The sequence below is a fragment of the Alternaria ventricosa genome (assembly GCF_023758065.1).
Source record: "Alternaria ventricosa strain BMP 2768 chromosome Unknown scaffold_5, whole genome shotgun sequence".
NCBI classification, from domain to species: Eukaryota; Fungi; Ascomycota; class Dothideomycetes; order Pleosporales; family Pleosporaceae; genus Alternaria; species Alternaria ventricosa.
Genome location: NW_026055685.1, coordinates 1229153 through 1364469, shown reverse-complemented (window position 1 = coordinate 1364469; position 135317 = coordinate 1229153). Strand labels below are relative to the sequence as shown.

General features: G+C 53.2%; 41 protein-coding genes across 41 annotated transcripts in view; 22 read left to right on the top strand and 19 right to left on the bottom strand.

Annotated features, from left to right (window-relative positions):
• The window catches only part of J4E93_003820 (uncharacterized protein), a gene marked incomplete at both ends in the record, with an annotated part of 4279 nt that extends 1658 nt beyond the window's left edge, over window positions 1-2621 (bottom strand). The window contains 3 exons of the mRNA XM_049341750.1: window positions 1-1770; window positions 1990-2350; window positions 2469-2621. The exon at window positions 1-1770 is cut by the window's left edge and continues 1658 nt beyond it. Coding sequence (XP_049201255.1) covers window positions 1-1770; window positions 1990-2350; window positions 2469-2621 — 2284 coding nt within the window. The remainder of the gene's footprint in view (window positions 1771-1989; window positions 2351-2468) is intronic.
• A 4440-nt stretch (window positions 2622-7061) lies between these two features.
• On the top strand, window positions 7062-9452 carry J4E93_003819 (uncharacterized protein; the record flags this gene model as incomplete). Its single annotated transcript, XM_049341749.1, has 2 exons — window positions 7062-7518; window positions 7906-9452. 2 exons carry the CDS (start codon window positions 7062-7064, stop codon window positions 9450-9452), a joined length of 2004 nt encoding a protein of 667 aa, XP_049201254.1.
• A 1661-nt stretch (window positions 9453-11113) lies between these two features.
• Window positions 11114-13007, top strand: J4E93_003818 (uncharacterized protein; the record flags this gene model as incomplete). Its single annotated transcript, XM_049341748.1, has 3 exons — window positions 11114-11271; window positions 11327-11565; window positions 11623-13007. The coding sequence occupies 3 exons, from the start codon at window positions 11114-11116 to the stop codon at window positions 13005-13007; spliced, it is 1782 nt and encodes a 593-aa protein (XP_049201253.1).
• Window positions 13008-13111: 104 nt separating this feature from the next.
• Window positions 13112-14266, bottom strand: J4E93_003817 (uncharacterized protein; the record flags this gene model as incomplete). Its single annotated transcript, XM_049341747.1, has 4 exons — window positions 13112-13150; window positions 13197-13289; window positions 13341-13555; window positions 13609-14266. 4 exons carry the CDS (start codon window positions 14264-14266, stop codon window positions 13112-13114), a joined length of 1005 nt encoding a protein of 334 aa, XP_049201252.1.
• Window positions 14267-15561: 1295 nt separating this feature from the next.
• On the top strand, window positions 15562-16480 carry J4E93_003816 (uncharacterized protein; the record flags this gene model as incomplete). Its single annotated transcript, XM_049341746.1, has 2 exons — window positions 15562-15570; window positions 15656-16480. 2 exons carry the CDS (start codon window positions 15562-15564, stop codon window positions 16478-16480), a joined length of 834 nt encoding a protein of 277 aa, XP_049201251.1.
• An 8674-nt stretch (window positions 16481-25154) lies between these two features.
• Window positions 25155-26090, bottom strand: J4E93_003815 (uncharacterized protein; the record flags this gene model as incomplete). Its single annotated transcript, XM_049341745.1, has 1 exon — window positions 25155-26090. One exon carries the CDS (start codon window positions 26088-26090, stop codon window positions 25155-25157), a length of 936 nt encoding a protein of 311 aa, XP_049201250.1.
• Window positions 26091-27459: 1369 nt separating this feature from the next.
• Window positions 27460-28827, bottom strand: J4E93_003814 (uncharacterized protein; the record flags this gene model as incomplete). Its single annotated transcript, XM_049341744.1, has 1 exon — window positions 27460-28827. One exon carries the CDS (start codon window positions 28825-28827, stop codon window positions 27460-27462), a length of 1368 nt encoding a protein of 455 aa, XP_049201249.1.
• Window positions 28828-32989: 4162 nt separating this feature from the next.
• On the top strand, window positions 32990-36071 carry PMA1 (plasma membrane H+-ATPase; the record flags this gene model as incomplete). Its single annotated transcript, XM_049341743.1, has 6 exons — window positions 32990-32998; window positions 33067-33391; window positions 33441-34844; window positions 34894-35364; window positions 35414-35953; window positions 36007-36071. The coding sequence occupies 6 exons, from the start codon at window positions 32990-32992 to the stop codon at window positions 36069-36071; spliced, it is 2814 nt and encodes a 937-aa protein (XP_049201248.1).
• Window positions 36072-36853: 782 nt separating this feature from the next.
• On the top strand, window positions 36854-37853 carry J4E93_003812 (uncharacterized protein; the record flags this gene model as incomplete). Its single annotated transcript, XM_049341742.1, has 3 exons — window positions 36854-37040; window positions 37099-37258; window positions 37307-37853. 3 exons carry the CDS (start codon window positions 36854-36856, stop codon window positions 37851-37853), a joined length of 894 nt encoding a protein of 297 aa, XP_049201247.1.
• A 358-nt stretch (window positions 37854-38211) lies between these two features.
• Window positions 38212-39984, top strand: J4E93_003811 (uncharacterized protein; the record flags this gene model as incomplete). Its single annotated transcript, XM_049341741.1, has 2 exons — window positions 38212-38292; window positions 38353-39984. 2 exons carry the CDS (start codon window positions 38212-38214, stop codon window positions 39982-39984), a joined length of 1713 nt encoding a protein of 570 aa, XP_049201246.1.
• Window positions 39985-41620: 1636 nt separating this feature from the next.
• Window positions 41621-42608, top strand: J4E93_003810 (uncharacterized protein; the record flags this gene model as incomplete). Its single annotated transcript, XM_049341740.1, has 2 exons — window positions 41621-41682; window positions 41738-42608. 2 exons carry the CDS (start codon window positions 41621-41623, stop codon window positions 42606-42608), a joined length of 933 nt encoding a protein of 310 aa, XP_049201245.1.
• A 545-nt stretch (window positions 42609-43153) lies between these two features.
• On the top strand, window positions 43154-46903 carry RPC2 (DNA-directed RNA polymerase III subunit; the record flags this gene model as incomplete). Its single annotated transcript, XM_049341739.1, has 3 exons — window positions 43154-43168; window positions 43218-46674; window positions 46740-46903. The coding sequence occupies 3 exons, from the start codon at window positions 43154-43156 to the stop codon at window positions 46901-46903; spliced, it is 3636 nt and encodes a 1211-aa protein (XP_049201244.1).
• Window positions 46904-47408: 505 nt separating this feature from the next.
• J4E93_003808 (uncharacterized protein) lies at window positions 47409-50229 on the top strand (the record flags this gene model as incomplete). The annotated part of the gene is made up of 4 exons (XM_049341738.1): window positions 47409-47445; window positions 47498-47655; window positions 47708-47859; window positions 47907-50229. 4 exons carry the CDS (start codon window positions 47409-47411, stop codon window positions 50227-50229), a joined length of 2670 nt encoding a protein of 889 aa, XP_049201243.1.
• Window positions 50230-50757: 528 nt separating this feature from the next.
• On the bottom strand, window positions 50758-52409 carry J4E93_003807 (uncharacterized protein; the record flags this gene model as incomplete). Its single annotated transcript, XM_049341737.1, has 5 exons — window positions 50758-51410; window positions 51460-51990; window positions 52041-52143; window positions 52255-52295; window positions 52385-52409. The coding sequence occupies 5 exons, from the start codon at window positions 52407-52409 to the stop codon at window positions 50758-50760; spliced, it is 1353 nt and encodes a 450-aa protein (XP_049201242.1).
• Window positions 52410-52757: 348 nt separating this feature from the next.
• Window positions 52758-53574, top strand: J4E93_003806 (uncharacterized protein; the record flags this gene model as incomplete). Its single annotated transcript, XM_049341736.1, has 3 exons — window positions 52758-53048; window positions 53117-53366; window positions 53414-53574. 3 exons carry the CDS (start codon window positions 52758-52760, stop codon window positions 53572-53574), a joined length of 702 nt encoding a protein of 233 aa, XP_049201241.1.
• A 1131-nt stretch (window positions 53575-54705) lies between these two features.
• Window positions 54706-56297, top strand: J4E93_003805 (uncharacterized protein; the record flags this gene model as incomplete). The annotated part of the gene is made up of 3 exons (XM_049341735.1): window positions 54706-54905; window positions 54968-55752; window positions 55801-56297. 3 exons carry the CDS (start codon window positions 54706-54708, stop codon window positions 56295-56297), a joined length of 1482 nt encoding a protein of 493 aa, XP_049201240.1.
• A 490-nt stretch (window positions 56298-56787) lies between these two features.
• Window positions 56788-57339, top strand: J4E93_003804 (uncharacterized protein; the record flags this gene model as incomplete). The annotated part of the gene is made up of 1 exon (XM_049341734.1): window positions 56788-57339. The coding sequence occupies one exon, from the start codon at window positions 56788-56790 to the stop codon at window positions 57337-57339; it is 552 nt and encodes a 183-aa protein (XP_049201239.1).
• A 1946-nt stretch (window positions 57340-59285) lies between these two features.
• Window positions 59286-60148, top strand: J4E93_003803 (uncharacterized protein; the record flags this gene model as incomplete). The annotated part of the gene is made up of 3 exons (XM_049341733.1): window positions 59286-59763; window positions 59818-59910; window positions 59964-60148. The coding sequence occupies 3 exons, from the start codon at window positions 59286-59288 to the stop codon at window positions 60146-60148; spliced, it is 756 nt and encodes a 251-aa protein (XP_049201238.1).
• A 719-nt stretch (window positions 60149-60867) lies between these two features.
• On the top strand, window positions 60868-62999 carry J4E93_003802 (uncharacterized protein; the record flags this gene model as incomplete). The annotated part of the gene is made up of 3 exons (XM_049341732.1): window positions 60868-61131; window positions 61196-62363; window positions 62413-62999. 3 exons carry the CDS (start codon window positions 60868-60870, stop codon window positions 62997-62999), a joined length of 2019 nt encoding a protein of 672 aa, XP_049201237.1.
• A 201-nt stretch (window positions 63000-63200) lies between these two features.
• On the bottom strand, window positions 63201-65091 carry J4E93_003801 (uncharacterized protein; the record flags this gene model as incomplete). Its single annotated transcript, XM_049341731.1, has 4 exons — window positions 63201-63707; window positions 63762-64253; window positions 64308-64981; window positions 65061-65091. 4 exons carry the CDS (start codon window positions 65089-65091, stop codon window positions 63201-63203), a joined length of 1704 nt encoding a protein of 567 aa, XP_049201236.1.
• A 737-nt stretch (window positions 65092-65828) lies between these two features.
• NUO78 (NADH dehydrogenase (ubiquinone) 78K chain precursor, 5-prime end) lies at window positions 65829-68275 on the bottom strand (the record flags this gene model as incomplete). The annotated part of the gene is made up of 5 exons (XM_049341730.1): window positions 65829-65958; window positions 66016-67604; window positions 67654-68036; window positions 68097-68120; window positions 68173-68275. The coding sequence occupies 5 exons, from the start codon at window positions 68273-68275 to the stop codon at window positions 65829-65831; spliced, it is 2229 nt and encodes a 742-aa protein (XP_049201235.1).
• A 970-nt stretch (window positions 68276-69245) lies between these two features.
• FAH12 (Oleate hydroxylase fah12) lies at window positions 69246-70715 on the bottom strand (the record flags this gene model as incomplete). Its single annotated transcript, XM_049341729.1, has 1 exon — window positions 69246-70715. The coding sequence occupies one exon, from the start codon at window positions 70713-70715 to the stop codon at window positions 69246-69248; it is 1470 nt and encodes a 489-aa protein (XP_049201234.1).
• Window positions 70716-75097: 4382 nt separating this feature from the next.
• Window positions 75098-76366, top strand: J4E93_003798 (uncharacterized protein; the record flags this gene model as incomplete). Its single annotated transcript, XM_049341728.1, has 2 exons — window positions 75098-75200; window positions 75255-76366. 2 exons carry the CDS (start codon window positions 75098-75100, stop codon window positions 76364-76366), a joined length of 1215 nt encoding a protein of 404 aa, XP_049201233.1.
• A 466-nt stretch (window positions 76367-76832) lies between these two features.
• J4E93_003797 (uncharacterized protein) lies at window positions 76833-78435 on the bottom strand (the record flags this gene model as incomplete). The annotated part of the gene is made up of 2 exons (XM_049341727.1): window positions 76833-77721; window positions 77807-78435. The coding sequence occupies 2 exons, from the start codon at window positions 78433-78435 to the stop codon at window positions 76833-76835; spliced, it is 1518 nt and encodes a 505-aa protein (XP_049201232.1).
• Window positions 78436-78927: 492 nt separating this feature from the next.
• ADE17 (bifunctional phosphoribosylaminoimidazolecarboxamide formyltransferase/IMP cyclohydrolase) lies at window positions 78928-80818 on the top strand (the record flags this gene model as incomplete). Its single annotated transcript, XM_049341726.1, has 3 exons — window positions 78928-78946; window positions 78998-80335; window positions 80385-80818. The coding sequence occupies 3 exons, from the start codon at window positions 78928-78930 to the stop codon at window positions 80816-80818; spliced, it is 1791 nt and encodes a 596-aa protein (XP_049201231.1).
• A 467-nt stretch (window positions 80819-81285) lies between these two features.
• Window positions 81286-81806, bottom strand: J4E93_003795 (uncharacterized protein; the record flags this gene model as incomplete). The annotated part of the gene is made up of 2 exons (XM_049341725.1): window positions 81286-81717; window positions 81765-81806. 2 exons carry the CDS (start codon window positions 81804-81806, stop codon window positions 81286-81288), a joined length of 474 nt encoding a protein of 157 aa, XP_049201230.1.
• Window positions 81807-82116: 310 nt separating this feature from the next.
• On the top strand, window positions 82117-83373 carry J4E93_003794 (uncharacterized protein; the record flags this gene model as incomplete). The annotated part of the gene is made up of 1 exon (XM_049341724.1): window positions 82117-83373. One exon carries the CDS (start codon window positions 82117-82119, stop codon window positions 83371-83373), a length of 1257 nt encoding a protein of 418 aa, XP_049201229.1.
• A 568-nt stretch (window positions 83374-83941) lies between these two features.
• J4E93_003793 (uncharacterized protein) lies at window positions 83942-85510 on the bottom strand (the record flags this gene model as incomplete). Its single annotated transcript, XM_049341723.1, has 4 exons — window positions 83942-84685; window positions 84732-85320; window positions 85372-85454; window positions 85502-85510. The coding sequence occupies 4 exons, from the start codon at window positions 85508-85510 to the stop codon at window positions 83942-83944; spliced, it is 1425 nt and encodes a 474-aa protein (XP_049201228.1).
• A 457-nt stretch (window positions 85511-85967) lies between these two features.
• On the top strand, window positions 85968-87831 carry J4E93_003792 (uncharacterized protein; the record flags this gene model as incomplete). The annotated part of the gene is made up of 7 exons (XM_049341722.1): window positions 85968-86060; window positions 86107-86178; window positions 86230-86362; window positions 86412-86516; window positions 86563-86886; window positions 86946-87162; window positions 87210-87831. 7 exons carry the CDS (start codon window positions 85968-85970, stop codon window positions 87829-87831), a joined length of 1566 nt encoding a protein of 521 aa, XP_049201227.1.
• Window positions 87832-88699: 868 nt separating this feature from the next.
• Window positions 88700-89872, bottom strand: J4E93_003791 (uncharacterized protein; the record flags this gene model as incomplete). The annotated part of the gene is made up of 1 exon (XM_049341721.1): window positions 88700-89872. The coding sequence occupies one exon, from the start codon at window positions 89870-89872 to the stop codon at window positions 88700-88702; it is 1173 nt and encodes a 390-aa protein (XP_049201226.1).
• A 762-nt stretch (window positions 89873-90634) lies between these two features.
• Window positions 90635-91065, top strand: J4E93_003790 (uncharacterized protein; the record flags this gene model as incomplete). Its single annotated transcript, XM_049341720.1, has 2 exons — window positions 90635-90975; window positions 91026-91065. 2 exons carry the CDS (start codon window positions 90635-90637, stop codon window positions 91063-91065), a joined length of 381 nt encoding a protein of 126 aa, XP_049201225.1.
• A 231-nt stretch (window positions 91066-91296) lies between these two features.
• Window positions 91297-92154, top strand: J4E93_003789 (uncharacterized protein; the record flags this gene model as incomplete). Its single annotated transcript, XM_049341719.1, has 2 exons — window positions 91297-91534; window positions 91583-92154. 2 exons carry the CDS (start codon window positions 91297-91299, stop codon window positions 92152-92154), a joined length of 810 nt encoding a protein of 269 aa, XP_049201224.1.
• A 975-nt stretch (window positions 92155-93129) lies between these two features.
• J4E93_003788 (uncharacterized protein) lies at window positions 93130-93897 on the bottom strand (the record flags this gene model as incomplete). Its single annotated transcript, XM_049341718.1, has 1 exon — window positions 93130-93897. One exon carries the CDS (start codon window positions 93895-93897, stop codon window positions 93130-93132), a length of 768 nt encoding a protein of 255 aa, XP_049201223.1.
• A 290-nt stretch (window positions 93898-94187) lies between these two features.
• Window positions 94188-95871, bottom strand: J4E93_003787 (uncharacterized protein; the record flags this gene model as incomplete). Its single annotated transcript, XM_049341717.1, has 2 exons — window positions 94188-95766; window positions 95867-95871. The coding sequence occupies 2 exons, from the start codon at window positions 95869-95871 to the stop codon at window positions 94188-94190; spliced, it is 1584 nt and encodes a 527-aa protein (XP_049201222.1).
• Window positions 95872-100160: 4289 nt separating this feature from the next.
• On the bottom strand, window positions 100161-101573 carry J4E93_003786 (uncharacterized protein; the record flags this gene model as incomplete). Its single annotated transcript, XM_049341716.1, has 1 exon — window positions 100161-101573. The coding sequence occupies one exon, from the start codon at window positions 101571-101573 to the stop codon at window positions 100161-100163; it is 1413 nt and encodes a 470-aa protein (XP_049201221.1).
• An 11807-nt stretch (window positions 101574-113380) lies between these two features.
• Window positions 113381-114025, bottom strand: J4E93_003785 (uncharacterized protein; the record flags this gene model as incomplete). Its single annotated transcript, XM_049341715.1, has 3 exons — window positions 113381-113446; window positions 113502-113732; window positions 113792-114025. The coding sequence occupies 3 exons, from the start codon at window positions 114023-114025 to the stop codon at window positions 113381-113383; spliced, it is 531 nt and encodes a 176-aa protein (XP_049201220.1).
• A 1384-nt stretch (window positions 114026-115409) lies between these two features.
• J4E93_003784 (uncharacterized protein) lies at window positions 115410-116426 on the bottom strand (the record flags this gene model as incomplete). Its single annotated transcript, XM_049341714.1, has 1 exon — window positions 115410-116426. One exon carries the CDS (start codon window positions 116424-116426, stop codon window positions 115410-115412), a length of 1017 nt encoding a protein of 338 aa, XP_049201219.1.
• Window positions 116427-117164: 738 nt separating this feature from the next.
• J4E93_003783 (uncharacterized protein) lies at window positions 117165-119031 on the bottom strand (the record flags this gene model as incomplete). Its single annotated transcript, XM_049341713.1, has 2 exons — window positions 117165-118717; window positions 118770-119031. 2 exons carry the CDS (start codon window positions 119029-119031, stop codon window positions 117165-117167), a joined length of 1815 nt encoding a protein of 604 aa, XP_049201218.1.
• Window positions 119032-121651: 2620 nt separating this feature from the next.
• On the top strand, window positions 121652-123299 carry J4E93_003782 (uncharacterized protein; the record flags this gene model as incomplete). Its single annotated transcript, XM_049341712.1, has 3 exons — window positions 121652-121821; window positions 122341-122650; window positions 122715-123299. 3 exons carry the CDS (start codon window positions 121652-121654, stop codon window positions 123297-123299), a joined length of 1065 nt encoding a protein of 354 aa, XP_049201217.1.
• A 235-nt stretch (window positions 123300-123534) lies between these two features.
• Window positions 123535-127498, bottom strand: J4E93_003781 (uncharacterized protein; the record flags this gene model as incomplete). Its single annotated transcript, XM_049341711.1, has 2 exons — window positions 123535-125546; window positions 125593-127498. 2 exons carry the CDS (start codon window positions 127496-127498, stop codon window positions 123535-123537), a joined length of 3918 nt encoding a protein of 1305 aa, XP_049201216.1.
• Window positions 127499-128329: 831 nt separating this feature from the next.
• Window positions 128330-133813, top strand: J4E93_003780 (uncharacterized protein; the record flags this gene model as incomplete). Its single annotated transcript, XM_049341710.1, has 1 exon — window positions 128330-133813. One exon carries the CDS (start codon window positions 128330-128332, stop codon window positions 133811-133813), a length of 5484 nt encoding a protein of 1827 aa, XP_049201215.1.
• Between the last annotated feature and the right edge of the window lie 1504 nt (window positions 133814-135317).

Here is a 135317-nt window from a genome sequence, read left to right as displayed (position 1 = left end):
GCTTGATTGCTATGCCTTCTCGCCTAGTGTTTTTCTTTGTTTCCCTTAGCTCCTTCAGTTTCTCTTTGATGTCAGTTTCTGATAGCCGCTGCCTTTCTCCCTGGAATGTAACTTCATCGTCGCTCCCAGACTCATCGGAATCGGAATCCTCAAAATCATCATCCGTATCGTCATCGAAAGGCAGTTTCCTTTTACGTGCGTGCTTGTTCGAGACGGCCTTCTTGCGTTTGTGAGTCTTGGGCTGTGGTGCGTACACAGATTTCCCGTCGTCCAACTGCTCCTGGAGTGATTCCCACACCTCAATGTCCTCACTTGCGCTCGACATCGCGAGCTTGTAGACCTCTCGCGATTCGTTCAACTCTTGAATCTTGCCCCGGATTTGCTTTATTTGCTCATCATGGCGTTCTCGTTCTTCTTCAAACGCCGCAACATTCTCTTCAAGCCCAAGACTGTCGATTGCTTCAGTGATAGAGATGTCATCCGTCTTCGAACAGATGAACGTAACACTGGAGAAGCCGCCGTCGTATTTGAGCTGCCGTTTGAACGAGTCTCCGAGCAAGGTCTTAGCGGCTTTGTCGTCCACAGCTCGATTGATAGGAGCAACGATCCAGAGACCGGTGCATTGCTTCATGTAGCCCTGAGCAACAGCGGCTCTCGCGGCGTTACTGTCGTGAACACCCGGCAAATCCACAATGACTGCACCGGTTGAGAGTGCATGACTCTTCGTATAGATTTTGACGACCTTGATCAAGGGCCAGTACTCGGTTTGAAAAGCTGGCTTGGAGACCTTCTCCTTGTTCTTGTCCTTCTTTGCCACCTTCTCTTTGCTGTCCACGTAACGTTGGAGCTCTCGATAAAAGGACTGAGGTCTAGCCGAGCGGATCTTTTTGGTAGTCCCAAGTACGTCGACAACGGATCGCTTGGCCATGAGCAAAGGAATGGTGCAGTCACCTAAAGCATCCTTGGCGACAGACGGGTAGACGGAATGGAACTTTGCCCATGCAACACCGGCATCAGAATTGGGATCCTGTGCCTCGCGCGAGAGAGAACCATTCTCGGAAAGGAACTCGCGCAAAAGAACTGTGAGTTCCTTCTCCCAGTCCGCCTGGCTGATGAACTCAATCTCGGCGCAGTATTTAGAGCCTGGGTCGGTGCTGCTGTTCCACGAGATCTCGGTAACCACCGCAGTGCAAGCACGCATGCAATTGGTAGGAACGAGCCGCTCTTCGTCAAGCATAGCGTTGATGACGCTGCTCTTCCCAGCTCCAGTATTGCCCACTACACCAACCACAGTGCGCTTTCGCTGCGCTTGAGGGATGAGCTTCTCAATGGCTTGTACCCATGCCGCAGCGTCCGCATTAGATGTTGAGTATTTCAGAAACTGGTCTTTAAGGCTTGCGAGAACTTTGAGAGATGTGGATACGCCAGCCTCAAGAATGTTAGGGTCTTGTAGCTCAATGACTGAGCGGATGCATCGGTCAACGGAGCTCAACTCTTCTTGAACATCCTGTTCCGGCGAGGCATCTCTATTGAAAACCTTTTCCGGATCAAAACTGCTTTCCGGCTTCACATGGCCATCCTGGGGAAAGGACGTATGTTGCAAAGGAACTGGCGACTGTCTCTCCTCCTTGACGGCGGAACAAGTGTTCATTGGGTACATCGATGGTGCCGCGGGATGCGCCTCAGTAGCTTCACGATGAGCAGCTTGCGCTGCGCCTGCCGTAACTGAAGCAGCGGTTGGTCGAGAGCTCGCCTGGCGGAAATTGTCCGCTGGAATTGACGGTGTGCTTAGTTCACTAGAAGAGCGCCGTGGTAGCTGATGAAATTGGTCTTGCACAGAATGTTGAACAGGAGACCGTGACTGAGACCACGGCGGGTAGCTATCTGAGTCGAGTGCAGGTGCGCGGCTACTCAAAGTATTGGCATGCCTCGATGTCAACGGCGAAGCAAAGCTGTGATTATGTCGAGTTGCCGAATGGCCTGATGCACCGTGAGAGAAAACGGAGGCTGTCTCAGCACCATAGCGTAGTGGCTCTCTTCCCATTGTTCCAGGGTTGGCATGGTTGTTTACTGTTTGCTTAGCATTGTGACCAGATTCGATCTCCTGGTGCCGACGCGCGATCTCGGCTTGAATGAGCTCTTCCCTGAGCGATGTAGGGTCTTGTGTTTGATGTTGTACCGTTGCGTTGAGCGGGTCTACGGCATTGAAGACCACGACGCTGTCTTCCGGCACTAAGAAAGACTTGACGATATCGCTTTGGTCGACGATACAGCCTTTGTAACTAATGCGAACACTGTTAAGATCATGCCGTCTCTCGTAAGTATCCTGAATCTTCTGAATAGGAATTTTCTAAAAGCAGGTCAGCGAATGGGCGTGGTACTGCATCGGCGCATTCTAGGTATATTCCGCGCGCATTGATGCCGCCAAAACATCTTTATCTCGGAACAGGGAAGGCTGTAGAGCTTACATTGTGGCCTATCATCCATAAGAAATCGGTTTCCTTGAACTCATCCTGGGTGGACTTGCGGTGATCGAGCACACCAATCCAGCACCGGCGTGCTTTAAGCTCCTGTTGTGGTACAACACGCTTGGCGCGTCGATGAAAGTCGTCCCAGTCCATGGCTAGGCTATGCTCAGGAGTGAGATGCTGCGGCAGTGTACTGATGTATGCAGAAGCTGATTTGACGCGTTAGGCGGGAGCTACCCACGGGTGCTTGCAGCTTGCGAACTAGCGATGGCGGGGTTGGCGGGGTTTGCAGGATGGTGTGACTGAATGCATTGAAGCATTGGCCAGCTGTTCGTCGCTAGTGCGTGTAACGGTGAATGAGGAGATTGAATGTGTTGGATGTGACCAACGGTCCCTGAAGAGCAAACAGCGGGGCAAACGCGTCTGAACACGCTAAGACACGCCAGCACATGACGCCAAGCCTCTCGACGCGTCCCGATCTCGCTGCCGTCCTTTCGTCCGAAACTTCACTCTGTGATTATCATAACATCACAACCGTAATGATTCTACGCGATCATTGTATTTTTGAAGCGCAGGCTTTGCTCCCTTCACAAATTCTAGTATTCACACATCTCGATCGTTACCTACCTATACCTGCAGTTCGTCACCACGACGCGATCTATTCACGACAGGAATGGAAGCCTAGGACAGCACTTATACAGTAAATTGAAGCTGTTTGCAGTGTCGCACCTACTGGATCGTTTACCTGGATATGTTGCGAAGGTGCGAAGGTGCGAAGGTACCAAGGTGCCCCAGCCACCCACATACGCTCGGGACGACAGCGTTATTGCTTACGCATCTGTCAGCCATGAGGCGCGCCCAGTCTCTCAATGCGCTCAACAAAATTGGTTCCAGCCGGCTCAGGCACATGTGCGCGCACGTAAAGCGGTCGTTATTACATTCGTCTCTCGACTTACCCACATGCCACTGTCCGAATCTACTTCGAGGAATCGATGGGTGCCGCTGCACAATGCGTCCGTTTACCACCCCGGTTCACAATGATCAAGTCTTTTTTACGATGACTTTCTCATGCTTACCACAATGTTTGTCGAACTTATAGGAACGAAGTGTTGTTTCTGCATTGTTCTAGTCTGGCCACTCTTCTTCCTAGCTGACAGGCATGTCGTTCATTTGACTCACCGCTTTGTCTCATTATGTCGCGGTTGACTCTCCACAATGGTCATGCATCCACTATGTATACTTCATTGGATTATGGCGAGTACGGGTGCGCAAACACCCATTCCATATCCGCAAACGATGACGGAGCAGACGCCGCTGCGACAGAAACGTGTCGCCCCAGAAGCCAACCCCGGTATCAACGGATTGATCGCAGCATGCAACAAAAACGACAGGTTCAAACTTTTAGAAGACGAAAGTGTTCTGCCTGGAAACTTGCGCAATCCAATCCATCCGACGTTGAGTTGGTTCGATAGTAACGGGCCTATGCGGCAGATGCTTCGGTTGGCATCACATTTTCTCAGCCACGACACCGTCCTCGCTTTCTTTGTACCGCTTCTATACGGACGCGACTTGATAGGCATAGTTGAGGATGCGAAGAAGACTTACCTCTCAGACCCGCTCGCGAATGCGTCTGAAGAGAAACGCAGTCAATATCTGGCCGGAGTGCGTGAGGCTTTGCATTGCCTTGGGCACAGCGTTTCCTTCCACTTCCTACCGTCTGCGAAGCGAGTATACGCCCGTTCGCTGCGCGACAATACAATTCCACACCATGTCGCGTCATGTTGTCCGGCGTTTCAGCGCAAATTTTCTTGTAGGATTGAGATGGCGGACTGGTTGCATAACTTTTATTCAACTGGTGAGTACGAAGCGGCGTCGCGATGTGCGCAGTTTCGACACGATTTCCTCTTCGCTGCAACACTCGTGCATGAGATTACTCATGCTGTGGGGATATTGCGACGAGGCAATACAAAGGAGCCGCACATCCGAGCTGACTGTCCAGAAGCTGAGTGGGGCTATGGCTGGGAGCACTTCATGTTCGGCACCGTAATCAACCCTCAAGACTTGTCGGGACCAGGCACTCACCTTCTCATGCGTAAGATATGGGTAGATCGAAAGACGGCCAGCCAAAATGGAGGTAAGGAGTACTGCGATGTACCCATATCGTATATAGCGCAATGGTTTCGCAACGAGACATGGAGCATTGTAGCCAAGTATGGGCCAGCTGCCGTTGCAGCACCAATCACTAATTTCAAGATACGACTGTCGGACCAGCGTGGGGCCTGGGTAGTGTCAAGTGACCATCCAGAGATCGAGAAAGATCTGAGAACGCTGCAATCTCAGTGGCGAAATCGCTCTTTGATTCTAAGTCCACAAATAGGGTCGTCATCATCACCAGCTGCTCGTTCGCGTTTTGCTAAGATATTCTGGCACCTTGTAACTAAGGCACAGTTGCAGAAGAATAACGCACCGGTTCCACTTCGCACTTCTATTATATCGCGGGCTGATACGAGCCCCACGCCAAAGCTCGCTCAGACCATACGAGCATGCTACAAGCCAACAAAGAGACATGCTCTTGTAGGAAACAGACTAGACTACCCTGATAGCTGCGATATGTCTCGAAAGCGGCGCGCAGAGTCACGAGACGAGTACCGCCGCGTCAGCAAAGCAATGAAGCGGTAAGCTGTGGCAGCGACCCGAAAACCCTAGGACGAGCTTCAAAGTTCGTAGTTATCCCATGGAATATCATTATGTTAGAGTGAGCGTAGCACAAAGTCTATACCGATTCCGGAACGAAGTAAAGTTCTAGACTTACAAGCGCGCACACACACGTGGTGCGGTCTCAACTACTCATCCACATCATAAGTGATGTAGCATATGACGAAGTCTCAGCCAACACAGTATATAGGTCTCAGTTTAGCAAACCGTAGTAGTCACCTGTAACGTCTCACCCGTGTTTCTCTCACTTCGTGGACGCTTGCTCGTCATGCCAATATAAGAGACTCAGCCCCAGCCCCTAACGTACACTCCTCTTGATAGACTATTCCAACCAAAGCTAAGATCTTCAGCGTTTCAGATGCCTGATAAAACGTCACTTCCCATGCGGGACACATATGTTCATGATCTGATACCCGTCGCAATATGCTCCGCAGCAGATCCTTGCCACATTTGTTGGGAAAGTTACACCAAATGTCACGAACCGGTTCTTCTGCGTCCTTGTGGGCACATATTCGGTAAGCCATGCATACAGGAGTGGTTTCGAGAAGGCGCGAATACATGTCCACTCGACAGAAACAAGCTTTTCATGTCAACAACGGATGTGGAAGAGACCGAAAGCTGGTCTCTCGTTCCGTTCGGCGCTTTACGAGACCAGGGTGGAAGAGACGCGCCAGCCAGTGATAGAAGAGGTGGAATGGCCAACAGAACGCATGCTGCACCGGAGCAGTATTTGTTCTTCGGTGGCGAGATCATTGGGATAAACAGTCGCCTAACACTTGAAGGCTGTCGTCGCGTCGTTCGCGATCTCTGGTATGTAAGCAACCATCTTTACCATCAGATGCGTAACCATGCCGATGATCACGACCCGCTATCCGTCAGCGAAGACACGCTCAGAGAGTCGATACATGATGCGTTGCCTCGCGGTATCGATGTAGATGACCACGCTTGGCCGCTACTTTTCAGCATGGCAAGGAGTATGCTCACATCGCGAGGAATGGCCTGGGAACACGGATCGGAGGCAAATTTGCGTAGGGAAGATATGATGGGTTGGGGAGAGGAGCTCTGGCGCGTGTGTGGGGGTGTTCAGAACCGAGATTAGATAGAGATGCAGATAATGAGCTTCAGGTCGGCCAATATTCAGTGTGTTGCTGGTGGCTAGTCATATAAGAGACGTCTGAGGGTTTCGCTTCTGATGTTCTCATTTGCTTATGTATTCCAAGGTTGAAAGTTCCAGGTTCGCGGTCACTCAGCGCGGCGGCGGGAAAGCTCGAACTAGCCAGGTACCAGCGGACCATCCCGAGATCTCTTTGCACTCAACGAAGATGCCTGAAGACTCACATTAACAGTACAATGCACCTGGTATTCGACGTGTTGTGCCGGACAATAAATGGCAAGTTCTTTGGCTCCCAAGGGCGTGACAGATTTTGTGCCGTTCTGAAGTTTCCATCGAAGCTACGGAATTTCTAGAACACCACCACTGGGCACGGACTTCCACCCTCGCCGTCACCAACTCGCTCCCCACCTTTTGCTCTAAACTCTCCAGTTGCTCAAGATTCCCGAGTACTACCACCAAGTCTCATACAGTAGTCGCCTGGGTCCTATCCAACGACGTCCACTTGCACTTTTCGCACTGCGCAGGCGCACACGTGGGCCCGACGCCGGCCGCTACCCGGTCAAAATCCTCACCGCTGGCTTCACTTGGGTCGCGCGACAATAGCAAGACTTGAATACTTACACAACCCGCACCTTATCTATTCAACTGTATTCACTCCACGGTCACCGTGGTCAGATAAGTCCGCAATAGCTCGGCTCCCACATACCCAACGCTGTTTCCTATCTTCCACCCAAACCAAAACAGCTTTCGTCAACACTACGACCATGGCGCCCACATACAGCATGCCGTACACTCCCGCTGATTACGTCGCTTCCGAAGCACTACTTCCTGAGGAATTCTTCGGTTATGCCGACATCCCAACTCTAGTGAAGATTCACGAGGTTCTATGCAATAGCGAAACACAGGATGACGTCGAGCTCGCTACGTGGATACAGGAAAGATATCTCAGCGCCCCCAGGAACGCTTCCGAAACAGAACTGATGCGTACCGCGCAGGAGTTCGGCAGATTGGACAGGGCTTACCGTAGGGTGAGGTCTCTTAGTGGCAAAACCCAGGACAAATGGCCAATTCTCGACCTACATTTCAAGGAGATGTCATCAGCTATGGTTCGAAATAACGCGCGCAGTGAAGCCGCTCCCGGAGTTTTGTTCTCAATTGACGGATTGCAGAAGAAAGCTTGTCTAGCTGGGCAGCCGCCCAACGGATTTGTCACCCCTGATGGTAAGTAAGCTCTCGCCCAATCCTGCCTGCAAATACTGACTTTTGCTGTTACAGCCTCCGCAGGACCAAAGCTCCAAGTGCCGTTTACAAACAAGCCTAGCCGGTACCAACCAGACGTGCAGACTTACCCACGTCCGACACGGCAGACTCCTGTACCACTTCCTTCCAACGTTACTTCCAAATCATCTGGAGAGCGGAGCTCTGAGAGCCAGACCGTACCTCCCGTTCGGTCCCAGATTCCTGCAGCCTCTTCACAGAGCATTCCGCAGCATACAGGTATAGTACCATCACCTAATTCACCCAATCTCGCTTGATTACCTCACTTTAACCCACATCGCATGGCTCACTTTCGCTTTTGCTTCCTTCATCATGCTGACAAAACGCTAGATCTTGCCTCACAATCGGATGTTCATGCAATGTCTCAGACCGAGCCACCCCCATCAGGCTTGCCTAAAACCGAGGAAGCTCTTGGCCAAACCTCACCTAACGACAAGAATGGCGCTCTTCTATCAAATCCCATAGGCGGTATCATATCGCGCAACATCAGCTCCAACCCCAGTGGGGACTTGCAGGCAGAGTCGGCAGTACGAGATGCGGGCGCGGGTAAGGTTCGCGGCCCAAATGGACGCTACCTACCCAAGGACGATGTCGAGCCAGAGACCAAAAAAGCTAAGAAGCCGAAGAAGGCAGTCAAGCCCCGTACGGGCTTGAGAAATATGAAGAAACAGGAATCACCTGCACCAAACGCAGTCGGCGAAAAAACCGAGACTGCACCAGCCGAAGATGAAGATCTGATGGCAGATGTCCAGCCGCCTTCGCCTCCAGTGTCTAGCCATGAGGTCGAGGAGATGAATGGAGTGGAAGATGTCACATCTGTCAATCCAGCTTCTGAGATCGTCGTACCATCCACAACTGATCTGGCTACATCCCCTACAGCCGTAAACGAGCAAGAGGCCGAGATGGAGGAGGAAGTAGCGTCTGGCTCGGGATCTGCCTCTGCGTATCTTCTTGCAGCTGCGGCTGATCCAGTACCGTCAAACTTGGACAAGCTACCTCCTAACTCTAGGAAGTCCATCAAAAGAAAGAGCGAGCCAACTGCCACGTCTGGAGACCGTAAGCGGGGTAAACACGGCGGAATAGTCGGCCGCCCAAGGAAGTCCGAGCAGCAAGGAAGCGACACATCAGATCAAGCGCCAGTTCAGCAAGAAGATGAGAACGTCACAAGGACAGAAGATCCACCTCAGATGGTAACGCGTCGAGCCACGCGACGCTCTGCAGCCGCAAATCTGAACGCTTCCGAAACCAGCAAGCCAGATGCGACGTCAACGGCAAACTCTCCTATAAAGGCACCAGTCGACCAGCCGCTCTCAACTTCGAAAAAGCCATCGAAATCCAAACGAAACCCAAGAAAACCATCCGCTCCCGACGAAGACGAGATTATGAGTGGGACCGAAGATGGCGCAACGGCTAGTCGTGAGGAGACTCTTAAGCCTACTCCCATTGTTAGAGAAGCCAGCTCTACGCCTTCATACGCTTTGGGAAGCGTTGCAACCTCGCAGCTTCCGGATAATCATTTCTTGAGCATCGGTATTAGCAGGACCAGCTCCCCCGCCCTTCATCCTCAGCCGTCTTCGCACCAGCCCTATCAATCACCTTATCAGGCGGTGCCACCAACGCCACCACCTACAGTTGTTGCAAAAGCGCCCCTCATGAACGGCACAACATCAAAGTACCCGCCAGGTCACGTGGAATATCTCGCTCGCATCACTACAAGCAACGGCAGCACAATGGACTTACCGATCGAACAAAACCAAATCGAGAGCACAGAGATGGAGGTGATCAAGAGATATGCCGAGTACAACGCTGTACCCAACGCGGTGCCAGTATTGTATCCTCAGTTCCGGAATATATGGGCTTTTGCGAAAAAGGACTAATGCGGAGAAGGGATACTATGGGGAACTTCAGGCTGCACTGGACGCGGTGACTGTACGGATAGCATAGGCATGAAACTATTACAATAACAATGATCATCGTTGATTCTCATGATATCCAATCCTCCTCATTTCCAGACTTCAATGGTGTCTCTCCTCTTCCTTAACCACTTTCCTGCCCCTGCCATCAGCGTCTCCGCCTCTGCGGGCCCCTCCTATCGTACGGCTCAAACCTTCCATACCTTCCACTGCCGGTATAACTCCAACCACTGTCGCCGCTGCCGTGGATTTGGTTGTATCGTGTCTCGCCGCGACGGGCTCCGGGCTGGTGCGAATACATGCGGTCGGGGTGGAAACCGCCACCGTTATTTGGGTCTTGAAGCGAGTTCTGGTAGGGGTAGTACGAGCGGCCGCCTGGAAACATGATGTTGAGTGGGTTTTGGTGGATATATGTGTGGGTGTTCGGTCTTAAGCTTTGGGGGCTGGCTGTGGTTGCTTTGTCTGTTGGGTGCAAGCTGAAAAGTACTAGTAATTGTTTTGTTAGATGCTGATGTGCTTGATATGATGGATGAGTAGAAAGGAAAGGCAGAACCTTGAGGATTTATATACGAGGACTGGATTGATGAATAGTCTACTGCGACAGCCAGACATGGACTCGATGCGTATTCTGTGTGACTTGGTGTCTGGTGCGTGAGTTGACACAGGTGTTGCCGAAATTCTATAAGACCACATCTTGTATAGCGTGATCGTAGGTCGTGGGAAATTTGGTCGCTGTCCGATATTATTGAATTCAGCGGCATCCGTAATGCCACCTCTCTTCACCTTGCGCTCCCTGACAGTGCCTCAAGCTGACACCCACCCTTGCCACGTCCTTTCCATGTAGACGCATGCTTAAAAATACCCTCGGGTCGTGATGCACTGTAACAGGCTTTCGTGTCGATGGACCGTTGGTGTAGAATGATTGTTGCGACAGACTGATTTGAAGAGACGCGCCGCGATGGCGAACAGTATCTAGGTAGCTGATGTGGTGCGATAACCTCTCCAGTGTGGTCACTCTCCATGGACTCAATACTGTCCATGCAAAGCAGAGAATTGCATCGGATTCCATGCTCAATGACCCGTTGTAGAAACGTCTCGGAGCCTCGAAATTGTTCGCCGACGCGTCGTCTACGTCATCGCTGAGCGCACCACGCGCCGAATCCGTTAGCCTAGAGGCCACCAGCCACCACAATTCCCTCATGTCAAACACTAGACAATGTCAGCACGATACATGCGCGTCTTCTACATCTCAGCCCCCTAGTCGCGAATCATGATGATCACAACAGAGTGTCTAGAAACCGAGTCCAATGACGACAATCTGCAGCTCCGAGGTCTGCAGCTCTATGCCCCCTCGCTGGGGCTCTTGCGGCAGGCGGGAGACGGCAAGCGTACCGAAACGGAGGTTATCCGTACGAGCATGCCAATCAACGCATCGATCGCGCGCACATTGAGCCATGCTCACGAAGAGTTTCGCTTACCGTGAACTTCTGCAAGATGCTGACATGCAGCAAGAATGTTCAACGACGTGCAACCTTGGGCTTTGTGCCACGGTCGACATCAGCCTGCAGCGACGGTGACACCTTTCCCGACCGCTCATACTTTTCCAAGCACGAACAACAGTCAAAATGAGATGTCCAGGGATCTTGTTGGCGCTTGCGCTCTTTGTCGCTGGATCTGGCGCTGAGCCTGTACCGCGGGCTGTGAAAGCACCCAGGGTTGATCTAGGCTACGCTGTCTATGAGGGGCGTTATGATGCCAATACCAGCATCAATATCTTCAAAAGGTAATCTTCCGTCTGAGATCTCCCTAATCCTCCAAGAGTTGACCTTGCGCTGCAGTGTTCGGTACGCAGCGCCACCACTCGGCAATCTCAGGTTCGCCGCTCCTGAAGCCCCTGTGCGAAACAGAAAGATAGCATCAGCTTTGAGCGATCCACCAGCTTGTCCGCAGACTGGCGCCTCTTCACAGACCCCAGCGGCTTATGGCTTCACCTCCGCGATCGGGAACGAGGATTGCTTGTTCTTGAACGTATACGCGCCGGCTCACGCGAAGAACCTGCCTGTCTTCTTCTGGGTTCGTAAGTCATCTTCCAAGCAATGCACAAAACGTAGCGGACCTCGTTAACAGGATCAAGATGGTGGAGGATACGGGCTATTCAGCGCCTCCGGGCTAGACCCCAGCGAATTTATGACCACCAATAAGAATGACTTCGTCAGCGTCATAATTCAGTACCGCCTGGGCGCTTTCGGGTTCCTCTCGAGTCCAGAGGTGAAGCAGCATGGTGCGCTCAACGCTGGGCTCCTCGACACGAACTTTGCATTGAAGTGGGTTCAAGCCAATATCGCCAAATTTGGGGGCGATCCTAGCAAAGTCACTATTGCAGGCGAGAGTGCAGGAGCGAGCGCTGTTCTCTATCAATCTCAAGCCTACAGTGGGCGGCAAAAAGAAGACCTCTTCCGTAATGTTATCACAGCGAGTCCATGGGTACCCTATCAGCACGATTATGACGATGAACAGCCCGCAGAAGCCTATGCGGCGTTCCTTGAAGCATCCGGCTGCTCAAAAACGAAGGAAAGCATGAAGTGCCTCCGCGCAGCGGATACCATCGTTCTTCAGAGTGCCAGCGCCAGAGTTTCGGAAGCTGGACCTTTCGGTGCCTTCGCTTTCTTGCCAGTAACAGACGGTACATTTGTCCAGGACCGCCTCTCCACAACCCTTACTTCAAAGTCGCTAAAGGGAAGGCGTATCTTGTCGGGTAACATGGCAAACGAAGGCGTGCCACTTTCGCCTCCCACCGCACGCACGCTGCAGGACTTCCAAGACTACATTGATCTGACATTTCCCGACTTCTCTGCATCCGACAAAGCCCGGCTGGAAAGAACATACTCGTTTCCTGGGGATGACCTTGACGTGAAGCCCAATGCTACGCGCTTCGCTACATCTGGTACTGGTCTACCCACGGCACTCAACATGAGTGAATTCGGGACAGGAAATCAACAACGCCTATTCAATGTCTTTGCAGAGTACGCCTTCGTCTGTCCAAGCTACTGGGCCGCTGGAGCTTTTACAGAAGGCTGGAAATATCAGTTCAGTGCGCCTCCGAGCTATCACGGGTATGATCTACAAGCATTATGGAGCGGAACTCCAACCCCCGGCAAAAGCTTCAAACACGCTTTCCGTAAGATATGGGGCAACTTCATTACGAAGAACTCGCCGGTGATAAGTGTTGAAGACGCGAAGGGTGGCGTCACAAATTCGACGGTTCCGCGTGCGATTGGGTACGATTCGAGTGACATTGCTTGGCCAAAGTGGAACGAAAATCAGCCGGTACTACTGAATATGAACGCTACAGGCGGCATCCCTTCCTTCGTGCAAGCGACGGACGACCTTTACTACTACGTTTATAGCGATCCAGGCGTCAGCAACCAGATCAGTTTGGCCGATGCAAATGCATGGGAGGGTGGAAGGGGCAGACGATGTGAGTTTTGGAAAGCTTTGGCAAGCAAAGTACCATATTGACAGGTGGAGACGTGTATGGGCTTGATTGTGAACTACGCTATATCGAAACTACAATCCCAGTCGCTGGTCCATCGCGGCCAAAGATGTACCCAAGATTGACCCGCTTACACACCGTCATTGAACTCGTAGTCTTTGTCCCATCGCTATGCTGGTCAACAAAATGTACATTTATGTGTACATCGTACTTACAGTGTCCCATGGCTTGCTGCCATCGACGAATCTCAGATCAGTACCAACCCTAATCACGTTGTTTGGATCGTGATTCAATGTGGATGCGTGTATCTCACTACTGTTAGCCAAGATATACGCCAGCTCGAGCCCCAGAGTACCTACCGCAAACGGGTTGTGGAGGACTACGTCGCCCGCTTCGTAGTTTGTCACCAACCAACGCCTGTCAAAGGTGTCAGAATACTCTCGTGGACCGTCAGCGAGCAGCCCTGTTGATAGCATGTTCTGGTTGAAAGCGTTCCTTGTTTCTTCCTCGCTCAATCCACTTTCTGCTGCCTTTCGGTTGAAATCTTCCTCTACTTCACGGCCAAGCGTATGGCCTACCAGACTCGTTAACCTTGCTCAATCCTCGATCCCGAAGTAGAGGACTCACCGTTCTCCAAGTAAATCAAGCCTCCTCCAGTCAAGCTTACATCGCCCATGGGTACCCAGGCAGTGACACTCGTCGGTTCGCCATGCCGAAGGAAGATCTGATCATAATGTACGCCAATGGCCTTGTTTCCTGGTGTATTGTTGCGCAATAAGCTTCTACGGACTCCCAGAGTGTTGTCGCCCCAGTTGGTCATACGAGCAATGAAGTCTTTGAGTGCCGGGTGCTTGCAGAACGTCTCTTTGTACCAGTCTGCATAATGCGCTTCGAGCGCCAGACTAACAAATTTCTCCGCCGTCGCTTCTCCTGGCTTTCCATTTCCAGGGGCCGCACCAGCGCCAATACCAGGGAAGTCTGCCGCGTCCTTCTCAGGATCGAATATGCCATCTACTGGCTGGGTGCCAGGTTTCAGCACGCCGCTCGATGCGAGCGACGTGAAGTACTCCTCCCGGGCTTTGAGGACATCGCTCCTCGGTAGTAACCCCTTGAGGAAGACATATCCATCTTCATTGTAGCGCCGACGCAGCTCATCCATGGGCATATCTGGAGACGATTCCTTCAATTTTCCGACCTGACCTGGTCGAAGCAACCCGTCGTTCACGAAGAGTTTCTTGCCATCAAAGCTCGGCACGTCTTGCTCTGGTGATAGTGCATGGGGCATGATGAATAATGTGATGAAGTAGCAACGAGCTTCGATTTGTCTGCACAGAGAGATACTCAGGTAATATCTAGGTGTTCAGCTTACTGTCAAAATCTTCCGGCAAAGTAAACGTGGTGTAAGCCTATCGCCACTGCCGTGACTGTACACGACAGACGAGTGTGCCGGGGAGACTTACCCCTTTTGTCCCTGCCAAGCTGTGGGGTAGGAAGCGGGGCTAGTCGCCGCTGTGACACGCTATCTTGATTTTCCGAAGCCGCGACGCGATCACCAAAGCCCGTCCTTAGTAACCGGCGGAACATGGTTGGACACGACTCTGCTCATCTCGGCGGGCATTCCTCGTCCTGGACCCTTTGTGCATCGTTATCGCGCGTGTCCCAGCTTCGTAAATTAGCCCGCACACGCATCCTTCGCGTTTCCACGACCACGTTAAGGTTTATCGCAAATGCCATGGTACGAGACTTCGCATCCTTTGCGCACGACCTGGACATCGCTTAACCGTTCGTAGCAATCGATGCCGCACGCGTCATTATCGATGTAAGCTTTGAGCCTCGAGCTAGTGGTGCCGACATACTGATGACGCTATGATAGGTGATGGCAAGCAGCCGGCGTGTGCAAGGTGTGCGCAGGCGAAGAAAGAATGCGTCTACGAAAGCGGTAGACGGTTCCGGCGGTCGTCAATCTCAGATTCGTTCAGTGTTGAACAACCTTGGGTGTCGTACCCTCCACGAAGTAAGAATTTACCCGAGTCCGTTGCATCTGTCGCTGACACAATTTGGCAGTCCAGTTCTTGGACGAATCGAGCGAAATTCGCTCTCAATATGTGCAAGATGGCTACTCTCCATTCGACAGCCCTTCAGTTCATGCGCCATCACCCAGTTGCACCCCTGGAAGTGCTCCGGGTACCGCTTTGACTCCAAACTCAACCTTGTTCACCCCTACGGAAAACCTCACAGTTCTGTCGTTACTAAACTCTGAATCTCCTGTGCAGCACCAAGCACCTGCGCCTCCAGCATTACATGGCCAACGAGCCAACACGAGCACATACCAGCCACATCATGAAGAGGGCGCTAGTACCTTTGTGTATCAACAGCCTCCCGGTGAGCCTGTGCTATGGCCGTTAGAGCATGAGCAAGAAGCAATGCTTCTGCAGCACTACATCGAGAACGTCGCCTTGTTTGTGAGTACTTTTATCCGGAGAAAGGCCTATTATTGACAAAAACAAGTTCGACATGGTAGACACCAGAGATCATTTTGGTGTTCACATCGTCCAGATGGCCAAGCAGAATAGTACCCTGATGTATGTAGTGTGCCTACTGAGGATATGCGTTGGCAAGCAACTGACCACCACTCTCATTCAGGAACGCCATTCTTGCGCTATCTGCTCGTCAGCTCAGTCGAACCACCGATTTCGACCCTTACATCGCAGATGCCTACTATCAGCGATGCTTTGACACGCTGATTCCAGCGCTGAACGACAACGTCACCATCAAAGAGGAGCCATTGCTTGCTGCGACCGTCATCCTGCGGCTCTTGGAAGAGATGAACATCTCGATTATCGGCTCCGACCCCCAGGGCCATTTGTTCGGCACCCAAGCTATTATTCGCGCTGCGGAACAGTCATACGCTGCGACATCTGGACCTGATCGGCGGCAGGCTATCTACTGGGCTGCTTTCCGTCAGGAACTGTGGATCTCACTCATGACGCAACGCGCGTTCAAATTACACATCTTCCCCGCTGATCGCTCACTCGAGCCGGCTAACGACTCCATCTGGGCTACACGAACGATTGCTCACCTCGGTGACGTGAGTAACTTCGTCTTTGGGGAAGGTAGAAACAGCATTGCCCGCTACAACCAACTGATGGACGAGAACAGATCCTGGACACAGTGTAGGCCTGACAGCTTCGACCCATATTATTTTCGGCAAGATCGAGACGGTAGCGGGAGAAACTTCCCGGACATTCGCTTCCACCAAAAGACCCACGTTATGGGCACCCAGTATAACCTCTTAGCTCATATGCTGCTGATTGTACATGATCCGACAATTCCACAACTTGGACCAGCACACAAAGCATCACGCGCTATTGTGGACAGAACCGTTCAAGACAACGTCCGCACACTATGCGGAGTGGCCCAATCGAACTCCAAGTGGTTTCCTTGCAAGTTTGTTGCCTGCTTCGCGATCGCATTAGGTAAGCTTATTCCGATCTCATAACGCGACTTTGACGAGGGGTTGTTGTGTGTAACATTTATATTGCTCTCATATCTAACATTCCCAGTCGGCGATCGCTTCACACTTCGTGAGGATCAAGAACAGCTTCGCGATCTATGGTATGCCTGTGAAAGATCGCATGGCTTTCCTCCCACAGCGACCATTAATCAACTCGAAGACTCGTGGGGTTGGCACAACTCTTGAAACACATGATGCGGCTGTCGCCGACGGCTTCAGCTACCTCATCACGCGTTTGGACTCACCATAAGCCCTGATTGAATGCATTCATGCGCCTCGGGTCGAAATTACCGGGCATATAAGGATTAAATCCCATTCCGAAGTTGAACTGGTCCGGCTCATCTTCATCGAATCCCGCTCCATAGAACGGCATCGGGTTGCTATGGTCAGCTGCATGGCCGGGACGAGCCGGGCCCTCCCACTTCGTGAAATGATGCTTTGGTCTGCGATGTCCCGCTGGCGGCTTCCCTTTGCCGTGCTCTTCGGCTAAATCGTAGACTCTATGCAGCCTTTTGTCGACAGGAAGCCGTTCCTTTATCACCGCATATTCGGCTTTGACGTTCGTCAACAGGGGATATATGCGCACCCGCGTTCGAAAGTCTTTGTCGAGAGTTTTCTTCAGTATGCCACTGAGTTCTCTCGTATAGCTCGAGCCGGCCGGTCGTTCTTCGTCCCATCTTTGACCATGAGGGAATTCTTTGCTTCGCGGCCCTTGAATTCCGGTACATGCGCAGACCATGCTCAAACCTAGTTGCCAGACATCTGAAGGGCCGCAGAGGAGTGGAGCTTCTGGAGCATCGAACCCAGGCGTCCCCCCTGGCCTCATTATAGCGCGTTCTACACTAGGTTCAAGCGACAGATAGTCTTCAGTTACAGCTAATCCAAAGTCGGCAAGCTTCGCTATAATTGTATCCCCTTCTATCGTCAGCAGGATGTTCGCAGGCTTAATGTCGCAATGATATATTCTACTCCAACCCGACTGAAATATCTCGTCATCGGTCATTCTTGGCTGCGGGCCACGGTGACAGTACGTAAGGGCAGCAGACAGTTGATAGAACCATTCCCATATCTTATGTTCGTTGACGTGAGCTCCCATAGCAACATTAAGCGCCACATCTGCCAGGTTACCTACCGAGCAATACTCCAGATATACAGCTCCGTCTGGTTTGTGCTTATCGAAAAAGTGGTCCACCATCTTAGCAATATGTTCGTGGTCCTGGACCTGGTGCAATATCTGGATTTCTTTGCGCGGTACATCATTCTCGAACGCGTCTCTGTTGAAGCGCTTCTCAATGAACACCATACCCCGAGCTTTTGGACTATTACATTGGACTTTGCTTATGCCGCCGTTGAAACCTCCGCCCATGCTACCAAGCTTCTGGATCACTGTCCACTTTTCTCTCGGTTTTGGTTGATAGGTTACGGATAGCTTCTTGCAAATTTTCGGCATCGCAGTCCCAGGATACCGCCGTTGGTGTGGAATATTTAGGGGTGTGGTCAAGGATGGGTCCAGGGAAGATTTGGTTAACGTTGTGGAAGATGGCAAAATGCAGGTTCAACAGACTCATTCTGTTGTTTGAGTAGCCTGCGATCGGTCTCAGCGATCGTTTTGTCACGATAGCCCTTCCATTGTCGTGTTGAAGGCGGAAAGTGCTGCATCATGCTTTTGTGATGCTGGGTATGTAACCTAGAATCCAAAAGTACACCTATCATGCCGATTTATAAATCGACCAGGATGCAATGCGCGTCTCGTGGTTCATATCTGTCTCGCTGATGACTCTTCATGTGACGTGGTGTCTTCAAGCATAGCAAACCTTTTGACTTCAAATAGTGAGAGGAATCACGTACTTCTAGTCACAGAGTAAATAAGGTCATCGTCATCTCGCAACAACTTTACCGCAATATCGCATCAAATGTCACGGAATTTAAGATCTCGCGGGCGTGGTCAACGGAAGGAACCCATCACAGATGATCCCATGGATCTTGATTACTCGCCAGACGATGTGGAGATGCAGGACCCGCCGCCAGAGGCTCTGTCACGCCTCAGACCTCGAAAGCCTCAATCTTCGCAAGCCGTGACTACGGAAGAGTCGCCATTCTGGACAGACCCTTCACATAGAACGCCCTTGCCTAAAAGTTCGGCCCCTCCAGCGTCGTCAAGCTTAAAGACACCTATGACGTTAGATCCTCGGAACAATCATGTTGGCCAGCCTCCCGGGTTTGTTCGTGAAACAGCTCCTCTCATACGTGAGGGTCGCGAGGAACGCTGGCCAGAAGGAGTACTAAGCGGCAGCGCACTGATCCGGATGCTAGAAGATCTATCGCGCAGCACCAAACGCGAACACTGGCAGATCTGCGTCTTACTAGATGGCTTCGCCGCAAGATTTGGTCGCTTCCACAACCCCGATGGTCTCATAGTGGCGGATGCATATGAGACGTACATGCTCATGCTCGCACGTAAACTTTGGGTTGACGAAAAAGGCGAGTTTGCTGGGGGAGATGTTTTGTGGGTACCAGGACTAGAACCTAGAGCCATTACCGATCCGAACTGGGAAGCCAGCGCAAGGCAAAACTTACCGGAGTTACCTGTCAAGCATTACCAGCCGCCTTGGTTGGCGGCGGAGAATCAGTATATGTACCGCGTAATGGAACGGCCACAAAAGGGGGAGGTTGTCTACAAGGGCTGGATTGATGACATGAAACGGGAAAGAGACATCCGAGAGGGTGAGAAAACTCATCAAGGCACGTCCGGCGATGACCCTCTTGTTTCCACATCAAATACAGAATGAGGGATAGCAGGTGTCAATACTTCCATGGTTTAGTAGCAGGCGGTTCCGTTTTGGCCTAGACAGCAATTAATTGAAGATACATCGATAACAAGAATGCTTTAGGTAGTCGTAGAAATGTGACTCTACAGCATGTAGTCAACGGTGGATGTGGACAGCTACATCGATCAATACCTGGGTAGTCGCGCGGAAGAGACACACTATCATGACGTCATTACTCGGAAACTGCACTAGGCTTATTAGGAACGGAAATGCTCTTCACTCCTGCACGGCAGCGCAGTCCACTTCCCCTTACCCAGATATGCTGATTAACACAGGATTTACTGACAGTTAGATGGAAAAGCTTTGCGCTGTCGCTCAGCCTGGCGCATGATGTACAGCGTGGGCACAGGAAGCTTGGGAATGGCCGCCGAGATCCCGACCGGAAAACGAGCACCGACTCAACGCGAACGCGAAACACTGCACATGCAGTAGGAGCATCGTCGGATACATGACTTCAGTCGATCGCTTAGGCGAAGACAGCCGTCTTCGCTGGCCTGTATGCGACCCCCAGTCAGCTGCACCTGCACCTGCACCTGCGAGCTCACCGTTCTTCCAGACCCCCCGAACCATTACCCCTCCCCATCCTCTTTATTCTACAACGACGTATTGTGATCACCGCTGCAGCTTAAAACTATCAACTTGCTAATCCCTTCATCTTCCCCCTTATGCATCATCTGCTATTTTCAAACATTTGTTGATCGTTCCGGCCCGCGTGCATCTGACGTGCGTTTGCACAGCCTCAATTCCGGGTTGGCGGGCATAGTAAACCACAACTCTTGGTAGCGGCGATAGCGACCGTGCCTCTGTTCCGTGTAACGTTGCGCTTAGGCTTGCACATGCCCAACCCGCGGGATGGTTTTTCGGCGCAGAAGCGGGTGTGTTACCCAGGATGGGAATGGAAACCTTAGAAGACGATCGCAGGGACAGTGTGGTGCTTTGCATGCAGCTGAATATGGTGTGTGGTATTGCCACATGGACGCTTCATAAGCCATACCGTACGCTTCGGCGGTTCGAGCCTCATTGATACAGTATGCATTAAAAAATGCTAGGTCGAGATCTTGGCCCGCTGGGTATACTACAGCATACAACGTGCGCATGATAAGCTTTTCCGCCCCCAAACTCCCCGCATATACTTTACTCTCCTTCGAGACGTACGTGCATTCCAGTGGGTCCTTAGGTACTTCCGTGTTACCATTGACGTGGTTACTGATGTGTAGACTGGTCAGTTGACTACGCGCAGTCGCATGAGTGTACCATACATGATCCCCACGCCTTCGTCTTTTCACAGCATACGGAAGCTAGCACCGTGACGGTATCTGGGTAAGCTAAAAAAGGTGGCATGAGAAGGGTGTGACTCAAAACTTCAATGATTGGCCAGCCTCCATAAGTACGTATTACCGACCATGTTCATGCCGCTCTCTCGCCATGCAGGATATCGACTGGCCGGGTACATCACGCAGTCAAATTTCCGATCCGCACGAGGCTGTCCGCAAGGCATATTTCCATACCTTTATCCACTCGCACATAGCTGAACGACTCTCTACTGAACAGTTAATAGTTTGCTTACAGCGAAGTGACAACGTCAAACATGCTATGCGCGAAGGGATGTGCTGTGGGTGACTGCTCGGTTCAAATTAGGTGTGCCAGCGCGATACCCGCCCAGAGACACCTGTCCAACAGTATTGACTATGTTCCCTATCATGAGTATCAGCTACACCAATATTCACTTTGGAAATTGTATCCATGCAAATTACTCCTCTGTACACATGGAGTCAATCAATGTAGGGGCCAAATTCCCTTTCCGGTAAACATCCGACCCTTACAAGCTCTATTGGCATAACACCAATGTAGCCAATACAAATAATCTAACGATACGCCGGCCCGGAACAGGCGATCGCGGGGGCGGTGCCGCAACGCTGCATCATCCCCATAATCGCAGCGGTCATGCGAATGTGGTTCACTTCGATACCAATATGTGTAGAGAACTACGGATAGATGTACAAGAATTAGGTATCTGGAACGATAGACCGGGGTCAAATGCAGCCTGGATATTGTTTGGCCCATCGAAAAGCCGGCGATGTGGAATAGCGAGTCCAGATTTGGGTCTGAAGCCTATATCGCGAAGGCTGACGAGATTGACATTCGCATGCAGGAACGAGAACCTTGATTTCATACAGTATATTAGTTCTAATTTGTCCGAATGACCTCTTTCTCCACGATCAAATTCATCTCCGCGTACCCCTCCATCTCGCTTCTAGTTCGCGAGCCCTTGCTGACGCCTCTTGTCTCTTTTTCGCTGTCATCTCCGCCTGGCTTTGTTGATAGTCCGGAAGTTCATCGTCGGATCCCTGAGGGTCATTCAGCCCCAGCAGGTTCAGTTCCGCTGTAACGGCGTCCATTTGCGATGGTGGCTGCCATTGCAGATAAGCGTCAAGAGGTGGGTTGGGCACCGACATCGTATGGTTTGGTGCAGGCGCTGCTCGTGACGAGATAAGCGGCGGTGGCTCAAAATTCTGCCAGTCGTCTCTTTGTTCCCTTGCAGGCCGCCGTGTCGGCAGAGTCCTCGATGAATGCTGGGGATGTTGAAGAGGGATTGGGATAGTATCATTAGTGTTTCTTCGGGCGAAAAGTGAACCTCGAAGCTGCGGTGGGCCGGTCGGTGAAAAGGCCTCGTTGTCGTCTGGCAGGCCAGTCATCGCCTCTGCGAAAAGATGAAATTGAGACACGTCTGTGAATGCCTCGGTGGGAGAGCTCCATGTTGTGTGCGGCCGTGGCCGGCCGGAGGCGTTGTCGCGGGCTGTAACGCCGAGCGTAGATTCGGGGAAGGTACGCGATCGTGGTGTTGATGCTGTCTCGAAGTAAGGGTTCATAGAAACAGCACGTTGCTGTTGGGGCCGAGATGATTGCTGTTGTGCTGGCAGCGAGTACGGTTGATACTGCACCGCGTCTGAGTAATTTGAGGCCGAAGAATGCGCTCGAGGATAAGTCGCTGGGTCCTGATAACTAGACTGACCGAACCCGTAGGGAGAGTTCGGCATACTTCTCGAGTAAGTATGACGGTGTTGGCTGCTTGTGTCTACGTTCAGGCTGGCCGAGTGCCGTTTTGGTTGATATGGTTCAGGTCGGAGGTGAGTTGACTCCGGTTGCTCTTGAGATTCGCGTCGGAGAAACCCTCGCAACGAGGTTGGCTTGCGAGATCGCTTTTCTGAACCGGACGGCGATGGTGGTAGTGGTTTGTTAAGGTTCGACGCGCTCGTAGAACATACACTGATTCGCTGCGAGGTTGCTTTGTAGGCAGATGGCTCTAATCGACTACCATGCTCTTGTTGTTGTGCAGAAGAGGCAGGCATATTTAGCCACAGCTCATTCTCAGTCTGCAAGCGGCTGGAACGGTGATTGTGTTGTGCCATGTATTCCTCGTCTTCGTTGTGCGTCGAACCGCCTTGGAGGTGAAGTATAAGTCGATTGGAGGACAGGACTAGCTTGCCTGTAGATGACATATCGTCAAGCTTATAGTTAGACGATGCGGTCGGGATCGTCAGCAGCTGGGCGCCGGGTAGCATCCTAAAGAGAGCTGGTTCGTATGCAGATATGTCCAAGGCTAAACGCAGGGGTGTGCAGACCAGGCCTAACAGCTTGGTGTTGAATGTGGACGTGAGGTGCGGCTTGAGGGCGTTGCGCTACTGCACCACTGTAGTATTTGAGCGAGTTTAAACGATGCTAATAGCCGATTCGTAGATCCGATAGCTCCAACTGTTCTATGCTTCCGAAATCCCGGGTGCGTGGTATCGTCAGTGGAACAGGTGCGGTACATATGGTTGGCGACCTTAGTGCGGCGTAGCAGAGGGGTGGCGGTGGTCGTCGGGCGCAGGGGTAAGGCGTGAGCTGGTAAATTGCTATGTGTAGATGTCGGAAGGGACAATCCTTACAGAAGGACGTGCAGATTGCTTAAACGGTGCATACTGAAGACATACCAACGGGGCCAAGACAGAGAAACTCCAATTGAAGCTCAGATCTGACGGAAATGGATGTGAAATTAGAGGACTCCATATCTGGGTTCATCTGAAAGGATTTTGAGACGCATTGCTGGCCTAACTTTTCAGGCCAAACGCCCAAGCTTCAACGAGGCTCGCCGTCTTCGATACGGGTCCGGCACCTGAGAAACCCTTCCAACGCCCTACGCATTACTGACATGATATTACCGAAAAGTAAGCGGTGAGGCTCAAGGCGGTACGTGGTCACTCGACCTCTGTGCAGCCAGCCGCTCGCCTCTGCATTCAGCGCAACAGCAAGGAGGGCGCTGAGGGAACGCGCCCAGCGGCAACAATCCTACTCTGAGTATGCAACGAGTCGGGCAGGTGGCAATGGGTAGCGGAAGACGCGATCACCAAGGGCCATTGAGATGAAAGAGAGTACGCCAGCACTGCCTCTCCTATCTCCTAATTTTAGATAGCGGGCGCGCTAAGCACAAACGTGGCAAGTATTTCGTAACCGAGGCTGCAACGCATCCATGGCATCGGTCCCCTGTCCGCGTGCATCCTCAACCATCACTGTCGCGTCCAGATATCACCACACCTTCTCAGCGGCAACAACAAGAAATCTTGCGATGCTCATGTCTTGTGCATCGCGTCGAGCCGTTGCTAACCCTGTCCATTTTGCCAAAGCCCGCATTGGCTGAGCCACATGAACGCACAAATGCTGATGCGCATCAGTGCAAACGGGCGATGACATACATCAGCTCGGCATTCCATTGTCTCGTGATGCTTTCAGCTGCGGCAACAATAAGGAAACATTGCTACTACCCTTTGTTTCTAGTACTGGACCACAATGCGCCGGAGCGTTACGAAAGCCTCTCGTCGTCGCTTTAGCAAGCCTTGGAAGACTGTTTAGCCGCGGATCTTGGGCGTGACGCTTATCAACAAGGCAGACTTCGTCTTCATCATCTTCCGCCTTGACATCGTCTCTCGCGATGTAATACAGTTGGCGATGTCGAGCCATGGCGTCACGACGCTGGCCTTGTCTCATCAGCCACTCCCACGGAGGACCTGCGTCAACCCCACAGAAATCGCTCGAAGTCTAAATTACAGGCACTGCAATGTGTCTAAGGTCCTTTGCCGGTTAGCCCGGTGGTGACGTGTGTCTGTAGTAGTCTTGCAATCGTTAACGAGATTCAGTATCCATCAGAACTCGGGTTCATCACATGGTGGGCAAGGAAGGAGGCGGTGAACACGTCTCTCGCACATACTGCGCCAAAGCTTGATGGACAATCCAGAACTCGCAATTCCCAAGAGATTGCACAGAACTTATCAACGAGATCGATTCTGCGCATCGATGCCAGGAACATCTTTCAAACAAGTGGCAACTGCGCATTTGACAGTACACAAGGCCACTACACTGAAAATGCACATCCACGTAGCCGCGACACCCGTGGGCTCGATTGCCCCAGCCTTGGTATGACATCGAGGATTGTCGATTGTTTTGTTGATCGTTTGTGAGTTTACTCCCGTACAGCCCCTCACTGCCCGGCCTTAGGCCTCCAAACCAACACTGAAACTCGCATGGACAGCCGCCTTTCGCCTGGTCTCTGGTTACTTTGGCATTGGGGCTGTGACCGGCAGGAATCGACCTGTGCAAGAAGTGGAAGTGTGTATAGTGGATGAGCGGGACCAGAGTATGCTTTCAGTTGACCGTGCACATGCCAGATCACGAAAGCCTTACTCTACAGCCTAAAGGGGAAGCTGATTCATATCCGGAGGATGGTATTGCGCAAAACTCTGTCATGACTGGATCCATATCTTACATAAACCCTGATGCTAATTCGGCAATACCTCTTAAACTTCGGAAACGACTATCTCTGGCTTCTTCTGCACGCGCATGGGTGTCGGCTTGACCACCCCGACCTTCGCCGACCAAGTATCGGACCGATCATCTTCAAGTTGGATGTATTTCTCGCCATACTCCATTTCCTCAGACCCCTGCAGTCGTCGCGCTAGCATATTTCGTGCTATAATTGCGTACCGTGCGAGCACGAACAGCGCAATCATTCCGCCCGCATAACCCAAGACATGCAGAACAATGCTGGCGTTGCCGTGTGCCGGGTTCATCCACTCATACACATAGAAGCCCTGAGTATACCGCGTGAGGTACGAGAGCCCAAGGTAAATCGACAAGACCCCAAGGACAACGGACAGATGATGCCACGGCTGTGGCTCAGTTGCTGATAATATGATCTCAGTCGCGGCAAAGACGCTGTTGAGACCGTGAACGGAGATATTGATCCACTGTTCGAATCGTCCAGCCGGCCACCCAGAGTTCATGGTCCCCCAGAAGACGATCGTGACCAAGAACGGGAACGAAGTCATGGTGGAGTAGTACATGCTATGCAAGAGCTGCAAGTACTTTGGCCAAGTGTGTAACCATGTTCGTTGCCGGAACGCATACATGAAGGTGTGTACGCTCGAGACGAGGAAGTAGAAACCGAGCGACCAGAAGGTGAGGTAGGTGAAGAATGAGAACGACTGCCCGATAGCTGCATTGCCTTGTTGGATGGTATAGGATCCTATGTTCATATCTTTGAGTTTGATCGTAGCCGTCTCATTCGCCAGCCAGGTGTAGCATGTTATGATGGTGGTGAAGCAGTATATGCTGAGCAAGGCGCGGATGCATGCGAGGACGAAGGGTGAGACGAAGTGCGAACGGACGAAGTTGTATGACGGATCGAAACAGGCCCTGGGCACCCCCCAGGTTTCGTAGGTGAAGAATTTCATGATATTTGAAATGAGAGTGGAGTTTATGAGAGTAACGAGCGAAGTGCAGATGGCCTGCTATGAACGTAGGCAACTCCTAACGCAGAGTTTGGAGGGTTGTCGGGTAGCGACCCGTGTCTCAAGAAAAGGAACAGGCGCATAATATATGGATCAACCGCACGAAACAATACTCAGAGGGCTTCTTACCGCACTGATGTTGTGCAAGATGGATACAGCAAGCCACACGAAGGCCTCAGTTCAGTGAATGCATCCTTTAGCAACGCCACAAGATTTCTATCACATACCAACATCTGCATCACTGCGCTATCGCTATGCAAAAGTCAGTAGTACCAACCAAATACTTTCTAGAGTACCGTCTATCCAAGCCTTTACGCCAACCCTATGGAGTTCAGTACGTGGCCCTCGCGCTGTGATTCCTCAGCCCTCGCAGATGAAGGCTTGTTATCATCCCACAGGCGCCTACGGGGCTACCGAGGGCTTTCATACGAGTACACCACGCTTCGCCTAGCTATTCGTTGTGATGCTGGAATTGGTTATTGTTCAGCTGGGCCAATGGCGTTAGCGAAGGGGTAGCGCCCAAAAGGGTGTGGTGCGGACCGCATAAGTGCTAGTTCGAGCACCAGCCCTACGGTAGCCTTGCTTTTCAGCGCATGCTACGTGCGCCCAGATCGATCGAAGTGTGCGGAGGTCGTGATTCATCGGACGATGTTTGCATGTATGCGAGAAAGTGCATTGCGCATTATAGTGTGCGTTGGGAGATTATGGGAAGATACCCGTGGACGAGTCGAACGGTCCGGAGGTCGTGTGCCCGCGTATGAAGGAAGCCCCAAACCTCGCCAGCTAAAAAGCTCCGATGCTGCGCCTCGTGCAACACCTACATGTGCACTACCCCCGATCCATTTCTCCTTCCCCAATAAGCGCATCTATCACAAAGCACATTCGCGCAATCTTCAAGTTCGCTTTCCCGATGACGTCATAAAGCTATGCATGATGCTTCCAAAGTTCTCAGTTTCTATCTTCACCTTCATCTACGAAAAGCACTGCACGCCGAAACGTCGAAGCACAAGACCCATGTCGCTTGCTGCAATATCAATCTAGTACTTGGGTTCGACATGTATGAATCGATAAACAGAAGGAATTGTCAATCAAGGCCATTGAAGAAGATCTATTAGGTTATTGTACATTCGCGACATGTGTAGTTGGTTGTGTAGTCGACAGTATGGACTGAGACCCACGTCTATCATTGCCATGAACTTATCGTGTGCATGAAAGCCCTTTGAACATTACTAGCTACCTCTTACCAGGATCAGGTAGAATTTTGTGACACTCGCAGAAGGATAGAGTCGCGACGTGAACTCCAGTTGCAGTATCACCTACGAGCGGGACCCTTGCGGGACTTCTTCAGCCAACCTGTTTCCTTGGCCTTGATGACAACGTTGATACCGGCAGCCTCACAAGCTGAGGCAAGCTTTCGCAACTTTGCGAGGGCCGAAGAATTCTCGGTCATGGGCTTCCTGTAGCTAACGAAGAGTGTTGTGAAGTCAGGGTACATCCCTCCAGTGGTTTTCGCGATCACAAACAGGTGCATTACCAGCAACATCTTGTCCCAGCTGCAATCGCGTAAAATCAGCGTCTGGAGCAAGTTGCTCATCGTCATGATCACGATTCGATGATCGGTCCGATCCTGGGGCATTCCGTTCACCTTGTCGGGCAAAAAGTATCGCGTCTCAACATCCAGATACTCCAGTACCCAGTACCTAGGCAGTGGGCTCATGCGCAAGAAGTCAAGCTTGGGAACAAAGTCCATGGAGCTGATTGTGATTTTCTTCAGCACAAGATCATTGTGGCCCAGTTGATCAACCATCGGCAGATCTTTGTTCCCGATGTAAGTATCGTGAGTCTTGTAGTACTGCACACCGCTGACCGTATACTCGAAGGTCTCGAGGTACCTACAGGCTGTAACCATAGATGCGACAGCTGCAGGCGTTGCATAACAACGGAGGAAGCGAAGGGTGTCGATGTGTAGCGTGTCTATCCCGGGATTTCGGATCATGGGCTGCGTCAGACTCATATCAGAGAATATCAGCTCATCCAAACTTGGGAGTGTCATGATATAGCGACAGCTGTCAGAGAGCGTCCGGTCGGTGATGTCGGATAATTTCAGAACGCGGATTGCGGAGAAATCGGCCGTGCGTTGAAGAGACCACCTGAAAGGCAGACAGTGTGTGCTGCCGCACAGGACAATGGTATCCAGGCGGCGAAGGATTGAGAACAAGAAGAGGAGGATGGCTCGGTCCTCGCCACGCGAAAGCGCTTCACACCATTGCTGTTTCGCGTGCGATGACAAAGCCCGGAAAGAGTTTATGGTTTTCTTGTATTTCGCCATGGTGCCATCATCGAGTGGGTAAAGCTCAGTCGGGCGGAGATGGGGCGAGCGTCGAGTGATGATGAGAGTAGTGAACCCTGAAGCCATGGCCATGACACGATCAGTTCTGTTATCGTTTGTGTCTGAGCCGTAAATGGGTTGTTGCCGGATGACACCTCCAGAGGTGAATAGGTACTCAGCCAAGTCGAACGCGGTGCGATTCGCTTCGCTACTTGTTTCGAGACATTTGCCAGCTTGAAGAAACTCGTTTGCGACATGCGAAAGGACGTTCGAGGCATGGCACATATTGACCAAAGCCGAAGGGGCGTCGGTGACATAATCCAGGGTATTACGTTGGAGCTCGACGGGCATGGCGCTCAGGCAAGGCTTCACCTTGTTATCGTAGTGCGTACGGGGACGGGAACGTGGAGGTCCAAACGCTTGCCTTTGAGATGTCAGTACTAATTCAGAACAACCTTAGCATTGTTGCTCACATGTTGGCCATGATCTTGAGCGTTTCCAGTTCAGTTGCTCTCCGTGGTGGTAGATGCTGACTGCGAACTTGCTCGTTGTCGCTCGTCTCGATTGACCGTGTGGCTGCACACGACGAAGCTGGAGGACTCCTGCGTAGCAAGTGTAGCAAAGTAACTGTGCGAGACATCAACAACAGTTTAGCAGGCGGCCAGGTATGCAGACTACTCACGGTGAGGTCTGTCGGACTCTTGTGTTGGCGTTGAAGTACCGCAGTAGAAGCCGCTTCGTTAACAAAATGCTTGAACTCCGATGAGACGTTTGCTATATCGTACGTAGTAGCAAACTCTCGTGAGGTTCGGTATCGCTTCTGCTCACAACGTCTGTCAACGGTTGCTGCACGCGAATTTGATAGCCCTTCGATCCTGAGCTATGCAGCGAGGGGTAACTTACGAGCCAACTTAACTGGATGATCGCCCGAAAATCGTGGCCGGCGACTGATGTATCGTCGTGGTGGGGTAAGGGAGGGAGGGAGTTTGTACGCAGTGGCCGGAAGCTCGGGCGTCAAGATACGCTAACTCCCGGAGCGCCGCCTACGGAACGACGAGGCTGACTAGACAGGCCTGCTACTTTGATGAAGCTCTCTGGATCTCCCTGTACTCCACGTCGAGCCTGAGTAGACATCTTAGGCCAGCTGCAATAGGAGCAACTTAGAACGCGACCGACTGAGGAGCTACACGAACCGACGCCCCAGCCGACCCTTTCCCTCGCTGCAATGAGCGCGAACATCCCCCACAGTAAGGGACACTGAGAGTTGCCCATTCAACAGTCGAGCAGTCGCCAAGAGAGACATCGACTGCGCCTCTAATTAGTGTATCCCCCTGTTATTCGCGGTGGAGCGACCAGTCGTGCTGACCAGGCGACAGCTTGCCGACAGGCATGACTCCTATAGCAAATTCAGCTACACTACCACATCTTCCAGTGGAGCGCCCTGGTAACGAGACTCGACGACACCATACCTGATGTGCTGACGGCAGCGGCAGCCTCCTCCGACTCTCATCGACCGACAGAAGACCCAACCGCCCTCCCCACACATCAGCTATACCATACGCTGGACAACGCCCCGATACACCCACGAAGCCAGCATACGCACCGAACACAATGAGGCGATGTTTGTCCTCTCGATGCAGCTTGCGGACAAAGGGCTTGGAAAGGGGGAGCATGACGCCTCAATGGGTCCAGAGGCAACCACGAACCAGCTGTAACGCAGTTTCGCTGTCGGTCTATCGTAGCGCATGTTTAGTCGTCTCATCTTGGTATGTCGATACACATGGTGCACGATCGCCGCCTATCTGGCAATCGCTGGATCCCAACTCTTTTTGTCTGACGGATGCCCTTCCAAGATGGCAAATAGCCTACCGTAATACCAGGGCTCAGACGAGCACCTCAAGTATGCAAGTGTAGAAAGATAACCATCACCGTCGCTGGAAATGCTGCAGCGAGCCGACCTCTTTTGCAGAACACCAAACGAACAAGAAAGCAAGAGCAGGTCTATGAAAGGGGAAGCGATAAGTGCTGGCGAAGTAGACGCCCACAGGGAGTCTAAGAAGAATCTTTTGGCCGAGGGCATTCCGACAGCGTCATACCCCAAGCGAGAGCTGTAGGGATGATGAAGTTACAAACTTCATGGAGACGGGCGAAGTTTGAAGTGGGAGTGGAAGTGTCTTCGGGCCGCGCACGGGCCATGCCCCACCAAACTTCGGACGCGTCTCCCCAGCCAACTTGCCATTCATCTTCGGTGTCTTGGCCGCAATGCCAGATAACGTTCGTGGTAAAGAGATATACTCGGCAGAGCTTGGAGGACGCGCTACATGGGCACAATCTCCGGTTGTCCAGACGTCGAGCTGCTTGTCACAGCCTGCACCAAATCGACGCGACCAACCTCCCTCGTTCCTACCTGGGTAGTTCTTGTCAGCCAGGAGCCAACGCCGATATTGAGCCAGTAATCCAGCGCATCTCTCTACCCATCGATCATCGACCTCTCTGTCTGTATCTGTGGAACGGACGGCCTACCAGACTCAGCAGAAGCGGGGTTATGCGCAGCTCTACTATGTCCCAGCGGCGCGTAGCAGACGAGCTGGCATCCCGCGGTTCGGCCACGCTCAGGTGGATGACACTTCGCGTTCTCTTCCCTTGTCTACGCGCATTCCGCAGGCAATGTAGGGTTGCATCAGGCGCGAACGGTGGATCCAGAGAGAGGGAGCGCGGTAAGCCGATCTGCTTCAGGGAGCCCGCGAGGAACTTGAGTTTAGGAACGCACCTATGCGTTACAAGTATGTGAGAAAGACGCTTCTCGAACTATGCGTGGCGGGAGACGTCTAGTGTGACAGTCCTTCGAGCCCTACTCAAGTCGCTGCGTTGACAGAAGGGCTTTGAAAGGTCCGATCACGCTATGGGTAGCGTCGAGGGCGGGCGGAGGCGACCTTGGAAACACGTTGGTGCACCGTGCACCAGCGATACTGTTCTAGATGAAGAAAAAGAAACGTCACGGCAACTGGGTCCACGGTGCGTTTACCGGAACCCTACAAAACATCTGCTCAGATCTTCCCAAAAGCATAGCAATTGCTCAGGGATCTTACGCGTCAGCCTTACGAGTTCAGCGTGCGGTCAATCTCTCATGAGGGCAGACTCAATTCTTGTCCCATACTACTTATCTGCCTGCTAGAAGAGACTGTTGTGCAAGCTCTCCACGCAGACGGAATAGGGACATCCCGCCAGAAGCAGTAAACTGGGTCTTACAGACGCACACATCGCGATGTACTGCTGTAGTGGCAAGACCTTCTTACACTTCTAGCCAGACCCATTGACATGAAATTCGGGATACCATATTTGCAGCAAGCAAATGCTCGACGGGTGCGTAAGACTCGATATGGGTCGAGTCAAACTTGGCGCTGCAGCAGACCCAATTTCACGAAGTCCGTCGTATCTAGTTTTTGGAGCCCTTTATGGCGTCAAGTCAACGGATTGAAGAACTCAACTTCACTATGCGCCACTCAGATTAAGGATGACCTGTGCGTCGCAGCGCCCTTGTCAAGCTTAGTCTTGATAGACAGCTCAGCCATACAAATAATCCTTGTGTTCCGTTCTGCCATGTCCAGCCTCTTAGAAGAGTAGCAATAGATCGTCTTGCGAGGCTCGTGTGCCATCGGTAAGCTGACAGGAATACGCGCTACGTCATGTCGAAGATGATCTGTGACAATATTTGGTCGATTTGAATTGGTGACATGGGATGGCCATGCTAGGCGCGGGCTTAGGATTCTACCCACGGAAGTTTATCGCGCAACACACCACGACGAGTCCTGAAGCAGAACATCTTTAAAACCAAGCAACACGATGACGATCGTATACATTGCGGTTTCTAGACGATGATATTATCGTCTGGTGTCTTTTGCTCATACTAACGCAATATAGACACGCCGACTACATGCCAAACAGATTGCGATGCCAAATGCACTAAACCCCAAGGGCCGAGCTAATAATCTTAAGCCCTGGAGCAGGCCGCCGCAGCTCACAATCCTAGCGATCCCGCAAGCTGGCCACCTTATCTTGGCGGCTGGTTCTCGACGTGACCCTTTAACTTCAAAACAGGCTAGGCTGATCATGCGCGTCCTTGTGGCCTCATCAACCCGTGGGGTTCTCACAACATTCCGGTCAGAGTCGTTCCAACCCACCTCGGTCGTTCCTGCAGGCCCCTCCGACGACAAACGTCGCGTTGCGCGATCGCGACTGTGTTTGTTAACGCACCCCGCGTGGTGTTCAGGCTCAGGGTTGTTTTTCTGCGCTCTGAAGTCTTTCCCGCGCAACGATGCCTCAGAGGAGCCCTTTCCACGGATGAAAGCGCATTGGCCCACACTTCACTCAACATCGACGCAGATGCACTCGCAACATACCTAGGTAGCTAGTCGCTTCGCGTAATCGACAAATATTTCTTGGCCGATTGTACCATACAAACAACAAACTGCATATAGTGTTGGACATTACTAGCGACTAGCATCACATTAAGATGTCTGAGGTAAGTTGACATCAGCCTCAATACTAGGCTTGGCCTACCAGCCGTTAATCAAAGCTGACTAAATGCAGTCGCCTGCTGGTACGTCGCCGGATCGCGACGGCATATATCCATCAAATGGCCAGACGTACGACAAGTACCATTTCCAAGAAAAGAACGTTCACATGGACGACATCGAGTTGGACGACGAAGAAGAAGATGAAGACATAGATCAGCTTATCGAAGATCTGGAGTCGCAAGATGGCGAAAACGCCGACTACGAAGAGGAAGAAGCGCAGCAACCAGGCGGCGCACGCCTCATCCCAGAAGAACTTCTACAGACTGACACGCGCATTGGCTTGACGTCCGCAGAGGTACTCATACGGCGGAAGAAATTTGGCGAGAACAAAATGAAAGGTAGTTATACTTCCTTCCCCCGCGATCAGCCCTTGCTCACCATATGCAGAGGAGTCAACGAACAACTGGGTCAAGTTTCTCATGTTCTTTGTCGGACCAATTCAATTTGTCATGGAAGCGGCTGCCATTCTCGCTGCAGGACTCCAGGACTGGGTCGACTTTGGTGTCATCTGCGGCTTGCTCCTCCTGAATGCGAGTGTAGGCTTCATCCAAGAGTACCAGGCTGGCTCCATCGTGGAAGAATTGAAGAAGACGCTGGCTCTCAAGGCTACCGTATTACGCGACGGCACCCTGGTTGAAATCGAAGCATCTGACGTGGTGCCTGGCGACATTCTACAAGTCGAAGAGGGCGTAATTGTTCCAGCTGATGGGCGCATCGTTACAGAAAATGCATTCGTACAAGTCGATCAGTCCTCCATCACCGGGGAATCATTGGCTGTCGACAAGCACCGAGGAGATACGTGCTACGCATCTTCTGCAGTCAAGCGCGGCGAGGCTTTCGTTGTGATCACAGCTACTGGCGATTCGACGTTCGTTGGACGTGCAGCATCGCTCGTTGCCAGCGCCTCTAGCGGGCCCGGTCACTTCACCCAGGTACTACACGGCATTGGCACAATTCTGTTGGTTTTGGTCATCGTATCGTTACTGGTTGTCTGGATAAGCTCTTTCTATCGATCCAACGACATCGTCACCATCCTGCGGTTCACACTCGCAATAACGATCGTCGGAGTGCCTGTCGGTCTTCCTGCTGTTGTAACGACGACCATGGCAGTTGGCGCAGCTTACCTAGCCAAGAAGCAAGCCATTGTGCAGAAGCTCTCTGCTATTGAGTCGCTTGCTGGCGTTGAGATCTTGTGCTCCGACAAAACTGGAACGCTGACAAAGAACAAGCTCTCCCTGGCTGAGCCATATACTGTTCCGGGGGTGGATCCGGAGGACTTGATGCTTACTGCCTGCTTGGCCGCATCGAGGAAGAAGAAAGGCATCGATGCCATCGACAAGGCTTTCCTCAAGTCTCTACGCCACTATCCCCGTGCCAAATATGTGCTCAGCAAGTACAAAGCCATCCGTTTCCATCCCTTCGATCCAGTATCCAAGAAAGTGCAAGCAGTCGTCGAGTCACCCCAAGGTGAGCGCATAACATGCGTCAAGGGCGCTCCACTTTTCGTGCTTCGGACTGTTGAGGAAGATGGTGAACTCCCGGAACATGTGGTAACCTCGTACAAGAACAAAGTCGCGGAGTTTGCTACGCGCGGCTTTCGCTCACTAGGTGTTGCTCGCAAGCGAGAAGATGAAGGTTGGGAAATCTTGGGGATCATGCCATGCTCAGATCCTCCGCGTCACGACACGTATCGCACGATCAACGAAGCGAAGTCTCTGGGTCTTTCCATCAAAATGCTGACCGGTGATGCTGTTGGTATTGCGCGAGAGACATCACGCCAGCTCGGCCTAGGTAAGGGTAGAAATCTCTCTACGTGACCCTTGACTGACTCTGGATATAGGCACCAACATCTTCGATGCTGAGAAGCTCGGTCTGAGCGGTGGCGGCGAGATGCCTGGATCAGAGTTCTACGACTTCGTTGAAGGTGCGGATGGCTTTGCAGAAGTGTTCCCACAGCACAAATACAACGTTGTAGAGATCCTGCAGCAGAGAGGATATCTTGTCGCGATGACTGGCGATGGCGTGAACGATGCCCCTTCGTTGAAAAAGGCAGATACTGGTATTGCCGTACAAGGCGCCTCTGACGCTGCCTGCTCTGCTGCCGATATTGTGTTCCTCGCTCCCGGTCTCTCTGCGATCATCGACGCGCTGAAAACCTCGCGCCAAATCTTCCATCGCATGTATGCTTACGTCGTCTACCGCATCGCTTTGTCATTACACCTCGAGATTTTCCTGGGTCTGTGGATCGCCATCCTAAACGAGAGTCTGAACCTACAACTGGTAGTGTTCATCGCAATCTTCGCGGATATTGGTAAGCATCATCTTACGCGTTCTTGCTGCATGGGCTAATGAGAAGATAGCGACCCTAGCTATCGCATACGATAATGCGCCGTACAGTCGCACCCCCGTAAAATGGAACTTGCCAAAACTCTGGGGGATGTCAATTCTCCTGGGCGTCATCCTCGCTATTGGTACTTGGATCACGATGACGACAATGCTGCCTTACCTTACAGGCGAGCAGCAGGGCGTCGAAGGCGGCATTGTCCAGAATCATGGCCAGCGTGACCCCATTCTATTCCTCGAGATCACCCTGACTGAAAATTGGCTCATTTTCATTACCCGCGCCAACGGCCCCTTCTGGTCATCCATCCCTTCATGGCAGCTAGCTGGCGCGATTCTGGTCGTCGACATTCTCGCCACATGCTTCACCATCTTCGGCTGGTTCGTTGGAGGGAGAACGAACATCGTTGCCGTGGTCCGTGTTTGGGCCTTTTCTTTCGGCATTTTCTGCATCATGGCGGGAGTGTATTACATTTTACAGGGTAGTCAAGGATTTGACAATCTCATGCATGGAAAGCTTCTCAAGAGGAAGCAGAAGCAGAGGAACCTCGAGGATTTCGGTGAGTACAATTGGTATCAACATTTCGCAGCGACAGTTGCTAACAGTCCTTAGTCGTTTCACTGCAGCGTGTGTCGACACAGCACGAGAAGACGACGTACCATGAGAAGACGAAATAGCATTTCGGTCTTGACGGCGGGTTGCAACCAGGTCAGCGATCCAGCGTCACGCTGTAATGCGGATGGATTGATCTTCCTGGCACGGACGTAGGGGCTAGTAGGAGGCGTTTGGTTGTACGGGCGGCAATATCGATATTCAATCATCTTCATAGTATACCATCTTGGACAAGCTGTATCCATATTTCATTAGTCATTAGGAAAGGAGCCGCTGTGCTGGACGTTGTAGATACAAGCACAGTAGATACGGCGATTTTCACAACATCTCGCGATGCATTCTACCAATGTATTCGCGATGCATTTCGTTACCTGTATAAAGCTATATACTATCTCCTTTTGTTCTTGCATTTCGCTAGCCTGCGGTAGCTTGAGCGACCAGTCCAGACGGCGCATCTGACATGCAGGAACAGAATCCTGGAGGCGGGCAGCTCGGTACGTGCTGAACCACTTGGTTTCCAGGAGACGGCCGTCCTAGTAACACAGTAATCGAACTCTGAGCTTCGAGATGGCTTGGTGAAATACACAGGTACCATCGGGTTTCGGGGGAAGGCGCTCGCGGTGACGTCGCTTGCCAGCATCACCCCACCTTCGGCATTGGGACACGCGCGGCATCCTGGTAATCACGTAACACAGTAGGACTTGACCACCATCACACTCCTTCTCAGTTGATGCTCAATTACGTTCGAAGCATAAGTTGTCGCGCTAGATACCAGCTCAATTTTAACCAGCCTGCGTTTCACCACATCAGAAAACCTTTGCTACCACCAGTACAGGCGTTCGCAACAATGGCCAACCTCAACATCACCATCCCCAAGTTGAAGCTCAACGATGGTACTTCGATGCCAATGCTAGGCTACGGTACCGGTACTGCCTGGTTCAAGACTGGCGAGGAAAGCAAGATCGACCAGGCTATCATTGACTCAGTCAAGATAGCGACCAAGCTAGGATACACGCATCTTGATGGCGCTGAGGGTATGCAAATCGTCGCACTCTATTCAACGGGTCTAGGAATTTCACTAACAGTTGGCAGTGTATAAGACCGAGACTGAGTTAGGCACCGCGATCAAGGAGAGCGGTATTCCACGTGAGAAGCTGTATGTCACGACTAAAGTCAACAACGACAACATCAAGAACATTGCAGGAGCTATCAAGACGAGTCTGGAGAAGTTGCAACTGGACTATGTTGACCTGTATGTCATCCCAATCTATACCCGCCATCGAAATTCTGACAAGCATAGGTACCTCATCCACCAGCCGTGGTTTGCAGGCTCAGACGAAGACCTCCAGAAAGCATGGGCCGACATGGAAGCCGTTCAAGCCTCCGGTCTCGCAAAGTCCATCGGCGTCTCCAACTATCTTCCCAACCATCTCGCTGCTATTCTCAAGACGGCTAAAGTCAAGCCGGTGTGCAACCAGATTGAGCTGCACCCCTACCTGCAAAGGCCGAAACTCCTCGAATTCCACAAGCAGAACAACATTGCCACGGTCGCCTATGCGCCTCTCACTCCTGCCACGAAAGCCAAGCCCGGTCCTCTGGATGACTACGTGGAGGCACTGACGAAGAAGTATGCTGTGGGCGAGAACGAGATCTACCTGAGGTGGTGCATGGATCAGGATATTGTGCCCATTACGACAAGTGGAAAGGAGCAGAGGTTGAGCGATTACTTGAGGGCGAACACTTTCAAGCTGACGCCTAAAGAGATCAAGGATATGAACGAGATTGGACAGAAGAAGCATTTCCGCGGATTCTGGGGACACATCTTCAAGGACGATGATCGGTCGTAGTGTAGTAACTGTATGAAGCTGCACGTGGGTCATGTCTGATGTAGCAGACCAAGAGTATATAATCATGAATCTTTTGTTAACACAAATTTATTGGCCTTTTTGATGTTCTTTGAAAATTGCCTCTGAAGTTCCGGCATGGGTGAATGCAACTGCTAGGGCTGGGGCTGGGGCGACCCCGTTAGCGCCAAGACAGGCTCTCAATCTTTCGGCGCGAGCTCAGCAACTTCCAACTCGACTTTGACCTGTCGCGCATCACCCTTTGCACCCACCCACATCGCGCGATTGTATACACAAACCGGGCCTCGCGTAATATCAAACATAACGAGTCCCAGTGTCGCGCCGCGCAATCACCGCCGCCATGTCAGGCGCAGTCGCAAAGGGCAAGAAGCAGGTGAACAAGAACGCCTATCGCCGGGCGAAGAAGAAGCAGCAGCGTTCTGTAAGCAAACCACAAGCATCGCATTGCGCGTCGCAAAACATTGTACTGACAGCCATACAGGAGACACCGTCAGAGGCCGCTGACTCTGCGCGTGAGAGCGAATCTCCCGCACCCGAAAGCGACAGCAATAACGAAGCACAGGCGGTCAAGCCCGCGAACCTTCTCACCGTTGACGACATCGCGAACCAGTACGACCTCGACGACCCCGTGTTTGAGGAATACAAGAGCGTCTTCGAAAAGTTCAGAGAGCCGACCGAGGAGGAAGCGGCGACCAAGGACGAGGAGAAGCCGGAAATCTATCTCTCCGACGACGACATCCCCGACGAGGATGAGGACGATGGCAAGCCCAAGCTCTCCAAGAAGCAGCGGAAGCAGATGAACAAGTTGTCGGTCGCGCAACTGAAGTCACTGGTCCCCCGGCCCGAGTTGGTTGAGTGGACAGATGTGTCATCCTCAAATCCACAGCTGCTCATCTCCATCAAGGGAGCGAAGAACGTCATTCCCGTCCCGACCCACTGGTCGCTCAAACGCGAATACCTCTCGTCGAAACGCGGTATCGAGAAACCTCCGTTCGCCCTACCCAAGTTCATCCAGGAAACTGGTATCGCAGAGATGCGAGATGCAGTACTGGAAAAGCAAGCAGACATGACGATGAGGCAAAAGCAGCGAGAGCGCGTCCAAGGAAAGCTCGGCAAGCTCGACATCGACTACGCAAAACTATACGATGCCTTCTTCAGGCGACAGACGAAACCAGAGTTGACGCGGTATGGCGAGGTCTACTACGAGGGCAAGGAGTTCGAGACTAACCTCGTGAACCTCAAGCCCGGCGAGCTGAGCGAGGAACTCCGCGAGGCTCTCGGAATGATGCCAGGTCATCCACCCCCATGGCTCATCAACATGCAACGCTTCGGCCCTCCTCCATCTTACCCGAACATGCGCGTCCCTGGTGTAAACGCTCCGATTCCTCCTGGTTCCTCCTGGGGCTTCCAGCCTGGCCAGTGGGGTAAACCCCCGATCGACGACGCTGGCAAGCCACAGTTTGGAGGCGATCTGTATGGAACAGCCATACTGGAAGAGCAACAACAGCCTACTCACGTCGGCGAGCCTGTAGAGCGTGGTATCTGGGGGGCACTACGAGCTGAGGGCGAGAGTGAAGACGAGGAGAGCGACGAAGAAGAGGAGGAAGACGAAGATGACGAGGAGGGAGGCGACGAAGACGCGAGCGGCATCCAGACATCGATGACAACAGCATCTGCCATGCCATCAGAGATCGGAGGAGCAGAGAGCATTGGTGGAGAGTTCCAGCTCCGGAAGCAGCGGAAAGGAATCGAGACTGAAGAGCCGGGTGTGCCACGCAGCGCCGGTACAGTACTTCCTGAGAAGAACATCTCGGCAACTGGCTTCTTTGGCGGCGAGCACGCTTATGACCTGGATGCGGCTAGGCGCGACGCGCTTGGACACGCACAAAGGAAGCGCAAGGCTGGAGACATCGACGTGTCGGTTGATGTCGACCAGTTGGCGGATAGTGACAAGCTTGACAAGGACGCACTGAAGAAAGAGTATGAGTCAAGGCAAAGAGCCGAAGCGCAAGGCCAATGGCAGAGTATCGATCAAGATGATTTGGCAGACATGATCAACCAGGAGAGCAGGAAGCGCGCGAAGCGGGAGGACGAGCGAAAGACCAGGCGCTAGGCCTGTTGGTCAAGAGTCCGCAAAGGACATGTGTTTTGTACAAAAGATTACGGATTGCATTTTTCAAGAGCTCTGTCAGCGAGCCGGCGTCACGGATGTCAGTGGTCAGTAGGGCTTCGGCACATTCAGCATTGGGATACGGCGTTACGTGCGGCAGCCAAGGTTGACCGCAGTTGAACATAATCAAGATGAAGAATTTCTCACTTCCAAGGACAAGAATGACGGAACAACTGTATGCTGATTATGGAGGGGGTGGTACGTCTCGTGTCGACGAAAGGCTTGACGGATGCGACATGCAGGACAAAGGATGTGAAAGACAATAGCTGAAAACGTGAGTCAAGGGGTCGTGCCATCGGACTGGGACGACAGATGCGCAATGTCTTGGCTACTGAGGAGTGGATTAAGGCTTCCATTTGGAGAGCACCGAAAAGATGTAGCGATGTCAGGAGCGCAGGGAGGAAGACACCAGATGCTGTCTGAAGTGCTACCTACGGAAATCTGGATCTACCGCGCACACGCACACAGTACCCTCTCTCGACTGCCCGATTGCACATCCGGCGACCCAGTTGAATGTGAATCAAACGGTTGGCTGTTTGCAATGTGACTGACCCACGGCCAGTGCTCGCACGCCTCCCCCGCACGTGACCTACGAACGCGTCCAGTCGCTGGAGGCTTGGCTCTGAACTTCTCTTTTTGCGACCTAACACACGACCAGCTCCCACCGCCCAGCAAGCGCAGTCTTTAGCTATCAACCCGGACTAATCGCTACGGCCACATCATTTAGTATTGTTTACCTGCGATAGGCACAGCACATCACCTTCGCCGCAGAAATGGACAGGGATCGTGAGCGAGATCGAGGAGACCGAAGGTTTGTCGACTCCAAACCAAGGGCCGCCTAGGCTCGGATGCGCAAACATGTTCCCAGGCATGCGGCATCTACTATGGGCGCATCTACTAACACCGTCATAGAGACGACAGGTATTCCAACACATATCGTCCTCGTTCTCCTGGCCCTCGCCCACGCTCTCCACGCGGAGACAGCTACCGAGCCCGTTCACCTCCTCCACGCCGCGCTTCGCCGCCTCCTCGTCGCGCCTCGCCCATTCGTCGCGGTATAGCTTCGGCAGATACATATGTTCCTGGTGGCCGTTCATCGCGTCCGCGGAGTCGATCGCCTGGTTTCCGGAGAAGATCCCGGAGCCCACGTCGCGACGACAACTGGAGGGCACGCCCTCGATCACCGCCTCGCCGAGCATTCTCGCCGCGACGAGATGAGCCTAGGCGTGATGACTACAGGGCAAGGTCACCGCTGCCGCGACGGGACCGCGATCAGTACGACTCGTATACTCGCTCCCCGCGACCGCGCGAAAGGTCTCCACCACCGAGAGAGCGCGATGTTTCCCCAGCTAGGAGCCGGGGTATACGCTCGCCTGTTCGTCCGAGCCGGTACGAAGAGCCGCGCTCCCGGGTGAATAGGTATGCTTTCAGTCTCCCTTCGTGACATGCCATTTGCTGACCTTATATGAAGCCCTCCCCGCAGATACTCGCCGGCCCGCGACACTCGTGATACGCGCGACTACCGACGCCGCTCACCCTCTCCAAGACGCGAGCGCCCCGACCCTTACACTGCGGATACATGGAGGAGTCGCAGGTCTCCTTCACCAGCGCGGCCAGCATATGCTTCGAACGATGCGTCGGGTAGAGACTCCGCAGCGACGTCCCGCCGCTCCTCCCCACCACCCATCCATCCTAGCCGGGCTGCCCTCGTCGAAGACCGACCAGTCAGAGAGCCCGCCTCAGCACCACGATCGCCTTTCCGTGAGCGCCTCCCCGATAGAGGACGAGACTACAGTCGCGAGCGAGAACGGTCGCCTCCACGTCGACGCGACAGTCCTCCGACAGGACCGCGCGGAGATAGAGACTTCGCGCCTCCTACTGGACCATCGTCGTCTTCGTACCGCAACGGCGATAGCAACTTTGCTAGAGCTCCACCAACGGGACCTTCCAGCAGGAGCTATCCCTCCCCTGCGATATCCCCTCCAGTTGGACCTTCGAGCTTGACACCACAGGCTCCCTCCTTCCCCCGGGGCAATAATCCTGTTCTAGCAGCGCCGACACGACCGCGTGGTGGTGGCCGCGGTGGCTTCGGAGGATATGAAGGACGAGGAGACTTTTCTGGGCCTTCCTCGCGACGAGGATCTTGGGGCGCAGGACCACGAGGTGGAGGTTACTACGGTGGTGCGCCATCCGGTCCGCGCGGTTCCAGCAGCGGACCTAGTGGAGCAGCACCCTTTGCTCCCTCATTCCGCGGATCTAACAACTCCACTGCTACAACCTATCCCCGTACGATGCGCTTCCGAGACCATCTCTCCGACCTCCCCAAGGAAATCCCCGGTGGCCAAAGAGCACCCGAGCTGTATGACAAGAGCAAGATTCTGAAGCTGGAGGCCGAGGCGCAGAAGTTGAGAGAGATGATCGATAAGAAGGAAGATGCGAAGAGGCAAAAACTCAGGGAGTGGGACAGTCTTGAGCGCGAGGCGGATACGGCCCAGCTGAGGGTTGACCTTGCGGAGGGTTCACTACGAAGCATAAACGGCGAGGCGGATGTCAGCGATGCTTTCTAGTACCGGCGTTCGCTGGGTGACGATCTTGCAGAACACGACTGGTGATTTACGGCTGGTGGCTCCTTGGCATGAGGTTTCTTGGGGACTTGAGATGATAGTTTTGATTTGGCTTGCATCTGGATCTTGGAAGATAGCTTTCTGGTGGCATAGCGTGCGTTGAATGGCATAGCATTGGTAGCAACCGAATCCTGATCACTATATGCTTGAACTTTGTCTGTAGATGACTTGTGCTTTCCCTGTGATGATTCAAAGCAGACTTTTATAGCATTTCTATACCAACAACACAAGCTAACCTAGGACTTTTGTGGTGCTCGTGTAAGTTGTAGGCGCATTCTCTTTTTCTAAAGTTCGCTCGCACGAGTCTGGGTGTCTGCATTGTTGGTCACTCACCCAGGGATGCTGCGACTACTGCGGATTACCGATTGGCCAGTATTAATTCTCACTTCTGACTCGCCGAACGCCAAATGTTTGCTGCAGCTCGTCGGTCGAACTAACCTACTCATCCGCCGCCTCAACCTTCGCCGACTGCTTTACTGTCGCACAAAATGGTGGGCAAAAAGGTACGGAGTGTCGCACGATTATCGCGATCAGTGACTAATCTGTGTGTAGGAAGTCGCGAAGTCCGAAGCTGCCCCGCGCGGGGCCGCGAAGGCGAATGCTGCGACTGCTGCTCCCGCAGTAAAGAAAGTTGACGATGCTATGGACGTAGACGCTGTCGGCGCAAACCCTCAGACGACAGCAGGCGACGACGCGACTGACCTCAATCCCAACGCTTCCACATCAGCAGAGGCGACGCGGAAACGAAAAGCGCCGCTTACCCACGCCAAAGACGAGTTTGCCGCCCTCCTCGAGCCCTTCTACTACGGAAAGAGTCTGACCGATCCGATCAATACTGCGCGCGACAAGTGGAATCTTCTACCGGCCTTTCTGAAGACCAAGGGACTGGTCAAGCAGCATGTCGACTCATACAACCATTTTGTCGATGTGGAACTCAAGAAAATCCTCAAGGCCAACCGTTTTGTCCGCAGCGATACCGACCCCAAGTTCCTCCTCGAGTACACAGACATTCGCGTTCTTTCCCCCAATCGACAGGAAGAAGATGATCTCGACCACCACCGCAGCACCATTACACCCAACGAATGCCGATTGCGCGACATGACATACGCTGCGCCGATAGTAGTGGACATCATATATACCCGTGGGAATTCAAAGGTCAAGCGGACCGGTATCAAGATTGGACGTATGCCTATTATGCTGAAAAGCAACAAGTGCGTGCTTGCAGGAAAGAACGATCGCGAAATGGCAGTCATGGACGAGTGTCCGCTAGACCCGGGAGGCTACTTCATCACCCGAGGGCAAGAGAAGGTCATTCTAGTCCAGGAGCAGCTGAACAAGAATCGTGTCATTGTTGAAAGTGCCAAGGGCATCATGCAAGCCAGCGTTACAAGTTCTACACACGAGAGGCGAACCAAGACGTACGTTATCCAGAAGAAGGGCCTCATGTACCTTCGCCACAACACGCTCTCCGAGGAGATTCCGATCGTGTTCGTGATGAAGGCACTGGGTGTACACTCCGACAAGGAGATCATACTCTTGATAGCCGGCGAGGACACCGCGTATCAAGACAACTTCGCTGCCAATTTCGAGGCGTGCGCAAAGGAAGGCATACACACTCAGGAGCGAGCGCTTGAGTATATCGGCCATCGCGTACGACTAGTGAAGAAGCCGCTCGGTACCTCGCGCAGCCGAAACTATCACTTAGAGGCTATCGAGTGTTTGTCCAACGTCGTTCTTCCTCACGTCCCAGTGGAAGGCACAAACTACCGACCGAAGGCACTATACGTCGCTCTCATGGCACGTCGAGTTCTGATGGCCATGCAAGACCCGAAGCTTGTGGACGATCGCGACTATGTTGGAAACAAGCGTCTTGAGTTGTCTGGACAGATGCTGTCACTCTTGTTCGAAGATCACTTCAAGCGCTTCAACCACGATTTCAAGTTGAGCATCGACAAAGTACTGAAGAAACCAGTCCGAGCGCAAGAATTTGACGCCTTCTCCCATTTCAGCGTGCACAAGAACCATATCACCATGGGTGTCGAGCGCGCCATCGCGACCGGAAACTGGAGTTTGAAGCGTTTCAAGATGGAGAGAGCTGGTGTTACTCACGTCTTGAGCAGACTGAGTTACATTGCTGCACTCGGCATGATGACGAGAATCAGTTCGCAATTCGAGAAGACGCGGAAGGTCTCTGGTCCCCGTGCGCTGCAGCCCTCGCAATTCGGCATGCTGTGCACCTCCGATACACCTGAAGGAGAAGCTTGTGGTTTGGTCAAGAACTTGGCGCTCATGACGCATATCACAACTGAAGATGACGATGATCCAGTGCGCAAGATAGTGTTTATGTTGGGTGCCGAGGATATCTGTTACCAGACCGGAGAAGAGATCCACGCAGATGGTGTGTATAGCGTATGTCTCAACGGTACACCCATCGCAGTTACCGACACACCCAAACGTTTCCTCAACAGCTTCCGGAAACTGAGGAGAATGGGACGCATCTCCGAGTTCACTAGCATTCACATCGATCACGACCACTGCGAAGTTCATATTGCCACGGATGAAGGTCGAATCTGCCGGCCGATGATCATTGTCGAAAACCAACGGTCCAAGGTTACCTCGCGCTACCTCAAGGCGCTTCGTAAGGGTACCATGGAGTTTGAGGACTTCCTGACAAGAGGTCTGGTGGAGTATCTCGATACCAACGAAGAGAACGACACGAACATTGCTTTGAAGGAGAGCGAAATCAACCAGTACACTACACATCTCGAAATCGAACCCTTCACCATCCTCGGTGCCGTTGCTGGTCTCATCCCATATCCCCATCACAACCAATCGCCTCGTAACACTTACCAATGCGCTATGGGTAAGCAAGCTATTGGCGCGATCGCCTACAACCAGTTCAAGAGGATAGACACACTGCTATACTTGATGGTCTACCCACAGCAGCCTATGGTCAAGACCCGCACCATTGAGCTCACCAAATACGACAAGCTGCCTGCCGGTCAAAATGCAACCGTCGCTGTCATGTCCTACTCCGGATACGATATTGAGGACGCGCTCATTCTCAATAAGGCCTCCTGCGATCGCGGCTTCGGTCGTTGCCAGGTTCTGAAGAAGCACGTTACACCACTGAAGACGTATGCTAACGGTACCTCCGACCGTATCAACGCCGGCGCTCTCGATGTGGATAACACCAGCCATCAAGCCATTGGACAAGACGGAATCGCACAAGTCGGAGCCCGGATAGAAGCTGGCGACGCCTACCTTCTGAAGTCTATTCCCCAAGATACGGCTGGGCCTGCAACGAACGTCTACAAAGACAAGCCCGACAAGTACAAGATGCCCGACTGCAGCTACATCGATAAAGCCTGCATCACCGAGAACGAAGCCGGAACGACCCTGATCAAGCTCCTCATGCGCCAAACACGACGTCCCGAACTCGGCGACAAATTTTCCTCCCGCCACGGTCAAAAAGGAACAACAGGTCTCATCGTCCAACAAGAAGACATGCCCTTCAACGACCAAGGTATCTGCCCCGACATCATCATGAACCCCCACGGATTCCCCTCCCGTATGACAGTCGGCAAAATGATGGAGCTCCTCTCAGGCAAAGCCGGTGTTCTAAACGGCACACTAGAATACGGCACCGCATTCGGCGGCTCTACCGTGGAGGACATGTCGCAGATCCTCGTAGAAAAAGGCTTCTCCTACACCGGAAAAGACTACCTAACCAGCGGCATCACGGGAGAAGCCCACCAATTCTACACCTTCTTCGGCCCCATCTACTACCAGAAACTCAAGCACATGGTGCAGGACAAGATGCATTCGCGTGCGAGAGGTCCGCGCGCTATCCTTACGAGGCAGCCTACGGAGGGTAGGGCGAGGGACGGTGGACTGCGTCTGGGTGAGATGGAACGTGATTGTTTGATTGCGTATGGTGCTAGTCAGTTGCTGCTGGAGCGGTTGATGATTAGTTCCGATGCGCATAATGTTGATGTTTGTGAGAAGTGTAAGTCTCTCTCTTCAGTTCAATTTTTGAATCTTCTTTGAGATCTTTACTAATGATGATTATAGGTGGTCAAATGGGATACAGTGGCTACTGTAAGCTTTGCGAGAGTGAGAAGGCAGTTCGCAAGATTACTATGCCGTATGCTGCTAAGCTTCTCATTCAGGAGCTGGGTAGTATGAATGTCAAGGTGACGATTGGGTTGGAAGATGAATTTCCAAGGGACACTTAGGGAAGGAGAAAAGTGGTTGCATGATTGGCGCTGATCTTGGACGGTACTGGGCTTGGGTGCATAGCGTGGCGTTTGTCATGATGATTTTACACACATTGTACACGATTATGGAAATGTTTCATTTCATAAGATGGTCTATAGCCTACATCAACATAAAAAAATGCAAAGTAGGTGACCTAACGTCGATGTAGGCTCCAGGCCTGTTCGGGTCTTTTCTTGTATAAGGTGCGATCGATGTTGTGCATTGTGGCGTTACGAGATTCTATTCCCGTGCTGGAGCGCGTAGAGTTCTGGGTCGGATTCGGTATGAGATATGACGAAGAAAATGTACTCAGCCGCATTATTGCAAGCGAAGGACAGTCCACGATGGCAGATGTTGTTGATGGGAGGAATGATGAGGGCGGCGGGGGGCGTCTTCAAAGCGCGCTAGCCTCACCCACTTTACGCGGTCGCGTCGACCGGAACGCGGTGCACTCCCGAGTAGCAACCATCACACCTTATCACAATGGCTACCACGCAGCGCCTCCGCGCTCGACAGGCCCGTAAGTAAATCGGGATCACAACTAAGGATTGCCATCCTGATTGAAGCTCTAGATGCCCCTGGCGCAACCTATCTCGCATACACACCCAACGGAAAGAAGCTCGTCACAGCCGGAGTCGACAACTACTGCCGCGTCTTCACTACGGGCTCCGATGACGAGCCAGTCACGATAGATGAATGTCAGGAGAACAACACTGCCGTCGTAGCTGGGGTACGCAATACAACATGATCAGGGTTGGGTCAACATACTGATCCTTAGGCAGAATGGCTACTTCATCACCGGCTCAGAGGACGGCACAGTGAGCAGGTTCTCGCTCGACAATGGCAAGTTCGAAGAGATTCTGGTCAGGACTACGCTCCCAGTACGGGATGTAGCTCTCAGTGCGGATGGGAACTGGATTGCCGTGGCCAGCGAGTACGTGTGCGACTCTATTCGTCCGATCTGGTCACTAACGGACGCAGCGAACTCGTCGTAAACCTCGTAAACGTCAAAGACAAGAGCATGAAAAGCCTGCGCGAACAGCCTCGAGCCGTCAAACACGTTTCCTTCGATAAGACCGGGACCCAACTCGCCGTATCCTGCACCGACGGCCATATCTACATGTACAACCTGGAGGGTGGAGAGCCTGAGATGGTCAACAGAGTGGAGGGCATGATCAAGAGCCTAGAAGCAGATGCGGAGACGAGTTCGAAAGTTCTTTGGCATCCAGATGGGCGGGCTTTTGCTACACCCACCGCCATGCGCCAGATACAGGTCATGTCGACGAGTGATTGGGAGAGGCAGCGAGTCTTTAAGACGGGTCATACAGCCGATATCACCGCCGCGGCATGGTCGCCTAACGGTGCCTTGTTGGCGACGACCTCGAGCGATCTGAGCCTATGCATTTGGGATACCAAGACGCAGAAACAGCTCAAGAAGCTCGACGATGTCAAGGCTACAATACTTGCAATGGCATGGCACCCAACGGAGAACATCCTCTCGTACACCAACAACGAAGGCGAACTCTTCATCCATACCGACCTCGTTCCCGACGAACATCTCCCCCTACTACAAAAGCCCACCGTCTCCGCTCCTTTCTTTCACGACCCCTCGGAAGGCCGAGCCGGTGTCCCACAACCGGCAAAGCTCACAAACGGCAACGTACAGACTCTTCCTGGACGACCGAGACAAAGGAGTGGAACTCCGGACTCGTTAGAGGATATCCTAGGCCCAGAGTTCCAGGACGATGAAGCTCAAGTGGATGGCGATGAAGAGATGGAGGATTTCGTCATTGACGACGATGGCGCTGGATATGCTCCTGCAATCACAGCTGCTAAGAAACGTCCAAACGGACATCTTACTAGCGGCGTAGAACCAGCCTCAAAACGTCGCGCATACAGCTCAGCCCTCTTCCGTCCCCAAGTACACGAGCCATTCCAACCAGGTAGCACACCCTGGCGCGGAAACCGCCGGTTGCTCTGCTGTTCATTAACCGGGTATGTCGAGACCGTGGAACAGGAGGGCAAGCATCACACAGTAAGCGTCAAATTCTACGACGAGCACACGTTCCGCAACTTCCACTTCACCGACGTCTTCCTATACGACAAATCATGCCTCAACGAGAACGGTACACTGTTCGCCTGCCAACCCAACAGCACCGGTGACGGAAACCCAGCAATGATATACTACCGACCGCATGAGACATGGACGACGAGAACCGAATGGCGGACTAATCTGCCGACTGGGGAATCCGTTACTGCAATTGCACTATCGAATTCATATGTCTGTGTAACAACATCGACAAACTACGTGCGCATATACTCACTCTTCGGCCTCCCAGTGCGCGTCTACAGGCAAAAGAGTTCCCCAGCAGTGACATGTGCAGCGTGGCGCGACTACATTCTCACGATTGGCAACGGACCCATCCAAAACGACCTCAGCACCCAACTCCTCTACACGATCGAAAACATCAAACACGACATCGTCTACCAAGATTCCGACATCCTTGCCCTACCCCCAGGCACAACTCTAACCTCCGTCTTCTTCTCCGCAGAAGGCGACCCCTACATCTACGACTCCTCAGGCGTCCTTCTCACCCTCCTCGGCTGGAGAAACACCGGCCAAGCGCGCTGGGTCCCCATGCTCGACACCAAGCTCCTCTCGCGCCGCGCCGGCGGCGGAAAAGAGGAGTCCTACTGGCCCGTCGGCGTCGCCTCGTCACCCACAGCCTCCGAGGGCATAGGAGGCGCAAAATTCCACTGCATGATCATCAAAGGGCGGGAACAATACCCCTCAGCACCCGTCCCGCACCTCTCCGAATTCGGCTTTGAGATACCGCTCACAAGCGTCATCGACAAAGCCAAGAGCAAGAAGAACAGAAGAGGAGGCGAGGAAAGCGACATGGAAGATGAGGACGAGGACGCCAACGCGCCTCAGACCAACGAGGAGAAACAGCAAGATCACGAACAAGCCTTCATCCTCGCTTCAACACTACATTCGCAACTTTCTTCCACCCTGCTCCACACGCGTCCGACGGCGTCGCAGGAATCGGCGCTGAGTACGCTCGAAGTGGCGATTGATCGTGCGCTGCTTCAGTTGCTTGGGTTGGAGTGCCTGGCGGGTGAGGACCATGGGATGAAGGCGCTGGAAATTGTTAGCTTGATGAGGGATGCCAATGGCAAGATGCTGGATTTGGCGGGTAAGGTGGCGAGTAGGTATGGGAGAGAGGTGCTCGGAGAGAAGATTAGGGAGTTGGCGGAGAAGAAGGCGCTGGCTAGGGATGATGCCGACGAGGACGACTTCTAGTTACTGGGGTTGGATGATGGATGTTGTGCAATTCTGGCTTGGATATAGAGATGATAATGTTTAGGTAGCACCTTGATCAAGCAAAATACCGAACACCCTGGAGCCTACATTGACTTTAGGCGAGCTACTCCGCGTGGTTTCACCTAGATGTAGGCAGTAAACCTATTTAGTTTCTTTTCTTTGTATGAGATGGTAGCCTAGCGATGGTTCGTTAATCAATCAATGGTCTTGTAATACTTGATCAAATATTGAATCAAAGGAAATACGGAAGACCATGGAAAGTGCCGTTTGACAATTTATTGGCATTACTAAAGGTAGTAACATAGAAAGAGGACAATTGATCCCAAATCGCTTCATGTATGGAGAAGAAGGTACGCTAGAAGCTCTCCTTGTAAACGCCGTAGCCCGCCATTATCAATCTGGTACTTGTCTCTCTTCAAAAGCGAGGCTTCGAACAAGAAACACTCCAATCAACAATGTAGAGCCATACTGCTCTTGAACACGCTACACAGTACGGTAACAAGCCGTCTAGTACTCAGCCTCAACACCCTCATCATCCCCGAGGGAGTCAGCTGCGACCTCTTCGTAATCGCGCTCCAAGGCAGCGAGATCTTCACGAGCCTCGGAGAATTCACCCTCCTCCATACCCTCACCAACGTACCAGTGGACGAAGGCACGCTTGCTGTACATGAGGTCGAACTTGTGCGAGAGAGCAGACCAGGCCTCGCTAATGGCCGTGGTGTTGGACAGCATGCAGACAGCGCGGTTGACAGCGGCGAGGTCACCGTTGGGGACCATCTGGGGGGGCTGGTAGCAGATACCGACCTTGAAACCGGTAGGGCACCAGTCGACGAACTGGACGGTGCGCTTGGTCTTGACCTGGGCAATGGCAGCGTGGGTGTCCTTGGGGACGACGTCACCACGGTACAACAGGCAGGTGGCCATGTACTTTCCGTTGCGAGGATCGCACTTGACCATCTGGTTGTTGGGCTCGAAGCAGGCGTTGGTGATCTCCATGACCGAGTTGGCCTCGTGTGCGGCCTTGGCGGCGGAGATGACGGGAGCATAGGCGACGAGAGGGAAATGGATACGAGGGTAGGGGACCAAGTTGGTCTGGAACTCGTTCAGGTCGACGTTGAGGGAACCGTCGAATCGGAGGGAGGCGGTGATGGACGAGACGACTGAGTCAGGTTAGCAGAGTGGATTTCTAAGCAGGCTCTGGCAGCTTACCCTGGGCAATGAGACGGTTGAGGTTCTCGTAGTTGGGGCGCTCGATTCCGAGGTTCCTACGGCAGATGTCGTAGATGGCCTCGTTGTCGACCATGAAGGAGCAGTCGGAGTGCTCAAGTGTGGTGTGGGTGGTCAGGATGGAGTTGTATGGCTCGACGACCGATGTGGCGACCTGGGGCGCTGGGTAGACACAGAACTCGAGCTTGCACTTCTTGCCGTAGTCGACGGACAAACGCTCCATGAGCAGGGCGCCGAAACCAGAACCAGTTCCTCCACCGAAGGAGTGGAAGACGAGGAAACCTTGCAGACCGGAGCAGTTGTCGGCGACGCGGCGGACCTTGTCGAGGACCTGGTCGATGAGCTCCTTTCCGACGGTGTAGTGACCACGGGCGTAGTTGTTCGAGGCATCCTCCTTGCCTGTGATCATCTGCTCGGGGTGGAAGAGGGAGCGGTAAGGGCCGGTGCGGACCTCGTCGACGACGTTGGGCTCAAGATCGGCGTAGATGGTACGGGGGACATACTTGCCCTGGCCTGCGCAGTGTTAGCAGTCAGAATGGCGCTCCGGGGCGAAAGCGGCCTACCGGTCTCGGAGAAGAAGGTGCTGAAGCCGTGGTCGTCGTTCAGGGCCTTGCGCTCCTCGGTGAGGAAACCATCGGGCTGGATGCCGTGCTCGAGGCAGTAGAGCTGGAAGCCGAGTCAGTATATCGCGCACTGGCGGTGAGCTATCCGCAGCCCCTTCTTCTGCGGTATAATGGAATACAGCAGAGGCAGAGCGTGTCGTCGGGTGCAACTCACCTCCCAGCAAGAGTTTGCGATCTGGCAACCGGCCTGGCCGACTAGACGCGTACAAAGTCAGCATCAACAAATAGCCAGGGATGTCCCGCTGCAGGCGGTCAGGGCGCGCATGGCGCAAGGGACGACATACCGTTCAGACTGATGACTTCTCTCATGGTGGCGTAGAGCAAAGGTAGTAATTGGGGTATCGAAATGGAGTCTCGGGGGAACCTGGGCGGCGAGGGTTGAAGCTGCTGTCGGTGGGAGTGGAGCAGTGGGGGAGAAGTGCTGTTGTGTTGTGGAATCGAACTTTTAGACCAAAAGGGTCCGCCTATCACGGACCACGGCGCTAAGCTACACGTCCAATGCAGCTGCCTGGCCGTTGCGCGAGAAACACGACCTCATCCGACGAATTCAAGCCTGCCGTTCCTCTGCGTGCCCATGGCGCTGCTCTGGCCGACGTGAGAGACAATGAATTGCTGCCCTCCCACCTCTCCCCCATCCTCACGTGCTGTCCGCCAAAGATGCGCCTCTCCGCCGGGCTGCTCTGCATCGTCACACAGGCCTGGACGGTGAATGCCAACGTCGAGAAGACGATATTCCTTGGTCCCAGCCCTGTGACTCTCTCCAATGTCCGCCCCGGGCTAGATGACCTCGGCCTGCACTACCTGTCGCCCTCGTCCACCATCCTCCCGATCCGAGTCCCTGTCCAGTTTCCCACCGAGTCGCTGCCCCGCGGTCTCGAGTCCTGGTACCTGCTTCGCGGCCTGCAAGACGGCAGGAGGTACGAGGTGCGCATCTGCTGGCCGGCCACCGTGAGTCTACTGCTCCTTCCCGTTGCATATCGCCTGCATCATCCGATTGTTTGTACTGACTTGCCCAGCAACCCACCGACTTCTGGCTTGACACCTACTCAGTCACCCACGTATTTGATACTCCCGACTTGATACCCTCGTTATCAGAGTATAGCTCAGTCATTCGACGCGACCCAGTGGACGACGACGGAAACACCAAGGAAGCGCCGCCTGCAGCTCCAGAGTCGGTACTGTTCTTGCGCCTCCAGGCTGCAGCGTCCTACTATTCGACCAATCGCACATTGATGGACTACCCGCCTCCAGTTGATGTCGACATCAGTACGTCTAATCTCACTAACATGTCATGCGTCGTCTAACAACCACAGTACTCGATCCCTTCATACTGAACGTCTTCCCGCAATCACTTGGCCCAATCGCGATATACATCACCGCAGTCGGTGTAGGAGCCTGGTTTCTCTCCGGCTACATCTACCGCTGGCTACTGTCTGTCGCTGCAGACTCACCCAACAAACCGCATACCGATTGAACAGGCCTGCAGACTACATCAAGACAAAAACCTGCAAAGTGGGTGACCTAACGTCAACGTAGGCTCCAGGCTGTTCAGTTTTTTTCCCTAGGTTGGCGTGCAGCAACGATGTCGTCTCCAGCGCCTCCTCCACCACCACCTCCGCCGCCGCCGCCGCCGCCGCCACCGTACAGGCCACCTTCCAGCGATGAATGCGACAGATTGTTCAATCTCCTTCCCGCCGAACTGCTCCTCATGATAATCAACTATGCGGGTGTCGGTAGCATTATGAACCTTGCTCTAGCCATCTATCCTACCCTGCAGCGGCATCGGATCGCCCCGGAGCTTAGTGCGCACACCTACTTCAGCATAGTACGCGTGGATAGGACCTCGAATACAAGCAACAGAAGACGACCCCTACCGCAAGGTCTTGATCGGATGCCCATGGAGCTGTGGTTCCAGGTGGCTCGAGATCTGGAGCCAATCGACATCTTGTCCATGATGTTTGCTATTGGCGCATATCCGCGAGAGTGAGCAAACAATGGCTGAAACGGGATGCGATAGCCAGACAGATACCATACCATATAAAGAAAAAAGCCGAACATGCCTAGAGCCTACATTGACGTTAGGCTACCTACTTTGCATGTTTTTATGTTGATGTATGCTGTGACCACGAAAACGTAGGCTGTGGCCTGTTCACTTTGTCCCTAGGTTGACGTTACCGGAATAGCTCGATATGCAAGCGTATCTAGGGTTTGCTCAGACACTGGTGCTTGCTGTCGAACACACCCTGATCTTTCGACTCTGGACCAGGGTCGGTACCTGGAAGAATTGTGAACGTTTTGCTTCTGGACGAGGAATGAGCAGGAGTACGATGGTGCAAACGACCACAGCTGTATGATGCGGAGTAGGAGGCTGGAAGTACGCATGTTGCACGGACTTTGACGGCTCAACAGATGCCAGCTCCTCACCCACCGCAGTTGAGCGACGCTAAAGATTACCCCATACCTAAACACGCCCTAGGGCCTTCATTAGTCACAATCCGCCGCGCTCGTCCCGTGAAAAAGTTCCTGGGCCAAGTAAACCTCGGTGCTTCGCAATCATCTCATCTTGAACATTTCTAAAGGAATCCTTCCGTGGAAAAAAGCCACAATGGTGCTCACGGACGAAGAGCAGCCTCTGCTCAGGATAATATCGCATGACTACGAAAGCGTCCAACAAGAGAATGATGCCGAGGAAGCTGGAAATGACGCGCTTGATTTTGAGCCTCTGGACCCTGAGGACCCTCGCAATTGGTCGCCAGGTTTCAAATGGGGTATCGTTTTGTTGCTTGCTCTCATGGCGTTCACCGTGTATGCATATTCTCCCAGCACTTCAATTGCCAAAAGAATTTCGACGCTGACCACGTCTCCAGGACGTTCACTTGCATTGGCGTGGTACCGGTCGCCAGCAAAATCGTCTCGGATCTCGATGGGAAGCATTCGAGCTCTGCAAACAGCGCGCTCCTCGTGACTATCTGGGAACTTGGAGAAGCCGCTGGTCCATTACTTATCGCACCGTTATCAGAGATTTTTGGACGCTATCCTGTCTTCAACGTTTGTAACATCGGCTTCATCGCTGCGACTACCCTAGCAGTTTGCAGCCAGAACAGCAGCATGTTCATTGCTGCGAGGATGCTCACAGGTCTTTGCGTCGCTTCAAACGTCCTCAATCCAGCGATTATCGGAGACATCTTCGAGAGCGAGCAACGCGGCTCCGCAATGTCTTTGGTTATGCTTGCGCCGCTCATTGGAGGAGCTATCGGCCCTGCCATCTCGGGAGCAATTGCGCAGACGATAGGGTGGCGACGTATGTTGACTATTGCCGCCGGACTAGCTATCGTGTGCGAGGTTCTTTTTCTGGTCTACTTCAAAGAGACGTACAAGATGGCTGTCTTGAGAAGAAGAGCAGCGAAGACGATGCAGGAAACTGGAAAGGTTCCCGAGTCGAAGAGCACGCATGAGCATCTAGCGAAGCTTTGGCACTCCATCACCAGGCCTTTTGCGGTGTTGTTCGGTTCGAGCGTACTCATGCTTCTCTCGCTGTTTGCCTCGGTCGCGTTCAGCTTCTTCTACGTTGTCAGCGTTTCATTACCCTCGATCTTGCTGGACAGGTATGACTTCGAGTTCGGCCAGATTGGTTACACTTTCATCTCGTTCAGTAAGTATCTTGATATGCCTGAACCCACGGCAGCTAACAGATATCTAGGCGTCGGATCTTTCTGCAGTGTACTAGTATGCAACTTTACGCTCGATAGGATATACGTCAAGCTCCGCGGGCCCGACGGCGAAAAAGGAAAACCCGAGTACCGCCTTCCTCTTTCTATCCTGGGGGCGATCCTCTTGCCTTTCTCGGTAATTGCATACGGCTGGATCGCAGAATACCGTCTGCCTGTACTCCTGCTTCTCGCCTCAGTGGCCTTGATGGGGTTCTCGCTCCTTCTAACTGTTATCCCATTGTCTGCTTACGTCGTCGACGCTTGCGGCATGTACTCCGCATCGGCCATGACGGGCGTCATCGTTACGCGATGCCTTATGGGGACCTTCCTGCCACTCACGACTGGTCCATTGGCTGACGCACTTGGCTATGGGCTGGGCTTCACTCTTTTGGGCGCACTAAGCTTGTGTTTGGTCATCATCCCGTTATGCATCTTTAAGTTTGGGGAGAAGTGGCGACAGCATTCAGAATTCACGAAAGACACTTGAAGCACCTTACACAGGAAAAAAAGACTAAACATGTCTAGAGCCTACATCAACGCTAGGTCAACTGTTTTGTATGCTTCTACGTTTATGTAGGCTGCGGGCCTATTTATCCTTTTGCTTGGTCAACGTAGAACGGTAAAAAGCTGCAACGTTAGCTCCTGCCATACAAACATTTTGTGTAGAAGCCACTTCCTCATGTTCGCATAGCTCCTACGAGTTATTTCCGCACTTTCTGGGAAAGTACCCCTCATCAATGCCGTACAAAAGCTGCACCGTTCCTCCGTTCTCTGTTCCTTTTCTGCATTCCATCATCAACACCCACAAGCTTGTTGATCAAATCCGAACACATCCTTCCAGCATCCACAAGCTTAGCACGCCATGAAGTTCTTTACCTTAGCTCTCGCAACTCTGCTAGCCCAGACGGTCACGATCGCCCAAAGTTTATATGACCAGCAGTCCAGCGGCTTCCGTCTTATCCTCAAATCAACTGTCAATGGCCTCAATGAGTACATGCCACAACCCTTCAGCTCTTTTCCTCATTCTGACAGATAGCAGCTACGCACTCGGAGCTTGCCACTGGTCCGCACCCTACGCGGGCCTATGCCTAAGCAACGATACGACCGCCACCCCTGCACGTCCCTTCACTACCTTCTACCACAACCTATCCTCCTACAACATCGACAACCAGGGTATCCTCAACTTGCCCGTGAGTCTTTGGGGTCGCGACGATCCCGTCTCGTCCGCAATGCGCTTCGACTACGAAGCTGGAACCAATCTCGTGGAAATGACCTTCGCGCTCAGGACCGACATATACCAACTGGTGTGCTTCGAAGAGGACGACGCTAGCATGTACATTGCAATCGACGAAGATGATACTGGCAAGGTCCGTGATTGGGTTTTTCCACCGAAAAAGGTCAAGAATTGGTACATGTGTCCCTCGAGGTATAACTTTAAGTTGTGGACGCTGGCATGGAAGATTGGAGTTGTGGGCGAGCCGCAAAATCCTACTTGTTCAAAGGTCGACGTAGTGAGGGTGTGGGCTTGAGGAGATGAGGATTCGAAATGTTTTGTGCATCCAGGTGGTCCGTTGTTGTGGACTGGACTGTTCTGGCGACAGGTGTAGTAGTCAAGGTGTCTTTTCATTGTTTAGGCTTTGCCTTTTTGTACCAGTACGCAAATTGATTCTTCTTATCTTTATGCTCACCAACGCATGATATCTTTGAAGTTCCTCGCGATAAGCCGACGCTCTTTGGATACCACAGCGTGCCTCAACTCTGCGTAGTAGTCCTCTTCCCCTCAACAGTTGCCACATGCAAAACAATCAGCAGGGTAGGTTATACATATCCGTATTCATTCACCGGCTACTCCCTACGTGATTCTTGGACGGTGATGTTCTTACCTAGGTAGTGTGAACATCGCTGCATTACTGATTAGGGGGCCCTGGATCATGTTCAGCCGGTCCAACGGGACAAGAGAGGTCGACATTAGGGGTCTCGGCCTCAGATGCTGTAGAATCGGCTTGGAGATGAGGTAAATTATGGCAGACGTTGGTCGCGACAGTGGTTCCCGAGCTTGATGGGGGCGGGGAAGCTTGGAAGCTTGGCGGGTGCGATTGCCGCCCAAAATCCGGGGCTGGAAGCTATCTAGGTAGGTACGCGACGTCCCGTCTCTTCCCCAGACACCCATCTGTCAAACAGTGAGCTTGTCCAGGAAAGATGTCCCGATAAGCGAACCAAACTCAGTATCTGGATACCCAGGCTATCTCCAAACGAGCAACTGCGCATACAGCCGAGGCCCGTCACGACTCTCTTCCTCAACTGACCACGCAAGGTGATCATGTCGATGAAAAGAAAAATTGTAGCCCCCCGCGGGGACTTCCGCCGAGATCCGTTGCTCACGTCGAAGGAACCTGGTTCTCGCCCACTGGTTAGTAGGGACAACATACCTGGAGTTGGCGGAGATGATCGTGAGCAAGGGACCTATTGATCCTCAGCTCGCACCTGGACACCTCGCCGGTAGAAGAGAGTAGAACGGCCTGTTCTACCTGGCAAGTATGGATGTCTTCAGTGCGAACCAAGGAAGAGAGGACGCAACACCATACTATCGCTGACAAGAGACCCCCACCTCAAGACGGTAGTAGAGAATAGCTTTTGACCCGGCTGGTCAAACAGCAGGAGCTAACCCCCGCCTCAGAACCGGAAAGAATTCTCCCTAGCACTGTTGAAGTGCCCATTTAAACGGCCGAGTGGCGTGAAAGGATCACCCTACGAAGACTCTCGGCAGCGATAGGATGGGGTTGCGGATAAGAGAAAGGAAGAAACCACGGCGCTAAACTGCCGTCGTCAAGAGTCCAATACCAAGGTCATCGAGCAGTACCAGGCGTGTAAGATACTTCCGAAGCTGTTGAAGGTTCGTTGCTCTAAAGAGACCGTCGACGGCGGTAGTCAGGCGTGTGGAAGGGTTGGAAGAAAGAAGTAGCTGGGCGGGCACAATATATGACCAGTGGCGGGTACACGAGCCCATTTCTATGACGTTCTCAGGGCATATATTCCAGGCAGCAAAGTGAGAGCGCGCCTCAGTCTAGTGGATCCGAGGCAAAGTGAGAGTGAGTGAGCCAATGAGTTCGAAGGAGGGAGTGGGAGGCAGCATGTCTCGATGTATACTACTCAGGTACCAGTACAATGTCGCAGATGAAGCCAACCGCGCTACGTCCCCGTCTTGGTAGCCCAACATCTCACCATTACGTGATGCTGTTCCTCTTTACTTCTCGTACTACCAGTGCTACGATACCTAGGTACCTAGGTAATGTCGGCCGCTCAGAATATAGCTTCAAGGTCTGACCAGCATCCTGGCTCTCGACATATTGTTGTTCTGATTCGGACATTAGGAATAGTCCAGCGGAAAGTGAAGTACGGAGTAGTACTGGCCTAGGTGGTATGTCTGAGTAGGCCCGTGCGTTCTCGCGCATCAAGCATCGCCCACCAGAGCGACATGATCAACCTCACGACCCGCTCAACCGACGCCACGATGAAGACGTCACTCGCCACCCTCTCGTCCTTTGCAACGCTCACAAGCGCTGCACGTCTGCTGCTGCAAATTCCGAACACGGTCCTGGTCAATCCGTCCACACTCCCTTCGACCACGCACGCAACGCTCCAGTCCTCCGGCCCGCCCCTCGACGCCTATCTCACGCGCTCTAACACGTTCAACTTCAACAATGTGAGCGCCGGAAGCTATCTCGCTACCGTGCATTGCCGCGACTACGCGTTCGAGCCACTGAGGATCGATGTCACCGTGGAGGAGGCGGCAGAGGGTAGCGGGGAGAAGAAGGAGATGATCAGGGCATACCAGACCTTCCTGGGTAACGAATGGGACAACAAGGGAGAGAGCCGCGGCGAGGGAGGCAGTGGCTTGGTGGTTGAAGCCAGGCCGGTGGGAACCAAGTACTTCTACCAAGAGAGGCAAGGCTGTGAGTTGGCATCGCGACAATCCCCAATGGGGAGATTGTGCTAACACGCTGCAGTTTCACCGCTGTCATTCTTGAAGAACCCTATGATTCTCATGGCGATAGTGTCCATGGGTCTCATCTTCGGCATGCCCAAATTGATGGAGAACAGTAAGTCTCTCGCAGCCCGTTAGGTACTGCCAAGGTTACTAACACACGCTTAGTGGACCCCGAGATGAAGGAAGAATTCGAGGAGATGAAGAAGAACGGTGTCCTGGGCTCCGGAAACACCAACACTGCATCGCAGTTACAGAACTTTGATCTCGCCTCGTGGATGGCCGGTAAGACCGACTCGGGCAGCGCGAGCGCACGTACACAAAGTCCTGCGGGGCAGACGAAGAAACGATAGACAGCGGACACACAGGGTCTTGGGGGACAGCGAAGCGCTCAGGTCCTTCGACACAGAGTATGCCTATATTGGCAGCGAGCAATATACACTATCATCAAGCTAGGACTGCGTTCTTGACTTATGAAGGAAACGCACATACTGCATCGACTCGTCCACTATATGGATGTCTCCCACTCAGTCCCCAGCATGAGCAGGAGAATTCTCACAGAACCGGACATCCGGCGATTGCTAGCGGTGTTCGCATGCACATGTTCCTACCTAGGTATCGCTTCATATTCTCTTTCTGACCTAGCTGTCTGGGCGAAAGCCATCACAATGCTTGATTCCTGACTCATCTACGCAGGATTCTACAGATAGCTGAAGAGCCTCTCGTCGTAGTCAGACTTCGTAGGCACGTCTCGCCCCTTCTTCATCAATTAGAACCAAAGCAGCCCGTCTCACACAAGCGATGCTGCTGTATCTTGAAGCTGTCCTTGTATGTAACGACATAAGCTGAACTCCAGCTTCCGCCCCGCAGCTTATCCAGGTGTTGTAGTTGCTTATTCACGCTCTTGACTTTCCATCTCGACCAATCGGGTAGGCGCTAGCCCCGGTAGAGGCAAGCCACCACCCTTTCGACCCAACGAGACAGCATCGGTACAATTACGCTGCGGATTATATACGGTGCTGATGAGCTCCTCTACTTGCTTTACGACATTTTCCAGTTCGTGACGAGCAAGATGGTTGATACTTCACGAACACCAGCTGCCGGCATGGACGATCCAGCAAGCACGACAACAACCGTACAGCATGATCTACATCAACACCACCATTCACATCTTGGTCATCACACAGGCAAGATATTGAAACACTTTCTGAGACCAGATGGAAGAAAGGTTCACATTGCGAGCTCACCTGATGAAGCAAATGACATGAGGAGAAAGCTGAGCAATGCGAGCGAGAAAGAAGACTTCGACCTAGTCATCCATGGATCCCCCGAACATGTTAGTTCCATGAAAAAGGAGCAGGAAAGTGATGATTTGAAGCTCGCCCTACTAACGCATATAGATCGAAGCACTCCGCCACACCCACGCCCACCACACAGCACACCACCGCCAACTGCACCAGGACCACGGCGACCTAGCCCAAGAATTCGAGCGCGTAATCCGCGACCTCGACACGCTCTCCACCGAGCTCCACATGCTAACCTCGCACGCCGTGCAACTCGACGCCAACTTCTCCAAATACGGTTACTCAGCCCATCTACGCACCAAAGAAGACAGCCCTTCAACAGACTCCCTCACCGACTCCTCCTTCGACAAGGAAACATGGCACTCTGATCGCCAACACGGTACAGCAATCCACTTCTACCAAAAGCCAATCGTACGACAATACTTCCACAAGGGCCTGCTGTGGCGCGCAAAGGAAGCACAGGAGGTAGCTAGCTACGAACTCTTCATTGACCTCTTTTACGTCGGCATTATCGCCATCACCGGAGATTCTGCAGCTGAACATCCCACCGCACAGTCCTTGCTTCGTTTCGCAATCACCTTCATCATGGGCTGGAAGTTCTGGACGGATATTGGGGTGCTAGTGTCGTGGTTCGATAGTGATGATGTGGTCAGGCGGGTTTCTGTACTCTTTCTGCTAACATGTCTGTTGGGTTTTACGACGAATATGGTTGAGGCATGGGAGAGGACGTACGCACCACTTGTGGGGTTCTATCTCGCGGCGAGACTGTTTGTGACGAGCTGTTGGTTTTGGTACGCATGGCGCATTCCCATGGTGAGGGGTAGTATGCTGGGGAATGCTTTGCTCTCTTTGATCCCAGCAGCGTTTTGGATGGCGAGTGTGAGTGTGGAAGAACCGGACCGACAGGGACTTATCTGGGTGGCTATCTTGTTCGATCTCTTCGGTCAGTTTGCCATGGTGCTACTTCAGCGGCCGGGGTCGCCCATCGCGCCGTTCGTGCCTGACTCTTGGAAGAGGAGTTTGGAGTTCTATCCCGCGACAAACATTGAGCATCGGATTGAGCGGACGAATGCGTTTGTTACGCTGGTGTTTGGGTCTTGTGTGTTGGGCTTGCTGTACCAGAGTAGTGTGGCGATGGGGATCAATACGTTCTTTGGAAAGGCGGTGCTGGGTTTGGTGCAGACGTTTGTGCTGAATTGGGTCTACTTTGAGATTGACTCGTTCAATCTACATACGCATGCTATTCGACGGCATGTGTTCTCCGGTAAGTCAGCTCCCCAACTCTCCAACGCGGATACTAAAAATCATACCAGCGTTGACATGGTTCTCCGCCCACCTCCCCTTCATCATGTCCTTCGTCCTATCCGCATCAGCCCTCGGCGTCCTAGTCCGCGCCCACGACACCCCCTCCGCGCCCCTAGAATCCCTGTCCGAAACCTTCGTTTCCCGCTCCGAAGACCACATCTCCGAAGGCCTGGTCTGGTTCTACTGCGGCGGTCTAGGCATCTCTCTCCTCTGCCTTACCATCATCTCAGCAACACACGTCCACCGCACGATTCCCAATCAGCGCCTCCGCAAGCCCGTGCGTCTCTTCTTCCGCGCAGCTGTTTCTATCGTCATACTCACACTCCCTCTTGCGCACCTCGATAGCCTGCGGTTGATAGCAACGACCACGGGACTAGTCGTGTCTGTGCTGGTGCTTGAATTGGTTGGCGTGGCGTGCTGGGGCGAGAACTTCTTCTGGGAAAAGGAGTGTAAGAGGGATCAAGCGACGTATAGTGCGAGATGTGCAATTAAGAGAGAGGAGTTGGAGCAGAGCGCTAGGGAAGGGACAGTTGTGGATGTGGAGGAGATTGCGAGGAGGGAGGGTGGGGAGAAGGGCGTTGTTGGTGTCGTTTGAGTGGACGTAATCGGGATGAGTTGCCCTCGTTTGTTATACTTCAAATAGCATGTCAAATTGTTCTTGGTAACATTGTAGAATGAATGTCTTTTTACCATGGAAACTTATGAGATGTTTCAGATGTCGTCGCTAAATGCCACAAATATATGTTCTACGTCAACATACAAACTTGAACACATAAAAAGATCAGTCATCAGCTTCCTACTCTTCTGCGACCTTGGTCTTCTTCTGTTCATCATGGAACCGGATGGTTCTCCCAGGAACGACTCTTTCAGCTGGATCCGGCGCCTCGCCATTCTCACCACCAGCCTTGACTCCTCCTTTCGGCGCTGCACCCTCCCCATCCGAGACCAAGGCGTTGACACTGCCCATTGGTACTGGTGGCTGACTAGCTGAGCGGCTCGTACTAGGTGCTCTTGATGTAGCTCTCGATGTGCTGGCAGAGCTAGTCCCCGAACTAATTATGGACCTACCGATGCGCACGACGCGGTTTGGCAGCGAATCGCCGCCGTTGCGAGACCAGCCTGGACGGCGGCGAACGCGCGCTTCGGCATCGGTGATGGTCTGGTCGTTTCCCTCGATGTGGAAAGCGGGACCGGTGTCTTCGGGGGAGTTAGAGCCCGTGCGGGCAAAAGACAAGGCTGTGCTGAGGGTGCGAGGGATAAAGAAACCGACTTTGCCGAGAGGGATGGACAGGCCATGAACCACCTAGCTGAGGTTAGAAAACAAGGTCCTAAGATTACGGAAGACGAGTGTACTTACAACTGAGCAGATTACCAAGAACCAAATAACCACGTTCATGACTTCCATCAGGTATGCAGCATCTTCCCTGACTTCGCCGTCGACCTGGATCTTGGCGAGAAACTCGAGACTGATGTAGAGGTAGAAGATGGCGCTCACACCGATGGGACCGAAGAAGCCCACGAAGAGTGCTTGTCGCTTTTGCTCAATCTGATGAATCTGTTTGTGCATAGCGAAAATGATGGGAAGACGGCGGAACAGCAGTACGAGGATACCCAGGGGAATGAGTCGGTAGATGGGAATGACGGGCGAATGTGCGAAGAGGCGCCACGGGCAGACAGCGCCGAACCAGATGAAGATTGATACGTTCAGAAGCATATCGATGGTGGGCTGGAATGAGTCGTCCATCGTTTCGAGGCGGAACCAGTCATCCCACGTGAACGTGTTGCCGGCGATGAAGCAGGCAAGCACGTCGTCGCTACCAATCATGCCGCATGTGCCAACAATGAAGAGCTAATCACGCGGTCAGCAACTCTCACATCATCAAGATGGTCATGAGAAACTTACAGCCAGGGTGATTGCAAACACCAAGAAACTCTCGCGGTCTACGTATTTCCGCTCTTCAGCCCAATGCAGTAATTCCTTCGCAATCCAACCCACTGCAGCTCCGTAAACCACACTGAGTATGATCGTGTAGCCCCAAGTCTCGCCGAACCACAGGCCTACTGCGACCCTAGTGCTGTTGTCCGAGCCTTGACCGCCATGGCCAATATGCTCGATAAGATAGAGCGGTAAAAATAGGAACGGGTACCCAAGACCGTCGTTGGCTCCAGATTCAGCCACGATAATTTTCTGCAACTCCTTGGGAATATTTGCATCCGCAAACTTTCCTTTGACGATGGAGTTGGACAACACAGGATCCGTGGGTGTGACACAAGCGCCTACGGCCAGGGCATGCAGGAAGCTGATGTGCGGGACCATAGCGAAGACGAGCAGACTGGTGACGATCCACATGAATGTCATGCCCGGACCGAGTAGCAAAGCTAAACTCTTCCATTCTGTCTTCAAATACTTTGACGGAAGCTGCACGCCTGCGAGGACAAGTTGGACACCCAGCACCAGGCGCGTGAAGTACAACGTGATGGTATCCAGCACTTCGACATCGTTGAGAGCGTATTCTTCTGGTTTGATCCAATTTGTCGCATGTGGTGAAAAGATGAGTCCAGCGATGAGTGATATTACTAGAAACACGCCGGTTAGTTATGCGCTTCTATTTACCAAAGATCCCCATGATCCATGCCCGGGCGATCAGCGACTTACAAGCTTCACTGAGATAATACTTCTCTTTCATCAAATAGCTGACGAGGCCGAAAAGCGTAATGAACCCTCCCAATGTCGCACAGACAATGTTGAAGTTGTTGACCGCCAAGGTAGGCATGGCTGGCCACCGAACCCTGAACGGACCCTCAAAATCCGGCGAACGGCTATGTCGGCTTCTTCGATGTCTCTGCTAGACTCTCGGCGAAGCTTGACGGCAAAGCTTAACAAATGTCTTCTCCTGCTTCACGAGGTTGTGAGAGACGACTGAAGCGACTGCAACCCTCTCTTTCTTGTGCAAAGTGATGTTCGCCTTTTATGTAGAGTTGTTCGGTCGATCCGTGGGGTAAATGTTAGCGTTTCGGTGATACTTGGGCGGTCTGCGATCACAAGACACAACGACGCCAAAAGCTTGGTGGTGATGACAAGAGGCTTGGTCTGCACAAGAAAGCAACAGGTGGTAATATAAGTGGAAAATGTGGGGAGTGGTTGGCATCTTGAAGAGATCGCGACGAAGGCGAACGTGGGTCGCACACGCGTAGCGCCTTGGCTGACGGCTTGTACAAGGCTGTGTGAAGGCTTGGTATTTTGGAATTAAATACCTCAACCTTTACAGACATGCCACGGGACTGGATTTTTGAACAACCTGGCGCGGGTACCGCTTCGATTCTCTACTTATCGCGGATCACGTGCCGAAATCGAGAAAACGTGTCACAATGCTTATTTACAATCCCAATAAAGCCCAATATTCAACCATGACCAAATGCACATCTAAACGTTCGCTGCTGCTGCTACCTGAGGACCATAGCCGACTTGTGGGTATGGCTCTCCAGGTGCCATGAAGTTTGTCTTGGGGTTCTTCTGGGCCTTGGCTGCCGAGCAACGGGCCATTGTTGGCGAGCTGTGTTATAATTAGTATGGTGTAACAAAGTGGGTGAGCAACGTGGTTGTGACTTACTTTCTCGAGATGGCATCTGTGAAGAAGAAGTTCTCAATGGGGTTCTTAAGCGCTTGACCAGTCGCTTGTGCGCCCTGGTTCTGGTCTACTAGCTGAACCTTGCTCAAGCTGGGTAGCGATGCGGGCTCAACAAGGTCGTATCTCCTGAGAGCAGGTGAGATCTCTTCCATGCGGTCACGCAGGGCCTCAACATCGTCGTAGGGCAGCTCCGCGCCAAAGTACTCTGATGCTGCTCGGACAATCTTCCAGTCTTCTCTTGAAGCACCAGGGAGGCCAACAGCGGCACGGGTCATCTGTACACGACCCTCAGTGTTGACGTATGTGACTGACTTCTCGGTGTATGCGGCACCAGGCAAGACGACATCGGCGAGCTGTGCGCCGCGGTCGCCGTGGTGACCTTGGTAGACAACAAAGGCATCCTTGGGGATGTCGGCTTCGTTAACCTCATCCGCGCCCATCAGCCAGACAAACTTGGCCTTGGTCTGGGCGACCTCGGGTGAGGGAACGGTGAAGCCAACCTCGTAGGCGCCCGTTCGGGAAGCTGTTCGCTGCAAGATGTTGTAGCCGTTCCACTCCTCGGTGTGGAACTTGTCCTTGTTCTTCTCGACAAAGGATCCGACCTGCTCGTAAATCGACTTGGCGTCAACATGCTCGGTGACTCCGCTGCCTACAATGATCATGGGCTTCTTCGCCGAAGCCAACTTCTTTCCGAACTCCCCGGAAAGAGCGCTCTTGAGGTCGTTGGCGTTGCTTCCAAGCTTCTCGTACTCAAACGTGCTCTCGAAGTCCTCACCAACGTAGCCAATCTCGAGGTCTGTCCTCAGCCACTGCTTTCTGATGCGAGCGTTAAGGACGGCAGCCTCCCATCGGGGGTTGGAGCCGATGAGGAGAATGTAGTCGGCATCTTCAACACCGTAGATCCTTGAGTTGAAGGAGTAGTTTGACCTGACGTCGATTCCGTGAGCGATGGGCTCGCTGCCACCAGCCTGGTCAAGAGCCAGGTTGTCTGAGCCGAGTTTGTTGGCAAGATCCTTCATGGCAACCAGCGCCTCAGTCTCGACGAGGTGGCCAGCTACAACCTTGAACTCGTTGCCCTTGGGTGCGATCTTCTTGTATGCGTTGCCAATCTCGACGAGCGCTTGCTCCCAGGTGGCGGGCTGGAACTGATCGTCAACGCGGACTAGTGGGTTGACCAAGCGCTGTGTGCTGAGAGCGTCGCAGGCGAAGCGCGTCTTGTCGTTGATCCATTCCTCGTTGATATCGTCGTTGAGTCGCGGGATGACCCTCATGACCTGGATACCACGGGCGTCGATGCGGATGTTCGATCCAAGTCCATCAAGAACGTCGATGGACTCAGTCTTGTATAGTTCCCATGGGCGGGCCTTGAATGCGTAGGGCTTCGAGGTGAGGGCACCGACGGGGCAGAGATCGATGACGTTTCCGGAGAGTTCGGTATCAAGGGCGGTCTCGAGGTATGTGCCGATTTCCAGGTCGTTGCCACGGCCGAAAGAACCAAACTCAGGAGCACCAGCGATGTCGTTGGAGAAACGGACGCAACGAGTGCAGTGAATGCACCTGTTCATGGAGGTCTGCTATCTGTAAGCCATGTTCTTGGGACCAGACACTGTAGAATCCTACCTTGACCAATGGGCCAACGTTCTTGTCCTCAACCGCACGCTTTCCTTCGAGCTCGTGGAAGCGGCCGCGGTCGGCACCGTATCGCATGGACTGATCTTGGAGATCGCACTCGCCTCCCTGGTCGCAAATGGGGCAGTCCAGAGGGTGGTTGGCGAGCAGGAACTCCATGATGCCCTCACGCGCCTTGTGGACGAGAGGCGAGTCTGTCTTGACGACCATACCGGGCTGTACAGGCCATGCGCAAGAGGCGACTGGCTTAGGAGCCCGCTCCACTTCGACCAAGCACATGCGGCAACTTCCAGCAATCATCAACTTCTCGTGGTAGCAGTATCGGGGGATGGTAACTCCGGCCTTGTCGCAGGCCTGGATGAGGGACGAGCCGGCTGTTGGGGCGCATTAGAACCGTGTGTGCAGTCACGAGGGGGTGTGTTCCGGCTTCGTACCTTCGATTGATACCTTCTCTCCATCTGACACGGGCGTTAGCATACCTCGCCGCCCGCAATGGGGAGTGGCACAAACCGATAGTGAGCTCAACGTCTGCTGGGCGGCGGGCCGAGGCACTCAAGGCCCGGCTGCCATTGAGGGCTGCGCGGAAGGCAGGCCTCCGCAGCGACCGGATCATCTGTTGCCGCAGCATTGTGAGGCTCTGAAAGATGGCGATGGACTTGTGGCTGCGGAGCTCCAACTGACGTTCACGATGGCATCGCTCAGGCTTGGCGACTGAATAATCCAGCCGTGATTGGCCAGTGCGCCGCTCGCGCCTGCCACAAAATTCTCGCCGGCCGCCCTCCGACCTTCTCTTCTTCACTCATTTCGGGCACAATTTATTGTAGGAAAGTTTGGCACTCTACCTAGCTATCCTCTATTACGTGCCCAAGAGCACGACTCACCGTGCGAGGTAGCTGGAGCAGACGAGGTTTTCTGATGATATCTTGTTCCTTACCAACGTCGCTACATTTTGATTGAAGAAGAAGCAGCTTTGCTTGTGTGTGGTGGAGCTTGAGACGGCTCAACGCTCGATGATAGGTGGTGATGAAGCTGCAGATGCTTCCTACGCTGGCCGACGGCGTGTTGCTCTCAATGAGCCACCACATGTGGCCACCATTCTTGCCATCATGCCTATGCCGAGGCGGTGTGCGTGCAGTAGAGGTTTTCCGAACTTGAACCTTGCGGATATTCGTGAGACATCATTAGCAAGCAACCGGGATAACAAGGCAACGGCTTCGATGTATGAAGTCTATCGTTCGCGTGTGGAGGGCCCGGTCAGGCTTTCATACATGTATGCGGCTCTGCTAACGTCACGTTTACGCCGGGTCACCGCGGACATCGTGTGCGGGGAAACTCAAGCTATCCATCTCACTTCTTCACAATCACGACTGCATAGTGGTTTCTTCTGATTGAAAAGCTTTTGAAATTGTTTGATCCCTCAAGGGCCTGCGACAAAAGATCTACACTACACCGAAATCATACCTTGACTGGTCTTTCTAGTCTAATGTGCGCCGCAAGAAGTAAAGTTTGCAGCCTCGTCGGGCGACTCCCGAACGCCGTGGCAGAATAGTCCGCTCTAAAAAAATAAGATTCGTAATCATCGCTTACTCGTTGTCACTCTCAGGGCCGACCTCCATCTTCGCACTCTTCTTGGCACCGGGAGCATCGAGCTTCTGGGGTGGCACACCGAGGCCGTTGTGGTTGCGGAAGAATAGAACACCCTTGCCCTCGCCCTCAGCACCGACGCTGGGCTCGACCCACTGGCACCAGCGGGCACTCTTGTACAGAGCCTTCAAGAAACCGATGGGACCATCCTTTGTGTCAGAGCGGTAGTGCCTGCCCATGATGGGCTTGATGGCCTCGGTGGCCTCGTCGGCGTGGTAGAAGGGAATGGTGGAGATGTAGTGGTGGAGGACGTGGGTCTCGACGATGCCGTGAAGGAGGGTGCGTCCGATGAAGCCAAACTCGCGGTCGATGGTGGCAGCGGCACCACGAGTGTAGGTCCAGGTAGTGGCATCGTAGTGGGGCAGGGTGGGGTCGGTGTGTTGCAGGAAGGTGATCATGACAAGCCAGTGGTTGACCCAGAGGTAGGGGATGATGTACCAGACGAAGAGGTTGTTGAAGCCGTAGCTCTTGCCGATGAAGGTGAGAGCAGCGATGACAAGAGCGATACCGAGGTCGCTGAGCAGGATGAGGTGCTCGTCGCGCTTCTCGTACAGGGGGCTGGAGGGGTTGAAGTGGTTGACACCGCTGAACAGGCCGTTCTTCTTGCCCTTACCCTTGCCCTCGATCTGACGCTCGTGGTTGTTGTGGCCGGTGACGTTGGCCATGAGGTACATGGGCCATCCACCGAGCTGCTGGCCGATGGTGTGGAGCAGGGTGTAGATGGGAGTCTCGTCAGCCAGCTCGGAGATCTCGTGGATCGCCTTGCCGACACGGGTGGCGTAGACCTCGCGGGTCTTGGGGACGAAGACCATGTCGCGCTCCATGTGGCCGGTGGCCTTGTGGTGCTTGCCGTGGGAGATCTTCCAGGAGAAGTAGGGGACAAGGAGAAGAGAGTGGCAGACCCAGCCAACAGTGTCATTGAGCACCTTGGAGGGCGAGAAGGCCTGGTGGCCGCACTCGTGGGCAAGAATCCACAGACCAGTGCCGAAGAAGCCCTGGAGGACAGTGTACAGGGCCCAGAGACCAGCGCGGAGGGGCATGTTGGGGACTGTCTCGGGAGTCACGTAGTTGTGGAACACGTAGAAGGTAGCGGCGAGCGAGGCGAGGTCGCGGGCGACGTAGCCCAGACCACGGATGGCAGAGCGCTCGAAGCAGTGCTTGGGGATGGCATCGCGCAGCTGCTTGATGGTGTAGTCGGGGATCTCGAACTCGTTGCCGTATGTGTCGAGGAGCTTGCCGGTAGCCTTCTTGGATGGCTGGGGCTGCTCGTCCATCGAGGACAGCGACGTGTTGGAGGCTGAGCCGGCTGGCGAGTCGAAGGGTGACGCCGAGACTGAGTTGGCAGTCGAATCGGCGGTCATGTTCCTCTTCAGCACAGGCTGCTGGGCGCGGGCAGTTGAGGTTGCCATGGTTGGAGAGTTTGTGGTGTGGTGGTGGAGGGGAACGAGGGTTGGGGGTGGGGAGCAAGCCTGGGCAGTTGCAGCACCAGAGGGCTATCAACTGTTGAGATGCAGGGCAGGCTGCGAATTGGAGGGTGTGCCGGGGCTGGCAGGTGGATGAAGGTCTGTACGACTTTCAGAGAGTGAGAGAGATTAGGTGAGGAAGGGCGCTGTGTGTGCGGGACAGGTGGGAATTTAAACCAGGGCCGTCAGGGCGGTGTCGATGAATTTCTGGGTATGCGCCAGGGTAGGAATGGGCAGGTCTACAAGCCAGGGGCGTTCGAGAAGCCGTTTCGCTTCGATAATCAGACAGGTCCGGCTCCATCAACTAGCACGCTTTCTCTCTACACCTTGTGCATCCCTCTCCACTCGGCAAAAATTACTTTCACCATTGCCCTCCCTCGCCACCGCACTGGACACGGACAGCACTGTCCTGGTCGAGAGGCGTGGTACACGGTGCCATCTCCACCGGCATGCGTGTCCAGCAATGCATTCTCTAGCTCCCCTCCCGCAACAAGCCAGTCTACATGGGGCCCTGAATTTTCAGCAGATCGCTCTCATCCGCTGGCTTGGCGCGTCGCTAGGCACGAGTATGGCAAGCAGACCGCTTGTTTGTGCCCATCACCACCCGCACTCCAGCGCCTCGCCTAGAGTCGAATCCCGCAGGTACCAGGTGGATATCTGCCGCGCTTGAATGGGTGGCGATGGTGGGTTGGCGCCGAACCAAACCCGATATACTTTTGAGTGTGTAGGCTACTGTCTCCTACCACAAGCAAAAGCAATGCGCACTGTACGGAGGCCCGCAATGGCTCGAAAACGTTGTGGGCGCACATCGCAAAAAGTCGGAATGCCTCCCACGGATGGTGCAGGCTTCGCTGCAGGGTCTGGGCTAGCGCGCCAGGCACCATTCAACCAGATTGATTCGCCGCAGACCCCGCCGAGGTTCAGCCTTCGCCCTTCGAACGGGTCTCCACACGTGGAGGGGTCCTTTGGGCCACGTCTCGAGCTCCCATCACATCTGCCATCGCTACCAGAGACCTCTTCATGGCGTGGCACCGCATGACGGGCTCTTTGACGCTTATCTACTGCGGCTGTTCAACGGTCGGCTTGCATACTTTGTCGGTCCCAACAAACTATACATCGTCGTCTCACATCTAGCGACTGCCCCGTACATGTCCAGGTGCATCGCTTGGCGCTCTCGGTTACGCTAGTCTATCTTATCTTTGCTAGCAGAATCTCGCAAGCCATACCACAACGGTCCTTGAACCACGTCGACTTGGCCTCTAGCGCAGTACTTCTCTTACACCTGTATCACGATACTCAGAACCCATTGCAACCGATATGCTTTGCTCGCGTTCAAGGTCTCTTGCTGAGACTCACCTCCGTTCGGGCCGTTGTAGCAAGACGTCTCACATGTTTCGCCCCGAACACACCCAGATGATCTCAAACTTCTACTTCTCCATCACGAATTCGTTTATAGACTAATCCAATTCTGGAACTGCGTTCAGCCTTCTCTCGGCCATCTTCGATAAGTGTGGTCTTGGTCGCGCTGTAGCGACTAGCACCTACGTCCTCGGGACTTTCACATGCCAACCCCACTACCCCATCACCACCGGCAAGTGGATCACGGAGAATATTGAGCGGAGGATCGCCCCTAAATCACGTTCAACGGCTTTATCGGGCCCCTCAGATCGATCCTGGGACTTGTAACCTTGATCTTGGCGCATACTAGCAAGCGACGAGCTTCAATGGCGATTTCCACATGTTACAAACGTCTTGCTGGGGCGGCAAAAATATCAAATGCACCGAGGCAGGACTCGTGCTGGAAATCGATCACTCTAGTCACGAACCCCAATGGGTTTTTCACGTGTCTCCGAGGTAATCTTCACACTTGGCCACTTTCCGCATACATGGACCTTCAGTGTAGCACTCGGTTCACGATCAACACAACACATGCTACGGTGAAGCATGCCAGCCTAGGAAAAACTTGAACACCCTGGAGCCTACGTTAACGTTGAGTCACCCACTTCACAGGTTTTAGTCTTGATGTAGTCCGCAGGCCTGTTCAGTTTTTTTCTTGTATGAGGTGGAAGCACCATTGTTTATCAGTGTTCATTCCTGGCTTTGGGCGTCCTCCTTATATCTCCAAGTGCTGACGAAATATAGCGGCACACGACTTGCTTCAGCACAATCAAACATGCGGAGATTATGCCTAGATTTGCCTCGACCAACGTCCAGAGGCCTCGCTCTATGAAATCCCAGGTTTCGTCTCGTTGGTTGCGTACGCTATTAGCAACGGCTGTAGCACGTAGTATTGACGTTATTGTTACGCTACCGATACTGTCAGTGTATGTACAGCATATGTTGATGAACACGCAAGATACTTGTCTACACAAGCAACACTCACAGCCCGCCAAGCAAGAATATGCTATATAGTAGAATCATCTCTTGGAATTTGAGCCGTAGCTTTGAGATCTCCCGAATGGGCAGTGCCAATACGATCACATCTGTCGAAATATTGATCGCGGCGTTTGCGACCCAAAATTCCGAGCTGTCGATGCAGTTTCCTTCGATATCCTTATCCCAGGATCGTTGGATCGGGACGCATTGGAAGATAGTTGCGAAAACAGTGGCAATTCCAGACGCGACAACGATGGCAAGTGCGCAATAACACATCCAACGGAAGTGGCGTGAAATGAGGATGCTTGAGATGAAAATGCGCTTGTACAGCAAGATAACAGAGATTTTGTTCAAGCACACCACGACTTTGTATGGTGTCTGCGCGAACCAGAAAAACTTGAGGCACGTCCGCAGCTCTTCGGTCGAAAGATCAGCCTCGTGTTTGCCATAACCGTACCGAACAGATATGTGAACAAAAGCCGACATTGATATGGAGAACAGCTAACACGTATTAGTCGAAGTACGGGCGAGCATACAACGAACTTACCAAAGACACTACGATCGCGTAGTCATCACCGCGTAATGCCACATCTCCTCGAAGTCGTACGACAATTCTGGCAACGACCGTGAGGCCAGCGACAATGATCATTACAAGAGATGTCAAGTACAACTTCCATCCTTGGCTGGCTTCACGATCTGATGGGAAACCCATATTGAACGTCATGTCTTATGGAAGTCCGTATCGCTCGACAAACTGCTCTATGAGAAGGACGTCACTAAGTCGAAGCCTCAAGTGGACAAGGTCATCATCTGAATGCTTTGTTCTCATCCTTCGGTTTACAACCAGATGCCTGTGCCGCAGAGCCCACACAAGCTTTTTCACGTCTCTATGTCATGAACCCAGCTTCACTGGCTGTAACAACAGCTCATATCGCTATCAGTGGAGAGACATTATCGAATGTGGAGATCTTCGGGACGGGTGAACCGATCAGTGTTTCTCCGACCCCGGGAAACACATAAGCGACAATCCTTCACACGTCGGCCTCCCATTTGAGGAAAGGCGTCAAGGAACCTTGCATGCGGCGCAGTTGTACGAGCTGTCGTGCAGGGTAGTTCGGATATAAGGACATCGAAGGCATTTCCAAGTATATTCGCGCACGGCAGCGATCGAATCTAAGATTGCGACCAGCGTTCTTATTGCCTCCTGCATCTCAAAGAGCACACAATCCTACGGACACCAATTCTCAGCCGCACATTTCTTTCGTCAATCGCTGCTCTTGTAAGAAGTGATTAAATCAAGATGCATAGTCTTATGACCCTATCATTATGGCTCTGTGCCATTGACTTGTCTCTGGCTGCGCCGAAGAAATCTTCCTACGAGCACGTGAAGACGGAGAATGGGCAGATCACAGGCCATCGTTCACCCAAAGTCAACGGGGTCTGGGAGTATCTGGGCATCCCATATGCGCAGCCACCACTTGGTGCTTTGCGATTCGCTGCACCTCAGAAATACAAAGGCCAAGGCGATTATATTGCTGCCAACTTTGTAAGCATTTACTTGGCATTACCAACCCATGGTATGCAAATGTGTTGACGATCAGAACAGGGGTAGTAGGTGTCTGGTATTGATGCCGTATGTATTATCAGGCTGATGCTATGCACAGTGGCTGCCCACAACAACCTCCCAGCTGGCCCAAATTTCCTGGATTTACTCCTCAAGCGTTAACTGTCCTTGACTCCGGTACGAAACCCAGAAAGAGAGTGCATATCAGTGCAAGACGTCATAACGACAGCTCGCGAGTTCGTGCATCTTGACACACACGAAGTACTCTATATTCTATTCTCAACTGTGCTAACCGTTCCAAGTACGTTACCATTGATACACAACACTACCCACACCTGCCAATAGGTACTGATTTGAATCCTTGTTTCAGTTTGCTGGTGGTGCTGGAATGCCCACAAGGGAGGACTGCCTTACTCTGAACATTTGGTCAAAGCCAAGCGTCAACTCTGCTAACGCGAAAAAACCCGTCTATGTTTTCTTTCATGGAGGACGTAGGTCATCAGTCGCCCTTCCATCCCTACAGTCCACATGTCTTACTTGAACAGGCTTCGCTGGTGGTTATACCAACACGCCCTTTGCCAATGGCCAATACCTCGCAAACAATGAGGACATCGTCGTCGTTTCAGTCAACTACCGCCTCAATGTCTTTGGCTTCCCTGGTGCACCCGATACAGACACCAACCTAGGATTGCGGGACCAACGTCTCGCAGTGGAATGGCTCCAGAAGAATGTCGCAGCATTTGGCGGAGACGCGAAGAAAATCGTCATATCCGGTCAATCTTCCGGCGGTGCAGCTGTAGACTGGTGGTCCTATGCGTACAAGGAGAACCCTATCGTCCACGGTCTCATGTCCACATCAGGCAACGCATTCAGCTTCCCTATGAACACACCAGAAAAGCAACGATCCAACTGGCTCGACATCGTCAACCTAGTAGGCTGCGGTTCATCAAACGACACACTATCCTGCATGCGCCGTCAACCCTGGGAAGTCCTCTCAAAAGCCGCAGCAAAGATTCCTCCCAGCCCAGGCGGCAGTCCCGTCCGATCAACACCGCCTTTCTACCCTCTCATCGACAACGAAACCATCTTCTCCGACTACCTCTCCCGCTCCGCCACCGGCGACTTTGCCAAACTGCCGTATTTCCACGGTCACAACGACCACGAACAAGGCTACTACGTCATCCCAGCTTTTGCCCAAGGTCGAAACGTGACGGAGGCGCAGGGCGACCAATTCCTCCTCGAGTCCTTCGTCTGCCCCGTTTCCCATGAAGCCCATGCACGCATCGATGCTGGTGTACCCACGTGGGTCTACCGATACTACGGCGACTGGAACAACACCCGTCTGTATCCTACATCTGGTGCGTATCATGGGACTGAACTGAACATGATTTTTGGTGGCTCGAAAGATGCTAGCGGCCTTCCTCAGACACAGGCTCAGAAGGACACAGTTAGGCTTGTGCAGCGGGCTGTTGCGGCGTTTACTGAGGACCCGGAGAACGGGCTGACGAAGCTGGGCTGGCCGGTCTTTGATCCGGAGAAGAAGAGTTGGGGTGAGATTGCTGTGGGGAATCGAGCGGAGATCTCGTTTGCGAGACCGGAGAAGTATGATGCGAAGTGTGGGGATGTTGTGTTGGGGTCTTTGCAGGGGATGTCATAGGAGGTATTCAGGTGGAGGCTACATGACACAACCTTCGAATCTTCAGCCTGACCGGGTCGCCTATACAGTATTCATTGTATCGTTGGGGTCACTACTGAGCCAGAAAACAGCAACACTGGAGCGGAGCAGCTCGTCGACTGACAGCTATCATGTACCGAATAGATGAGCGAGGAGGATACGGCAATCCTCGGAGTCTTCGAGTGCATGCGCGAATGTAGATATAGTATTCAAAGCCTGACATAGAGTCAGCGAATGACGGCTACAATGGCATCATCGTCAGCATGCTCTTATTCGTAACCAGACTCAAGCAAGAAGTCCAAAAGTTACCTAATCAGCTGTCAGCGTTGCCAAGCCACCGTTCTAAGGAAGAGGGTCGAGCACCCTAGTCTGGCATTGTGCTTGATGGCCGAGCAATTTATGGTGGTAACGGAGACGTTACGCACCGGTGCGCAGTGTTAGAGTACCACTACAGCCGTGCCTTTAGCGCTCTAACATCCAACTTCTTCCAAGCCAAATACGCTACCAAAGCCACGACACTTATCCGCCCAACAAGCGCCGTAGCCACAGCCCTCCTGACAAGCGGATAGTAGCCCTCTAACATCGAATTGACTGCGGCGCCTCTCGCCATCATCTTCGCTCTCCCGCTTTGTCCCCACCCTCTTCCTACCCCCAAGCCAGCTATCCCGACCTCGCCCGGCTTCTCTTCCTCCAAAGACCCAAGCGCTTCACTGCCAATGCCAGGGAAGTCTTGTGTAGGCAGCCCCGTCGTACCTTGGTTGGTTGTCGTCGTTACGCTCGACGTAGCTGTGCTCATTTCCAAAGACTTCTGCTTCCTGAATCGGTACGACATGGCCCACATGACAAACCTGACGTCCCAGTTGGTAAACGTAGGATATGTCCATAGTTCTAGCGCGTTGTGTGGTGGCATGTGTTCTAGGAAGTCGCTCACGACGCCTAATGTCAGACCCCACAGCAATAATGGAGGCTTACGGTCCCTGGATCTACCCTCGGGACCAGCCAATGCTTCTCTGATGGTATTTGTGACACTCTGAGGTGCTGCTTCGACGGGTATGAAATCGGGTATGGTTGCGCAATGTGTCGAGTTGGCTGGCACGAGTTGTATGGCAGCGAACATCATCTTGCTCAGCATAGCTTGTAGGAACCAGCGCTTGATGCCCAATTCAGACTTTGCCAGGCGCGCTGAGACATCGGCATATTCGTGTGTACGGAGGGCTGGGGAGAGAAGGGCGCGGATGGGTACCCAATGCGAGGAGGCGACTTCGGTGGGCTGCAGGCGTTGCTGTGGGTAGGCGGGAGAGGTCAGGAGATAGATGTACGGGCATAGTACCATGAGTCTGCTTGTGGTCAGCTAAAGTTCGGGAGATCGTAGTGTCCACGGATTGAGTCTAAGGTATAGAGCTGCTGAGTGTGACGACGTACGGTACCTTGCCCCAGCTCGTCGTGACAATCCGCTGCGGTAGATTGCCGACCGCGATCGCATTGGCAGGGCTCAGATCAATGCCAACCTCTTCGAGCGCTTCTCTAGCTGCTGCTGCCTGGTCATCCTCGTCCTCTGGATCCCTCTTTCCACCTGGCAACGCAACATGTCCGTTCCACTTATCACCGATTCGTGCGGCTCGCTTTATGAAGAGTAGCTCGGGGTCTCCGTGCTTCACCCATTCTTGCGAGAAGAAGGCGCTTAGTGACGACTCAAAGTCGAATTCGGAATGCGGCTGTGCGACAGATGATCGTCTGCGTCGAGGGGGCAAAGGACTGTCGGAGTTGTCAGGCCAATGCGAGTAGTTCGGCTGTATGCGCAGTATGAGGGCTACAGAAGCGCGTTTAGGTAGGTTTGGCGGACATGCGACATCGGGATAGGGGTTCGCGTTGAGCTCTAGTAGGATAGACTGGAGATGACTGATGAGGTCCTCGGCACTACTATGCGTTGTCATGATGTCTACGGGACCGCAATGCGTTGGAAGCGGAAGTACGCGTTCGAAGATGGATGGGTCGGTAGGCCCACGGCACGTTGGCGAGGGTGGTGACCTGTCGCGGGTACTGATGTGCATACCAAGTGACACAAAAAAGAAACGCGCACCGCGATGAGATCTCAACGGCGGAGGACGTGATTCTTGAGAGGTTCAGCGATTGATATATGCGTATCGCAACGGAGAACCGAGGCGCGATAATTGACATGGCCATGGCGATTGGCTCATAGCTCAACACTGCGTAGAGGAGCTGACGAGCGGTGAGTGGACGCCATGATCGGTACAGAACATGAATCTGGCGAGATGCGCAATGCACAGCGGGAGCTACGTGTATGTCCACAGGATACGAGCCGTAGTGATCTGGAGTTTGCGTCTCGCAGTCGCGTAGCGGAGACGAGCTCTGGCCAATCGGGCTAAAGCCATGGAGGGGCAGGCAAATGAGGTCACTTGTGAGCCCCGCGACGCCAAAAAAACTCCACAGTGTGTCGTGCGCCATTGTTTTGTACCCCAGATCTCTGCTTCAATTGACTGTCTCTCTCCAATTGACAACTGAACATTCAAATCATAGTCAACATGGGAGGCCAAAAGACAGGTAAACGCACGCTCCCAGTACCCATGGATTACTCCTAACTCTTTGCGACAGCGATTCTGTCAGTTTATGACAAGACCGGTCTTCTTGACTTGGCCAAGGGACTGCACGAATGCGGTGTCCGACTGCTGGCCTCGGGCGGCACGGCCAAGATGATCCGCCAGGCCAACTTCCCCGTAGAAGATGTCTCTGCCATCACCAAGGCGCCTGAGATGCTCGGTGGACGCGTCAAGACGCTCCACCCCGCCGTACACGGAGGTATTCTCGCGCGCAACCTCGACTCGGACGACTCAGACCTCTCGGCGAACAGCATCGACAAGATCGACTTTGTCGTATGCAACCTGTACCCCTTCTCCGAGACCGTCGCGCGCATCAACGTTACCATCCCAGAGGCCGTCGAGGAGATCGACATCGGAGGTGTTACTCTACTCAGGGCTGCCGCGAAGAACCACTCACGCGTCACCATCATCAGCGACCCCAACGATTACCATGACCTCCTTACCGAACTCAAGAAGGACGGCGAGGTCTCAGAGAACAGCAGGCAGCGCTACGCGTTGAAGGCCTTCGAGCAGACCTCATCATACGACACCGCCATCTCCGAGTTCTTCAGGAAGAAGTACGCAGGCGACGGCGACCAGTTCCTCACCCTCCGATACGGCGCAAACCCCCACCAAAAGCCCGCGACGGTCTCGATGCCGGAAAAGTCTCTGCCCTTCAAGGTGCTCTGCGGCTCTCCAGGATACATCAACCTGCTCGATGCGCTCAACGCATGGCCTCTGGTGCAGGAGCTGACCAAGGCGCTCAACTACCCAGCGGCAGCCAGCTTCAAGCACGTTTCGCCTGCGGGTGCGGCTATCGGAGTCCCCCTCAGTGAGGTGGAGCGCAAGGTATACATGGTCGACGACATTGAGGGCATCGAGAAGTCGGGTTTGGCACAGGCCTACGCTAGGGCGCGTGGTGCTGACAGGATGTCAAGTTTCGGCGACATGATTGCCCTGTCCGCTGAGGTCGATGTCCAGACTGCGAAGATCATCAGCCGCGAGGTCTCCGACGGTGTCATTGCACCCGGCTACACCGACGAAGCTCTGGAGATCCTCAAGAAGAAGAAGGGTGGAAAGTACCTGGTTCTTCAAATGGACCCTGACTACGTCCCAGGCCCCGAGGAGACCAGGACCGTATTCGGCATCACGCTCAAGCAGCACCGCAACGACGCCAAGATCGTTCCTGCCGATACTTTCAACACCGTCATTGTGCCAAAGAACTCTGGAGCTCTTCCAGAGCCTGCCCAGCGCGACTTGACTGTCGCCACCATTGCGCTCAAGTACACCCAGTCCAACAGTGTTTGCTACGCGCTCAATGGCCAGATCATTGGTCTCGGAGCTGGTCAGCAATGTAAGTTCGACATACCCTATGGCGTGAGCAACCACTAATTCCTGTACAGCACGCATTCACTGCACTCGCCTGGCTGGTGACAAAGCCGACAACTGGTGGATGCGTTTCCACTCAAAGACGTTGAACCTCAAGTTCAAGAAGGGAACTAAGCGCCCTTCAAAATCCAACGCCATCGACCTCCTGTGCTCTGGTCTCGTCCCCGAGTCAGGCATTGAGCGCGACGATTTCGAGGCCAACTTCGAAGAGGTACCCCAGCCATTCACCGCCGATGAGCGCAAAGAGTGGCTCTCCAAGATGGAGAGCGTTGCCGTCAGCTCCGATGCCTTCTTCCCCTTCATCGACAACGTCTTCAGGGCGCACCGAAGTGGTGCCAAGTACATTGCTGCGCCTACAGGAAGCCAGAACGATGGTGCTGTGTTCGAGACGGCTGAGAAGTTGGGTATCACCTTTGTTGAACAGCATATCCGGTTGTTCCACCACTAAGGAATTGGTGTGAGAGACGCGACGATACTTGCTGATGAATTTAACGTGCATTGAACTGGCCAGACGACCGGTCTGAATGATATGAGATTACGATACCTTCAAAATGTGGATATTTCAACCTTCCAACGTGATCAGTCGCTTCTATTCAAGTGACCAGCTTGGCCTATCCCTGGCGTCGGAAGGCTGGCCTTTTGGCGCGTTCAATGCGTGATGTGAAAGTGAGCTCGATACAGCTGATCAAACCACCATCGCCGTGCGAAGCCACATGACGCTTGTGTATCTAGTCAAATCCGTGCTGTGCAACGTAAGATAGGCTGATAGCACCGTAACTAGAGCCTCATTGCAAGGCCTTAGTGATGACCACTTCTTATGCAAGACGACGGTATAAGCGACGTGTCGTAACTCGTCATGATAGGATGTGAACGGTTGCAGCGAGCAACAGCACCTGCTTCTGCCAGATAGTGATCTCATCTGACCCTGCCTACACCCGTTATCTTATCCTCCACCATCTTCATCAAAACATCCTTATCCTTAACAGCCTTCACCCTCTCCCCCTCCAGATCCTCCAACTGCCTCTCCAGCTCCTTCATCCTATCCACCTGCTCTCTTTCACTCCAATTCAAACCCGGTAGATGCGCAATCAACCTCTCAATCTGCTGCTCCTTCAAGGTAATATCCTGTGCCATTTCTTTCAGATCGGCTTGAAACTGCTCTGGAGAGGGTTTAGGTGGCGCTGCGATTGGTTGTTGTGAGGGGTCTTGCGTCGAGCCTTGTGTGTTTTCGGCGGCGTTGCGAGCTTCCAGTTGGGCAAAGGTTTCGAGGGGCTGTTGGCCTTCGGGGACGCTTGGTGGGGCGTTTTCGCGGATTTGACGGAGAGCGGCGGACATTTGGTTTAGGAGCTGGGGTTGTTAGGAGGAGGGTTGGTGGGTTGGTTGGAGGGCGGTACCATGTCCAGTTCATCTTGGATTTGGGTGAGGATGTCGCCCATGGTGGCAGATGGATATGTTGAATGCGTGAAGGTTTCTAACTGTGAAAGAATAGATATGAAATCGGGGTTCAAGCCGCGAGTTTGGCGTGCTTGATCTGAATGTGCATGCTACAGGGAATCGCGTCCGAGTTGTAGAATGCGCCGGCTGAGCTAGCCTAGCGCGTCACCGCCATATTCAGGGCTCAAAATATACGCGAATGCTCTTTCCTCCAATTCACCCCACTCGACGCCCGGCACCCACTTTCATTCTTCGTCGCGTCAATCCTCGTGTAAATATGTCACATTCCAAGCGCTATCTCAGGATACCGTGATGCGACCTTCCCTCCGCCCACTATGGCTCCCACAAACCTCGTTCCTCGCACGGCTCCCCCGAACTACTCCGCACCGCGTCCCACGCCGAATCGCGACCACTTCAGCGCGCAATGCTGCGCCAATTGATCTACCCAAACTGAGACTTTCGCCCGGCTCTCTGTATCACGATTCGCTTACTACGTTCCTCGAATATGCGAAGGAAACAAATCTGAATTTGACCTCAACTCTCGCTATTGGTACTATCTATGAGTACATGTCGGCGCAGGCGCTCATGCGCCTAGGCTTCTCTCTCTTACGTATAGGTCGTATGGGGGATGCGGGCATAGACTTGATTGGACACTGGGTGCTAGGGCCTCTCAGAGAACCCATGCCCGTCATCGTACAATGCAAGGCAAGGAGTAATAGTGTCAACCCGAAACATATCCGCGAACTCGAAGGATCCTTTCAGGGTGTACCACCGCATTGGCGCAACAAGGATGTCTTGGGGCTATTGGTAACAACGAAAAAGGCTACGACGGGGGTGATGAAAGCTATAGCGAACAGTTCGTGCCCTATGGGCTTCATACTCATATCGCGGGAGGGATTAGTGGAGCAATTTGTTTGGAACCGGGCGGCAACTGAGAGAGGGTTGCAAGGAGTAAGTGTCACGGTGAGACATACCCCGCGGGCTTTACTGGAAGATCCCGAAGAGGGATTAGAAGAGGACACGAAGGTATCAAAGAAGAGTCAGGACAAGTTCAAAACTTCGGGAACGATGAAAGACATACAATTGACCTGGATGGGATCGCCCATCTTTCCAGACAGGGACAACCTCGACCAGGAAACCCTCAAGCTCATGCGCCAGATCCCAGCCAACATTGTGCATGTACCCGCCCCTGTCGTTGAAGTGGAAGAGCCACCCCAAGGGCATTCCAAGGGTTCTGTAAAGGACAAGAAGAAGGCCACTCCAGTCGTTGCGCCCAAGCTCGGTCGGCCCTTGAAAAAGTGGTCCGAGAAAGTGCCTCATCCACGCGGAGGCCAAATCTCAGGCACCTTAAAGAAGCCTACCGAAGGTCATACCCTGGGAAGACCTCCAGGATCGAAGACTAAGCGTAGAGCGGGCGATGAGCCTGCGGTGGTAGAAAAGCCACCAAGGCCACCGAAGGACCCTCACCGTCATAAAAAGCTGAGGCAGCAGATACCTACCTGCCGTCCACGATTGGGAAGACCCCCTGGATCGAAGAACAAACCCAAGGTACCTGTTGATACTGGCTGAGATGGGAAGACTTGCATTCTTTTTGTAGAATGCGGTCTATCGAATTCTCATTTGTCCTACCAGGGACACCCACACAAGCGCCGACTATGAGCGTCTTATTCCGTGCACGTACGATTTCAGTCACAGCTACGGGCTGTGCATGTAGCCACGCGGAGCTGAGCGGGGCAATCGACAATGGCGCATGAACGAGGCGGGCGAGGCAGGGTACACAGTCCGGCCAAACATGAGCATGATATGACGAACATGGGAATTGCTCACACCTGCACTTTGTAGAAGATCATTGAGTAAAGATCATCCTAGTCATGTGGACAATGCGGAGACATGGGTTTCCGGCTACGCTCCCAAAATTCCCATATCTCACCACATGGCCATTTCAGGAGCAGAACATGGATCGAGGAAACAAACAAAATACTTCATTAAGGTCAAAACGTGGGATGCTGTTCGTACTCAACTCGCGACACGTGGGCGGACGCGAAACCATACATAGTACTAGATAATAATACAATCCTAACACATGTTGTACAAAGACAAACTAAAGTATGCCGTGACCTAATTGTCTACTGTGCTATCAGTAGTCAAATCGATCTGGCAGCACGAGAGGAGCAACAAGTGTCCATGTGTAAATGCCGTAGCACACCCATGCGCTGATGATTTTTGCCCAACTGGCCCAGTACGTCCGGCCGACAGGAACGAAGCTACCGGATACATCCTTCTCGTCGAAGTTTGTCGTGAGGAGAGTGGCGACCCATGTTGTGCTGAGGAAGAAGATGATGTGGAAGAGGGTGTAGTTGTACTGCGTTGCGTTGCGCTCGTCATCGCGCGGGTTCTTCTTGCTGGAGGGCTCGTCGTCCTCGTCCTCGCTGTCGGAGTCGTCGAGCGCAGACGCGGGGAGGGAGCCAGACTCTACAGCGGCGCGTAGGGCAGCTTGGCGCATGTCGCGACGGGACTCGGGCTGCTGTGTGACAAGACCATGCTCGTAGTCTTCGGCGCCAACCTGTGCGTAGCCGTTTCCGTGAGGGTTGCCTTGGGCGCCGAGAGCGAGACCGTATGTTGCTGCGCGGGTGGTGGTGTAGGCAACTGTGACGAATGTGACAATCGCGCCGATGATGATGGTCGCCTTACGGGTTCCACGGGCGCGAATGAGGGGGTTGCATTGATGGTCGTCGGGTTCCATGCCTACGGCAGACAAGGTGAGGTAGGTGCAGTAGACAGCTACGATGGCGGATTGGGCGAGACCAGCTCGGGGATTTACGTCCTGTACTGCGGGGTGGATCGAGGCGACGGACGAAATGAGGAGCAGAATCAAGTTGATCTGTCGATGTTAGTTGATTTTGGCATATGTCCAGAAGTCAACTTACGGTAATGGCTGCCTGGTTCATGCCGCATCCACTCTTTGCAAAGAAGATGTACATGACAATGGTCATGGCGATTGACGCTAGGTACATGGACATGGCACTACCCACAAGCATGCCTGTCCAGACGCGCGACTCGGTGGTTTCAATCTTCTCCTGGCAGTACTCGGCCCAGTTGTGCGCCAGATCCACGAGCAGGATGAGACCGATGAGAAGGAACAGACACGCGCCAACCATGGCGAAGTAGTTGCCCCAGACGATGAAGAACGAGTTCGGGATGAAGAAGGTCAGGACAATCATGCCGATCCAGCCCATGATCTTGGGAGCCCAGAAGCCGTTCTGTATGGTCGCGCGACCGTCCTTGGAAGACCGTACTCCGATGAGCATAAGCGCCATGAGGACGTGGAAGAAACCGAGGGCAAAGTTGATGCGCTGCACCGCAACGTATCCGTAGCATTGTTCGCCGTGGCACTTGATGTCGACGTAGTCCAGAGTGAGGTGGGCAAGCTTCTTCATGGCCCAGTCGGTGAGCATGATCCATGAGACAATCGAGTTGATGAGGAGGATGAGCGCGTATGCGATACGAGTGGCGATGCTGCGCGCAGTCAGTATACGATGAACATATCTCCCAGGCTCGTAGTCCTACCTGTTACCGCATTTCCCTCCGCAAGAGCCCATGACGGCGCTGCATGTCGCGGCGCCACAGCAGGAGGCGGCAACGCTCCAAACCTGGCCATGTTAGCGGCGCGCAGTCGCGACGGAGCGTGTCAACATACGGTGCCCATGGCGGGCATAGCCAGGAAGGGGACGGATAGTAATGCACCCATGGTTGAGATGCCGTGAGTCGCCTGGGGGGTGTTGTGGAGAAGCTGGAGGCACGAGGAGGAGGCCGGTGACGTTCCTGCGCATGCGCTTGTGTCGCGGCTCCTGCCGCCAAGTCACGCCTTGGCCATCTTATCTCCGATCAGCTGCAACGGCCATGCTTCACTCAGACTCTCCATTCACTCGACAAACATCGGTCTAGTGTCTTGGGGTTCGCCTGACTTCTTGTTTGCCTCGCGCTATAGACTTCTTTCGTGTCCCTCATTCTTTGCTTGCTTCTTTTGCATATCTTTGCCTACGGTATTAGTCCCTCGGCTTAGCAAGTGCCGATATCAGTTACAGTCCGCGATTGCGCAACTCGATATCTCCCGCACTCGATGATCAGCGCACTGCAATAACACCTCATTCACACTGACCAAAATGGTCGCCGAAGAGCAGCCTCCCACCCACAAGAAGACGCGCATTATATCCGTCGTCGCTGCGACCGCAATCGCGCTTGCTTGTGGTACAAATGTACGTCTCCGTCATACATCTGAAGCGGGATGCTAACAACCCCCAGTATGCCTACTCAGCATGGGCACCGCAGTTCGCCGATAAGCTCCAACTCTCTGCAACCCAGAGCAATGTCGTCGTATGCTGTCCTACGTACCTCCTGAACACGAACGTCGTCTTACAATGATAGGGAACGGCCGCCAACCTGGGCATGTATGCGTCTGGTATACCCATGGGCATTATAACGGACAGGAAGAGCCCGCGACTTGCTGCAATTATCGGCATGTTCGCGCTCTTCATTGGCTACTATCCCATCAAGCTCGGTAGGATAACTCGTACCTGCTCGCCAGAATGTTGTCTGACTGTCGCCAGCGTATGATGGAGGGCCTGGCTACATGAGCGTTGGCCTGATATCCTTGTGTTCCTTTTTCAGCGGTGTGGGCAGCTGTGCTGCCTTCCAGGCTGCTTTGAAGACGGGTAATACCCCCATCAACCTTCGGGAGACTTGTGCTAACACTATCAGCGACGCTCAACTGGCCTACTCATCGTGGGTCAGCCACTGCTTGCCCACTGGCTGCTTTTGGATTGAGCGCCTTCTTCTACACCCTCATCGCAGGCATAGCATTCCCAGGCAATACCTCCGGGCTGCTCATGATGCTTTCTCTTGCGACCTCGCTACTCGTTCTGGTATCGATACCCTTCCTCATCGTCGTCGATCATAAAGCTGGCACCGGCTATGCTGTGCTACCCACCAGCGAGCGTACGCGGCGCAACTCCAATGTCCTCCATAAGACGAGATCCAACGGCTCCAAGTACAAATCATCTGCTCTTCCACAGCAAGAAATCAGTAAGCGATGCTTTCTTTCCACCTCTGTCTTCCCCTTGTCACCTGCCAACCATTTCTAGCAGCCGAAGAAGAACAGGACCGTCCCTCGACCGAGACCTCGTCACTTCTCTCGTCTGGCCCTGGCGACATCATCGACGATGACGACGACGCAGCAAGCAAAAAGTCGGCTCACTCATGTATAGATATCACTGGTTTGGCACTTCTGAACAAGCCCGAATTCTGGCAGTTATGGGTACTCATGGGTCTCCTGTCAGGAGTTGGTTTGATGACGATCAAGTACGTATAGTTGAAACCCCTATCGTGGCCATCACTGACTAGTGCAGCAATATCGGTCATGATGTTCAGGCCCTTTGGAAACATTGGGACGACTCCGTCAAAAACGCCTTCGTCGCTGACCGTCAGTTGTGGCATGTGTCCATAATCTCACTCTGTTCCTTCCTAGGACGTCTGTCCTCTGGCATTGGTTCGGATCTAATTGTCAAACGACTACACCACTCACGCTTTTGGTGCGCTGCCATCTCTGCCACCATCTTTGCTTTGGCTCAAATTGCTGCCATTCGCGTTGAGGATCCCCACTTCCTGTGGGTAGTGTCCGGACTCTCCGGACTCGCGTATGGTGTCCTATTTGGTGTCTTCCCAGCGCTTGTGGTTGATGCGTTTGGTCCAGATGGCTTCGCCGTCAACTGGGGCTTCATGACTCTGGCGCCCGTCGTCAGCGGAAACGTCTTCAACCTCTTTTATGGTGCAGTCTATGACTCCAACTCGGTAGTTGAGCCAGATGGTCAACGTGGGTGTGAGCTGGGTCTCTCGTGTTACCGGACGGCATACTATGTCACTCTCACATCGAGCATATTGGGTATCTTCGCTTGTTTCTGGGGTATTTACGGCGAACATATACGGAAGAGGCGAGAGTTGGAGGAACACGATGGTCATAGAGATGCTTGACTGTAGTTCCTAGTGTCGGCAAAGATAGTATTGAGGTGAAGCTGCACAGTTCCTCATGCCCCTCTGTCTGTTAGTAAACCATGGCATCTAAGGCTATCTACGTCCCCCCCGTTGCATCTGGTTTGATCCGACAAATCCAGTTCAAGATGAGGTTGAAATGGCTTGTTGATGTGTGTAACGTCGTTCCAATCATTGGCCTTCACAGCAATGACGTGCTCTCCGAGGTACGCGTGGTCATATCTTATATAGAAGAAAACTGATCAGTCTCTAAGTGGACGGACTTGAGAGCACAGGTCAGATGCTTGAACTTTCAGGCCTTGAAAACGTTATGCTGAAGGTACGGTGTGTTTTCATCTGCTGATGCTAAGTCGAATGCTTTGCGCCATGATATCCAACCAGTGTGCCATGTTACGAAGAAACGAGGTCCACACGTTGACTGATCGAAGGGAAAGCCAAGTACATGATGGAGCGCGATAGCCAGAAACAAGCCCCCTTTCCAACTCCCAAGCGCAGATGAAATCTCCGCACCGTCGTACCGGGTCGTCGTTGTGTTGGTTGAGACTGCTCGAAGCTGCTGTATTCTGTCGCTGCTCAAGTATGTGCATACGGCCCCTAAGAGGTATCCCTGGTTTTTTGCGCTGATAGTGATCGCCTATCGTTGGTATTGTATAGAGCTGTCGGATATATGAGAGCACTTTCGAACGCTAGCCAACTTGAAGCAGCAGTCCAGCGCATGCATGGCGATAGATCTTGAACGTGACATTTGATCCGATTCATATACCGGACGCGCTTATGATACTGCATGTTGGCATACAGTAGCTGTGGAGAGCGGCACTGCATGGCGCGCTCATGTTCCTCTTTGAAACATTCAAGGATGGATGTTATCCTCAAACCGGGAGGGGAGCTTGTTGACGTAATTCTCCATCGTGGTGCCCTTCATCAGATCCCGGAAACCGTAGAAACTGAACGGTGTACCCCTGAGCCTCCTTTCCCGCTTATCATATTCGATATTGTCGTTCTCCAACAGCTCCAACCTCATCCATTCGTCGACCTCAGGCATATGACCACCCCAATCACAACCAGAACGAACGAACCCACCGTTTGCTCCGATGACGCGATAACTGGGAAGTTCCTTGGTGCCAAAAGCTCGTCTTACACTTTTCAGCGTTGAAAATATGTCGACGTCAATTAGGTGTACTCCAGCATCGCTTGCCCACTTGCATATAGCCGCATATGTAGTGTAGGAGCCCTGGGGAATGAATGTCACCAAGGTCAGTATGAGCTTGTCCTTTGTCGAGAGGTTGTGTGCGGCTGAGATCCGGGCCCGGACCTGTTGCTTCTCCGTACACGAGACGTCTCTCATTTCGGCTTCACGTCGCTTTCTATAGGCCTCGATAGCTGACCTAGCATCTCTCCGGACGTCCCGTAGGCCGTCATTGCTTTCGGACGGTGTTTTCTCCAAATAAGCCTTCGTGTGTGGGTAGAAGTCTACCAATCGAGGTTGAGCCGCAATTCGCCTCAGAAAAGCCCGGTTATGCTCAGTAAGGGTTGAATCATCGCTGACAGGATCGGTGAGCGCGAACGGATCAGGAGGCTTTCCACCGGCCTTCCAAGTAGCTTTCTCCATGAAGTCTTGAAGAGCATCGAACTGGGCGTTGGCGACATAGTTCGTGGGTTGATCAATGGCCATTTGGTCTTGATCTCCAAGATTGGGTGGATCACGGTTTGGGGCATCATCCGAAGTAAGCAGATCATCAAAGCCATTTCCTTGCATCATCGTCCAGCAATGCTTTTCTATCTCTGGCAAGATTGCATTGCGGATGCGTTTCCGCTCGTCGATGAATCCTTTCTGAATCTTGTGTAGGCGCATAATCTGATCTCGATGATAGGCAAGCGCCTTCCGAACGTTTTCGGTCCTAGGGAGCTGGACAAGCCTCTGAACTCGTTTGAGATTGAATTCGATCTTTATCTTGACGCGCTCTTCGCGCTCCATCGTGGTCTCCCTCCTGGTCTCCGGCCTGATCTTCTTCGTGGTTGGCATTGTCGGATGATGTGTTGATGTTGTTGAACGTGACGGCTGGGAGGTGTCTAGAGCGTCTGAACGCGTGAACGCGTCGACGCGTCAGGGATGATCGACAGGCTGTTAGCGTCAGCAGGGTGTATGACTACGAGACCCCGCGTTGTAGCCTCCTCCACCGCGAGCCTTCAATCTTTCCATGTTTACCGCACGTCTCTTCTTTAGGATGTTTCAGATAAACTCACAAAGCGCCGAGCGTTTCCCCGGTTGCTGGAAAGCCAGAAGTCATTCAACTCCGTCCTATGCCATGATCCGTCGTAAGCCCTGCGCCGTCACCAACCATCCTCTATCCGATCACATCTCTTTGCATACCAGTGTTGTGTCGCAGAGAACAAAAGAGACGATTAGCTCTACCGGAGCCTGCTATCGCGAAAGCAGCTGACAGCGTGGGTGCTTACTGGGTATGGATTCGACTATTACGACCCCGCAGCCAGCCTCCGTCCAGATTTCCAATTCCCATGAGCTGTGTTAGATAAGCAATGGTGAAGTCTGCCGTCCCCTTAAGCCCATGTATGTACCTAAAACATTGTCGAAGTTGGAGTCCGTTCACCTTGGCCAAGCCGGCTTGATTGTAGCCACGTAACCGCTCGGCGCTCGGGTATATAGCAGAGACTTTCATCCCAAGTTTCCTTTGGTAGTCATCCAGTTCATACACTCATCATTATCTGATCCGATCAGTCTCTTCAGCTCCAACACTTTTTCTTCTAGTACCTAGCCACTCCTACAATGCTAGATCACATCGGCCTCACCGTCCCAGCGTCGCGATTCGAGGAAGTCACGGCCTGGTACCTGGCCGCGCTTGCACCGCTCGGCTACAGCAAACAGATGGATTTTGGCGGACAGGGTGTTGGCCTAGGCCCAGACAGGTTGAATACCGTTTTCTGGATTTTCGGCAAGGGCGATGCTGAAGCAGCTGCTACACACTTCGCTTTTCGATGCACGGATCGAGATGCGGTCGAGAAGTTCCATCAAGAGGGGGTGAAAGCTGGTGGGAAAGACAATGGGAAGCCGGGCTTGAGACCATATCATCCAAACTACTACGCTGCCTTTGTAATGGATCCTGTTGGGTAAGTGTCTTCACCAGTTGGTGGTTGCTGCATTCGGCTGACAGGTTTAGAAACAATGTAGAAGTCGTGGACCACGATGTGCCACAATAAGTGCGAGCAACAGGAGCATGTATGCCTCAACAGTGTTGATGAGATTGAAAATACGATATAGAGTCCCCAAAGGCTGCGTTGTCTATGCCGGTGCCCAACGTGAGGTGCAGCCGTCTCCATACCGCCTGCCCGTTTGACTGTTGCCAAGACCCGCTTTTGTTGACAGCTCCTTCTGTACAAATCGATCTCTTACCTTCTCAACAACAACATCTTCGCACTTGCATCATGCCAATGATGCCCAAAACAGACCGCCTGCAAGGTCTGCTCGACTTTGCTCGCCAGGCCAATGAGGTCGAGCAACATCGCGTCTCGCTCGAAACTTTCCTCGCTGGCATTCAGCAAGAGAATGAAGACCTCGATGAGGCACAGCTGAAGCAGATTCAGGCAAGCCAACGTATACCAACCCACCTACCTTTGCTAACAGGTCAGCTTACCATCTATCAAACGCTCCTGGGTCTTTTCAATACCAGTAAGTATGACCACGCCATCTACGAGAACCTTACTAAACGTAAACCAGACAATTCGGTCTCAAAGTCCACTCAAATTTCCACAAAAACAGCGTCATGCACGACGCAGACCGACGCGGTGACAGACTCCCTTTGGGATCTATTGCCTAAAGCTCGCGAAGAAGCCTTCCAGCGCGGCCACGATGCTGGAAAAGACGACGGACACATCCAAGGAATCAAGGAAGGCCACAGCGCTGGTATGACAGAAGGTCTTGCTATCGGGCTCAAGCAGGGGCAAGCGGAGGGCTTGAACACAGGGTTGGACCAGAGCAAGGAGGTCGACATGCAACGCGGCATCGAGATAGGAAGAAAACTCGGCTATGCTGATGGTCTCGCTGAGCGCCTGAGACAGACAAAGGAGAAGATGAAGAAGCTGGACGAAGAAGACACCAGCAAGCACATACCACAGGTGGAGGCGACTCGCGAGAAGATCATCGTGAAGCTACCTTCAAGGTTACCCGCAATGGTTCTCAAGGAGGAAAAGGAGGAAGAGGCTAAGCCCAAGCCTAAGCCTATGCCTATGCCCATGATCAACGGTATCGACCCATTTGCGTCGCTTTTGGGTCTGGCGCGCAAGAAGTAAATGGGCGTTTGGAGATAGGAAGGAATGTGTACAAAACGAAGATACCCAATGGAGCCATGCGAAGCACAGTCAGTATATCTTCGATCAGGTTTAAGTTAATGTACTGCTACTTAACATGATACTTTGCAGACCACAACTACTTGACAGCTAAGACTATGGCCCTTCGAATACCTGAGATTCAAAAGCCGGTGTTTGAAGCGTTAAATCAGCAGCGCATCGCAACGAAATCTTCAACGCATACGTGTCGGGCGCAGTGCCAGCAAGTATACGACATTCAGTAGCTATGTCAGCGTGTGGCTAGACCTGATAGGTGACAGCGACAGAGAATATCAACGCTTCGCTTTCGTAGACCCCAGTCACATGTCCATGCAGTCTACAGACCACTTCATTCCACGACCGTTGAGCACTGTAGTTTCCAGAACGTATAAGAGCTCTCTCACACATGCGCTCTCACATAGCCCACTCGCTCATCTATATTAACACAACAAAATCTCGATCAGACTCTTGCGGCAAGATGTCGAACCTCATGTGGCCCGTACACGACCAGGTCCTCGAAGGAAGCTGGGAAATAGCGCGCGAGATATTATCGCGAGTTGACTCTATCCACCAGCGTCTTAATCGAAGCCTCCAGTACAGTAATGATCGCGAAGAGCGAGCCAGCATCAGAGACAAACGGAGGACTCTTCGCACGTATGCTGTTCTATGTGAGCGGACATGGGAGCTCTACGAGTGGGCCCGCAATGACGAAGGAAAAGCCGCGCGACCAGAACATCCCTGGGATACTGAGCCAGCAGCGCAGTCGAAATATGCAGAGGCGCTGGGACTAACGAAGGACGAACAGCCTATATCCCCGATGAGGGGCGTGATAGAGCTACATCAGAAGTTGCAGGAAGCGTTTGAGACCGGTGCGGAATTATTTTATTAGAACTTGCGCGCTTATGGAGCACACACAATGTTACGTAGGAACAAGAACTGTCATATCTCCTTAAGCCTCTCCAACAACCCCTCAACCATAGCATCCAACTTCTGAACCACATCCCAAGGCGCCTCTCCCTCTCCCGCACTAACACCCATAGCCTCACCATACACATTCCCCCAAGCGGGATACCGTAGCATCGGACTCCTTGGATGCCAGTCTTTCCTCCATCGTCGCTCTTCCCTCTCCAGTGTATTGATCCGCGCTAACAACTGATGCACTTCCACTAATGTGGGAATGTGCGCAGCGCGACCGATGGTGTATTGTTTTGAGGGGGGTGTAGCGGCTTCGGCGGCTCGCCATCGGGCTTCTATGTCGAGAGCCATTCGGTGGAGGTTCGAGGCGCGGGCTGAGACGGAGTAGAGGAGGTAGTCGTGTTTAGCCCATGCGGCTTCGTCGTAGGGGATGTTTGGTGGGGGCGGGCTGAGGTAGTGCTTTACGGTCGGACGAGGCGCTGATGCTGAGGAGCGTGGCGTCTCTGTGAGGGATCTGGGAGTTTGCGAGGACGAGTGTGATGTATAGGTTGCGGGGTAGGGTGCACCATCGGACGCGCGTGGTGTGCCGGTGGCAGAGTATGGTGCTCTGTCCGAAGAGCGTGGCGTTTGAACGGAGTCCGATGGTGGCAGTTCCGAGTAGCGAGAGCCGTAGAACGATTCTTTTCGCGCTGGGGTCGAGTAGTGAGAGGGTTGGTATGAGGTCTGTGGACTGTTCTTCGGTGATTCAGCTGAGCGATGAGCAGCAATCTTGGATGAGAACTTGCGCAACATGCTCTTGAGGTTGATTCAGTGATTAGTTGACGATGGAAGTCCTTCCTTGTAGAGGGTATTGCGGATATACTGACGTTGATGAGCCTGTCAGAAAGGTGACATTCACCATATTCGCGATTGACTGTGTAAGATCATCATGCTATTCCTGGTTGTCGCATATCTGCAGTGAATCGAGTGACTTGAAGATGGGAATGTGAAGCGAAGGCTCAACGTATCGACGGCAAAGTAAAACATTACATGTAGTCTCATCACCAGACCTGGCGGGATGCCAAAAGCCATTTCACTTCACTTCAACTAGGAACACCCTCGTACTCCCAACCATCGACTAACCTTCTCTTCCTTCCCCTCTTGTTCTCTCTTCGGTTCGCTGCGCACTTGATAAAAAAGGTAAGTACAGCCAGCAGGAAGATAATTACAGCCGCGACCGTCGGCACAACGACGATACGCGTACGATTCGTGTCAGTGGTAGGAAGATATGGACATGTCGCATTGAGTCCAATGACCCAGCAATCCGGCACACTCAGACTGTTCATGTTGATGTACAGCACATCTTCATCAGGAACGGCAGCTTGCCAGGCAGAATAGAGATGTGCATTCTCCAGCGCGGTGTGGGGTACGCTGAATCGATACGGGTCCCGACAATAGCCCTCAGCGTTCGCGTAGTAGGTTGAGTCGTCCGATATACGCCAATTGTATGGTTGTCGTGGATCGTGGCAGGCCACGCGGTGGCGTTGGTTGCAGTCTTCTATGCGCCAGCGCTGTGGATATGGCGACTTCATCATGACGACGCAGCGGTTGTCGTTTGTGTCGTCGCCTTCTCCGGAGGAATTGAGAGGTTGTCCCGGAGCAAACGTCCATAGTGTTGAGTGTACGTATGCGGCGTAGGGTAAGGGGTTCTTGTCTGCAGTTGCGTTTCCGAGGGTTTGGTTGAGGAAGGGTGTGATGCCGCAGGCGGTAAGATTGGTAACGGAAGGTATGGTTGACTGAAAGTCGGGCGTCGCGCTAATATCAAGTGATGGTGCATCAGCGAGAGCCCAAGACGAGTTTCTTGTCGAAGTCAAGGTGTTGTCGGAAGATGCAAACAAGCATCCGGAAGTTACACGCCCATCGGAGCCAAGCGATACTGACTGCTCGTCGATGATGGTTCCGGGAGGGAAGACGTATTGGAGATCTGTTCCAATGTTGTACTTCTCCATCTGCGGATCGATTGTACCGTAACTAACGACGACCCGACGTAGCTGCTTGAACTCCATGAAAGCTTCTGTGGGCCATCCACTTTGTGTGAACAGCTGTCCATCGGCGTTTTTGGAGTCCTCGTAATAGCCAGTCAATGGGCGGTTAGACCAGTCGACGTCATACCACGAACTATTCAAGTTTGCGCGTTGGTCACCCAAGGCGTTTGGCGTAAGCGTGTTATCAGAAAGATTACCCTGCAACACGTCGCTAAGGAGTTGCCCATCTTCGGGAAGCTGGTCTTGCGCAAGGCTCGGTGCTGGGGCGTCCGGATCAGTGATGGACGAGGCAGCATGCACGTTGAATGTGAACATGGTTATCTCAGCATCAGTCGTAGTAGCTGTAATTTCGAGAAAGTCCTCTAGGATACCCGTGAGCAAATTCAGCGTCATCAGAGATGTACAATTGTAGCTCCCGATTTGCAGGAGTGGTGGTCCATTGGGGGTGGGGAAGTCGACTATGGTCGGCGTGGCTGCACTCGTCGACGATGTAGAAGACGGAGATGGTGTAGATGATACCGCGTTCGTTGAGCCTGGTGATGACTCTGCAGACGCAGGAGCCGAACTCAATGTCTCCTGGCGCTTCCCAAGCTGTGGAGGGATTTCCAGTGTAGATATAGGAGTATCCGCACTCAATCTGTTAGTTGTAGGCACCACTGTCGGTCCGGTCGCGACTGGTAAAGCACCCTCATCTGAGCTGTCTTCATTCGACTGTGGTAACTCCACTGGACACAGACTCCATACTGAACGTAGCGGGTCCCAGTAAGCATCGACTGTGAATTGGCGAAAGCCGACAGCTAACAAGTTTGAGAAGCACTTTTGGAAAGCATTGTGTTCGTACTGGTTATTCGTGAAGCAGGCTTGAGCTAACGATACAGCTGGCGTAGTATGGAAGTTGATAGGAAGTTGAAGCCCTACATCTCGTTGTGCCTACCATCAGTCAGCGATTCTGTTCGCTGATACTGCGTACGTCAATCATAAGTGGACGGGTCTGGAGTGGTGCCACGAAGACCGCGCATGGACGTGTGATGGAACACAACTCCAACACCGTGCGACTACTTCACTGATGACTGCACGAAGTACAGGCAGCTGACACTTACTCTAAACGCCTCACTCCAGGGCTCTATCCAACGCGTGTTTACAGCGCTCTGATCCGGGTTATACAACTTGTTAGCCGACATTCCCGCTGGCGAACCCGAGCACCAGCACGACAACCACGTGGCTCACACCTCGCGTGCAACGGAAGGGGTGAACGACAACCGTAAGCAGGGGACGCGATAAGATATGTTTAGAAACAGGATACAACGTGGAGTGTTCGTATATGCAGATGCAGGTGTTGATGGGTAGGATGTCGTTGGGATCTGCAGGGCTGGATGCGCGACCGCGACGGACCAACGGCATCACGTGGCAGCCCGCTAGTTTTCCCACCAATCCCCTTCCGGCTAAAACTCGGGCTGGCCAATGATGACGATTCGCATCGTCAAAACTCACCGTTCAAAACACCATGACTGCAATTTGCCAGCGACGATTCCAGCAAAACGTCCGGTGGCTTGCATCATGATTAAGCACCGGGTCGTGTGCAGAACGAGTGGGGGATATGGGGTATCACTGTTTACCCTTGATATAGTCCAGGTGTTCCGCATATTGTTCCCGAAGTTTGGAGTATGTTGAGTACAAGCCTCGCACATACGCTTAATACGGGCGTTATAGCTAGGCTTACACAATACCGAGCCCGCGTTGCTGGCAACTCGCTACCTACCGCCTGTAAGCGAGAGCTCGTGTCTCACTGTTCTGTACGACCTTGATCGACGTCCGAGAAAATGTTGAAAGAGCTTGCCGGCTGGATGATATGCAGGTCTGCGGCGCGAGGGAAAGCGGACAATGCGTTGGGAGCGCATGGAAGGTTGCGAAAAGCTTGCTCTCGGTCACTGGGAGTAATGCAGGTATGCGGCGCACGCTGACGCTTACAGCACGGATTGCCACGAGTACATTAAACGGGAGAAAAAGGGCCGCTGCAGGAGATGATGAGGTACTGCTATTACGACCCAGTTTTACACGGGATGTCTCCTGGCTGCGGATGCAACGTTGCTGTTGTGGTAAAAGGTCCGCTAGCTGTAGGCGATCGAAGCAACGTTGCCCACGGTAAAGCCGAGAGAGTCGGAGCGGTGACTCCGGAAAATTTCTGCACTGTGGTAAATGAGTTGAACGAATAAACGAATAGAAGGCTCCAGGCATGGGGGTCTTGGAGGATGGTAACGCAAGCCGCCGATGCGGCAGCTGCACTTCTGCCTCCTGACAGGATGGGGAAACAAGTTGCAAGCAAGTCTGAGATAGCGACACATGCGATCTCTCTGTTTGGTATAGCAAGATGGTATCGTTGCATCAAGACGCCTCCATTTGGAAAGTGCGTACACTGCCACAGGAGGCGGCGGCCATTCCGCAGTGTCAACACATTCGTTCGCGGTCGCCGAAGCCGAAACCGAAGTGAGCCCCAGTATCGGCAAAACCAGAAACCACGGCTCCAGATGTTGCAACAGTTCCGCACGTCCGCGGGGAAATCCACAGTTGTTTGACGTCTAACGTCTTCACTGCGTATGCACACAAGCAAACGAAGTTTCGCCTGGACCCAGTGACTCCACACGACTGTTGACGCAACCGCTTCCCGTGCGCGTTTCACCGAGGCCATCACATGGTAACCGAGCGTGCCGAGCAGCTCGAAGTCTGGTTACGAGGGTCTTGGTCTGACACCCGTCTGACTGACTCTGACAGTCCTGCATACCCCTACATATGTAGTGCAGTTGTGAAAGCGACGTGTTTCGTGCATAACTACTACCTCAAAGCTGGACATGCGATCCTGGACAAAGGAAAAAGGTTTCACCATCTAAGCTGCATGCACATGTCATAAGTTCGACCGGTTGGTAGCCTCGCCACGAGCCACAGACTGGAGGCGGAGAAAGTCCGGCAAGATCTACGCTAGAGGACGACGTTGTGATGCTTGTGCAGATCGAAGGGATCACGACATTCACACGCAGGAACCCACCGTCAGAATGGCCTCATCGAGTCCCCTGATAATGTTGCTCGTAAAAGGAAACATGCTCAAGACCGAGTTACGCCGGACTATCGTAACCGTACCGTTCAACGTTCAACGGTAAATGGGGATGTGCATGCGTCTACTCGCCCCCGAACATATGCGAATGCGATGTCCCACAATACCGCCGTCCCTGGTACCGATGAAGTCGCATTGTGACATGTATGGGCCTGAACCAAAGCCGATGGATCGCGGATCCGAGGGACTGGAAACTGAAATACTCCCTCTCAAGGACGGCGACCTTCCACCAACGGCTCAACGACGGCGTATTCATTAGCATCACAGGGAAGGGCGGTAGACTATGGGATTGAACGGCGACATCCTCTCGACGGCGCCCACCCGGTACCAAAGTTCAACAGACGCTATCGATTAGACCTTGTGTGTCCGCATTAGGGTACCAGAGTTTGAGCTATGCCATATGCACAAGATGCCCGTGTCTTTCCAACGCTCCTTGCACCATTGCGGACATGGAGATATACGCTAGTCGCAAATCTCGCGAGCCGTCGCGCACTAGAGCGTAGATCAAAGTCTAATAGCCGTAAGCGGTAAGGCCACCAGTAGCCGCATGATCGAAGTCCCAGTGTCTTGTTTTCAGTGTTTTTCTAGTCGCCGACCCTGAGTGTAATGGGATTGGCCGATTGGAACGTTGACGTGGACGGCTCAACGATCATACCGGGGACGTTGGATCGTGAACTGCAAAAGATGCGATTCGCTCGGATGCGCGGTGGTAGAGGGCCAGAGCGACCGTACCGCACCGGGCGGGATTGAGTGTATGATTCGTGAACACAGCTAGAGCGAGGAGATCATGGTGGGTGTATCTGTGCGTACAAACTGGAGGTGCGTGGACAGTTCGTAATTTCCACAGCTGCAAAGTAAGTGTGGCATGGGGAAGTCTTCCGAAACTATTGACTGCGTCACGGATTGTTATCGTGGTATACGTCTATCCCAGGGAGTCCCTGGAGACGTGTTTCCAGAAGTGCCGAAGCACATCTTCATGTCGCAGGTATCACGGGTGACAGATTCTCGCTCAGCGGTCCAGTGCCCCACCTCGGCCACTATTGGTGGCAGTGTTAAGAAAAGGAGCGACCAATCAGTCATTTTAGAAGAAGTTATTGTTCGTCAGCTGTGTGGGTCCAGTCCAATAAGGAGACGGTGTAGGCGACACTGCAGAAGCTGCGACGGGTACGACTGCGTGGACTGATCGGGATCGCGGCGAGATCGCTCCATGCGTACGTTGAGGTGTGGAGAGGGGTTTTCAGCGTGGTGGGTATCGCGGACGATTGTGAGTATCTGTCACGAGTGGGTACCGCAGGCTGTCGAGATGTCATTGGAGCGGTGAGCTCTCGCCTTCAAGCGTTTAGAAACCTGGAACTTAGTGTTCGGCGATCGTTGTTCAGTGTGGGAACTCCTTGTTGTACCCCGTCAGGCGTTCAAGCGAGGGAACTTGGTACTGGGAGTCACTAAGGGATCGTGTGATGATTGAAGTTTGTTCACAAGGTCATGATTTGTTATAGTATGTGTTGTATTTGATTGGCATCGGTGTAGACGCTTGCGGGTGCTGTGGCACCGCTGGGTATTATTACTGGCGACTAATTGTCGCAGTGTACAGTAAGACCTCACTGGGGCCAAATGGAGAAACGCCGTAGTGTCGGACTTCGACATAGGCGATGCTGCTTGGCTCGGGCAAGCCAGAATAGAAACAGAATAATGTGCCTCTCAACCGTGACACATGAACAGAGATGCTACATGGGGTATCCTGAGAGTCGTGTACAATGTTTCCCTTTTTAGGTCCATGCAAAACAAGAGTAGACAAGGTTGAAAAGCTTTGTAACAAGCAAAGTGTCGATCATTGAACATCGGCCATTAATAGAAGTAGGTTGTTTGAAACATGCGACGTATAGACAAGAAGGGGTATGGTGAACAACGTGAAACATGATAGACAGCTACATGATGTTTCGCAGCGACATCCTGTCCTTTGGTGAGACTGGCGCACTTCTGGCCTCTGTTGGAACAGAGGGCAGCACGTAGGGTGACGGTAGTTGTCGCGCAGCTGGACTAGTACTCGCGCTTGAGGACTGAGGGACCGAGAGTGTCGGCTCTGCGAGTGAATGGAAAGGAGGCAACGCTCGTTGGGGCACACTGGTCGGCGCAGACTGAGGCATCGAGTGGTGGTGTGTGAGCTGAGGAGTAGGCTGAGTGAGCAGTCGCGGTGGTTGTGGTCGCTCGTAGTTGGGCTCTCGGAAGGCAGGCGCAGGCTTGGGTGCGGAGGCTTCACTGCGGTGGAGCGGCGGGAGTTGTAGTGAGCCACGTCGCCTGTGCAGGTCGTATGACGAGTCGTCTTCGGGCGCAAAGCCAGTGGTAGGCAAGTAGCGAGTGGAGGAGCTCTTGCGCTCTTCCCTGCTGCCAACTAATGGAGCAAGTGTGATGTCGAGAGGGGAAGCTGCGCCACGAGGAGAGCGCGACTCTGAGCCGGTGTCGGTGATGAGGGAAGGAGCGCCATCAGCAGATACGATAGAGTAGCCAGAAGGCGAAGGCATGGGTGTCTCGAATCCTCGTGCTCGTGCTGTGGCGGATGCTCCGTAGGCTGAGATGTCAAGAGGCTGCGGGCGCGATCCGGGGTATGGCTCGAAACGCTGGGGTTGGGGCAGCTTGAGTGCATGCGGAGAGTTTGTTGGGATGTTGAGAGAGGACCTGTGTGAGTCGTGGTATGAAGACATCCGGTGCTCCTCGTGATGAGCCTGGCTGTGGGGTGCTGGGTAATGGTAGCTAGTCTGGGGGTGGTGCATGTGCTCTCGGGATCTTTGTTCAGGACGCTCAGGGTTGCGCTTGCGGCGATTCTGACCACCATTCCACCAGTTCTTGACTGCGTTGTCACTGCGTCCCTTTAACCGCCTTGCGATCTCTGCCCACCTCTTGCCCATCTCAGCGACCATCTTCTCAATCAGCTCCCCCTCTTCTCCGGTGATGGGATCGTGGTTCAGTGTTGGCTTCAGGTTTTGGTGGTAGCGCTCTCTGCATTGCTTTGGTGACCGGGAGCCAATCTCCTGTGAGATGCGTACCCAGTTGTGAGGTCCATTGCGGGCAACGAGGTTAACGAGCCACTGGTCTTCGTGCTGCGACCAAGGGCCGCGTCTGTGGGCAACCATGTCGAACTCTTCTGTGAGGGAAGGAGCGACACAGGGTTGAAGTGGGGTGTTGGATCCGCGCTGGTATGAATGCGGCGGACGGTGAGCACGTTCAAAGTCAGACTCCTTGATTATGGCTAGATAATCAGGGAGATCAAGCTGTTGGTAGGGCTTGAACTCTTGCAAAGTGTGGGGATGTGCTGCGTCGAGGGTTAGTTTTGCGTACATCATCAGAACAGTAGAGGCAAGGTGAGAGTGCAACCAAGACTATCTCAGAACATTTGGTGATCAAATGCAATGGACGACAGTAGTTATAGTTGGGATGCAGCGTAGGCTGAATTGTAGTAGTACTGAGAGTACGGTACAACAAATGCAGCCGACGACAGGGAGAGGTGATGAGTGAGGGCGGGACGTACCTTATTGTGCGGGTGAGAAGCACAGAGCAAAGTGTCAGTGTCGATTGTTGTGTGGTAGAGGGGAAGTTGAATGATGGTCGACGTTGTTAGACGAGCCAACGGTAACGTGGTAGAGGCGGGCACTGGTATATATCACGACGGGCGCGGGGAGGAGTAGTCAGGACACTTGGACGCCAAGGAGGTCGAGGAGCTATTGACTTGTTCGGGACGGGCAGATGTGAGCGAGGATTCTGCTTTTCAGACGATGCGGCTAAGGCACTGGTGAGATGGTGGACGGAGAGCGCTGGGGCGTCATGCGGCGCTCTGAGAGACTAGCTGGGCCCTGAGCAGCAGAGGGCTAATGTAATCGTTGTCGACGACGCACACAAGCAGCGATGGACCTGGTTAGGTGCCAGATCGTCGGATTCGACAAGTACCCTGTATCACATCGTGGCATGGCGTATGGCGCTCGCCCGGCGCCGACTTGGGACGGCAGAAAAAGCAAGCGTTGCGCCCAGCTCGCATTACCACCCTGGAAACAAGCGTAGTGAAGTGCTCCCCCCTGCGACGCTCCCTGGCCGCCGACAGCGCGCTCGTCCCCGCCAGCGGCCCACCGCTCGCGCGAAATGGTGGCATTCGCTGGGGCCCCTGGCCGTTTCGTTGTCGATTCATGATGGTGCACGCTAGCAGCAAGGCCGGTGGGATTCAGAAGACACCATGGAGACAGTCAAAGATACCCCCACTCGGCGCGATACTTCGACCTCCCCTGCCCACAGTAAAACCAAACATATCGACCGCAGTAGGGTTGAGCAGCAGCCTCAGCCAGCCAGCCTCAGCGGCATCCAGGATGCTCCAGTGGGCTCGACGTGGTCCCCATCATGACAAGCTCTGTGTACCGTCACCCTGGTTCAGGAAGGCCGGACATGCGCCTTGGGCCCTCTGGCGCGCTTGTCGCCCTTGCCTGACAGCCATGATGGACATGTTGGGTTTGCAGTGTCAAGCAACGCGGTCTACATGGCTTCGTGATGCCGTTTCCCCATGGCAAACCTCGCTGAACTGGTGTCTCGAGCAGGCCGGCGACGCACACGAGGCAGGCCTCTCGAGCGCCGCACGATGCACGTTGCAGTCAGCACTTGGGCGTCGATCAAACGGGTGCTGGTGCTGGGTGCGGACCGGGCACGAGTAGTGTGATCGTCACCGGCCCTCACATTGGAGGACACGAGGTCGGCGAGGTGCGCTTGGCATCACGACGTCTCCTTTTCGGGCCTGTCGTTCTCCCGAGGCTAGCGCGGTGCACTCACATCGAACTGGGCGTGTTTCTGGTGTTCTATTTTCTGGCGAGTGCGACACACAACCTGTTTCCTGAGGCGTGTGTCTCTGGCAGCGCTGGGGTGGTGGTGAGGGTGTCTGCTGGCGGCCGTTGGTGGGCTGGAGTGATCTGCCGGCGGGACAGTAGCGAAAAGTAGCGAGCCCGCTCGACTGGACCGCCTGCACCAGTGAGCGCCTGCCGTGGCATTTGGAATATTGCCAGCTAGTAGCCTCCAGCAAGCTCCAGCCCTTTTCGGCAGCCTCGGAGGCCACTCGCGCACGCTTTGGGATGGCCAAAACCGTTGCTGGCCAAAACACATCGTCACTCTCGCTCCCATTCTATCGTCGCCGAAGTCACCCACTAGGGCGATCGCAGCCTGCTGCGGGTATCTTGGTTATTCCGTGACGCTATCATCTCGATCGTCCTGCACGCTGCAACGAGACCCTCGAGGGCATGAGTGAGGCTGCCCGTCGCCCAACTTTCTCCATTTATCCCCAGCCCGACGTCGACCTATTACGCCATCGGTGGGGACACTGTACATGTACTCAATCTGATACCGCTGCTGAAGGCTATATCGCGACTCACCCATGTCGGCGCCGCGCAGAATAGAGACAGCCTCGTCCAGACTGCTGCATACCCCACGCGACATGGTTCCAACTCTGTTCCCTCACCCAGCACCAGGGCTTGATTGCGTCCGGATAGACCGAGGTCTCGCCATTCCTTGTCCGTTGCATGCGGCGCAGGCGTGGCTGATGCATCAGATCCGGGGGTTTCATCGCTCATACCGTTCGCGGTCTAGCGCGTCCCGGTTGCAAGGCCTAGCGTTCACGGGACGCACAGCATCCGGCCGAGTGGGTGCTTTGTTTCGCTGAGCCTCAGCCGCGTTCTGCTGCACATGCGCTCCAATGCAGCAACCTCGCCGTTCACCCGACGACTTTATTTGTCCAATCTGCCCTTGCCATCCATACGTTCGCTTCAAATCGCCTGCAGGACTCAACGGTCGCCGTCGCCGATCGCTTCCGAGCCCGCAATCTCGACGAACGAATGACAATTCCATGGGTTGCATTTGCAATTCTGCTACATGCACGCAGATGTGTGGCCCGCCGCTGATTCAGCACCCCCGTCGTGACCAGGGTCGAAAGCGATCGTAGGAACAAACTCTCGCCAAACACGCAGGCCTGTCTTTCGCGTTCGGATTCGCGCAACGGCTGTTTGTCTCGAGGGCGCCCTGGTGGAGACTGCCTGAGTCGCCTAATCGCCAAACCATGTACCACCGAATGTCATCCATGACCCTCGACCCCTTCTGTTCCTCGGAGCACCGCGCGGGGTCTTCCGCTTGGTTGATGATTTTTGAAATCCTGGCTCGCCTTTCGTCGTGGTTGGCTGCTTCGTACGTCTGCCGCAGCTACACACCTGCCCATCCTCAACCATGCCGCGCAGCATCCCGTCCAGTGGGACGAACGGTGGTTCCAACACTCAGGTGTGGCTCCTGCCGTGCTCGCTGCAATGTCTGAGCAGGACAATTTGCAGATACAGCATTCTGCCATGGCTAGCACGCTTTCGTGTCACGTATTCCATATGACTTCGACCGAAGATGCTCGGCCCTTGGTCTATATCCATGTTGACGCTGCAACTGCTCCCGATGCCAGATTGCAAATTGTGCAAGAGCGGCATCTTTCCGCGCTACCTTCCGCGCGCCTCATAACCCTCTTGCGAGTCGCGGAATATTGAATGTCGTCGGCGAACGTCCCCTAGCCAGGATTGCCCTCTTCCTTGGCCGGCACAACGAGAGGATGCGCGCGGGTGGAAGGGGATGAAAGACCCACGGATTGGCAAAACCTTCGCAACATGTTCCCTGCAAGTGACTCCACGCCTCCATCACCAAGCCTCTCAACACACGCCGCATAGTGCACCCGATGTGCACCTTACATCAACGGCGACCGATGTCGACCAAGTCACCATCTTGACGTCTTGCGCTGTGCAACTGTATGATCGCCGAGGACGGTTCTAGAGTCATCAGTAGTACGCTCACACCTTGCTTGTCTGACTGTCCCGCCCCCAATATCGTATTGGTAGTGATGAGTCGTCATTGACGGCACAATCCGACCAGGGTTTGCGGATGCACGCACTGCCGTAAACAATTCTCCAGCAAAGGAAGGGGTGCGAGACCCGTGTGGATTTGCATTTCCTCGAATAACTCTCCAAAGGATCAGACAGGGATACCCAGCCACGATCTCACAGATCAGATTAACGAATGATCTGCGCTCAGCCAATAGCAAAGCCAACTCGCTGCGTCAACCATCTGAAACTCATTACCCCCCTTCGACTGTCGTTTGTTCTTCCGTCGTGGCTTGTTCATATCGACCGGGACTCTCATTGGTGCTGGCGCGTACCGCTCTTCCCAAAACAGATTGCGGTTGACGAAACGTCTTCAAATTGAGGTTTGCAGCTCACGGTTATTTGACAGCGGCACACCAGCGGCCAAACTGATCGACTTGTCCGCGCAGTGGCCCGCTCCAGCCTCACTATACAAGGCACCCACGCATGGGTGGCTGCACAGCTCAGCATCTGGCCTACATGCGACTTTCGATTCTACACTCCACGCTGCACTCATGCTTCAAATGTATCTGGGGTTGTGGCACTACACCACCATGCAGTCTTCACGCAGGAGCTCATGCAGCAAATTGTCGTCGCTGACTCGTCATCGACTCCATCTGCACACGTTAGCGCGCTGCTGCGGCGCATCCTCTCGACTGGTCCAAAGCAAGATGCGGCGCCAGCGAGGGAAGGCCGTTTAGCTTAGATCTGAGCGGCCGCCGAATCGGATCGACATGCCCCACCAAAACCCCTTTCTCCTCGCTCAAAGGGCTGCAAAAGTAAGTAAAACCATATTCTGGTCAGCAAAAGCTATCCGAAATCAGCAGCCAAGGTTGTTGGCATACCGTACGACTCGTCGCTCGGCCCATGCCGACACACACCTTGTTGTTGCCTCTCAACATCTCCATGATTCGCCGGGAATGTGCGTGACTTGCATCACCCGCCCACACGGAAAATAACACTGGACGGCTGATCATCTGTTTCGGAAATTCACCGTCTGGCGAGACGTTAATGGCGTTGATCACGATGACACCTTACCAAGCCCTTTGGGGATCGTCAATAGACATGATGCGGATGACCTCGCCGAGATACTAGCACTTGGTGATGAATGCGTGTGCACGCAAAATCTTGTACTAGGACCAGCCTGTCGGTCCAGGCACTTGGTTCCGTACCTATTGAATGAACCTATGCCACCGATCCCGTGTTCGGCCGTGGCCATACAATGCCCGCAGCCGCACCACTACCCGCACAACATGGAGCGGCGCCGAACTCCCATTATTAACGCTTGCGAAAAGGTTCCTCTTTACTGTACACCCAAGGTCGGCCATGGTGTCATACTCCTTCCTTTGCTCCAGGTCCATCTGTGCGTGCTATGATCTGCAACACTGATGATCGACCGGATGACCACATCCGGAAGGAGATCCACGACTCGTGAGCCTGCTTGCGTGCTCATGGCGATCAGGGTATAATCTTTGCTTTTTTGTTTCCTGTAGGGCTCGCAGTCAAGGCATTCACTGCACCGCCTCGCCTCACGTTTTCATCCCCTTTCGTGTACTGCCGAAGTTCCGGGCTCAACCCTTCGCAATGCAACGCTGCTGTATCAATTGCTGCCCTATGCTTCTACAGGGCTTTCATCAAACCCAGGGCACCACTCACGACGTTCAGGAACGTCAACGGTCGGCCCCGTTCACGTCAGAAGCATGATCTAGCATCAAATGGGATTCTTGTACAGGGATAATCGCTTCACTTTGTTGGCAAGAGCTGGATGAGCGTTCACCGTTTCTTGACAGACACGGCGCTGCACGTCCCTATGTCGTTGAGAATGACAGCGCATCGTGCGAGTAGGATGTACCCACACTATGCAGAGTCGTCAAGCCGTGTAGAGCCATTCACGCTTTGTTGTTGACCGGCATTCGCTCGGTTTCGCATCCTTTCACATACGATGGCCATAATCCTGGCTGGACGATACCAGAGGGATTCTCCGGAAGGCAGCGCCGATCTGCATGCAGCACAATGTTGCCTGTTAGCTTATGGTTACTGCTTTCGGATTATCAGCTTATCGTTTTGTTCTCTTAATACGCCGAGCACCAATCATGGAGGCGAGTCGAGCAACTTTGAGGCACTGCAGAATCCTGTTTTGCGGACTCGCTATTCTTTTCGACCATCACTGACTCGTCACGACATCGAACGATAACGAGCAGTGTAGCTTTGGGCTCCAAACCTTCACCGTTGGATACGCGCGCTTGTAGGCATGAGAAATTCCGGTGGTTAAGCTGGACATCAGGATAAGGTAGAATCAGTCATGGGAGCGAATGATGATCGCCTCTGCACAGTGCACAAGAGTTTATCCCTTCATTTTGCTATTTGCTTGATTCAGCGTTGAATATCGTTCTGATGTCAATCTTCAGGCTGTACACCTAGCTGAGGATCGCTGTTTTGTCCTACGTGAGAACGGGGGTACGTTTGACTCTGCTATGCCAGACAATCGATCTATGCGCTTTTCCCCAGCGAAGTCTCGCAGCAATCGTACCTTGCTTTCCCTTTTTGGTCTATCCTCAGTCTGCCGTCAGCCCAAGCTACAGTTTGCGTCTGCTATCACCTCTTCGGTCATCAAGTGCAGCTGCTGTCTGGTTGCAAGACAGCCGCTCGGGAATCTGTCGCAACATTCGTCATGTCTTTTGTCCGGGTCATTTTTTCTACTATAACGCTGACACTTTCATTAGACTTACAACCCTACAACTAGAGTATCCCCTACACAACGCATACGATTCCGGACGTGAGCCCAGGTATTCACCAGTACTTAGAATAGTCACAGGCTCAGCACGTCAACCCCGTCACACCAGTCAATAAGAAGCACCACCTCGCTTCCATTCTCAATGACGCCGTGGAAACTGCTATCTCACGCATCGCACTTGGTGCATGAGTACCACCTCACGTTGTACCTTCCACAACACGCGATATCCGTTCCGAAATCCCGTTAAGGTACCTTGACAGCGCCGAACACCAAGACCCAGGGCCACGGTAAAAGTACGAAGCTTGTCTACATATGGTCACACAATTAACCCTTGCGGTCATGAGTGGCGGAAGAATTGAGACGAATATAGTGAGTTGATGATACACGGCAGTTTAGGGTTGGACGTGGGGTAACGCAATGACGAGGTGCAAGTTGCTGATTAAATTGCGCAGTTAAGCGGTGCATGGGCTGCACCTATTCCATCACTGCAATCAGGTCGACGGATGCGAACACGCGACTAGGCATCATGGAACAGCTCAGCGAAATGAACACCACACACACAAACATGGTTGCGGCAAAATACCCCACCGAAAGATGGACAACATTCCTCTATTCGCAGCAACGCAGGTTCACTCGCTAAACGTTCAGCTACCCTGCCCTCAGCATCCACGAGCTGCATCTGCACACTTCAGCAGCCATCTTACATGAGCAGCACGGCAATCCCGGTTGGCGAGGGCTATAGCTCAGCCAGCGAGCACATACCCCTCGTGCTCTCTGGTGCCACTCTTCGGAAGCCCGTCAGAAGCTGAACACGAACCCGAGGCCTCGCACCTGGGTCCAACGCTCGGAAGCGCCGCCTACTGTAGCATGCTTCTAGGGAGTTTCTAAAGGGTTGCACGGCGCGCACGCGAACGTCTGACTGCGTTATCGGCTGGCCGCTGCGCAGGTCTCGTCACCTCTTCCAGACGATTCAAGAACCCTCAAGCACGCGAAACCCCTCCCAGCACTTGTTCTCACAACCCCATCGTTTCTCTGTCTCTCTCCCCACCAGGGTGTCATACTCCGACAGGTGAATGAATCTGTACCTCCCGGTCGCATTTCGCACCATACTCCCCAATCTGTCAGTCGCGCGGGCCGCAGCCGTCCGGAACCAATCTCCAGCGTCATCCACCCGTGGCTTGCAGCGTGTCTTGTCTGACACAAGGACAAGGGCCCTGGCCTCCCCCATGCACCCAACCAAACAACGGCGGGGTTCGGACGCAACCAGGGCACTCAAACCTCACGCATCCAGGCATGCAAGCGAGCAGAGGCCAAAATTGCCCGCCTTAAGCCACGAGGCAGCAAAAGCCGTTGTGCCACGCTAAACTTGATTTATTTATAGCGTTGCGCTGGGCTAACGTGCATTCCTTCCACCCAGGTATCGTATCTCACGCCTCGGGAGTCGGAGACGGCAGGTAAAAATGTGCGTGTGCGTGTATATCCGCCGGCAATCTTGACGCAGACGTGCGATATCACATTGCGGCGCGGTTTCCCTTGGGTTTGTACAGTTGCTTGCGGGTGTCGCGGTGTTCGCAATAGTGGATAGTGGAGCCCTGTATTAGGCCCGATGCCACCCGTCATCTACGACTCTGCTGTGCATCGCCCGTTTGCAGTAGAAGGCGCGAAATTCTTTGCGTCGCAGATGTGGAGACAATTCCGGCTGATGAAGTAATGTACACGGTATGTCACTCTGAACATGGCCCTTTGTGTAAGTGCTCGCCGGGGCCTTGTACAGCACTGATAGTTCTGTACCGTGTGGCTTCGTACCAGTGGAAACTGTCCGACGTTCTTTCCGGCTTGTCGAACAGTCCGAAAACAGTATTTCATTCATTGCACCGAGCAGGTGTTGCTCATACGATAGTAATCACAAATATGACAGGGCCTTCCGCTGGTCAAGTCAATAGGCAAACTCACCGCAACCAACCCCACATCGTCATCGTTGAGTAGACTACGACCAGCCCGTGCACACGCCTACCCACTTCACGATTCTGCAGCTGCATCTCATGTCCTGCAGCCGGTAAGCAACCACGGACCTCTTCCAGGTGTACAATCAATTCCATGACAACCCGACTCTTATTTCTCTTAGTCAACGTATCGGCCGAAGGCCGTGTTCACGCACGAAATCAGAACGAGGACCCTGCGTCCCATCCCCCTGCTAATATCGCATCGGTCAGATTTCTCGATGTGATAGCTGTAGATGTCTGGGGTAAGTTTGAGGGTGAGTGAGGCGAATGGACAGAGCAAGGGCAGGTCAGCAAGGGGGTGGGCAAAGTGTAAGACCGAGGTACGATATCATTGGGAGAGTAGACGAGAATCATGCCATTGGGTATCATGGTCATCTCAGCGGGTGGTCCCAACAACTTGGTAAGCTAGTTCAACGGGCGCGTAACTGTGACTGGTAGGTTGGTTCGGACAGTTTGCCCTTGCCTTTACATGCAGATTAGGTGCTTTGGGCTGTTGCGTTTCTGCCGTATTTTGATGCGTTTTTCTTTCTCCCTCTCGATGATGCAGGACCCTAAACCTTTTCGTGCGTCGTGCGTCTGCTTCTAGAACAACCGTCTTAAGCGAAAATGGCCTGTTTTCCAGCATTAGCCTCGTGCTTTGGGCCTCTACGTCGTCGTTTTGAGACAAGGCAAAGTCAACAATGGGCGCCTGCAAGCGACAGCGCGTCACAATCCACATTTTTCCACGCCCCCAATTCTTGTCGCGAAGCAGAAAATCCTTCAGCCTTCTGCTGCATGTCCGCTTCTTCCGAGTCAGTTGGGCAAGAAGACATGGTCGGTTTGCATCCGCCCGTCCAGCGAACCAAGTTGCGTCCCAACTACCTCATGATCTCCCGCGCCCTGCGCCACACGAATCCTTCCAACAGGGCCAAAACGGTAAAACTAAACATTTTTATCCTGTTTTGTATCCGGATCGTCTTACTTCCGGAATCCTTTGACGAATCCATTGCATCCTCGATTGCTGCTTCGGGTAAGGCCGAATTGCCAATTTGGTGTTGCACGCAGCGAACGCTTGGTAATGGTGTTTTGTGGAGAGCTGGAATGCTGCTTGTCGGCGGCACCGCACGTATGAGACGTTTGAGCTGTTGGCGAAACGCATAAAAGGTGCTGCGACTGGACTGTTTGTGGTGCAGGCTGCGAGTGTGGTTGGTGGTGAGGGAGTGCCGAGCTGGGTTCTTCAGCTCGAATGGCCCACACCTTTTCTCTTTACCTCACGACTCAGCACTACAACCACTCGTCCGGTACTTACAGGCAACAGATGGATTAGTTAACATGCACTATCTAAACCAATCTTGGCAATACCGCGTTTCCGTACAACGATGTCCTAAACGGTACCGCGCGGACTGGGCCGCTCCTTCGTGGCAACTTGCCAGATTGATCGCCTTATCCGTCTGAACATAACCGGGTAACCTGACCTCGGCACACAAACGGGTCAGGTTTTGTAGCAGCCATTCGATTCGAGGAATGCGATGCCGAGCCAAACACTTCGCCGAGGTCGTTTCGCTTCTGGTGGTAGTTGAGGCTGCGCTATGGTGAGCGTGAACATGCATAAGCGATGGCGATCTCCTGCTTTCGGCGTATCGCAAGGTTGACAGCGACGGGAATAGTACACTGTAGTACACAGCGAGACTGAGGCTGGTTGCTGATCTGATATGGTTTGAGGATCGGAAATGATTAAGACAGACCAAGTATGTGTTACCATCATTCGTGGGTTCAGGCTACAACGTGGGGTGCCGTTATCCATGAAGACGCGGTAAATAGACTATCTCTGTTCCTGTGCCAATTGATATAGATAGCGATCTTCGAGTATGAAGGCTGGCTGGCATATGTCTTCGATGTGAAGGTTTTAATTTTCTCACTTAATGGTGATACCTTGACTATGGCATCCGCGAGATGCAGTGACTTGATCGTGACAGTGTGAGATTTTATCTGAAACATGATGTATATATGTCCTCGTATTAGATAGTACTCGAAATGTTGTCCGCTACAGCACGTTGAACTTGCGTTTTCTTATTACGGTGGAATGTTGATGCAGAGCAGGGCAACAAAACGCGGTCAGGTAACTCTATATAGTAATCTCAATGTAGGTGTATTTCCCAAACACCTTATATTCGCTGTAATGCAGCAGTAGGATTGCGTTCTCTTGTATCTACAAGAGTATGTTGTTGTCTAAGTTGTTAATGTCGCAAAGGTTATAAGTAGCTTCTTTTGCTCGGCGTCATCGCAGAACTATAGAGTAAGGTACATAGCAACTAAGATATAGGATCGTATACATATGTGAGTTAAAGGTGTTGTCCGCTACACCTCTACTCCAAATTTTATGCCGCTGCGGTGGGTTTGCCGCACTGTTTCTGCCTCGCTTTCAATCAGAAGTTAGTAAACCTAAAAGTTGCGCATTCCTATATCACGCAACTAGAACATTGTTAATCCTTCCTTCTTTGTCGTCTTACGTTCTAGTAGCTGAGCTACACGCAATCCTTACTTCACGTATCGTCTTTGCAATCTGTCTTGATGGTGCTTGAGGTATTTTCTCGTGCCGAGAAGGTTCTCGAAAGTTCACGCTATGCAAACACGTCCTTTTCTCAACAGCTCCTGTAATGCAATGAGTTGGTACTTTATTTCTGTCGACTATGACTCCCTAGTCTTCAACTTTTAGCAAATTAGCAAAGTAATTCTTGATCTATGCTTGCAAAACACATACATGCCGCTAATCATCGTAAAATCCTCGACATCCCCATGCATTTGCATGCATTCTTGACTGTTTCTCAGCCTAGTCCTACAACAAGATCTTGGTCATTACTACCTGACGGCATGAGTTGATGATCTCTTCTGGTTCTCAATATCTTCGAACGGAGTCCGTCAGAAAGCGAGGAGTTGCATGATCTCAAAATTGGAGCTTACTTCTAGTACATCTTTCATCGTGTGTATCAATAGAGAACACTTACAATTACTAGGAAACCCTAGCGAGGGCTCTTATACATTCCTGGACGGTTAGCCTACTGCAGTGTGTGCGATTTGATGTCTTAGTTAATATCTACTCTATCTACTAGTACTGCGATCACATAGAGCGAGAAACAACATACCTATAACTCTTGTGATACATGACTATTCCATTCGCTAAGGCACTTCTTGAATAAGAGAGGTCGCACTTATCAAACTCTTATTTATGGTTTCTATACTTCTGTCACCATGGCATGCTATTTCGTAGCTATCTAAGTCCTATCTTGTTTTCTAGAAGTTATAGAATTGTTGTCAAGTGCTTCCTCATATGGAAGCTCCAAGTTTTGAGGCACAGGTTATCAAAGTAAAAAAGTGAATTCGAACTATGTACAGGCGAGTTCCGCAAATTGATGTGTACAGTATGAGAAAGGTAAGAAGGTAACTACGTAGCACTCTTGTGGTCCATATCCATCCATCCCGGGGTCATTCGTAAAGATGACTTTATGATTCTATAGAATCGTCTATGCGCAGTAAAGGTCGGAGGTGGAGCTGTCGAACTTGCAGTTGGAGGGAGACTGAATGGCAAGCTAGTTGGAATTAGCATACTGATATGTGAGCAAACATGTCATGGCTGTGACTTACGTTGATGTAGCCACCGTCACCGCGGCTGTAGAAGGAGTTGTCGGGGCCGGACATGAGGAAGCAGTCGTAGTCGGTGTTGAGGACACCAGACTTGAAGCGGACAGAAGAGAGCTCGCGCATCTGGTTGGGCTTGGTGACGTCGTAGGCCTTGTTGTAGCAGACGGCAGCCTCGCCGGGGCGGGCGCGCTTGATCATCTCGGCGACAGTGGCCTGGGTGAAAGCCTCACGGGCCTGAGTAGTGAGAAAATTAGTCTGAGAACTGGATATGATTTATAGGGGTTGTAACTTACAGCGTTCCAGTCAATGGCATCCTTAGCGATGTTGAGGGCAGCAGTGCCGGAAACACCGACAATACCAGAGACAACACCTCCGATGATGGCGATGGAGACGGGGTCGACAACGCGCTTGTCGAGCTCAGGAACAGCGGGAGCAGTCCAGTTGGTCTTGTGGGGGTGAGGGTGAGGCCAGGTAGGGACGGCAGCGGCGGCGCCAGCAAGGAGAGCGGTAGCGAGTTGGAACTTCATTTTGAAAGAAGGGTGGTTGGTGATTCAGCGAGTGAAATCGGGTGGAGTGTAAGAGGCTGTTGTAGTGATGATTGAAGACTTGATGATCGTGATGAGGATATTGAGGAGCACTTCTCAACCTCTTATATATCCAAAGTCTGGCGCTGATCACCACCCAAGGGGCATATACAGATATCTTATTCGGGCCATTCTCGTTGCTATCTCTCTAAAGCCTCATGTTTCTGACACCGCCCGGTGGATTGTTTTCATGTACTCCTTGGCTCCAAGCGTGAGGATACATGCGATGGAGTGTGGCCAAGGAAAGGGATCGTCCGTGTGCCTTGCAGGTATGGCGTGAAAACGAGCCATTCGGTGCGATTCCTGAACACGACATCATCAGAGCCTCAATACTCGTCTCCGCTTGTTCGGCGGCACTCATGAGGCTTGCCCGGTTCTAAGCGTGAAGACGCACGCATGAGGCTGATTAGTGAGGTACCTAGGTAGCTTGGCTAAGGATATTGCCGTTGCGCAGGCAGACATATTCAACCTTGGAAGGATCGTATGTGATGCGAGTCCCTGTAGGGAACCAGTTTCAGAATGCGTTCCTTGCCTATATTGTTTCCCGGAAGCTCATCAACACGTTCTCATCGTTCAGGCGCACCGTGGTGTCTGTTCACTGGAGATAGATTACTTAGCAGCCGTTTCCCGTGCCGCAGTGACCGCTTAGATTCCCGATCGCGATCCGTGGGAGCTGGGACGTCGTACCCCAGAGGACAGGTTACGCGGTTAACTTACTCAAGCAAGCCGTGGATTGCGCACTGAAGGTTCTTGGCATAAGCTTACGGAGGATGCCGAATGCCCGTGACTAACTATTCCTGGTTAGGATCAGCTCCGAAAATTGAGCCGCATTCCATCTTCGAAGATCGTTATACTGAAGCATCATGCTACTGCAGAGGTATGCCAGCCTTCGTACCGGCTTCAAGCCGACTAAGCGCTCAAAATCCTTTTGGATGTTTGTTAGCATAGTTGTTATCGTTCTTAGCACGATCCGTATGATTATCACAATCACAAGAAACACGCCGTTCATCCTGAAACGACCATGATCTTCTCTTGGCCTACTTCCTAGCCATGTTAGCGCGTTTGTTTGGAGATGCTATCGCGAATTCACGTGTTAAAGAAGTCAGCCTGACCAGATATCTCCGCATGTTTTCTCTTCAGATAGATTAAGCTACGTAGACCCAAGCCGGCAAATCGTATTAAGTTTCACCGGTGACCTGGTCGCTGTCAACTTGATACAAGACGATGACGTAGTACCCAAGACCCTGTGCTATAATCGAGCAACCATTGGTCTGAGAGCTCACACGTGGTTGCCTCTGACAGACCGACGGTAACCATCCACACGTTATCACTCAGACCACTCTCTCCGCATCTTCTCGAACCCCTTTGTAAGCCCCTGTCCTCCTGTACCCACAGGAATCTCACCTACCTCAAGCCTCCTCGAGAGTTCCATTCGCTGCGCAGCTTCAAGATTAGTATCAAGGATGTCTGTACCTTCTGCGGCATCTTGCCATTGTTTCAGCGTAACACTACGAGGATCATTCCGGCTCTGCTCAACAAGAGCTTTGACTTGATCAAGCTGCATGATGAAGTGCTTCAGAGTTTTGATGGCAACGTCGTTCATGGCGACTTCGGCTTGGTACTTTGCATCCTGCTGGCGCTTCTTGAAGAGTTCAGCATGGAAGCGATCATCGAGTTGGGGCCTGGGCAATGTATGCATCTGTTCTTTTCGAGATATTGCTGATTGCGAAGCGTGACAGCCTGTATCTCGCGATGGTGGTGCACCAGAGCCTGATCTTCGCCTTACCTTCTCGGCTTCTGCATTTGGTTTCCCGATGTGGGCAGCGAGCGCGACGTAGTCTACATGCGGCACGCTTCCAACCCATTTCGCGGGTGGAACACCCTCCCCGCAGGGAAGGCGCGCTGCGAGGTCAAGATATTGCACGCTTCTGGGCAAGTTGACTCGCGACCAATGTTTCTCGCAGTACTCCACGCGTGCCTCGTTGTTGGAACGCGGGTCGTTTTTCGGCCACCCCACTCGTGGCCAAAGCTTCTCACGCAGGTCCCTTACCGCCGTAAGGTTCAAGTTCGGGACGGGTTGTGGCCGATGCGCTTGCCGGTACCGCTTCTCCTTGTAGTTTGCCAGCGCTATCATGTTCAAGTAGGGAACTTCTTTCGGCCACTTCTCTTTGTGATGAGGCTTTTGATAAATGGCGCGCAACTTGCCAGGAGATTTCTCGAATAGCTGATCCCAATCTGCCGGTGTGACAGAGTCTCGGTCCGCAGTGTGTTGGCGTCTTAGAACGCGAGACTGCCTCCAGAGTTGACTGACGCCGAGTTTCCACGCACGGACTCTGCGCCGCATTATCAGTATCTTGAGGTCATGTGCGCGTTGGGCCTTCCGTTTTGCGACCGAAACTTTGATGCGATGCAGGCGGTTCCTATGTTGCTGTAACCGGGTGGGCCATCTTGAGACAATGCTATTGAGCCGGTGTTGTAGGAGGAGATGCTTGAAGCTGACGCGATTCCAGCGCGTGTAGTGTTCGGAGCCACAGCCCATGCTTGAGTACTCGGTTGTATTGATGATAGCGGGACTTGGCTGACTACCTAGGTAGTGTTGCCGACAGTTGAAAGGGGCTTGGAAGAGTGCGACGAGTGGGTGGTGTAGAGCGTGAGGGTGATAATGCGGTGGAGGAAATCATAAGTATATACTAGATGGATCTGGTTAGCCAGGCCGCAGAAGTCGCAAGTGAAAAAACTTGCCATAGATAAACGACTGTCGCTCTCCCCAATACCAGAGTGTTCTGCATCGCCCATCGCGAATTCAGTGAAGGTGGTGGCAGTACATGTAAGCGACGTGCTTCTGATAAAGAAAAGGTAAGAAGATGCTTCCTAGATATGTCCACTGAGCGCGAAACCCTCCCTACCATTGCCAGAGCAGTCGTTGAATGACGTCATGTATCAGGCAAAATAGTCACTCTGTAGAAAGTGGGAGATGAAATGATGCTGATGATAGAAAGCAATGCGTGTACTACCGCGGTTCTTATTTACTAGCCCTTTCCATTCTCCTGCAATAGAAAGAGGTGATCTATGTATACTCAACCTACTGCCACGAGCTGCTCAGGCTCGCGCTCGCTTGGCATTTGGGTACGGTGTAGCTTCTGTTCGGGTCGCTCTCCCATGTCACTGTTCCGCCACTGCTGATCTTCACGAACTTGTATTGAATCGATGAACCGGCCGCGAATGGGATTGTGATGGTCCAGACGGGGTTGCTAGAAGTGTAGCTGTTTGCCGAAAGGGTGAGACCGTTAGCTGGCGTCCAGTTGCCTAGCTGCGCAGTGTTACCGGTGATCTTAATGGTGTCACCAGGAACGGTGGTGATGCGGTGTGTGAAAGAGACAGAGACAGCTGTCGGGCATGCGGTCGACGTAGCAGTGGCAGTCTTTGTGGTAAGGGTGGTACCAGTGGTGGGCGTAGCGGAGCCAGCAGTGAGGACGATGGGCTCACCATTGCTGACGGTTACACAAATCCTGCCGCTGCCGTCGGCAGTCACCGCGGCGCCGTTTCCGTAGACGTTTGTCCATTTTCCGTTGGCCTTTTGGGTGTTGAAGCAATGCTGCTGGTTGGAGGTGCTTCCAGCATTCGTAGTAAGAACGATAAGGTTACCGCCTGCACGGCTCCAGGCGTAGGCGTTGTCCGCTACATACAAGTGAACATGGTCATCAGCGGCAAGACCTCCTGCAGACTTCCTCGCGGCGCTCAACTTCTTGATGGCCTGGTAGAGGTTCGCATTGGTGTTAAAGCCACTTCGCCATAGGTCCTCTCGGTTGGCTGGGTCGTCACCGCCGGCGTAACCTTGTTCGGTACCGTAGTAGAGAATGGGAATTCCTCGTGCAAGGATAACGTAAGCCAGGGCGTTCTTGAGCAGAGTCTGGTCGTTCTTCACGTTGAGCCAGCGCTTGTTGTCGTGGTTGTCCAAGAAGGTACCAAGAGCAGATGGGTCGGGGAAGGTGTTGCTGACGGTGTTCATCATGTCTACGAGCGCCTGAGATGAGCCCTTCTGTTGGTAGAAGTTGTTCATGGGGTAGTAGACCGCGTAGTTCAGAAGACCAGGCATGAGCTTAGCATACTCGGCAAGGTAAGTAGGGTTGCCATCGAACACTTCGCCGATGCTGTAAACTCCCGTCGCAGAAGAGAACCCGGGCCAGAAGTCTTTCTCAACGTGCTTGACGGTATCGATGCGAACGCCATCGAAGTTGTACTCCTTGACGAGCCAAGAAACCCAAGTGTTCATGACGCTGCGGATCTCGGACGATTGAGTGTTGAGGTCAGGGAGACCAGCAATCTGGCACTGCTCGACGCTGCCTTGGTTGCTGTAGTTGATGTCGCAAGCGGAGTGGTATGAAGAAGCTTGGTTCAGCGGCGAAGGGCGGTTGTTCGTGATCGCACCTGGTCCCATGTGGTTGGCAACGACATCAACCATGACATAGACGCCCTTTAGAGGATTAGTGGATGTATATTTTGATGTTGCCTGATTTAGTCGTACCTTTGCATGAGCGGTGCTAACTAGACTCTTCAGGTCGGCAGCAGTGCCGTAGTTTGAGTTGATGGCATATAGGTCCTCAGCCCAGTAGCCATGGTATCCAGCAGCCTTGTCTACGATTGTTGTTAATACACATACACTCCAATGTTGACGAGCAAATCGTACTTGAAACGACCGGAGTGATCCAAATGGCATCGAATCCTAGGCCCTTGATGTAGTCGATCTTGGACTCAAGTCCCTTGAAAGTTCCGCCACAGTAGTTGCCGAGGTTGCTGCATGATGCGCCTCCAGTGTCGCTGCTGCTGCGAGCAACACGGTCGGTGAGAACGAAGTAGATGCTACGAGACTTCCAGGCGCTCGTGTCGGCCGCTGAAACGAGAGAAGTGAAGCCCAAGAGAGCAGTAGTGATGAGGTTGGAGAACAACATCTTGATCAGCTCAATGCTTTTCTGAGCGGATGCTTGAAGTTGCGGGGCTGTGATGCTTTCGTTCTGGATGAGGTCGGCCGCTGGATTTATAGACGTGCCTCGCGTGGGTGTCACAAGGCCACCCAATGTCCCTCAGCCTACCCCACAAAGTTGCCTTAATCCCGAGTAAGGCTTACAGGACCTCGTGGAGGACTTCTGCGCCTCTTCGCGGTAGTCGAAGATACTAAGAAGCCGAAGTATGGTTAGAAGCCGCACAGAGAACGATGGTGATGCTCCGGACCGTCATGAACCCACTGAAAGAAGTGTACCTGGGCGATCATTGTACTCTTGGCGATCTCTCGGACCGAGTTCGAGGCGTCCAGTGTGCCTCGTGGACGTTTGAAACATATCGGTGGGGTACAGAAAACGGTCAAAGGCCCCGATCAGGAAGCTGCGGAATACTAGACCTCCGACTTTGCCATGGACGCAGTAGTATTGGCCGCTGCACTTCCCTGGCGTATTGGCTCTAGGGCAGACTAGAGGTTGTGAAGGCTCAGGGGAAATGAGAGAAGTCGCAGGGTTGAAATGAGAGTGGCGGCGTAAGCGAGCTGATGTGCCTCGGGATTGCGGCTTAGCGCTGCCATCACGATCCGCCCTCCCCGCATTCCGGTACTTTAGCACCGTCCAAGTCAATTAAGGTGCGGGCCGGACAGCGTTCTGAGGTCTTCTGACCGTTCTGCATATGCGTCAGCGCGTCCTCTGCTTGCTGACGCGCATTGTTCCCGACAGCGACCCAATGAACGGGAAGCCGCTTTCACGACCACAACTAAGACGGCAAGCCTCCGAAGGGCGCTAGATGCTTTCGTTAGGGCATGTACAGATGGCGGACGGTCTCCGACTTCTAGTCGACGGGCTAGAAGAGAAAACCCGGGTTTGGGGATTTCCACGAATCCACGTGTCGAAAGGAGATTTTTCAGAGTCTGGAGCCGACCACAGCCGACATGACGGGAGGCGTTTCCGGGGTGCATCATTTTGACGACAGCGCAAATATCGATATCGCATCAGGAGCCTTGGGGAGTGCAAACACCGAACTTTGACATGCCGAGGCGCTGCCTTGCGAGCCGACATCAATCCAATGGAAGCAAAGGATGCTTGACATGCATGTGGAAGATCACGATAACCGCGGGTAGGAAAAAAGATATCCTCGTCGTGAAGTGATCATCGCAATCCCTGATGGTGTGCCAATGACCCAAGCGCAGTTCTCTCGACGATGGCACCCCTCATAGTCGAGACGCATACGACTAGACGTGAAGTTGCTTCAAAGCGTGTCGTCTTGCTTCTTTGTCTGCTCTCTACCTAGGTAGTTGGCGCTCGGGACCTACGGCACCATTGTCGCAGCGCTTCAGAAAAGCGACGTCAGTAGTGGCTGCTGAGACATAGCCATGTCGCATCAAGATACCTGTAAAGTGGCCTCACGATCTGGCTGGGTCACGTTCAGCGTTCTGCTCTACTGGACAATGTCTTTGTTGTCGGAGACATGAAGGTAATTCGACAAAGCCATTCGTTCCGACGATTGTCCCCTTTGTGGACCAAGCTGTATAACATGCACGATCCTGAGTCTGTCGCGTGCGTTGTTTTCAATGTCACATCATCACCGACAGTGACCAAATTGAACAATCGCCCGTATCTCAAAGTTTCCCTCACGCTTCATGGCCTATGCGCACCGCACGAGGGCTGGAGCTCGCCACACTGGCTACAATCTGCGCGGTATCCCGATACCGGCACCAGCGGCACCACATCCAAGACAAGTAGTCAAGAATACTGTAGCTAGACGAATTCGGAACGAATGGCTTATCACGCGGCAAAACAGGAGAAGCAGAGGCTTGGGGCGGGATGGTAACACCTGTTTTCGCCTGAGCGGTTTGCAAGCGCTATTGCATCTGCCAAGGTTCCTTCAGTGGATCATCTCACACAACAGTACACAAGGTAGCACGACTGTTTTCCCTTGTCGTCCTGTTGCCGCTATTCAAGCGCAACTAGCACAGGGCTTGACGCTGGGTAAAAGCGATACTTTGAAGAAAAAGAAAGACGAAGAACAATCAAAAGATCTAGAAGACTGCCCCGCTTGCGCAGTCAAGGCTCTAGCGCAATTTTATTGGGGTAATCAAAATCTTAATGCTGCTGGCTATCCTAAGCCACTGCGCTTTAACCATGCACTGCTAGATGCGGTGCACGATGTAGACGACGTATTGCGTATGTTTACACCTGGAGCGGGTACCGGTGACGCGCAACAAGATCCAGAGGAAATGCAAACGTGATTACTGACGGCATGCCTTGAGTCTGTTGATCACACGTAAGGTGCCCGAAAGATACTAGACCAGCTTGTGCTAACAAACGTAGTATCGCAGTTAATACCGAATGGAGAACTCGCCATGAAGCACTCTTCATTCTTCAGCTCGATATGAACCGAACTTGTGCATGCGGTGCTGTACGGACGTTGACTCCGGGTACCAATGTTGACGGTATCGGGTTCAACAACGTCGCCATTCTCCCTCCGGGTACCAGAGATAGCATCACAGATGCCATGCATCGACACTTCACGCCATCACCTTTGGGCAATCTCCCTTGCGGTACCTGTAACATGCTACAGCCGTTCACCGAATCTATACACATCGAAGGGTCGCCCGAGTACCTCCGCATCAAGCTCAGTATTGTCGACCAAGGTATGAAGAACAACAACCCTGTAGTCCTCGAGGAATATCTGGATCTTGCTCAGTACCAAGCCGTCGGCGGTATTCCACCGTCGCTCAAGTATCGACTAAGTAGCGTGCTTTCTCACTTAGGGGAGAGTCTGGATTGGGGGCATTGGGTAGCGAGTGCACGTGGTCCAGATCACGTCTTTTACATCAACGATGGTGCAGTTAGACTTCAAGACGCACCCTCGCGGTTGAGAGCTAATCCGCAAATGGGGGCGCAAGCTGTTGTTTTGATGTACAGACGAGTACATACTAGGTAAAGTCTAGATGATAGCTGTATTCGGGAAGATCAGAAAGTCGGCAGGTCGAATTTCTCTACTCCTCATGTTCTGTGAGCTTTGTTGGTATCGTAATAATAGTAATGTCTCTTAACTCCGCCGTCCGGAACTGACTCGCTTTTTTTTCACCATAAACCAATGCCTCGTGGTGAAAAGCCCCACCCCTCCTTCCTCAAACGATATCTCTGCCACGTGCCTGCGTCATAGCGCACTGTTGTAGGCAGCCGTGAGCGCCAAGCCCAGACTTCTCGTTTGCTCTTACCTTGAGATCCCCACCTCCCTCACCACAGCTCCAGGAAGATCTTCAGTCTTTCCAAGCTCTACACTTCGACTTCTTTCGAGCCCAAGTTGACCGCAACCATGGCGACTGCATTCCACCTCTTCTCCGACCTGCCCGCGGAACTGCGCGTGCGTATCTGGCACATCGCCCTCGAGGACGACTACGACGATCTCAATGGCCGAAACCGCATCATCGAGCTCCATAGCTACAGCCCAAAATTGAAGGCAATCGCCGTCACAGTGTCTCGTCGCTACCCAACACTTTTCGAAGTCAACCGCGAAGCGCGATGTGAGGCTGCCAAAGCCGGTGGCGGAGAGTGGGTCACTGTAAGTGATTGCGCAACGTCGATGACTTGAGCTTCCATATACTGACACATTTCTGCTTAATTAGGTGAAGGCTCATTGCCAAAGCAGATATGAGAGTAAGCACGAGACCAGCTTCAGCATGTACATGAACCTCTCACAGGATGTCCTCTTCCTCTCCTCCCGATTCCTCGTCGACGATAACGACCGCAGAAGACTAGGCACCAGCATCCCGGCATGCCTAGAGGAGAAGAAATTATATTCCTTGATTAATTTACTGCCCTCTGGCGTCATCAAGAAGATTGCGTACCTCATGCTAACGACGGACCCTATTCATGGACTTCCTTCGGTACACTACAAGGGCAAACTCCTTGAGCTGTTCACTGCTCTCAAGCGTATTCATTTCCAGGCTCACCCTCGTTCTCGTGATCTTCCTCGAATCAGTGAATCAGTCCTACAACACGTCTTGAAGGTCTTCGACGCAGAACCACCACAGGTGTCCTACCACGATATGTACGAAGTCCCTGAGCGGAGCACTCTGATTTGGCTCTCGGTGTCTGGCATGTTAGATGTGGAGTATGACGGCATTCGCAAGGTCGAGTGGGGATTCAGGAAGGACCTATGGGTTCCCAGGGCGAAGAACGGATCGGGTACTCTGCAAAAGATTGTTTAGGGAGTGCGGAAGATGGACATATCTTTTACGCGAAATGTATCAGGCTGCGGCTACATGGCGGAACTTAGATGGGACAATGGCGTCGCCCGACCTGTCGGAGCAAGAGAGTCAGATGAACGAAGCAGATAGCAGCACCACCAAGGAGCCCAACGTATGTAACACATCAAAAAGCAGTCAACAAAGGATAACAATGAATTCTCGTTACCCCAACCACAACTCCTGCTATGCGTTACCCCTACACACCCTGCACCTTCCGATAACTCGGCGGCTTGAGCGTCCTCCTCAACAACTTAACCGCATAAGGCGGCACGAGACTAATCGCCGCAATAACCGCAAACTTCCACCAAAACGCCACACTGCCCACGTACTCGAGATCAAAATACTCCGTCAAAAACGGCACAGAGCCAAAGTAAATCGCCGCCGTACCCACAATACTAGCAATCATAATCCAATGCCATGTCGTAACCTCCATAGCCACCATGACAAGCTCGTTAACGATAAGCACGGAGAAACTGACGCTGACCATTTTAAGGAATGTGGGGTCAGGTGCAGCGGGCGGTGTCGTAGACGTGCCCACGCCGATGAGGAGTTGCGAGAGACCTTGTATGATGGAGCCCTGGTAAACAGAAACCGCGACCCAGATGAAGAAAGATTTGTAACTCAGACTACGTCCTGTTTTGAGTTCGGCGTACAATTCCGGGTAGAGGTTTGCTACGCTCTCATCGACATCGCGATCGAGCACGAGAGAGAACACAGGCATCATGGTGTAAATCGTGCTGTAGCCGACGAGCAAGAAGTCTTTGTACAAAGCGTTGGGCTCAAAGCTGCTGGCGATGGAGAAGACGGTTTGGCAGATGCTGATGATGAGACCGCGGTGGATGACGAATTGGCTTAGTTTGGCTGAGCGCTTGTAGCTGTTGCGGCCATGCCAGACGAGCAGTTTGACGAGGTAGCAGAATTGCTCGATGGAGAAGTCGGCTGCGAGAGAGGCCTGACGGCCTTCTTTCCCTACAATGCCTACGCCTACGTCTGCGGCTTGGATCATGGAGACGTCGTTGCCACCGTCGCCGATGCAGCATACGCGTTTCTTTGTAAACTCGCGGATGAGGCGTGCGACGTCGGCTTTTTGGGTGGGCGAGCACCGACAGGCTACTACGGTGGGGAGTTGCACGGCGACGGTGATGAATTCTTGGCGGAAGTGTTGGAGGAATAGCGCGAGGGATTCGCCGTCGATGAGGAGACAGGCGTCTAGTTTTCCGCGGAGGAAGTCGAGGGAAGAGGAGGCGAGGTCTTTGCGCTTTAGCTTGGCGATGGTGTGGACATATTGGCCGCGGGCTACAAGTTTGGACGAGACGGCTACACAGCGGGCTGTTTCTACTTTGTCGCCCGTCAACATCCAAATCTTGATACCGGCGTTGCGGAGGAGTTCGAGGGAGGGCTTGACGTCTTTTTGGAGTTTGTCTTCGACACCGGTGACACCGAGAAGCTCTAAATCGTTCTCTAGATACTCCTTTACGACGTTGGCGACGGCAGCATCGCGGTTGTTGAGGGCAAGCGAGGCCTGAGCATGCTTGGTGGAGAAATCTTGGTAGATCTGTGCGGAGAGCTTCTTGCGGCCGACGACCAGTGTTCGGAGACCTTCACGAGCCATATTGGCTGTCTCTTCGTCGAGCCAGTCGTTGGCGGCAACAATGGAGGTCATGACAGTGTCGGCACCCTTCTGATAGAACCAGATCTCGCCACCATCATCAGTGGGTGATGATGCTGGACCTTGGTAGAACTTCACAACGATACCCATACGCTTGCCTTCTGATGTGAACGGGAAGACATTCAAGATGCGCACTTTGACTACAGTATTCCCGCTGTCGCATGACAGGAGGGTCATGGATTCGCGGTCGCGAGACAGGAGCTTCAAGCCGACAGCCTCAGTCCATCTGACGATAGCAATCTCATCGGGAGAGGAGGCTTGGTAAGTAGTCACTGTCTCCCCGTTCTCTTCTTCCGTGGTCGGCGTTACGTTATGGCAGAGGGCTAGGGCTAGTACAACATCACGGACCCGAGATCCAATCTCTCGGCGGGTACGAGTGGCCGAGGTGAGAGGTGCAGTGTATGCAGAAGAAGGCGTGACCAGCGCTGGGGCTTCTCCGGCGGGTGGCGTAAAGCATTGGTGAACGTATGAGGATACTTCGTCCATGGCCTCGTTTGCGTAGGAGACTGTGCCGACGTGTATCTTTTTCATGACCATCTCTGCGTACTGTTAGTCGGGTCAAAACTAGGTTGTCGATGATCATACCATTCTGTGTTAGAGTACCCGTCTTGTCGCTCAACAGGTACTCAATGCGACCCAGGTCTTCTGGAATTGTGCTAGTCCGAACAATAGTGCCTTTGATGCTTTCGTCATGCTGTATGAACCACGCGTAGACCGACTTGCCCATATCGAGATTGACACGCAGACCTACTGGAACAATAGTGGAAAACAGAATGAGAAATCTCAGCATTGACGCCCACCATTGCCGGCCTTCGATGACCTGGAATCGTGCGAGTGCCACTAGAATGAAAGAGAGCGAGAGGGTGAAGATACATAGCCACTTGGTCAGAGAATTGATCTCTAATTCAAGCAGACCAGTCTTGGATCTTGAAGGCGATGTAGAAAGTGCTTGACGAGTTTGTGGGCCGGTGTATACAACCACAGCTAGTAGACTGCAGCTTGATGCAACGACAGTATTCGCCCAGATGGTGTTGTCGATGCTCAAGGGTGCCGACTGCACTTCTGTTGGGGATGCCGTTTCTTCATTATCATGAGGGTCATAATGTCGCTGCGTTTTGGGTGGCAGTTCAACGGTTCCGTAGAACTCATTGACCTTCTTGTCCGGTTTGCCAGCGACAACGCGGAGCCGGGTGTACTCGCCAACGTCCAAGTTTTGTGTAAGTGGCGAAGTCAAGCGCAGCTTCCAATCTGTTTCTCCGTCTAACTGATCCGTTCGGATGAAGGCTTCTCCGGAGGTTCCAGAAGCTGTGGCACTGTCAACCTTGGCCGTGTCGCCGGAGTCCATGCCATCAATAAGCGCAGCTGATGAACTTTGCGCCTTGAAGTCATCTTCAATGGGTGCTGCATTTTCACTGGAGTAGCTCTTGAGGAGCACCATGTCGGCAGGCACTCGCTGGTCCTTGCCGAGTTTCACGACGTCTCCAACTCTGAGGCTCCGAGAGGGTTTCACAACTTCCCAGTAAGTGCATGTCGCCAAGCCCTTGCCTGAAAGTCGCTGCTCCTCGTCATCAATGTCTGCCAAGCGACCCTCGTCCTTGGGCTGCTTCCTCAGGCGCTTCTTCCTCTGCGAGTTCTTTCCGGGCGCGACGCCGTTCCCGAGGCTGTTCTCCTCAAACTTCAGAACGGTGTAACCTTCCGAGTTTGCTTCTGCGTCTCTCCGCCGTCGAGCGATGTCGTCCGTTGCCTCTTTACTCAGTGTTATCGTTAGGACAAAAGCCAGCGGCGCGATGTATGTTGACAGGTAGCCGATTCGGAGGACGGGTATGACTTGCGATAGGGCGACGAGTAGAAAGTACATGTTGATGAAGAAGGAGAACTCATTGTAGAGGGTGCGTGGGAGGAAACTCCACGGGGTGTATTTGGCATTCGACACGGCGTTCGCGGGGAATCTCGAGGTTTGGAGCTGGCCGACAGAAATGGTGCGCTGGGTGGTCGGATCGTGCTCCTCGTCGGCATCCGACTCTCCGGCGTCGTCGCCTAACTGTATGGGGGCGTTGTTCTGGCGTGAGAGGAAGCTGGGCAGGCGCATGTTGGAGCCCAGGCGGGAAAGAGCGCTCGGTGGTGGCTGCCGTCTTCTCCGTGGTGTGTGCTGTTCAGGCAAGAGCGGCGAGTCGTCATCGCCCGACTGGCCATAACTGCCAGCAGAGTCTCTCTTGGACCCTTCATCGTCGTCCAGCAGCCCTCTTAGGTCATCCTCTTCCGGCTCTTCCTTCTTTTTGCTTGCGCGCAGTCTGCCGACTCTGAGATTCCGCAGCGGTATCCTCGCGCCCAGCTCATGGTATGGCCGTCGTTGTTCCTTGGACTGGCGACGTGGTGGTGTAGCGGCGGAATGGGAACGAGAGGCCAGAGGGTCCAGCTCCTCTAGGTCGAGTTCTAGGTCCGAGTCCTCGTCTGGCGCGTTCGGCTGGTGGTACTGGTGGGGAGCGGCCATGGCTCATGGGCGGGCGAAGGGGGTGCTGGCTAGTTCCGCCTCATGTGCGACGGGCTGGGTGTGGTTATGGCTACGAGGGTTGCCTTCGGGGGTCCGCGGCGTTTCGGGGGTGTCTGAATGGGCTGGCTGGGCGACTGGATGTTTTGTTTCGGCGACCGAGCGCTGTTTGGGCCGTGTCAATGGTATATGACGTATGCCCGAAGATTTTAGGTGGTGCAAATTGAAAGGCGGTATGTGAATAGTAGAGTCCATGTGTCTCGACGTCGCGTCACTCTGGGCTGTGTGGCGCAGGCGCGGGTGTGGCTCGAGGACAGGGTTGCCGCGGCGGGCCGTTTCAATGTCCAACCTTGGGCGCAGGAACAGCTGGCCAGATCGCTTTCCCACCCATCCTGCCACATTACCTGCGATGCGACCAGGGATCGCCTCGGATATTTGATTCTCGCTGCCTTCCTGGACGAAGATCGCGTCTTTCGCAGTTGTGCGACACGCAGAGCCCATGCTCTTCTGCTTCTCTAGAGGTACGTAGCCATGTTCGCGGTCTCTGACGTAGAAAGGGATGACGATTACGCCTCTTGCTGTTCGCGTTCAAGTCACCGTTGCGACTTCCTTTCACACCGAGTCATATGCACTTGCGTTTACACAAACTCCTCTCTCCTGCATGATTCTCCTCGGTTCGCATATTTTGTCCCACGAGGCGTCTACCGTGGCATGTCAGACCTCGCTTCACCACCCCGACCGAGGCCCAACCTTCTGGCCACCGACCCCCAATTACCGTGCTGACTGCCTGTGCAGTACTTGTAGATACCCTTTGAATTACCTAATTATCCCATAATGGACGAAGACGGCCCCAACTTTTCCTACGCCTACGGTGGCGCGCCTCCCACCCCCTCCACAGCCTCGAATGCATCATGGAATCCCGCGTTGCGCAACGAGAAGGAAGCGATTGCACCACCTAGCGCGAAACCCACGAATCAGTTCGCCCAAACCAAACCAGAGTCGTCGGAGGAAGACGACGAGGAAGAGGATGACAGTGAGGAAGCGGATGAGGAGGAGGACGATGATGAAGAATCAGAAGAAGAGAGCGAGGACGAAGAGACTCCTTCAAGGCCTGCAGTAGCTGCACCAATCGCATCGGTACCTGCAACCAAGCCCGCGCCCGAAGAAGCAGAGACCGACGAGCCTACTGCGCGCGACGACACAATACAAGCGCCACCAAGCGCAGAAGCACCTCAACATCTCGAGCCCCTGGAGGGTGGAGCAGATGGTGTCGACGATGAAGACCTAGTAAGTGCCACGCAGGCACTCAACATTACCGAATCACAAGCGACACAAGCAAAAGCTGAATCAAGCGAAGAGGAAGACTCTGACTCCGAGGAAGAGAGCGAAGACTCGCGACCTGCAGCGCAGATACAACGGGAGGAAAGCTCAGAAGAAAGTTCAGAAGAAGAGGCGGAGCCCGCACAGCATCCCGAGGAGAACTACGAACATCAGGGAGAGACTACAGCTCTGGAGGATGCTATGACAGATAGTGTCAAAGTGCCTTTGGTAGCAGACACAGAGGCAGATGAGTGGGGCGCTTCCGGCGACGACCCCTTTGATCTTGGTGGGAAACCACAAGAACCTCCTCTGGAGACACCCGTGGCGGAGGCTGTTGGGACGACCGTCGGAGACGACACTATTGGGAATACCACAGTAGGCGGAAACACCGGAGCCGACATCGATTGGGGCAATTCGGAAGAACAGGAAGACTTTTTTGGTTTGGGCGCGAGCCAGCAGATTGAACCTGCGCAGGCGGTAGACCAAAGTCCTGGCGCACATGTGGTACAGGCCGACACAAAAGCTCCCGAAAAGAGCGAGTGGGATCTGGATCTTGACCTGGACGACGACTTCTTGCCCGACCAAGAAGAAGCACCCGTCATTGAGTTGAGCGACGACGAAGGCTTCCTCGATGATGAAGCGCCAGCACCCGCACAGCAACCCACGCAAGCCGCTCCTTCAGGAACTGCAAGCCGATATGCTCCTCAAACTCCTGCAGTCGCACCCGCACCTGCCCCGGCAGCGAACCCATATGCCCCTCAGTCGCAGCCCACGGTGGCACCAGCTTATGATGGCTTTGGACGGAATATGGCTTTCCAACAGCAACAGCAGCAGCAACCACCTCGACCACCAATGGCGAGTTCAGCGCAAAGCTTCGTAGACAAGTCCAAAGGAGGTTATGCCTCGCCATATGATCTGCCGGAAGATATCGTAACTACCCGAAAGCGACCAGCTCCTCTAACAACAGTGTCTGCTGTACAGCCAACTCCACCACCCCCGCGAACTAGCAGCATGTCTTCGAACGCGGGGCCTCCACGGCCGCCTATGTCGTCGAGCATGTCAGTGGCTAGTCTTTCTCCGCCCTCATCAGGCCACTCCATGCGGTCTCAGATGACCGGCATGCCACCACCGACTGCGCCTCCAAAACCCGCGGTCACAGCGAAGTCACCATCGAGCGACTTCTTCGCCGAGCTGCCCGTTACCTCCAAGCCTCGCCCGTCTGGACGCTACACCCCGCAACCGAATATGCCTGTTCAGCCTCCAGTCAGCCATCCTCCCCCGCAACTTCCACCAAAGGAGCGCACCGCTTCAACGTCGTCCTTACGGAATGAGTTCATCCCAGATGCTGCCAAAGTCGCTACTCCTCCTCCTTTCAGGCAACCAGAACAGTTGGCCATGTTCCCAACCCAACCATCGGTACCTGCACGAACCAATAGTCTTCCCGTCCCTCAGCCAGTACAAGCGCCTCCTGCTACGAGCAGATACTCTCCTGCTCCACCTCCGTCGGGACCAGCTGCCAACTCACGGTACTCTCCTGCACCCCCAAGCGCACCAGCGAACCCGCGCTACTCGCCTGCGCCCCCGTCGCAGGGACAGCCTCATGCTCGTTATCAGTCCGAGCCGCATAACAACTTGACACGGACTCCTTCGCAGCCTTTCGCGCCCCGTACTTCCAGCCCGCTAGCCTTCCATAGCATGCCTCATCAGCAGGAGCAAGCCCCGGAGAACAATGCGCAATTCCCTCCAAACCATCAGGTCACGCAATCGGCTGATGGAATGCCCCGTCCACCATTCAGAAGCCCACTGGGTGAGGTTAGCGAGATTGAAGAGCAAGAGCCAATCCTGAGTTCGAGGCCACCTACTGGACGATCAGAGACGCCACCCCTAAGGAGTACACCTTCGTCAGCAGTCGGCTCACCGCGGAAGACTGATGGTTACGCACCAAGATACCAGCCAGCCCAGCCAGCCGTCCCACAACGCTCTCACTCACAGTCTCCAACAGCGACTATGAAGCAGTCTGCATACAGTATGATGCCTTCCTCGACAGTCTACGGCGGCCGTTCTAGTACTTCAAGCTCGGTCAACGTCATTCCCCATCGTCGACAGGCGTCAGTAAACTACGACTTCATTGTCCCCGAAGACGAGCGCTCGGCAGACCCACTCGAAAGATGGAAGGGTCATCCTGTGTTCACATGGGGCCTAGGGGGTAATGTTGTGACGAGCTTCCCTAAGCAGATTCCTCGGTACGGAGGTGGCGGATCTGCGCCGATGATGAAGAGTAACCCTGGTGAGATCCGCATCCAGAGTGTCAAGGAGGTTCTCCCTCTGCCAGAAGACGTTGCCAAGTTCCCTGGTCCCCTCAAGGCCAAGGGTAAGAAGAAGGACGTGTCAGCATGGCTTGGCCGCAAGATCGAAGCACTTGACAACCAGTCTAAAGAGCCAGGACTCGAACACACGATGAGCGAAGACGAGCTGAAGCGTGTGGATGATCGCATCCTCCTCTGGAAACTCATGCAGGCACTAGTCGATAATGATGGCAAATTGGAGGGTACTCCTGCAGAAGCCGCTGTCAAGAAGCTGCTACTACCTCCAGGTGACGAGACATCCGACGAAGCTGGTTCATACTCCACAGCAGCGGACATCGTCGGACGTTCAAGATCCAACACCTCCAACCTCCAGGCGGAGCCTATCGATCCCCGTGCTGTTGAAGATTTGCAGGGAATGCTCGTAAAGGGTGATCGCGAGAAGGCTGTCTGGCATGCTGTCGATCAGCGATTATGGGGCCATGCGATGCTGCTATCTTCTACTCTCAGCAAGGACATATGGAAGCAGGTTGTCCAAGAATTCGTTCGGAAAGAAGTCAAGAAGGCCGGACGCAACAACCAGGCGCTGGCTGTATTGTACGAAGTCTTTGCTGGTAACCACGAGGACTGTATTGATGAACTGGTACCTGCTTCGGCTCGTGCCGGATTCCAGATGGTGAGCGCTGATGGTGTTGGCGCAACCCAGAACGCACTCCAGGGTCTAGACAAGTGGCGCGAGACAGTTGCGCTGATTCTAAACAACCGCAGCGAAGGTGACGCATCGGCTCTACTTTCGCTTGGAAGGCTTTTGGCTCAATACGGTCGCATCGAAGCTGCACATGTTTGTTTCATCATCGCGCGTTCGGTTCTGAAAGTCAGTGGAGTCGATGACCCGCAGGCTGATCTTGTTCTGATCAGTGCTGATCATCGTCTCAACCCTCTGGAAATGGGTGTCGAGATGGAGCCAATATTGTTGACCGAAGTGTACGAATTCGCGCTATCGCTGTCATCCCCGAGCGGATCGTATGTCATTCCTCATTTGCAAAACTACAAACTTGCACACGCGTATCAACTCGCCGAGAATGGGTACCGGACCGACGCACAAGCATACTGCGATGCCATCGCAGCCGCAATGAAGGCTACAACTCAAGTCTCGCTATACTACAACGCTGCTTTCATCGCTAGTCTTGACGATTTGAGCAAGCGACTGTCGCAGTCTCCGAAGGATGGATCGTCATCGTGGATCTCGAAGCCTAGCATGGACAAGGTTGGAAGCTCGCTTCTATCAAAGTTCAACAGCTTCATTGCAGGAGACGACGAGGACAACACAGCCAACAAGTCTGGTGGGCCGGACGGACCTTTCGCTAAGATCGCTGGCAATAGCCCATCCCTCACGCCCTCACAGTCGAGCACGGATCTTTATGGCGCAATGTCTGGCTATGGCGCTCCTACGCAACCACCTGTCCCCGGCAACTCAAGGTATGCACCATCGAACACGTACGCGCCAAGGTCATCTTCAGAGCAGCAACGATCTCGTTATGAGCCTCAAGGTCGACCATCGATGGAATCGAACGACAGCTTCGGCGTACGAGCAGTATCTGACACCTACACGCCTATGACACCCACGTCAAACGTGTACAGCCCGACTTCAAATCAACTGAGCCCACCGAGTGCACGCACGGCAGCCAAGGCACAGTCGTACTCACCCCTTCGTCCAGAGTACAGCCCAGCTCAACCATCTTTCGGTAGTCCTTATATGCCCACACCACCTGCCGGAGAGCCTTCCCTGGCTCCTGCATTTGGTGGCTATCAGCCTCAAGCGAATTCAGATGAGCCAACAGCAAACGAGCTCACCTACGATCGATACGGACCTTCGTCATCTACCTTTGAGCCTCCTGCGTACCAGCCATACAATCCGGACGAGGATGACAAGGAAGAAGACAAGCAAATATCAAAGAAGAAGTCTTTCATGGATCTTGACGACGATGACGACCTCGCTGCCCGCGCCTCGGCCTTGAAGATTAGTGGAGGCAGCAGCTCTAAATCAGATGCAGACAAGAAGGCAGACGAGGCATTCCGCAAAGCCGCCGAAGCAGATGCCCAACGCGACAAGGAAGCCGCAGCAGCAAAGAAGGGAGGATGGCTGTCTGGGTGGTTTAAGAAAGATCCCAACGCCGGTCCCGGTCCCATCAAGGCCAAGCTGGGAGAAGAGAGCAGTTTCTACTACGACACAGATCTTGGCAAGTGGGTAAACAAGAAGGGCGGCGCGGCAGACACGGGTAAGCCCGCTGCAACACCACCACCTCCACGTGCTGGACCTCCCGGCGGCGGAGCTCGAAGTGCCTCAGGTAGCGCCGCACCCACACCGCCTATGGGTCCTCCCGGCGCAGGTGCACTGCGTCCACCTACCTCCAACCCCCGCTCGTCGTCGCTGCCACCGCCAATGGGTGTCGCAGGCTCCCGCGCATCTACACCTGGCATCCCAGAATCCGACGAAGAGGGTTTCGCTGGACCCAAGCCACCTACGCTCGCCAGACCCAGCTTCGGTGCTGCCTCCGGACCGCCATCGCGACCGGGCACTGGGATGAGCAATGCTAGTAGTATTGACGATTTGCTCGGCGCACCTCAGGCAAGGAAGGGCCCGGCGGGTAAGAAGAAGAAGGGTGGACGTTATGTCGATGTCATGGCCAAGTAAAAACGTTACGGGAAACGATCAAGATATGGAAAACGGAGATAGATGACCGTTATCAGGATGCACATGTCAGGGATGAACAGCATGGTTGTCATGAAGGATTCGGGCGCGGCATACAGGTGTTCCTGCATTAGAAGGAGTAAATGCATTAGTCTCGCATCCCGAGGCCATGTCTCGGGAAACACAATTGTACTATTATATATCATCATGTTGTTTTCCCACATCCTATCTTCGCACACCACCAACTCAGTATCGCAATCGTGATAAACGTGTCGTGTGTCCCACCCCGGGGGGCGGCCCCAGCATGTCCACTTTCCTCCCTCCACAAAAGATACGAAGAACGGCCTTTTGCTCGGAGCTGTTGCTGGCTGGGGTCCCACTAGAGGGGGCCGATTGGGCTGGCGGTGGTCGACCCCACAAGAACGGCAAACACACCCGATTACGGAGATGACGCATTGTCCCGGCTAGTTGATCGGTGACATGCGCTTTCGCGTGGTCGGTATCGCCAGGGTCTGGCTCGCGATTGTTACACGCGCTGCGCGCAATGGCTATCGGGCAGGGTGTTCAAAGGAGTCTTATCGTTGAGCTTACTTGATGTGTGCTGTGGTGTATGTTGTTGGGTGGGTAGTTTCTCGGTGCCATATCAGCACAGCTCAGCACAGCCCTGGAGACGCCTATCTTTCTGGCGCGCGCTCCGACTCCGACTCGTGCTGTGGAGCGAACGATTGCAGCGTCGCATTCGCAGCTTCCCAGCTCCCAAGACCGCTAGGATTAGTATTAGTCAGTCTAGCCCTTTGGGTGGGCTTGAGCCAGCTGCGGGGATTTCGGCGGCGCTCGCGTGGTCATCTTTTTATCTTGGGTTTTCGTGTTCCCTTATCCTGTTGACTGGTGATATAGCCCTGCTGCCGCGCTGTTATCGCGGTATTTGTTTTGTTCTTATACTGGACGGTTCCGAGGTTAAGACATTGCGACACGAGGTTTCTAGGTCGTCGCATTTCCATCGCAGCGCTAGGATTCGAAGTGCAGTAAGAGTTGGTTTTCTGAATCGATCGCGGATACCGGTACAACGAGGCAACCATGGCGAAGAGCGTTTCCGTCACCGAAGGCGGAGCAGGAGGAGGACAAGATGCCACACGAAGACGGGCTTCGATCAACGACCCGGGCGCCGACGCTGCCCTGGCGAAGATGGGCTACCAATCTGAACTACCACGGAATCTGAGCATGCTGAGCGTCCTCGGCATGTCGTTTGCCATCATGGCCGTTCCATTCGGTCTCTCGACAACACTCTACATTACGCTTACGGACGGGCAATCGGTGACTGTGCTCTACGGCTGGATCCTCGTCTCCCTCATCTCACTCTGCATCGCCGCGTCCCTCGCTGAGATCTGCGCTGTTTATCCCACAGCCGGCGGTGTGTACTACTGGTCCGCCATGCTCTCCACTCGCGAATGGGCGCCCATCGCGTCGTGGGTAACGGGCTGGTTGACGTTAGTTGGCAACTGGACGG